Below are 144,179 nucleotides of genomic sequence, written 5' to 3'. Positions count from 1 at the left end.
AACATAAGGAAGGGTGCCATCCAAAGGGACCTGAACAGGACTGAGAAGTGGTCCCATGTGACCCTAATGAGGATCAACAAGTCCAAGTTTAAGGTGCTGCAACTAGGTTGGGGCACTCTCAGACACAGGCACAGACTGGGGAAAGAATACATTGAGAGCAACCTTGCAGAGAAAGATTTGAGAGTCTATATATTATCTCAAGTAATTCATGACTTTGAAGACTCCTTTGAAGACCTACAACCCCTTCAATAATTTTGTTTTCATTACCATGTCCTAGCTTACTGGGAAAATGTCTGTTATTTAGTTATTTTTTTGATTGTCTTTATTGTTCTGCCTTACACTTTCTTCCATTCTACCATGTTCCTTAAGAGATGAAAAGGAATAATGGAAAGTATTCAAGATACTCTGGGTTTATATATATATATATATTTATTCTTTTACTTTACTACTGTATAATCACAGAAAGAAGAAAAGATGTCAAAAGTGATGAAAAAGACTTTTATTTTCCTATCACTGTATATTTACCCCTTCCTCAGTAGGGACAACTCCTTGGTGTCTTGAGGAGAAGGAAAATATTTGGATTAGTTCCTCTAACTTACAGCTAAATAGCTAAACCAAACTTCTAAAGTTTTGGGGGGTGTATTAGTGGTACTGGAACCATTTTCTGTACTTCCAGTCAGAAAATCATCAGGTCACTTCCACAAAGTCAAAAGAAATAATCTTCTCTGGATACAATCTGTGAAGGTGTGACTTCTGGAGAATTCCCACATGTAATTAGATGTACCTCCCTACCATTGGCCATTTCCTCATGCCATTTCCATGTGCATAGACTCAGACTGTCTGCTGAGGCACTATTTTGGTGTGCTCAGATACACAAAGAATTTGTAAATAGAGACAAAGCACTTCATACTACAGTAATTCTAGTCTAGAAGTAGTTAAGAAAATGTGTAAATTTTAAACTATGCCAAAAAGGAACAGAGAGTCTTTTCAGTAGTGTTCATTGATCTGTTCCTCATGTCTAAAGAGTCATGGTTTTGTTTCTGTTTCACTAACAATATTACTGACAGATGAACTGAGTCAATCCAAGCATACCTGTTCTTCTTTTGTTGTTTCTCCATTCGTGTAAACACTTGTCTACTGTCTTACCAGTGGCAAATTTGTTGCTGTTGTTTTTGGCATTTATCATTCTCTGGGCTTGATGAATAGCAGTGCATGAAAATACTGTCACAAGGCCTACCAATAGACAAACATTAGGCTGTAAACAATAGCATAAAGTGCTATTAAAACTGTAGTGTAAACACACACAAGATGATAAAATGAGCCAACTGATGATATTTCATGGGTTGTACTAGTTGAAGTGAACTGATCCTCATCCAAACTCAATCAGTCACAGTTCTGTTTGCAGCTGTTTTAACATTACTAAGTTCTAGAAAAATTTAGATAAAAGTCTGTTTTAGATTTATTTATTTCAATGTAAATAGTATCACCTTAAAAATAAAACAAATATAGTGACTAATATATATATTCATAAAGCAATTTATAATAAGATTTGGAAGCATATTTCCTACTACTATAGATAATTTTATAGTGATTCTACAATCATAATGATTCCAAAAATAACAAATATATTGAAGGGCCTTGTGACTATTACACAGTCATTATAAGCAAGGAGCATTTGCATATAGATTGTAGCTGAAAATGGTGATGGATGCTTTATGATGTTTATACAATATATTGTTATATTCAATTATTTTAAGATGAGTTATATATTTTTAGTAATTGTCATCACAGTATTTGATTATAGGAAGCATGTTTTTTATGTGAAAGGCAAGCATAGTATTCCTTGGAGAAAAACCTATATGAAGGAAGATGAAATGATTGTGATATTCTCTTCTGAAGGCAATTAGGTTATTATGAACATTTGATGGAGAAACTAGACCATAACTGGCTAGACCATGGTGCCTTACTTATTAATGTGATCTGATTTTCTAAAAAATTCCTGAAGCATAAATGTTCATGAATTTGCAGAAGTATAAATGGAACATTTTTTGCTGTAGTTAGTATAAATTTGAACTGGTTATTAAGGTAACTGGGGCAGAGAATTTAATATAAAAAATCCTTATTAATATATCTTGATCTCAGAATGAAGTATTTGTTTGAATTTATTACTTCAATGGATAGTTATTGCCATTGCATAATATGACAACCACATTGGACCTTCTTATTTGATGTAAATATATATGACCTCTCAATATTCTGACAAAGTATAAGGTAAAAGAAAAAGCAGTGGACTATTATGCATATTTTGGTTTATCCAACATTCTTAATTGGGCTGGGAGAATATTCTGTAATATTTAAAAAAAAAAAAAAAAAAAGACATGAGAACAGCAGATCAGTATTAAAATACAAAAAGTCCATATTGGTTCACATATTAATATGTTTGTTTGTTTTACATACCCAAGATATTTTTATTGAAATAAGAATACATTTTCAATTTTCATTGAACTAAGAATAAATGAAGAACTTCACTTTTACTGTTAAATACTGCCATGCCATTCAGTATACTGTAATACATTATCACTTTGTCTGAAGTTTTAAATGATTCTTATTAACGAGTAGAAGATTGAGATTAATTTTTGCATGCAGAAGGCTGTGAGACTTCAAATTTTGTCAAAGTAAAAAAGGAATCACTTTAAAAAAAATCTCTCTCTTTTTTTTTTTTTTTTTTTTTTTTAATAAAGTGAATTCTAAGAATACCATTAATGATAGTTCTGTTTAAAAAAATCTGATAAATCTGTCTGCATCTCAAAAACTGTTGGGTGATAGTAGTAGGATTTGACTCCACCCTTCTTCCTCCTCTCCTTTCCCCTATCCCACCTTGACAAAAAATTAGGTTTTCACCTAGGATACGAGAAAACAGCCAAAAGTTGCACTGTGTGTGATGGTGATGGTGGTTAGAATAGTTGTCAGGGAAAATTTCTTCAAGGAAAGAGTGGTTAGATATTGGAATGGGGTACCCAGGGAAGAGGTAGTGTCACCATCCCCAGATGTATTTAAGAGGCGTGAGGATGTGGCACTGAGGGACATGATTTAGTGGAAGACTTTGCCAGTGTTAGGTGATGACTTGGTGATCTTAAGAGTGTTTTCCAACCTAAATGATTCTTTGATTCTAAAACATGTAGGCTGATTTATATATTTATTATTATTTTTAAAATTTTCATTCTTCTGTTTTAAACTAACAAAAAATTTAATAAAACTTTACAGTTTCTCCAGAGAGAATTACAAAATGTAGATTGAAAAAGAGTTTTCACTGTTGAATATCATCATTATTTGCTGACCCACCTTCTACCACAGGGCAAGATCTGAATTGCCTCTTACCTCCTCAGCCATGAAAAGTTTACATTGCTTCCATCAGCTGCTGCTAAGTGCTATGCCAATGCAATACCTTTTCCTAAAGCACAAGTTAATTTAGTTTCTTCAGCTTGAAGGATTGCAGAATATAAGTGATTTTTTTGCTGTGGTATTTTCTGCCAGGTATTTTTGTTGTGGTATTTTCTGCATATCCCCTGCATTCAATAGAGAAGAATATGTGCTTCCATATTGTGTTTCAGATCCTAGGGGACTTAATTGCCCTTGATAGGTACCTATCCTGTTCTATTAGTATAGGTGAACGTGAGAGCTCTGAATTTAGAGAGTTCAGAGAGTTCTGAATTTACATGTGATGCACTTTACAGGAGATTAGCCTTGTTTTTTAGAAACTATAGGTTCTGGGTTTCATCATGTGGGATGAAGAATGAAAAGCTTCAGTATTGATACAAGTTAACTGTTAAGCATTTAAATATGGTATTGAATTTGGTCTCAGACCAGCATTATAATGATGACTCCTAACATATTCTGGCCAATTGTTTTATTTATTTATTTATTTTTGCAAACAGAGACGACAGCACAGTCAAACACTTCATTGCTGCAGTCAGTTCAGTACCAGATGAATAGCAATTCACTCTATTTCTTTCCTAGTGTCTGATATCTTAAACCAAACATTCTTGTCTTTCATACTTCATGGCTTCAAGCCCCTGCACTATTAATGCAAACATTTAACATATCAAGAAATTGATACTTATCACATCAGCTATTACATTTTCTCCCTTTTCTTTTTCTTTCTTTCCTTAGAAAGCAGTCCAGTTCATCCTGATTCTCTAAGACATTTATTAAGACCCTTAAAAAATGAGAGATGAGATGCATCAAGATAAGTATTGTAGACTTCATGGCCAGAAATGCAAAGAGGCTCTTGAGAATATTTCAGGGCATTACGTTATTCATGAGCTAAAGACAGTGACTGCTGAGTGAACAGCAATCGTAATAGTATACCCAATGGGTTTGAAGCCTCTTGCAAGGATATACTAAAAGCTTTTAATATTCTCTCAGCTTGTAGCAAATCCCTTCGTTATTTGGTGTGTTAAATGAAACTGAAGTGCACTCATCTAAAAATCTCTGTCTAAAAATAATATTTTTTGGAAGAGCTACTTGAAGAACAGAAGGGGGGAGGGGGGAAGAAAACCCCACATGCTTTGTAAGAAAGTTATCTTACTTCTTATGCATTAGCAAAACTGGAGTCAGCTTTATTTATTTATTTATTTTATTATTATTATTTTTTTTATCATAAGGCAACAGTGTTATAAGTAAAGGATGCTGTCAAAGAATATGGTGAAACAGAAATGAGCATTTACAGAATCACACAGAATCACAGAATCACAGAATTTCTAGGTTGGAAGAGACCTCAAGATCATCAAGTCCAACCTCTGACCTAACACTAACAGTCCCCACTAAACCATATCCCTAAGCTCTACATCTAAACGTCTTTTAAAGACCTCCAGGGATGGTGACTCCACCACCACCATTTACCATAGTACAATAGAGTTCTGAAAGAAAAAAGAAAAACCGTAAATGGGAAACTATCGAGAATGACATTTTATTTTTATTTGGCCACACCCCTGTCTAGTGTGGCCTACAAAGTAGGATATCATCTGAAAAAGTACACATTTCAAGATACTTTAATGCAATGCTTTTCTTCATCTGGTCTCAGAGGCCTTTACATCATCTCACTTTAAGGAAGACAAAATGAAAAGTAAACTGAAGAGAAGAGAGCTTATTTAACTTTCAAAAGATTATTCAATAACCATCTGTTTTGTGGAATCATGGTCTTTGCCACCTTCCTCTGTGTACCATGAAGGACTGCTATCAGCAGGAGGTATTTTATTCCTAATGAGTTGCTGCAAGACATGCTTAGCTTGGGGTCACTGCAAGCAGGGAGCTGCCAAATATAATGGCCTCTGGATTTTGCAATATCAGTGCTCATAAATATATCTCAGACTAAATGCCTTTAACCTGGAGAGAGAATATTTGTCTGGTAACACAAAAGGAACACACTTAGATTATCCCTTGCCTCAGCAGGTAAGCTTCATTTCTTCAAAAAGCCTAAGAAAGGCCTGTACTGTATTTAGTTTCATTTCAGCTCTGAAAAGATAAATGATATATGCACTTTTGTTCTAAAAGGAAAGAAATTGTGCTGTCATTGCAATGTTTTTCACATCGTCACTTATCTACTTAAATTTGACAGAAAGATGGGATCTTTTTGCCTTCAGAATTGTTGGCATTCTTCAACTTAACCTGCAATCATATATAGTTCAGAAACATGTAAAATTGATGGCACTTCAGAATTAGCAAGCATTACCAATAGACTCATATACTGATATCTGAGCTCTCTGCTACATGAAGGTATATATGATCTTGCAGTAAAATATGAGCAAATGGCTTAGTTTTCAGTTTCTTCAAAATGTGCTAGTAGACTTTAATGTACTTCCTTTGAATGCAAAGTACATTTATTATTATTTATTAGTGCAGTGGATTTGCAATACACTAAGATGATGTTAGAGGTCACTTTGGGGCTGAATCTGAAAAGTGTTAACTGTATGCTGTCCCCTGGTGTGTTTTTATTGCCCTGCTGCGTGAGGAAATCCACTGACATCTCTGAAGCTCTCAGGGTGCCTCTGACAGACCAGGTTGCCACCAGGCTTATTTGTTGAAAAAGATCCTGATTTTTGGTAATGATTAAGCCTTCTCTGATGAAGTCATCTTACACTTTGAAATTGAGGTGTATACTAAGATACAATCTAGCTCAATAGCTTTATATTAATCTAAGAAATTAGGTGGCAAAGACAATGCTGCAGAAGTGTTAATTTCAGTCCAAGGAAAAAAGGTGGTATTAAGTCCTGTACACACACAGACAAGATTTTCTTTTTTAATTGCTCTAAAACCAAACTCACAAAATCACAGAATGGCTGAAATTGGAGGACCTCTAGAGGACCCTGGACTTCTGGTTCCAGGTCCCTGCTCAAACAGGAATACCTAGAGCCACTTGTCCAGGCCCATGTCCACACAGCTTTGAATACCTCACAGAAGAGTTTGTGTTGGAAAGGACCTTAAAGATCATATAATTCCAACCTACTTGCCATGGGCAGGGACAAACTCCATTGCTCAAAACCTCATCCAGCCTGGCTTTGAACACCTCCAGAGATGGGGCATTGACAGCTTCTCTGGGCAACCTGTTCCAGTGCCTCACCAACCTCTGAGTAAAGAACTTCACTCTAATGTCTAAACTAAGTCTACCTTCTTTCAGTTTAAAGCCATTACCCCTAGACTACTACACTAGTAGTACACTACTACACTACATGATAACTACACGCTTTGATGAAGAGTCCCTCCTCAGTTTTCTTCTAGGCCCCCTTTAGGTATTGGAAAGCCACTATAAGGTCTCCCTGAAGCGTTCTCTTCTCCAGGCTGAACAACCCCAACTCCCTCAGTCTGTCTTCATAGGAGAGGTAATCTCCTGCGAAGGAGATTACACAACCTTTCTGAGCAACCTGTGCCAGTGTTCCATCACTGTTATAGTGAAGAAGTACTTCCTGACATGTAGATGGAACCACTTGTGTTCCAGTTTGTGACTGTTGCCTCTTGTCCTGGCACTGGGCACCACTAGAAAAAGGTTGGCTCAATCTTCAATGCATCTTCCCTTCAGGTATATATACATTTATGAAATCCCCCTGAGCTTTCTCCTTTCCTAGGCTGAACAGTCCCATCTTTCCTAGCCTTTCCTGATAGGAGAGATTATCCACTACATTCATCAGAGTTACATGTGCACATACAGTGTAGTGATTGTGCTGACTAGCACAGGCAGAATAATTTTCATGTACCCGTACTGCTGGGAAGTAGGATATATTTCAAAGACATTACAAAGTTCTTGTATAATAAGAGTTTAGGCCCAGATGCTCAAAGACATCTAAGTGACTAATTCACCATGAAATAAATTATAGTTGGGTACCTCAGTGCACTTGTACATTCTTGTACGTTCTTATCCTTGATGCACCTCTTTATGGGTTTAAGTAAAAGCAGAACTTGAATATGTTGTTGTGTAGTGGGTTTATATGGCAAGGCTTTGGTAATGGGGGGCTGTAGGGGTGGCTTCTGTGAGAAGAATCCAGAAGCTGTCCCATGTTAGATAAGGGGCCTGCTGCTGGACAGAACTGAGCCAATAAATTATGATGTTTGTGCCTTTGTGAGAGCATATTTAAGTAAGGAAGAAACAAACAAACAAAAAAGCAACCCCAAAATGAAACAAAATGAGCAAACAAAAAAACTGTAGCACAACAGCTGGGAGAGTGAGGAGCGAGAAACATAATTGCAGACACCAAGATCAGTGAAGGAGGGGAGGAGATGCTCCAGGCACTGCAGCTGAAGTTCCCTTGCATCCTGTGGAGAGGACCATGGTGGAGCAGAATGTCCCCTTGCAGGTGTACCACAGTGGAGAAGATTTCCATGCTGCAGCCCATGAAGGAGACCACGGTGGAGCAAGTGGATCTGTCCTGAAGGAGGCTGTGTCTGTGTAGTCTGTGGAGAACCCCCACAGGAACAGATTCTAGGCCAGATCTGTAGCCCGTGGACAGAGGACCATGCAGGGGCAGGTGACCTGGCAGGAGCTGCCACCTGTGGGGGACCTGTGTTGGAGAAGTTTGCTCCTGATGGATGGACCCCATGGTATGGACCTATATTTGGAGCAGTTCTTGAAGAGCTGCTGCCTGTGGGAAGCCCATGCAGGATATGCAGGATCAGTTCAGGGAGAATGGCATCCCTTGGGAGGGACCCCACATGGAGCAGAGGAAGAGAGTGACTGAGATGAATGATGGAGAAGAGCTATAGACTGACTTTAACCCCCATTCTCCTGCTCCATTTGGTGGGAGGAGGTGGAAGAGGGTGGGTGGGTGGAAGTTGTTGTTGTTGTTGCTTTTTTTTTTTTTTTTCTTTTCTTTTTTTTCCTTTGTTTCTCAGTGCTCTAGGTTGTTAGTAATGGGCAATAAATTTTACTAACCTCCCTACTCTGAATCTGTTTTGCCCATCATGATAATTGTCAAGTGATCTCCTGTTCTTATCTCAACCCTTGAGCCCTTTGCATTGTATTTGCTTCCCCTTTCCCTTTGTGGAGGGGGAGTGAGAGAGCAGTTGTGGTAGAGCTCAGCTGCCCACCTGAATAAAACCACCACATATTGATGTACCCTTTAATTTGTCTAGGGACTGAAGAGTTAATATACCAGGAGATTAAACTTTATAACTATAGACATGCAAAACAAGGGTTATTTATCTCAAATATCTTCATTCACCATTAGTTAGGAATAATGAAAGCAGCGTATACTATGAATTGTGGACCTACTACATGATATATTGCACTTAGTACTAGACCAACAGTCCAAAACATTAGAACACTGGAGAGTTTTATCTCTTTGCTTGAAGTCACTGACAAATACAATGCCTTATAGCTCAGGAAATTCTGTCATTTACAAAAAAAAAAAAAAACAACATTTGAATTTGAAATGAACCTAAATAAGAATCATACTTTGATGTTCCGGAAGCAGAAAATAGTGATTATATCTGTTTTGAATCTGCTGGCATTTCTAGGCCTTTTGAATGTTATCGACAAATACTTTTAAAAATTAACCCATTAACATCCAAATGATATAGAGCAATTTCAACATCAGCAAAATTATGCACTTTAAGTCTATTATTAAAACCCAGGAAAAACTTTACTTTCCTGTAGGAGAAAACATGAAACATGATTAGGCTATAATGTTATTTTTTAGGTCTAATGTCAGAATACGAATTTGGAACCATGCAGATGGAGAGTTCTCTGACCTGTAAAGAGACACCTTCAGTTGGTTACTTCTAAAAATATATCTTCCATTAATTATGGTAGTTTTGTTAAAGAAATTAGGTCAGTTTCTGATGTCATTAGTTTTTGACACCATAATATATTTAATTTAATGTAAGCTTTTAAAGTGAAGACAGAAAAGACCAAACTTTTCTGTGATTTATGCCCAGTGTTTCAGTGACACTTTTCCTAAATGGAGGTTGCTGAGGTGTAAATATGTAGAGAATTGGCTCTAGAAATGTCAACTCCTTTGCATTTATGTTAGACTATGATACACTGTTAAAATATGGATTTACCATTCTTAGATTAGTCTTGAATATACATTTGTTGGCAAAATATGATGCTCATCCAACAGTAACAAACAGAAAATCAGATGTTATTCACTTTATCAGAGCGGAAGTCAGAGAACATAAGGAAGTGAGAATTCCAAATAGAGAAAGAAGTCAAAGGTGAATCATTTTAGGAAAACATTTGACTTTTGATCTCTCATAATTTTATATTGTATGTCTAGAAAAGCTAACTCCTCTTTAAAATTTCCAGAGGGCATCCATATTTTATTACAGCAGATTTGTCAGTAGTTAGATAAGCTTGCCTGAAGCAAATCTCTGTGTTCTTAGCCTCTAATAACACAATGGAAGTATAAAATTCTAAATGCTCCCTGCTGTTTATTTGCAAGTGAATGAGAATTTCCAATAGGTATGTTTGTATCTGATGACTTCAAAATAAATAAATAAACAACACAACAACAACAACAACAAATTAGCTATTACGCTTTGAATGAATTCTTTACTTAAAATAACTGATCAGTGTTAGTCACTGAATATAAAACTTCTATTGAATAAAAAATAACAGTGATTAGCTTGATGATCTTCAAGGATAACTTAAAAGAGCTGTACTCCCATAAGTCTCCTGTAAGTCTCCAGCAGTTGCTTTAAGCTTTAGACTAACCTAGATAGATTGGGATATTATACAAAAGGAAACAAGAATAAATGTTTTTATATACTTCCTGAAAAATAAAGGTTTCTCTTGACATGGCACAGAAAAACACATAATATTAAAACAAATATTTAACTAAAATAAATTTAATATTTATGTAAATATTGAACAGCAATTAAATTAGAATTACTTTTATTTAGATAATTTTCTATGTAAACTTTTTATTTGGTGAAAATGAATATGAGGTTTAGAGAAGAGTGATACAATTCATAGAATCATAGAACCATTAAGGTTGGAAAAAACCTCCAAGATCATCTGGTGCAACTGTAGGAACAATTAAAACAGTTCAAATTTTATGCTGCAAAAATAATAGAGAAATGTGCTGAGAGATTCTGTTGAGGAATGTATGTAGCCACACTATGACAGAGGATTACCTGATGCTTTACCTGATTAATGTTTTGGTATTTACACTGGTGCTCGTAAGTTCATATAACTGTACAGTATCTATATTTTTCCTTCGTCTCAAGAGAGTTTGGATCAGTTCTGTAAACATGGAAGAATTTATGTGGGTCTATCCATTGAACTGTCTGCTTTGCAAACATTGTGTTTGTTTTTAATTATTGTGTCTCTCTTTTTTTTTTTTTTTTGTAGGATCCATTAGACTTTATATTGATTTTTATCAGCAGTAGATATAGATATAGAGAAGAGCATTTCTTACTGATGTAAGCAGAAAGTACAGCTTTTTGTATACCTGAATAAACTATTATTTGATATTTTGTTTTTCTGAGTACCGCAGTTTGATACCTTTTATTCATGAACCTAAGTGTTGGATATAATTATAATCTGTAAAGGTAAGCTTTCCCAGATAGAACGGCTTAGAAAACTATGAGATCTGGTTGTGTATGGTTGTCTTTCCATTTCAGAGGTTTTCAGGGTATTTTATATATGAATAGGACTATGATGTTTACATTTAAAAATGCTTCAAGTCAGTTGTGGAGAGCATAATGAAATTAATGCTTTCCTTTGATCAAAAGAGAGAGGTAATCATGAAATAAGTTTAAATTTCCAAAAAAAGTGTGAGGAAAAACTGCCACTTTGATTTATCTTTTTTTTTTTTTTTTTTTTTTTTTTTTTTTTTTTTTATAATATACTGTTCATACTGACATGATTTTCAGATTTTTATTTTTATTTTTTTTACAAAGATACTTGAAGGAAGAGAGTATACAATTGTAAGGTCATAATTGTCACAGTGAGTTCTTCAGTCTTAATACACAATATAAAGAAAATATTTCTTTTTAGTTACTTTTAATGGAATAGATCTCATGATCCAAGTAAGAAGTTTGGCAGAAAATGTCAAAACAGGAAGTATGTAATGCCTGGACTGTCCACAAGTTTGAGGTTTGGAATTTTTCTATCTCCATGGGTGGCTCAATACATCTGGCCTTTGTTAGAAGTCTGCAGGGACTCCCAATTCTTTTCTCCCAGAGTTTCACATTACACATAAGTTATTTCTAACTCATAAGCAAGTTCTCAGTCAATTCATTTCTGTTTTCATAAAGTATTTTGGAAATGTCTATTGAATTAAGTAACCTAGTAAGAAGAAAGTGCATATCTGTGCACACATACTGGAGATTAAATTCAACATCCTATTTAGTTTAGCCACTTTTAGACTGTGGCTAAACTCATCTCTAATATAGATGACTTTTTTTGTATATGCCAAAGAGTTCAAAGCAAATGAAATCAGTAAGTTTTACAGCTTTAGGTAACATCATTTTACAGTGAATGTTAGTAACTTACCCTATTGCATATTCTTCATGTTACAAAATATTGATAATGCTAGAGCTAGCACATGATAGATAAACCTAGGATGATTCAAATTCAGATCTCAAATCTCATCTTTCCTATGGCTTGTTAAATGATTTACCAATACAGTATGTACCTTAAGTTACGTACCTTACTCTCTTCACTCAGAGTGGCCACTAAGAACAAATATGTCTATTCAGTCAGAATCATTTTTCTTCCTCTTATTTCTTCATAACACCATATTACCTTAAAGCCAATGGAAATTCTTAGTACCTAAACACACTGTTCCCTATTTAGTAATCTTAAAATCCGTGAGTTACAGTTGCACTAAAATTTTACTAGATATAATTTATTTATATGTAGCTCAAAATTTGTTCCCAAGCAAGTAATCTTTCAAAATACACAGTTGGCTCACAATTGTTTTAAATTGAAACCTTTTCCCCTGTCTTTCTTTCTTCTTTTATTTTACAGCAATTGCTTTAGTAATACATTGTCTGTTAACAAAAAAAAAAGCAAAAAAAAAAAAAAAGCAAGAGGAAATAGAGCCTATAGAGCCTTGATTTAATGACTTTTTTAAAAATTTTGATTGTTTTTTTGTTTTTGATTTTTTTTGAATTGATTTAAGACATGATTTAATTTTGAAGAAAAAAATGTTATTTTTTGCAAGACTTTTATTTTTTTGTATGTTTTCTATTTGCAAAACATTCTTTCACAACACATGTAGATTTCTGTCCTCTGCAATGAGTTTTAACCTTTCTTTTTTTTTCTTTTTTTTTTTTTTTTCACACATAAACAGTGAAACATATCCAGTGTTTTTTAAGTCAAAATTTCACACTGTGTCCTTCAAGTTAATACCAGAATACTGTGCAAAATACAGAGCTGTTTCTGATTCTCAAGAACGCTCTCACAGACACTCTGCCTTCTATGTTGCCTTATCAAACTCTGCATCTTTAAACTACCAAACTTTCAGCTCTTGCTACTTGTTGTCAAGTGGAGAATCTTAGATAGGAAACCACTGTTGCTAGAATACCTGAATTAAAATTCAGTATTATTGTACTTGCACCCCGCTTATTCTTATAAATGGGTATTTTTGCTTTTCTCTGTTTCTGAAAATTATCTCTACAAGCTTGGTTACTGAGAGCTCATGGAAGACTTTCACTTTTCGTTACAATACACCTGATGCACCTATGCCAGAACAAATGCCACTTCAAAATAATATTTGTATATGTATCAGATAAAATGTGTATTCCAATTTATTAGAAACCATGAATATCTGAACATTGTCAGAGATGTCTCCAAAGTGTGTACTGTAATCCTTGTGTTCAATGGTGTTTTGACTCTGGCTTTTTTTTTTTTTTTTTTTTAAGACATGAAACTGTCTTGAAATGAACAGGCATCTGGGGAGAAACAGAGAGAAAAATCGTGAGTGAAATTATAATCAGAGATCATTTAAATATATTTAAAATATAATCTAGCTTGATTTAGGTCCGCAAAGGTAAGCAATTATGCTGAGAAGGTACTTTCATTAGAAGCATGTTATATATCAAAATGGTGCGGTTTACCTGCTGAAATGAGGCAATATGCATTTGAGAAAGGTACTTCAGGTTCCCTCTAAGGTCAATGAGAAGGAATTCAGTATCATTAACCCCATTTAGGGTTTGCTTTGGCATATGCCTCCTTTGGACTGATGATTCATTTCTTAAGCTCCCCGAACTGTAACAACCGGATCTATATTCACAGTAATAGGACCCAGTGCAGCTAGTTCAGATATGGACATGTAAGGTGTTACAGAAGTCTGAAGTTAAATGGGATGAATCCCATTATATCAGAACAACTCCCATTGTCAAGGGTGAAAATGAAGAAATGGGAAAATACTGAAGATCTAACTATAGACTCCTGCTCAAATTGGGAGTCCCCATATTGTAACCCTCTGCTCTGCCCTTGTGAGACCCCACTTGGAATAAAATGTCCAGGTCCAGGGTCCCCAGCACAAGGATGTTTGTCTGTTAGAATGGGTCCAAAGGAGGGCTATGAAATTGATCAGAGGGCTGAAGCACCATAAAGAAAGGCTGGGAGAGCTGGGGATGTTCAGGATAGAAAAGAGAAAGCTCTGGGGATATCTCATTACAGCCTTTCCATATTAAAGGAAGCTTATAAAAAAGAGAGAGGGCAACTTTTTACTTGGGCAGATAGTGACAGGACAAAGGAAATAGATTTAAACTAAAAGAAGGGAGATTTATATCACAGGTTAGGAGGAAATCCTTCATGAGAGGGTGGTGAGGCACTAGAACAGGTTGCTCAGAGAAGTTGTGGATGCCCTGTGCTTGGAAGTGTTCAAAGCTCAGTTGGATGGGTCCCTGGGCAACCTGATCTAGTGGGCGGCATCTGTGCTCATGGCAGAGGGGTTGGAACCAGATGGTATTTGAGGTCCCTTCCAACCCAAGCAATACTATGATTTTCAGCAAATAAAATTCTATACGTAAATTTAGAGCAAGAATATATTGACGTGAGTACAAGTGTTAAAACATAAGTAATGGATGCTATACTTTATCCTAACTAGTACTCACAGAAGGTCTGATTTGATATGATTTCATTTCATTTTTAAGACATCAGTGGTGAATTTATGTGTGCATTAGACTATTACCTTTATAATTTTCATCCAAATTGGTAGTCTTCATTCCTTATCAGAGCTGATCAGATAACAAAAAAAAATCCTTATTAATATTTTTATAAGTGAATTTCTATGCTGTTATTCTGTGTATCTTACTGTATATTATTTGACAATATTATGACAATTTTTTTTTAATGAAAATAAGTACAAATTACATGAGTGTGAGCCAGTGCATGACTGTTCTTCCGAAAGTCCACACCAGTATATAGTCTGCACTTTCACAGGTTATAATTTGTTGCGTATTTAAAGAGATGCACATATCCTTTGGACTCTAAAAACAATACTATAAGACTATAGTAGAAGATTAAATGCCATGAAGGAATACCCAAAACTAACTGCTGGTTCTGAAATGTAGAAGTCTACGACTCATTTAAATCATCTGATCAATGATTAAGTATTTACAGTGAATAATTAAGGCTGCCATCAAAGCACAAAGAATTACTGAGGTAAAGAGAAGAGTTTATGTGGTTTAAAGTTAAACACTTTTTGAACTACTTCACTAGGTTGTAAAGAGATCTGCTTTACAGATTCCAGTTCTATTTATCACTGATGTTAGAATTAATAAGGAAGAGAGAGGAGAGATGTAAGAAGAAGACAACTGTTGCGTGCTAATACAGATGTTTTTAATACATAAATGCAATGTGTTTAATACAGATACCATCTCTGATGATTGCTCTGGGACAGGTTGGGATTAAAATTGTAATTAAGCCTGTTACTCAAAACAAAAACAAACAAAAATAAAGTTCAGCAAAATCCAGGTACTTGGACAAACACAAAAACAGAAAGCAGCTTTTTCACTTATTTTCGGAGCATGGAAGTTTTCTTTTAATTTTCCTGTCCCTAATGCTTTTTATTCCAGTTATCATTTTACCGTTGCTAGAGCTCAGAGTTACAGTAGCTAATCTCTGTAGATAAATATTTCACAATTTTATCACTCTTTGTGAAACAGGATTTTTAAAATCCTTACACTATCATTTTGTTCTTGAATTCCTTAATTTTTGACTGAACAGTCTCTTTAATGTCTGTTTCTCCATCTTTAAACTTTAGTGTTGGTCTCAGATTTGATTTAATCTATGTAATAACTTTATAAACATTTCACGGATTACTTTGATATTCCCTTGCATCCATTGAGCAGACATTCAGCTTTTTCAGTCTTTTTCATAATACAAATCTTTGAAGCTTGATATAATTTTGTTTGCAGTAAGATATACTTAATTAAAAACAATTACACTACTTCCAAGATATCATGCCTAGGCTGAGTGAATGCACTGTTCCTTAGCAGATTTCTATTGCATTTCCTCACTTAAAATGTAATATATTTGTATTTCACATTTTTGTTTCTTGGCAAAATCATTTTCTAAACCTTTTCCCAATAACAGATATTAAGGAAATTAAATCAAATCAGCCACATCTCATGTCCACGTAGAAAAAAAAAAAAAAAAGAAAAAAGAAAAAGAAAGGTAGTTCCCTATAACATTAAACAATTTATTGTTATTTTAATAGCAATTAACTAAACATTTTATTTTGAATTTATTTTATATATATAATATATAACACATTAAAATATTTTATATTCATATATAATATAAAATAATATATAATATAATATAATATATTACAATATTGTAATATTAACATTTAATATTATTAATATAATAAATATTGTATATAATATAAAATAAAATATTATATATGACAATTATCATGAATCATTAGAACTACTCATCTTGAGAAGAAGTAAGTTTAAACATACTTACAATCTGTCTTTACATCTGTGTTTTATACTAAATTTAGGCTTGCTCCTAAGATATCTGTTATAAACCACATAAACACAAAACATCACACATATGCAAACTCAGAAGAGCCTGCTGGGCTCTGTTTTCTCTTATATGTTAGCGATTTGTTTAGTGATTTGTCTCCCTTATTTCCTACTAATTCCTCCTCTTCTTCACGTTGAAAGTTAGATACTAGAAAATAATTCAGTCACATGAAAGATGGTTTATATACTGAAACCATGCAACCATGCCATTTTATACCAACTGCAGATTTTTCTTGCAGTCTATTTCAAATATTGTTTCTCCGTGTTCGTACCATGTTAGATACAAAGAGATGAGTATATATGGCAAGTATTTAGTATCTACACTTCCTCCTGAACTATTTTGAATATAAATGGAATTTAATTCTATTGTCAGTATGAATTTTTTTATAAACATAAATATTCACTTGAACATGGTGGAAGTGAAGACTGGTCTCATCAAATTCTACTCTAGGAGTCATTGGAGCATTGCGATGCTTTGAAATAAGTTAAATCTTCTCATGGTCTTAGTCTGTCTCTGTTCTAGATCTGATGGTGTATCCTCCTAACAATTCACAGAAAATAAAATAGAAACATAAAAAACAAAATAGAAACAATTTGCACATAGAAAACAAGTCCTTACATGTCAGAATGAAAAGACATTTTGACTCTTAACTTTTACTTTTGTAAAAAAGTTACAGAACATCAGAATTGACCTTTGTAAAAATATACAGATTATCAGAATGAAAAATGGATGTTTAATTCTGTATTTTCTTCAAGACTTTCCCCAACTTCAAAAGAACTGAAGTTTTGTTTCTTCTGTGGTGATGTTTTTATCCATTTTTGCTAGATAAAAGAAATAATGGAAAATCAAGAACAAATACTTTGTTTGATTAAGAGGAAAACTAATATAAGAAAAAAATAATAATTAAAAATAAGCAAAATGACCATGAAAGAATCACCAAAAGTAAATGAGAGGAAAAGGCAGCAATTTTCCTAACAGTAGTAACAGAAGCAGAAGAGAAGAATATTCAGGAGAAAAACAGTTGGAACACACCATGGAGATTTTCTAATTGAATGAGACTTACTCTCCCTTACTGTTTACAAATTTGGTATATTTACAAGTAGACAAAGTTCAACTTCAAAACTTCTGGGAATCCAGTTTGGGAGAAAACACACAGAAGATTAAGACACAGTTCTTTCCCGTTCTGCAACAGGAAGGAAAAACTGCCAGAGACATTACTGAGGTTCTGTATGTGCCTGATCTTAGGTATTTAGGTAAAGCAAGTTGTTGAATATGCTTTATTGTGTATGAACTGTTCTTGTTCTTGGAATAATAAGAAATCTAAGATGCTTTTCTCTCTGCTGTTGCTCACATTGTGGTTTACATATCTACCATTTAAATCAGTGACTAAAAGTTAATTGTAGTCATTGACTATATAAATAAAAAAGTTCATAACATTAGATGAATTGTCTCAGCTGTCTGCTTGCCTGCCCACTTGAACCTGCTTCACAAATTTTTAAGTTTGTGCACAAATAGAGGGATAGGAGAACAGTAGAATACTAACCCAGAATGTGTTATTGTACATTTTAATGAATTGTTCAACAAAACCTTTACAATCTTATTTCAAAGACATTGTTTAGCACAGTCAGATAAAGTAGTAATACATCTGAAAATAAATGTCTAGGATTAGACATTTAGATGTATAAATGACAAAGAAAAAAAAAAACCAACACACACACATTGTTTTGATGATTTGATGTTTGATTTTGGGGTGGGCTTGTGTAGAGGCAGGAGCTGGACTCAATGAACCTTATGGATCCCTTCCAATTCAGGATATTTGAAGATTCTGTGATTGACTACGTGTATTGTGAATGTCAGTCCAGTAAAGTGTTGAAGTTTGACACTAGCCTGATTTATTGGTATTATAAATACCTCTATCAGAATGGTTACCAATATTACCAAGGTACAACTACATTCAGTCTGTGACAGTCTGTCCATCTTGCTGATTTACTCTGCAGAGGAAGAATTGTCTCTAAATGTGCATTTGTAATGTGAAAAAGCTTTTCCCAGATGATACTTCTCAGTGCTATTGAAACACAAATAAATAAGAATTATTTATTATTGTATTAAGAGATTCCTGAAATCTCACCCAAGGCAATTATTTTGTAGATTTCCATTCTATTATAAGGAGAAGTAAATAGCTCCTGTTTAAATGCATCTACAAACACTGAAGTGCTTCATTGTAAGAGGTCTTTAATATGGGGCTTTATTTCTTTTCTGGCTTTTCTTTTGCTTTTAATTATGTATTATGCTCTGACAACAGCAATGTGGTATGTGATTGTGTTTTAGCTGTGCTGCAGGTATCAGCATATGGGTATATTTAGCAAATCCAATAAGACATAAATACTCATTCTCAGAATATTTTAAATGTATAAAAATGTGAAGATAAACCCCCCTCAGAGAGGTTCTTGTCTGCAGTGGTGCACAGCAGCACATCTCTGGCAATCTCAGGCAGCTTGTTCCTTGCATTTTACAGATCAATTTGTCTAATTAAATCCAGCAAATTACAGACTAGAGTTGATGAAATATAAAGGAGTGAAAACCTCAAGATCATTTTCAATTATTTTTTTATTTTATTGTATATATGTTTTGAAATATATACATAAAGTGAAATCAGTTGTGAACTCTTTGAAACCAATTGCGCCCAAGTGGGAGAGAGCTTCATCTATGTATTTCCCCTGGGAACATTCAGGCAGTGGGTAATGTGCTGAGGGAGACTGGGTGGGGAAGACACTCACATCTCTCTAGATGTGTCTTTTAATGTTACGGAATGCAGTGTAGCTGAAATAAGGCATACAGAAGGGACTATTAAATCTTCAGAGCAATCACACCTCCTCCTTAGCTCTTGTTTGCAATTCCTGGCAGCACATTTTTCTTTGAAAGAGCTTTGGCTGAATACAGATGGTCTCTGAAAAGGCGATGGTACAATCCTGTATGATTTTAGTGGAAACTGGGTGAAGTAGGCTGTAACTTCTAGAATTACTCAAAGTACTGCTATGACAGATTCATGAAGTAGTCTGTGGTTATATAATGTGACAGATTCAGAAGTACAGGGACTAAGTTAGAGCTGGTCAAATGCAAACATTCCATTCAAGTACAGGTTTTAAATCAGCCACGTAGTTGATATCCATTAACATATAGAATTTATTAAGTCAGTACCTAATATTAAAGAAGGACTTAAATATTTTGCCAAATACAGATAGATTACCTAAATTGGAATGATTAAGAGCTTTGCTGCAAGAGTACTTTGTAGAAAGGAAAGACGAAGCCATCACTTTCCACATCATTAACATGCTATGATTTGTTTCTGAGAATATTTCAGTTTGCATCCTGAAGAAATGAAAAGGCTTCTTAGGTCTGCTGTTGGATGAAACAAATATCTCTGTTCTAGAAAGAATTGAGGTGGACCACTATGGGAGACCCTAGGAATAAGGAAAGTGCTTAGAGAGCACACAGTTGACTGGTGATCTTTTTGTGCTGAGTTCAGTTAGGCCCTGAACGTAGTCTGCTTTTTCCTTTGTCTGTTCTTGTGTCTTGTTCTTGAGTCTTGTTCTGTGTCTTGCTTCTGCCTCTGCTTCTCATTCCCATCCACTTAAGGCTTTGACAATTTTTTTTTTTCCTTTTCTGTCTTGAATTTGAGAGCTACTTTTTCTTCTTCTTCTTCTTAATTTCTTTCCTTTACCTTTCATAACAATTTTTCTCTGAATCTGTGCCAAATTACATCCGAATTACTCATACTATCTACTTCATATTTAATTTATTTCCTCACTACCCAATGTCTGCTCTCCTTTTGCTCTAGCAATTCTCTCTACCCACACTAATAACAGAAAATGACCATGGAATAAAACTAACCCATGATCCTCAGCACTGGTTAACAGCCACCAACCTCCTAGGTTTGTGCACAGTTTGACTAATGTCAAACTGCACTAGTTTTGCACAGTTTGACTGATGTCTGCTGTACTTTTCCAGGTGGTATGCAGACATGATTCAAGGTTTAACACATGCCAAGGACATTCTCCATAATCATCAAGAACAAGACTACTTTGGTTCTCTTATACTGCACAGTCATGCACTATATAACTTGTTGTTGATCCTTCAAACACTGCTTCATGACACAGATCTGGGTACACACCACACATCTAGATACTTTCTTTAAAAATAAATAAACAAATAAAAATTATCACTCTGATAGATTACAGTACAGCCTGTATATTTTTTTTTCACAGAATCACAGAATTGTCTAGGTTGGAAGAGACCTCAAGATCATTGAGTCCAACCTCTGACCTAATACTAACAAGTCCTCCACTAAACCATATCACTAAGTTCAACATGTAAACATCTTTTAAAGACCTCCAGGGATGGTGACTCAACCACTTCCCTGGGCAGCCCATTCCAATGCCTCACAACCCTCTCAGTAAAGAAGTTCTTCCTAATATCCAACCTAAAACACCCCTGGCGCAACTTTAGCCCATTCCCCCTCATCCTGTCACCAGGCACGTGGGAGAATAGGCCAACCCCCACCTTGCTACAGCCTCCTTTAATGTACTTATAAAGAGCGATAAGGTCGCCCCTGAGCCTCCTCTTCTCCAGGCTGAACAAGCCCAGCTCCCTTAGCTGCTCCTCCTAAGACTTGTTCTCCAGACCCCTCACCAGCTTCGTTGCCCTTTGGACTCACTCAAGCACCTTGATGTCTTTCTCGTAGTGAGGGGCCCAAAACTGAACACAGTACTTGAGGTGCGGCCTCACCAGAGATGAGTACAGGGGGACGATCACTTCCCTAGACCTGCTGGCCACACTGCTTCTTATACAGGCCAGGATGCTGTTGGCCTTCTTGGCCACCTGAGCACACTGCTGGCTCATATTCAGCCGACTATCCACCAGTACTCCCAGGTCCTTCTCCGCCAGGCAGCTTTCCAACCACTCATCCCCCAGCCTGTAGCTCTGCTTGGGGTTATTGCGCCCCAGGTGCATGACCTGGCACATGGCCTTGTTGAACTTCATACAGTTGACCTCAGCCCATCGGTCCAGCCTGTCCTCATGCAGATCCTCCTGCAGATCCTCCTCCAGATCCTCCTGCAGAGCCTTCCTACCCTTGAGCAGATCGACACACGCACCTAACTTGGTGTCATCTGAGAGCTGACTGGGGCTGCACTCAATCCCCTCATCCAGATCACTGATAAAGATACTAAAGAGGACCGGCCCCAGTTCTGAGCCCTGGGGAATGTCACTAGTAACCAACCTCCAACTGGATTTAATTCCATTCACCACAACTCTTTGGGCCTGGCTATCCAGCCAATTTTTAACCCAATGCCAGTCCAAGCCACGAGCAGACAGTTTCTTGAGGAGAAGCAGACAGTTTCTTGAGGAGAAATGTTTCAGATGTTTTGAAATGAATAAATATATATATTTATTTTACAATGACTTTGGGTTTCAGCAGTTTTACATGGGGTCTCAGAGTGGGCCTAGAGCCAAGCTCCACATTAAGTGTATTTGAGTACTATTTTTTAAAATAGTACTGTAGCTATGAGCCAGTCTGTGCCACTTGGTTTCAAATGAAAAGAAGTCCTCAGCTTGCTTTACATATTAACATGGATTTATCCCAGGGGCAACCAGGAACTGGCTTTAAAAACACATCTGATTTCCCCATCTGCATCCATGTCCAGACACACCTTGAAGGAGTGATGTGCCAGAGATGCTCTATGAGGAAGTGCAGTGAAGCCATGAGCATTACTCATTATGGCTCGTAGTGGTCAGAGCAGGGCAGGGCACAGCGTATCTTCAGCTAGTAACCCTGAGTGTCAAACTTCACAAATCTAAATACACCTGGCACTGAACAGGTTCTGCCACTTTAATATGTGGTTACAGTTCAACCTACCTGAGAACAACTTTTTGAAAGGTGCAATAAGTTGCAATGATGCTTATCTAAAGGCAAGAAGATGGTTCTTGATAGGGATTTAATTTACATACAGGGATATCTGTGATTCTGTGATATCCACTGTTGCCTTACTTTCGCTTGTGCCTAACAGGAGAATTTGTCTCATACTGAAGTCCCTCAGACTCAGTCGTATTATTTTGTCCTGGTAAGAACTATCTGAAAGGAATGAACTGTTTGCCGGGGAATCTCTCTTTACTACTTTCCAAGATGACAACTATTCATCCTAACAAAAATGTTTGTTATTAGTTGTCAAACACACACAAAAATGGATTATGAGGTTTTTCATTTCAGGCTCAATTAAGCATCAACATTTCATTATTATCACTCACTACCATTATTATCACTCACTCACCCTTACCTTACATTATTTATATGAATTTTAACTGGTGAATCATGGTTGCCCATGTCTCCTCCTCATTTTACTCCCTAAAGTTTCAACCAGAAGGGCAAAATTTACCAGTTTAGTTTGGATGAATGTTTCTCTTACAGTTTCAGGGATTGTTTATTTTTTCTGAATGCATTAGTATTATAGGTAGAAAAAACACCAGTAGATGGCTCTGTAATTCCTGAATTATTAGCAAGGAAAAAAGGGAGAAACTTTGATAGTTTTGACTTTTGTGAGTAGATTTGATTTGGTGACATCAATGACAGGAATAAACTTCATGCCGACTTGCTGAAATGGGACACTTCCATTTGTTATGTCATCACATTTCATAACGGCCAGTCTATCCTTGACCCATATCGACCTTGAGAACTTCCTGATGTCGCCTTCCACAGGGAACAGCTCCAAATAAATCAGCAGCAGAATGACACCCAGCTTATGGCAGAGGGCAGAATTACTACACATTGCCATGCCCTGCTTGCTGCAAAGTGATAAACATGAAGATGTGGAGGCTTCTGCAGATGCCCAAGCCCAGCAGTGCTGTACTTGGGAAAGTACCCTGGGAAATGTGAATAAATCTGAACATAACAGAACTGTGCTGAATGTATGCCTGCACTGAAATTAACTGCCAAACACGCAGAAAAGGCTGTTTCTGTTTTGCTTAAGAAATAAATGTCTGAGAGTGGAAAAGTTACAAACAAGAAGGAAATACACTCAAAAACCAAACCAAACCAAAATGAAACCATGCTTTTATTAATCAAGGAGTTTAATCATTTGCTACAGGCAATTTAGATGAAGTATTAGAATTTTCTCTCTGCATAGCCCCCATTCCTGAGCACAGGACAAGGCTGTGCTTGCAAAGGAGCTTTTAAACCTGCTTGAGTGCTTCTGGCAGAGGCTTGTTGCCTCCCCCCCACTTCTCTCTCCCTGCCCACCACCTCCTTGTTCTCTACCACATATTAAAATCCTTTGGAAATTTGCAAAAATGATTGTAGAAAAAAAGAAAATTTGAAAATTTGTATGTGGGATGCTGCACCCAATACAGTGTTGGCTGAATGTTATTGTAAATTAAAGCATTTAACCAAGAAAACAATTCAATTTCCATCAAAGTGAAGATGTTTTACCTGTACTAGCTGAGATTACTGTTTTATATATTTTGGGTAAATCCAAAACTAATGGATACAAACAATACTGACAATTTTAACTAACTTTATTCTGCCACATGGCATAGTATGTAACATCTTTATGTGTCATGTCATGACAAAAAACAAAAAACAAAATTTAAATAAACTAAATTTAGTTCAACCTAAATTTAGAACTATTATTTTTCCCCTGAAGTACATGTACATGAAGTACATGTCTACGTGACAAATATTTCATTTCATACCTCATAAGAAAATATATTATTTGGCAAAAATACAGATTTTTTTTTCTAACTTTACTTCCAAATAAAATCTATTTTGCAGATGTTTTCCGGCTACTCCTAGTGTAATTTTCAGTGGCAAATAGATTCTTTAGTTTCTCTGCTATTGCTTAACTGTTTTAAAACCAAATAGAATCTGTTTAAATAAATCCATTCTCTTACTACAAATGGCAAAAATAGATGATGTTGATATTTAAATGTCAACACTTAAACGTTATGACAATAACAAACATAATAAATGAATGATTTATTTGTGCTTCTTTTTTTTCATTAAAAAAAAAAAGAGAAAATATTCTCTAATCCCCTTACTAGTTTTCCTTGCCATTGACAATGATTTTCAGAAAAACAAAAGTAAGATTAAAATGGGGAGAATGCATATAACAACACTCTTTATTTTCCTGCAGAGCAGCTGTATATGAAGTAATCATTCCATTTATATAATATAGTAAATTTTTGTGGCCTTACATTATTTACAAAAGGCTGAGGTATCTCACAGCGTTCAGTATTCAGCAGTGGCATTACCTTGGGAAACTATGGTCTTTTACATAATCTGAGGTGAAAATGATATTGCATATTGTAATGTACAAATACAGTCATATTCAACTGGGTAAAAGAAAAACTCGAGTTTAAGGTGATTTATACCTTCTCTAAGTGTTTATAGTCCAAAAAGTATTTTAAATTTATCTTATTAATGACAATTAAATGTGTTTTGTTTCTATTGAGAATAATATTATCAAGATAAGCTACTTGAATAATGTTGCTTTCACTACCTAAGAGTAGGCAGTCCTAATAAAATAGCTGATGTGTGGCAAAATATTTCCCTGATGACTGTTTTAAAATTCTGCCCTACGGCAAGTCTGAGATAATTAGATTGCAATGTGTGAATCAAAAATGATTCCTGGGTTCAAATACTTAAAGAACAGGGTGGGGGGGGAAAATCCTTCAGCTTCAAGTAAATATAACTGGTGTGCCCATGTAGGCACATGTGATGGCAATAATCATTACAAATGACTGTATCATAAATATATTTGTGACATAATAAATAAACAAACATAATACTAATTTATTAGTAACACTTTTCTACATCATCTTAATATTTCCACCAGTCAGTATGAAGTGGGACTACTTTTAAACCTTCTAGCTTTAACCAGCATCATAGAACTGACAGAGGTTGATGGAGAGATGCTTCTTCATTTCTGAGTTATGATATTATCCTTAACCCAATTCCAGTCTTGGATCAAGAGCCTATTTGAACACTGCAGTCATATTACACTTCAAAATTAGAATTCAGAGCTTTATGACCTGTAAAAACTAGTTTCAGGAAGTTACGGAGAGCAGATTAAATAACTGCTCTTATATAGTACAATAAAATCCTTTTAAGATTAACACTATATTTCACAAAATCACAGAATCACAGAACAGAAGGGGCTGGAAGGGACCTCAAAAGTCATTGGGTCCAACCCCCCTGCCAAAGCAGGTTCCTTAGAGCAGGTTGCCCAGGTAGGCATCCAGACAGGCCTTAAATATCTCCAGAGAAGGAAACTCCACAACCTCCTTGAGCAGCCTGTTCCAGTGCTCTGTCACCCTCACTGTGAAGAAATTCATTCACGTGTTGGTGCGGAACTTCCTGTGCTCTAACTAGTGACCATTACTCCTTGTCCTGTCCCCGCAAACCACTGAAAAGAGGTTGGCCCAATCCCTCTGTCTCCCACACCTCAGGTATTTATAGACATTGATGAGATCCCCTCTCATTCTTCTTTTCTCCAGGCTGAACAGACCCAGGTCTCTCAACCTTTCCTCATAGGGAAGATGCTCCCTATTTACTAGCTCTAGATTTTTGCTGAGTTTCTTGATCTACTTTATGGGAGTGCCTGTACATCCATTTTGTTATTAGAACCACTAGCATGTTCCCATGATGTGAATAGTATAATTTATATTAGTTGAGATATACACAATGATTTTACTAAATAGTTAAGAGACTGTCCTGGTTTCAGTTAGAACAGAATTAATTTTCTTCCTAGTAGCTGGTGGAATGCTGTGTTTTGGCTTAGGATGAGAAGAGTGCTGATAACACCCCGATGTTTTAATTGTTGCACAGCAGTGCTTATACCAAGCCAAGGACACATCAGCCTTTTGCTCTGTCCTGCCAACAGGCAGGCTGGGGGTGCAGTAAGAGCTGGGAGGGGACAGACCCAGGACAGGTGACCCAAACTAGCCAAAGGGGTATTCCATACCATCTGACGTCATGTTAAACAATATATAGGGGTGGCTAGCTGGGGGGAGGGGGCCGGACTGCTCGGGGTTAGGCTGGGCATCGGTCAGCGGGTGGTGAGCAATTGCATTGTGCATCACTTGTTTGTACACATTATTAGTAGTAGTACTATTATCACCATTGTATTATTATTATTATTATTATTATTATTATTTTATTTTATTTTATTTTATTTTATTTTATTTTATTTTATTTTATTTTATTTTATTTTATTTTATTTTATTTTATTTTATTATTTTATTATTTTACTATTATTTGCCTGTCTTATTAAACTGTCTTTATCTCAACTCACGGGCTTCACTTTCCATTTCTTTCCCCCGTCCCAGAGAGGGAGGGGGAGGGTGAGCAAACGGCTGCGTGGTGTTTAGCTGCCGGCCAGGTTAAACCACGACAGAGACAACATACAGACTTTCCAGTAATTTTATGTTAAAGGCTGGACAATAACTTCTGTGTTTCTCAGCAATATACAATATTAAGACCAGATTTTTTCAAGGTTCTGAATGATTGCACTTCATACCACTTATCCATATTGATATAATAGGTGCTGAGTATTCAAAGCACTGACAATTTCCTTCTCACTTATATACATGTAAATTGTATACACTGTATTAAAAATGTGTAATACATGTACATCTAAACTAGTATATAGTTTCCACTACCATTTGCTCTATCATAATGTGATTGTTTGCTGGAAATGTTTTTGGATTTTCTTTGTGTGTTGTTTTTCTTAAAAAATAACGTTGTTTATTTATTTATTTAAGTTTTCCTGCTTTCTAAACTGTCTGTATTCTTATCATTTGTCAAATAAGATTGGAGAGAACTCAAAGCAGGTGGTATAAAATAACCACAGTGAGAGATCAAACAAATGTTTCAAAAGGAATTTTGAGAAAGTCACTCCATCATGCCAGGACACTTCTCAGCCCACATCCACACTATAATTAGGTATCAAATGGGATCCATGACTTGTAATGCTTTCACACAACAATCTCAGAATGATTTAGTACAGACTCTAGAAAATATACAGATGGAAATCTTTATTTTTTTGGCACATTGGGAAGTCTTTATTTGAAAAATGTTTTTATATATATTTTTAAAAGCTTTTAAATGTATACATATATAATAGCATAAATAGCATTTGCCTTCTATTTTTCAGTGCTGTGTACATGTGCTCTGCTTTATATAAAAGCAAGTTCATGCAGCATGCTTCTCTTAAGATCATTCTTGACAGCATTATTGGGTGAGAAAATAGCCTTTCCCCATAAAAGTTTTCTGTAGATGCTCTTTAAGGAACACTCCTATTCGTGTAAATGAAAAGTATGTTTCTCTAGGGATCTGATTGTACCATTGACTGAATGAAGAAAACCACAGGCTCCACAAACCCTGCTAAGAATGAACAGTTAATGACAACATACACCTTTATGAGCCAAAAGAAATTACATACCTTATCCAGACCTTTCCAGCAGGGATTAATCTATTGATTTCAGGAAGCTGAGTGAATTGAATGACACAAATAAATATGTTATTAACATGCAACAGCCTCAGAAAAATTAGGTTTAGATCAGGTCACCAATATTTTCTCAACTGAGGGATACATTGGTATCGGCACAGAGGTCACATAGAATATACAAGAAGCAGATCAGATTCTCCCCACTTCCATCTGTTTAAAGATTAGATGAGATACACAGATTGATTGATTGATTCAAGAAGATGTTGGTCGTTAGACACATATATGTAAGGAAGTCCTTGGATGATTGATAAAAGACTATTCTTACAGGTCAAAATAATGCAACCTTGAAATACGGGGACTGCCTTTCCTTAGTTTCAAATAAGAGTGCTATATGGCAAATGTAACTTCAAACAGGTCTCTGAATAGTGACAAGGTATACTGTTTAAATTTTGTTTTATATTCATTATTGAAAAATATCGCTTTATTTCTTTCTGTATAAAAAAATAATAATTAAAATCTAGAATTTTTGAGTTAGGGACAAAAAAAAACCAACATTAACCAAAAACTCCAATTTTTACTGACCACCTTTACTAGAGACTATCTTCCTCTTGTCCCTCTGGGCTTTCATGGAGGTACAGGATTATGAAGAGTATCAATTTATTTGACAGTTACAGGCATATTGAGACACTGTAAACTGTCACCAGTATGAATTAAGGAAAATCATAAGAACAGCAAAAACAAATATCAATGTTCATAAATATATTGCTAGCAGTACAAACATAGCTCTACAAAGGAACACAATGAAATTTTCATATGAGGTTTTAATGTATTGTGTTTTGGAAGCTTAAATGATAACAATCTGACTTTTCATTATTCAAAAGGATCTGAAGAGAAGTGATATGTAGGAAGAAGTTATTTTAAAAGCTATGGGTTTGATCATTCCTCAACCCCTAATTAAAAAGCAGTTAGTTGAAAATATGTACATTATTTTATATTTCTTCACAGATTAAACATATAAAATGTAAGAAAGATTACATTCCTTGTACAAAGCTAAGTCATTGAATACTCGCATAAGTAAACTGCTGAACACAACATTAATTATTAATCATAAAAACAGCTGAACCTAATATTGATTATAGAACAGCTGTTTTTGCAGACTCGGGAACAAGTGTCTGCTCTTAAGTGAGCAAGGGTACTCACTGGGGGAATTTGGGGTGATAAATTCTTCCTTGCTACTGAGCTGAATCGTTTGACGATCTGCCCAGAAAATACTTTAGAAAGTGTCCAATGACGGTTTTAGTAAGAACCTATTTCTGGTAACCAAGATTTAATAAAGAGATTGAGAGACAGATGAGGAGTTGTTGGTCTAACAGTAAGAGCAAGTATCTTTGCAATGACCAAAATAGCCATTGAGTACAGTAGTGCAATATATCGAGCTATGATGAAAGAGATAATGAATGCCTCTTAGTTGCAGACATCTGTTTGAAGTAATTGTATGCCCAGAAAAAATTCTATCCAAAAGCACAGGAGCACTTTTTTTTTTTTTTTCCATCATAATGTTTACCAAAGTGGACTACAGGAGAATGCCAACAGATCAGAAAGCTCAACAAGAAGAAACGTTCATAGATATTGTTACCCTATCTTAAAAGTTGTACAGATAGCACTTAAAAATAAATGCTGAGTCTGAAAAACGAAATAAACCCACTACCCTGCCTAATAAACTCTGTACCATGTAAAAGTGTGCTCAAAATTCCTGAAGCTGGAGATCCTGTTTTCTTTCCTCAGAGCTCATCTGGCTTCTTCCTTGACTATGTTTTTAATGAAGAAATAAAAAAATCCTAATACGGTAAAATTCATGGCAAATTTGTTAAGTGGAGATAATTAGAAAAGAAGATCATGATGTTCTTTGCTTGGGCAATTTAATACAAATGTGTCTGAAGGGTTTGTAATTAAAACTCACAAAAAACATATCATAGGATCATAGAACCATAGAATCATAGAATGGCTGGTGTTGGAAGGGAGCTTAAAGATCATTTAACTCCAGTCCCCCTGCCATAGACAGGGATACCACCCATAGGCCATGTTGTCCAAGCCCCTATCCAGCCTGGCTTTGAACACCTCCAGGGATGGGGCATCCACAACTTCTGTTGGCAACCTGTTGCAGGGCCTCACTACCCTTACAGTGAAGAATTGCTACATAATACCTCATCTAAATCTATCCTCTTTTAGTTTAAGACCCTTGTCCTATCATTATCTACCTGACTAAAGAGTCTTTCTCCATCTTTTTTAAAAGTCCCCTTTAAGTATTGAAAGGATGCAGTGAGGTCTCCCTGGAGCCTTCTTTTCTCCAGGCTGAACACCCCCAGCTCTCTCAGCATTTCTACATATATGAATCTTTCTACATATCTATTTTACCCTGAGGAGCAGGAGGTAAACCCAGAACAGTTGAAAATCAAATGCCTTTGAGAAAACAATGTCATTGTTTTCTTACTTTAGAATTGATTTTTTTTTTTTTTTTTTTTTCTATCTTGGCTATCATAGAGCCAAACAGCAACAAGAAGCCAGACTTGGCCAGTGTATTTGTTTCAGCATACCTTTCAAATAGACAATAGCAATCCAAGAAGTTGCAGGCTACCACGCAACTGGCATCTTAAATAAAGTGATTTGAGTATTCCTAAGTGACTGCAAGTGCAATACAGATGGCATAATATGTGGTTAAATTAGGTGGGAGAAAGTTAGCCAAAATACTGTCTAAGATGGGCCAACATGAATCCTAAGCTCTTCCTGATACACTTACAACATCCAGGGTGCTTTCCTTTCTATCTTTACAGAAATCTATAAAATTAGCATTTTAATGTTTTGCATATTCAATAAGAAAAATTAAAAGTTCAATGCAAGTTTTAATGCACTGATGAGATATGCATAAGACAATGTCAATTTTGGATTAAGCCTCTACTTTCTGCATAGTTGCTTCCTGTTAAAATCAGATCTGGTTTTAAGAGCAGATCAAGCATTTCAATTCTATTTAATGTTTCTTTTTGGAAGGAAGAATGCAATTTTTATGGCTGGAGAAATAGGAAAGGGATCAGAAATACGAATTCTACTCTAAACTCTGCACAGGAGCACAGTGACTGAAAAATGAAAACTGGAAAATTTCATGAAAAAATATTCTCTTTATAGGCCTTTATAGGCTTATTTATTTGCTTGTGATAGTCTCAGTTATACACTACTTCACAAGATCATGTTTGTTTTATGATTTCACATCATGTATGATAGCTTGCTGTCACCATTACTAGGATTATGGCTGTATATATAAATGTGAATTTCTTTTCTCAGCCCTATTGGCTTAAAGATTTCTTCTTCGAAAGCAATTCCAGTTTCTATCTGAAGAACTATTTGAACAGAACTGAGGTGATAGTGATATGAGCTAAAAGTATTTCACAGCACTGGGACCTAGATCCTTCACTGCTAGGTAGTGTCAAAGCTCTACAGGGAGTTTCCCCCTTGAGTTCAGAGGGGTAAGAATTTCACTCGTGGAGACCCCTGAAATACAGTCCCAATGGAAAATGATGTTGCTTGACACTTTGCAATGAATTATATCATTTTGCTGTGATTGTAATCAGACTGCTAGAATAATCTATAAATATATTATTTAATTATAGGTTTAGTATTTAATTAGTTTTACTGTTCTTCAATATAGCAAACACTGTAGTGTTATGCAATACATTTCTCACTTCATTTATTTCTGTATGTTTTATTTCCCTCTTGCATGGTCTGTATATTCTGCCAACTATTTCAAGTATTGCATATATGTGAAGAGAGAATATATATATATAAAAGTTCACACTAAAATGTGTGAATTTATATAAGATATATGGTCAGTTTGGATGGTAAAATCAAATATAAGATTGGATTAAAAAGATTTGATAATTTCAGTTTTGAAACTGTCATTGCTTTCAAACACTCTGCTGACTTATCTCTTAGGAATTTACATAACTCTGTCTAACTTTGGCAAAAAAAGCACTTCCTGGAAAGAAAAGAAAAAGAATGAGAAGTGAGATTTACTAGCAGAGCAGCTCTAAACTGTTGCAAAATCAAGTCAAATTTGTGGTGACTTCAAAGCAAGAAAGAATGTGCTAAAAATGAGAGTAAGTATTCATAATAGTATTAGTAATGTTAATACTAATAATAGTAATATGCATAATAATAATAAAAAGCATTTATTTGCATTTCAGGGAACATGGATATTCCAGCAAGAACTCATGATGTGTTAAATTAAATGGTACTTGAACAGAACATGGCAATACCTGAATAAAATAAGGCAAATTTAATTTTTCAAGGGTATCCAAAGACAAGATCAAATAAAAACAGGACTTTTTAGTCAGTATTATTTAACTGAGATAGCATTTAAGCTTCAGGGTCTTCTGCTTACTTGCTCTCTAATGCTAGAGGAGCCTAAGTTCCCTATGGCCACAAGAGGTATAACACAGACCTTTTACTTCTATACTCTGAAGCACATCAGTTGTAGCAAGACTGGATCACATTTTGAACCTGTGAGTAGACAAGCATTTGCCTTTCTAGCAACTTGATCTCTTAGGTACTTTCTGAAAACATGTCTTACATTTCAAAAGCACTCTGAAATGAACTTGCATTTGAAAATCTTGTCTTAAAATTGCGCTGTGGGATATGTTTTCTTTCCCCCTTGTGCAATAATCTTGTAAAAGAAAACACAGTATTGTACTAAATCAATTAGGTGAACAGATAAAAAAATGTAGGCATGGAACTGGGATTAAAGTGAAAAACTCATGAAAAAGTGAAACAGAATTTATTTACAAGGAACATTTTGTTGTATCTGAAAATTTCTGAATCTTTCTGAAACTTTCAGTTTCAGATTCATCTGGATGGAAAATTGAACATTTTGAATTGTCTCCATAAGTGAATTCAGATAAACCTTCTGCCTCACAGAAGCCACTGCTAAGCTCTTGAGGAGCTGTGGCTTCTGCAAGGGTATTAGCCTGGTAGACCAGTTGCCAAAAAGACACACAGATGAGTTGAAAAATAATCAGACAAATTTTAAGAATAAATTAATTAAAGGTTACTCATCTATGTGAAACTCTCTTAATCTGATGAATAAGCAAAGTCTTGTGACCCTCAAAATCAGTGACTGGCTTTGTCAACAGCACTTTCCATGTACAAGTGATTTTGTGACAAGTAGATGTTGACAGCACTACATAAAAGAGAAAATCAGCTCAGTGCATGTCTTTGCCAGGTATGTGAAAAAGCATGTTGTTTTGCCACATGTGGGATATGGGAATAGAAATTCTCTCAAAACCCTGGCCAGAACCAGGCTCTAACCACAGCTTTCACAACTAGGACCGCACACTTTCATTACTTGGTGTGAATGTGTCAGGAAAAAAATGAATGTTAAATCTCTGAGACAGCTAGTACATCTGGCTTTTAGCCTTCTTACTGTCTCACTCAGGAAGGAGTATAGTTATTTTTAAATCTAGGGTCCTTGTGTGGATCCAGATAAACATAATTTTCCAGCTGGTCCAAAGATGATAGGAAAAGATTTTAAATACCCCAAATCATATAGGTTTATTTGTCATCTGTTAAATCCTCTCCCCAAAAGAATTAGAAGTCTCGTTTGTTCTTCAAGCACTCATTACAGCTTCAAAGACTCCATCAGAGCCTTAAAAAAAGTAATGTGATTTCACATACCGGAATGCAAATAGTAAATTACAAATGACCAGCTCATGAGCATTTTGTGATACCAAACAAATTAATTAACTGGGACTTTTCAAGCTCCTCTAACCTTCAGACAGTGGAATAGAATTCCACCGTGATGGTATAGCTAAATTGTGGCCAGAAATGTGGCCTAAAACTCCCCCAGATTGCTATTGTTATTTGTCCAGTATTTCCCGTGTTCATTGTTTCTTTTGCTTTTCATCTCTTCTAATTAACTATTTTGGGTGCAGTTTTAATCACAGTTGCTATTAAAAATAACCTCTCACTGTGTTTGGGAATGAATAAGTGATTTTGATGTACACTGTGGAATCACAATTACTAGAGATTTTTTGAAGGCAGTAATGATCAAACAACTTATAACCTTTGGTCCCATAGCATCTACAAATGCTAATGCTCCTTGAACTGACTGTTCATGACATTTACAGCTATTTACAAGCTGTGTTACACTTGGATAGATGTTTAAATACTTTTGCCAATATTTTAGTGTATGACACTAAACAAAAAGAAAACAAAACAAAACAAAACAACAACAAAAAACTTACGTCTTTTATTTTCTTGTTTGACAGGTAAAAGTTTATTTATTTATTGAGTTAGTTAGTTATTTAGTTAGTTATTCTGTGAGCATTTTGTATATTTACAAAATAAAGTTTGATCAGTGCTTTGAATGATGTAAAAATCTAAAGTTTTTCATGATTTGTTTAAACATATACAACCATTACATACATAAACATTAAAGGAAGTCATTCTTAAGTATAGAAAGCTGCAGTGGTTGAATTAGTCCTTTATATTTTTGATCATTTTTCTTCATGTTCTGTTTTTCATCTAATCTCAAAAATGTTATTAAATTTAGCAGGCATCATAGTATGCTAAGTAAGGATCTTTACACATAATTTTAGCAAAGTAAACCCAGACAATCATGTTCATATTATTTAAATGGTTGTAGCATTTACTATGTCTTACAGTTCTTTCTGGATCTGCCCCAACGAGATTTAGTAGAAAAAAAAAAAAAGAAAAAAAAAAGATGAAAACAGAAGACAAGATAAGAATTGACAACTCGTGGTAAACTCAAGAGTACAAACCTCAGAGCAGTATTTGAAACTCTTCTTGTAGTTAGAGTATGTTTCTAATATTTTTTCGTCTGTTTGATAATTCCAAATCAGGGATTGTTTTCTTCTTTTTCATTTATATATAAATTATATATTAAATATATAAAAATATATATCTTTACTGTCTTTTGCTGTGGAACTGTAAGAGTCTTAAGCATGATTATCATCTGTTAATCTAAGATGGATCTATGGCAACATGCCTTTTCAGTATATATTTTGAATCACATTAACTTGCCATTACTACATCTACACTAGACATGTGATAGTAGTTAGCACAATTTGTTCTTTGTATTCAGAAAAATATCTCTAGTCTTCACTTTCACTTCTTGCTTCTTGCCTCTTCACTTTCTGCTTCTTGTTGACTTATACATCACATCTTTGTTAAATTAGTCTTTTCAGGTCTATCTGAAAACCAGGACTTTTATTTTCATGCTGCATACTCTTCTTCTGTTTTTTTTAAGTGGTCCCAGTTACTTAAGTGAAAACAGGTCAGGCTTTTCTGGGGAAAGGAAGAAAAAACAGTATAACTCTTTGATTCCAGGCAAACAGCTAAATAATTATTTATTTTTTGTTTAAGTATGCTATTCATTTTTTCAGATCCTAAGGATCAGATCTCATCCTGAGATAAAACCCCTTCTGCCACATAAAGTTAAAGTGTTTCTGGTATACAAAGTCAAAGTAAAAGAAAAAGTTTTATTTTTATTTTTAAAAATATAATTATTAGTACGATTATGATTATTATTCTAAACCAAATCTCCTTCCCATCTGGAATTAATCCAGAACTACTCCCACCCTTTGTCATATGCTGGTAATGTTTTGACCCTAGGTCAGGATGAACAAACACATTTTTGTCCTCTTCTCTACTATCCCCACCTTATTCCTATTCTTACTCCCTTCTTCCTCTCCTCTCTCCCCCAGTGCCCACACTGGGAAGTAACAGCCCTGCAGTATCGTGGACTCTACTCTCAAAACTTGCTAATGGCAGATAAATTCTTGCCCAACCTGCTTTGGCTACATACAGGTTTCTCTTAGAACATTATACATGAGATTTCTTCATAAAAATACTCATTTTCACCTATCGTGTTCTCACACTGTTACAAGAAGTGGGCTTTCACGAAGAACACCTAGGTGAGAACCAAAAATAAATGAAGACTAAAAAGCTGTGTGAAAAAGGATGAGATTCTTGGGTTTCTTCTGAGCCTACGTATGCTTCATGGCAAGCCCACAAGGTGTTCATACATGGAAGTTTTTGGAGATTCTATGACCTGATTGTAAGTGGCAAATAAGAGAGCTGCATGGAGACTCTAATTTCTAAGAAAGGGACACCTGCTTTGGTTAATATGATTACTCTTATGTGTCAATAAAAGAAGTAACCAGTACGTTAAAATTCTTTGTAAAATTCTCCAGATATTATATTTGAAAGAAATTTCTGTTTATAAAAATAATAATTTACTACTAACAGGACATGTGAATGCCAAGGACAGCTGTAAGCTCTCATTGAAAGGAAATCTTGAATTTTAATCCTGAGATAACTGGATCCTCCTCTAGACTCCTGGAAAGTAAGGAGTGAATATTTCTACAGCAAGTCAATTCTTCAGTGAAAATCTCTGCTTGGTGCTGCTCAGAGGTTTGGAATGTGAAAGGAGGTGCTGAGAGATTAGTTATCAGAATCTGCATGAAGTTCTCAGAAAGGTGTAAAACAATTCATCATGGGGATATTTCTGACACATATGGTATTTATTAACACATGTACATCTATCATACTAGATCTTTTCCAAATCTGTGTACTTTGTTGTGGAGACAGATTTTACACAGATACTTCTTGTGTTCATCGCCCTCTCATGAAGCACAAATGCCTCCATCTTTTAAATGTCTTAAAGCTGAAGTCAGCACTATGTTCTAAATGGCTTCGTTATATCAAAGAAGAAACTATACTGTATAAATGAATTAGCAGCACTGTCTACTACCGCCTTCGTCAAAAATGCTGTTGTATGGTCAGTGGTATTCCACAAAATATTTTCAGTCTTTCCCAGCTCATATAGCACATTTTAGATAACAAAAAGGAATACTTATAGCAATACAATGTATATATATATATATATATATATGTATGTATATAGTTATAGCAATATAACATAATGATGAGGGGTGGAATCTTAGCCCTAAGTCACTGGCAGGGCTCCCATTTGCTTTTTGATAGATCCACATGTAACTAAAGAGGGCTACAATCCAGGAGACTTGGAAAGTAAATTCTAAGCATCATTCCTCTGCCATCTGGGCAGTCTTTCCCATGCAACAACCTAACAGTGATGAAGAGAAGCTTTGTCAATCCAGCTGTCTCTATCTACAAGCCTGCTTGTGCTGTGAAGAGATGTGCCTGTGTCACAGAAAACTTGGTGTCTCAAGGAGATACCAGTCTTTTCACTTTTTTTTTTTTTTTCTTTCTTTTTTCTTTCTCCTTTTTCTTCATGGATTTCAGAGTGTTTATGTTTCCGTGTTCAACTGCTGTTTCTGTATCCTTGCTGGTTTTCTCATCTCTTGCTCAGAGATGATGTTAATATTTAGAGATTGTGGACATCAACATCATCAAACCTCATTCTCTGGACATTCCTTGGCAGAATGGAATCCCTTTTCCATTAGGGGATTTTTCATTTGGCTCTACTCCCAAATGCTCCATGAAGCCTGTCTGGATGCTGGGGGTGAAATTCAGACAGACTTCAATGAAATCTCAAGATTTGTCATCACTTCTCTGTGAGATATTCATAAGCATGCCAGTGTTTTCTAATGTAAACTCACAGTAAAGTTCACATGTTATTTTACTGAGATTGAAGGGAAGTGTTAAGTGAAATCTAATGTGAATAAATGTATGAAGGACTAGAGAGAAACTAAATTGTGCTATGAAACTTTACCTTTATGAAAGAAGGAGACTCAAAACTTGAATCTTCTTCATTTCCAAAATCAGCACTTTCTTTCTCTTAGAAAAAGACCAACATGTGGTAAAATAAACTATTTTGAATTTTTGTACCTGTCTGAATCTGTGACTGATCTTTTTGACTTTGTTACTGCTTCAGACCATAAAGTTTTACAGCTTGTGTTATCTAGCCAAATTCACTGTTGAAATAAGTTTTGTCTTCATATAAGAAACTAATCCTCAGGAAGGCAGCCTTGCAAAATTCAGTGTTCTAAATATTTTTTCTATTCCATAGAAATAAACTGAGCAATAAAGAGAATTCTTATTCCACTGTGGAACAAAACAAACATTTCTCTATTCATTTCATCTGAAGAAAGACCAGAAAACAACTTTTTTTTTTTTTTTTTTAATTCAAAATGAAACAATATTTTGTTTCAAGAAAGTTGTCTTGACAATTAATTTACCTTTGGTCAAAGACTACTTGAAGGAGGACCTCTCAAATAAAATTTATTTTCTTGGTAAGCAATAGTGATATTCAGGATACTGAATAAGATCCAATTCTAAAAGTGTCATGTCATTTTTCTCAAAGAATTAAAGAATTTTCGGAATGGGGACAGAAAAAGGACAACAATGGGATTATCCCTGTAATCCTGAAAGAAGTGTTACCTCATATTTGGGTGAAAAGTATGGCTGGACAAAACAATTTATATCAAATAAATCCTGGTCCACTGAAAATCTAAAGCAAGCCTCAGTTAGAGTGTCACAATACTCTGGATATCCTGTCATCAGAATCTCCAGTCTGACTCATCTAGAAGTAGGGAAAAAATATTAATGATGTTTTCCAATCTGCCTTTGTAGAATCAAAAAGCTTAATTTGCTTCCTTATTTTTAATGAAATGGAAACCATAAAACAACAATTCAAAAGTTTATTCAAAACAACTGAAACCATTTTAGGCTTCTTCAGGTATTTAATTCAAGTGAAAAATGCTGCATCCTACTTAGGAACAGAAAATTACACCTTAGTAGCTCTCATAGGTACTGTTAATTGTTACAGGATTGTTACCTGTTATATACTGGTTTAGGCAGATTTTTCAATTTTAATGGACTTATGCTTCATAACAAGCACAGCTTTTGTTTTTAAAATCACTGTCTGGATTCTGCTTTTATTTCATCCAAGTGCAACTAAAGTCACCATTTAGTTATACTTGAAGTGGAGTATGACATAACAGACTGAAGTCCCTCATCTAAATATTATTTTTAGTAAACCACTATTCCAAGTTCATCAGAAGATTATTACTGTAATGAGAGGTGTACCGCAGGAATTCTCTGCCAAAATTTCTTTAATTTTAATTTTAATATACTAAATCTTTCCATTAACAGTACAGATAGAGGACTTTGTAAAAATCAAAAGGTGTGTGTGTTTGTGGATGCTCTGTGGCATATAAAAGCAAATAAGAACCCTCCTTTGGCACCATTATTCAAACATTTCCTTCAGTTCTTTTCTGTCTGAGTTGAAGGATGTGCAGATGGTTTGGCATAATTCACTCAACAAAATGATTCAGACACAGGAAGATAAAGCTGATGTTACTTGAAACTTCATCCCTTCATTTTTGTAGTGTGCTTCAAGAATTTACTGTTTGGAATACTCCACTTCTTAGACTTTTAACAATTTAATCTAATAATATGCTGTATTTTCCAGCAAACATATAGCCTTGCTTCAAAAGGTCTCCCAGAGAACACTATGTAACAGAATTATTGTACCTGCATTTTGAAAGAGGGAGTTGCAATACAGATCATAAAATGTTGTAGCACTGTATTTGTAAACTTCTGTGTGTGTCATCTTTCTATCTAAGGAAAACACAAATGAAGTTACAAGGAGAAAGAAGGCAATAGCAACCTGTCTGAATACTCAGTGACAGATATAATTTCTATAGAGACATAATTGGAGGTGAAGATCAATTTGTCACAAAGCCTATTTTTTCATTCTTTCTCTAAGTGCTATTCTTTTATCTGTCTTGACAGAATTTATACAGCTGTTTTCTTGAGCATCTTAGATAAAATGACCATATTTCCAAACTGTAGCCAAACAGAACAATTTTCCTATGGCATTTTTTAAGGGGCTACAAAAGATCTTCACAAAATGTACGATGATGTGTTTTTAAAGTTTACCTCAACTATGTTATTATCATCTTGTGATTTAGCAGTGACACAACCATATTTTTCATGGGAACCGAGGAACTGAGCAGGAGGGGATTTTTTATTAGAAACTTGGATTTTTGATTAGAGTTTTCACATTTTACAGCAATCTTTGAGATCCACCGTGAGCAAAAAGCAACTTTCATAATGAGTCTCTTCTCTTAGCAGGCCAAATTCTGCCACATTTACTTACTTGAAGTGTCTTACTCTGCAAGTGGTGCCATTAAAAGGAATGAAAGAGACAACCTGAACTTGGAAAAGATGAGAGCTTCCCTGCCTGTTAAGGGTGGGTGCAGTTAGATTATCTTTAAGGTCCCTTCCATCCCAAGTTATTCTAAGATTCATTCTAAGAGAAAAAATATTGTAGTTCTCAGGACAGGAAGTTGAAAGTTCAGAAAAGCAAAACAATGGTTTAGAATCTGCCATCAATCCTATATGCAATGTATTATCTAGCTCATCATTTAAAAATTTATTTGGACCATACAGTTTCTTTAACTACCTTTATATTCTCCCTGAACCTACAACAGTGTCTTTTTCCTCACAATATTTAGTTTAGTGTTTCTATTGCTAATTATTTTTTTTTTTTTTCACCCTGTTTTCAAACTAAGTGGGTCATAGAGAAGGTGGTCTGACTTAAGAGAAGTATAGCTAGTACAGTGATGGGCTGTAAGTAATCATGCCTAATGTTAGAAGTGTTTGTTTATTTATTTGTTTTTCCTCATACGGGACTCTCTTGCTGTTTGCAATGGCCTTGGGTATCCCACTTAGCCTCCATTTGCCATCTTAGAGGGGTGTAGCTCTTTCATAGGTCTTGTAACTGCCCTGTTCAGAAACCCTAAGAATATACAATGGACAGTTCAGGTGATCTCAAGCAGCACTAGACACCAACATGTACACAACTGCATAAATCCCTAGGTGTCTAACTGATCAAAGTATCAAAATTCATGTATATCTAATGAGTATCAACAATGGAGTTTAAAGTGCAGTTCATCTTCCCCTGTGTGTAAGTTTACAAATCTACCTTAGGATGAGGTAAATTACAGTATCAGTCCTACTGAACTCAATGACAGCCTTCACTAACTGAATTGGAAGCTTGGACCCCTATGGAGACACAGAAAAGATGAATGATGGCTGGAAGTCCCTGGCTACAGATGAATTTCATTGTTTATTCTCTTCATTGTTTTCAAGACTCTTCAGAAATATATATATATATATATATATATGTATGTATATGTATATATATCATCATCATCACAATTTGGTGTTTCTTCCTTTAGCATTTTTAACTGGAAAGCTTTTGGTTTACTCAATTCCTTTTTAAGGAGACTTAAAGTCCAAGCATGATCCTTGTAGTCAGGCTACCAGTGAATACATCATTGAATGTGACAGTTAATGAGGGAAAGATGATCCTCTATAGTCTCATAGAAGTCTTTTTTTTGGTCTATACTATGACTGATAAGTGTGTGGCCATGTTTTAGTCAAGAGGCAGTATGGACTCAGTGGTATTTGCGTTCTTAACTCTCTCAGCCAAACTGAGAGAGGTAAAAATGATCCTAAATCAGTGTTATGAAGCTGGAGTTATGAGGAGAAAAAGTGAGAAACAGAAAGGTGTAATAAAGTGTTTATGTGTATCTTGCAAGCAAACAAGGGAAAATAACAGACACTTCTGTTAAGCAGAAAAACAAAGACCCTGAAGGACTCACTGAGGCAGGTAAGACGCATTTCCTTTTTGTTCCCAAATTCTCTTACTTGACTTTGGGAACTTGACACAAATGACCCACTGATCAAATCATTATCAGTACTTAATGATTCAAAGTGCCTCAGGACTGGGTTACTTCTTTCAGATGAATGTTTGTGCTAGTATCTTCATACATATGACCATGGAAATGCTTTATGTTCTTGCGAAAAATTGCCTCATAAATAGTCTGAGTAAAGGAAGCAGAAGACATCTTAAGTGAAACTTATCATGAAGAGTATGCAAATATATATATAAGTATGCAAAAAAAAAAATCAGGCTCAGCCAATCTACTGTCAGATTACAAACCATATATATAAGTATGCAAAAAAAAAAATCAGGCTCAGCCAATCTACTGTCAGATTACAAACCTGATCCAATGTCTTTCCCATCATGTGTGATTCAGTGCTTCTGGACTTTGGGACTTTGGCAGCAAAAAGTAAATCACAGGTCTGAAAAACTTGATGTTATTTCCCAGACATAGCAAGGATGTATGCACAAAAGTGGCTTCAGATCTGATTTATAAAGATTTTTTTTTCTTTTTTTTTTTTTATCTCCAAAATGCTCATTTATGGGAGAACATGTTTCAGCCCCTAAATGATTATTCAATGCTTGTCAGTTTTAGATTGCAGCACCAGTTACGTTAATGATTTCTGAGGTGATGCTGATGCCTCTGAGGCTGCCTGGCAGAACAGCTGGCATAAAACTAATGAGTATCCCAGCACGACCCTGTACTGCTAGGCAATGAAGGGGAGGAGGGAAATAAATTAGAGACCTGGGCCTGCAGAAAGAATATCTGTAAAGGCACTTAATGGAGTCTAGAATAGAAAATTAATCACCCATAACGATTAGGGTTTTCTGAGAATATTTGATTTAATTCCATTTATAAATATTTTCCACCCAATGATAAATGAACTCTGGGATAGCTTGTAAGCAAAATCTGAACCTGATATCAGCTTTAGAATTGCATTGAGTAGAGAGGTATTAGGCCACAGCAGCTTTTATCCACTGTTTTAATCTAATACGGCTTCACATAATCTTTGGGTACAAAATGATGTGGCTCTACTGTAAAGTGAACATACATAACCTGAAAGTGCTTGATATAATCAGAGTGAAAAATAGTAAATTAAACAACATTAGTCTCAAGCAACCTATTATTAAACTATTAAGAAGCTTAAGCCATTATAATTTGTTTTTTATAATTCCCCAGCCTCTAAAATCTTATTTAGCATTTCACTCTTTCCAGGTCAGTAATATGCTGATTTTTTATTTTATTTATTTATTTTTCTTAATACAGTCATTAACCCCTAGCTCTTCTTGTGAAGACAATTTGCCATATTTTAAAGCTGTAGCAATGTTTGTCTTGAAAGCAACTATCAAGCAAACAAAAAGAAAGGTATTAAAATTCTATTTCACTTTAGCTTTAGAATGCATAGGTTAATTAGAAGGTTTTTTTTTTTATATAATTTGTGTCACAAATTTGAGAAATTCAGTGTAGTATGATATTCAGACAGTGAAACTGCATGTCATGCTCATTGCTTCTGGCATAAAAGTCTGTCCATGTGTTAAATGGTTTTAGCAGAAAGATTATAGCATTCTTCCAAATATGGAAATAAACTCATAATGATATAAATAGCATACACGCAGATCTCCTAGGTAGCCCTTCAGAATTAGACACTTCTCCCTGAGAGAGAAGCTACTGTTCTACTTTTCTACTGTTGTAGAAAAAAAATGACCAGATCCATAAGGAAGGCACAGGGAACGATAATTCTGGATGAAAAGTAATATAGGAAAAATCAGTAAAAGTAAAAATATCATTCTTAAGTTAGGTAATTTAAAAGGTCAATATCTGCTACCAAATATTTGGTCCTTTGGCTTTCAGCATGAAAGGTAAGATTTTTATATATTTTTTCCAAATAGGAGTCCATTCCCATATCTGTGTATGTGAGATAATTCTCTCTTATTTTTTTGAAGTACTTCATAGAGAGAGTTTAGATGACTCTGATGACACAAAACTGGGGAGGTTCCTCCAGACCATCATGCTGCTATCAAGACCTGGACAGGCTGGAGAAACATGCCAACAAGAATATCTTGAAGCACAGCAAAAAGAAGAGTGAAATCCTGCACCAAGGGAGGAACAAGCTCATGCACCAATACATGCTGGGGGCTAACCATCTGGAAAGCAGCTTTGCAGAAAAGGAACTGGGAGTCCTGGTGGACACTGAGTTGGACTGGAAACAACATTAGGAGGAGTTTTGTGAAAAGTTAAAGTCTTTACAAATATTTGTCAGTTTTATCTCCAATATCTAAAGGTTTTGTTACATTGTTTTCCTGTTTTCATCAGCTGGTGAAGAGTTAATTAACAGTACATATGCATTTAGATATGTGATGATTTACTTTTGAGTCTTCACACTTTGCAAACTGATAAGTTTACCTTGGAGTCTTTATCCACTCCTGTCACAGCTGAATGCAGCCATCCATAAGATTATGTGGAGGAAATAGAGACTTAACAGAAAAAAGGAAGAGAACTCAAACAAACTCCTACCAAAAAAATGACAGGAGAAGTAAAGCTGGTAATACTCTGAATGAATAAAAGGAACTTACCTTGAATTTCAATTGCTTCAACTCTTTCTTATATAATGTTAAATTACTGTTTATTCTTTAGGTTGACAGCTGAGTGAGAGTGTGTCAGATATGCAAAACATGCAAAAAGTTTTGTGTAAATAGAAAGTTTGGCATCTTGCAGGCATCTGTTTCCATGGAAATACAATCCTGACAGGAATGCGTGTAAGAAATCCTAATACATGTTGTATCTTTGAATATCCCTTATATTAAAGTTCTTTTTAATTTATTAAATGAACCCAGTAGGATTCTATGCATGTGTTTTTATATCATATCTGGAAGCTTATTTTTTTGATTGTTGTTGAACTATATTGTTAAATTCAAACAGTGGGGATAGAATTCTTTACTCATTGACAAAAGATGATTACAAAATCCTCTACAAAACAAGCAAAATAATAGAAATGCACTGTTAGAAATCAGTTTGCGGTATCTAAATTTGTTTGTTGGTTTTCAAATTTATTTTTTTTATTAAGAATCACTGGGATTAGTATATTTTCCTTTAAAAGTGTGAAGTAAAATTTCATCATGTATATTACAGCATAGAACCATTACTGAGTTACAGAGCACTGTTGACTTAAATAACATTTGAGAACATTGGCAAGGTTAGATATTAAACATAAAGAATAAAGGATCCGCCAGACAGATTACATTAAAATTATTAACAACTACAATAAGAGATATCCCAAGAACACTTTACACTAAGTCATTCCAAATCAATAGATTTATATCAGTTTTTAAGTGGTGAATTAGTTGCATATACTGAATTGACTTATTTATGATAGGATGTTGTGGTTCTTTATCATTTTCATCTATCCTCCGTGGCATGTCTGTGAAATATTGGTGGTCCTTACAGAGGCTTTTTATATCCAGACAACTCAGATTCAGTGCTCACAGATAACTCCAGAAAAAGGATTTAATGACATAATCTTAATATTTTATGTTATTAAGTGTTATTAGCTGCAGAAGACTGTTCTGCTTTATTTAATACACACCAAAAAAATGCTCTGGCTACTTTATGTATATATATGTGTGTGTGTGTACTCAGGAGCAAAAATTTGCAGAATGTCACTGCAAAAAAAGGATATAGCTTTTGATCTCCAGCCTAATTAGGCCAAAATAATTCTGTAGTAGTCTAGCACAAAATGTAAATAAATTAATAGTTTTAACTATGTGGAAATCTCATCAGTTTCCATAAGAATGTATTTATGCTTTACATTTATTCTTTCACTTACATCTTTTCTGGACTACAGTTACCCAAGAGTGAGACTCCATATCCTTAATTAAAGATAAATTCATCTACTGTGATTAACAGCTAGTTGACATCTGTACATCTAAAGCAGGCTGAAATATGTTGGCATGGAAATACTCTCATGGGAAATCCTGTTTCCACCCTGTTCCAGCTATATAGCATTTTAATTCCCTGGTCATTCCACAGAGTCATTGGGAACGTTCCAGTAAAGCTTATCTTCACAGTCTGTCATTAGCTGGTCAACATTATCAACATTTTCTTAATAAGCAAAGAAGGATGTAAAAGTGTAAAAAATACAGAAAAAAAAATTATTAAATGGAAATATTACAGTCATGACTAATACAAAGAGGACCCAGGAGAAAGTCCATTACTAGTAAATATGGAATTGGATGGTAATGAAGTTTGAACTGGGTAATATTTTTATTTAAATTAAAGGAGAGTTGGAGAGTTGGAATGGTACTCTTACTAAACTATTTTAAAGCAAATGCATTTATTCAGCTATTTTAAAATGTTTCCTAAAAAGGAGGTAGGCATAGGGCTTCCTGTATATTTATACTGTTCTAAAGACTTCCCAGCAAACTCCTGGTGTCTTCTCATGAGTACTAGAATACTGTGCTCTGGGGTCCCCAGAACAAGACGGACATAGGTATATTAGAATGAGTCCAGAGGAGGGCTACAAAGGTGATCAAAGAGCTGGAGTACCTCTCCTATGAAGAGAGTCTGAGGGAGTTGAGGTTATTCAGCTTGGAGAAGAGAAGGCTCTGGGGAGACCTCACTGCAGTTTTGAAATACATAACGGGAGCCTAGAAGAAAGCAGGAGACAGACTATTTTTCAGGGAGTGTAGTCATTGAATTGAAAGAAGGTAGATGTAGATTAGATATAAGGAAGCAATTCTTCACTATAAGGGTGGTGAGGCATTGGAACTGGTTGCTCAGAGAAGCTGTGGATGTCCCATCCCTGGAAGTGTTCCAAGGCCAGGTTGGATGGAGCTTCGAGCAAAATGTTTTAGTGTAAGGTGTACCTGACTATGGCAGGCGGGGTTAGAATGAGATGCTCTTTAAGGTCTCATTCAACCCAAACTGTTCCATGATTCTTTGATTCTTGAATTCACCCTGTATTTTGTGAGAGACAAAGTTATTTTCATAGCAGTTACATTGCTATTACATATGGCGAGGGGTTAATATGCAATGGGATTTTGGAATATGGGCATGATATATTCAGTGATTTGAATATCTCAAATGCTCCCTTTTCACATGCAGTGCTATATAAGTTCTCTAAGAAATAAGTTCCATAGCTGTAAACAACGTTAATTATGTGATAACTAAATGGTGAGATGAAAAAGGGTGTAATAAAGAACATGATGAACTGTGCAAAGCATGTTGTTTAATATTTTTCTTTCAATGTGAGAACCAGTAAAATGTAATTCAGTTGAATGTTCACAACAACAACAACAAATAAAGATACAATTGATCACATTGTTGAACAGTGAAGTTTACTTTTGAAAATAATAAAATCAAGAAGTTGCTAAAACTTGGAAAAATAGGGCATATTTAAATGAAATATTATAATATCCAGAACTTAGTAGGTTAAAAAATAAAGCTACAAATTCTATAACAAGAGATTTCTTAGGAATCCTCAACAAATCATTACTCAGCTATAGTCAGAAAATACTAAAGTAAATGGACCATGCTTCTTATTCTAAGTGCTTCAGTGAAATTATATTTTGTTATTTGAGATTTCTGGCTTTGGAAATTAGCTAGCATAATTGTAGGTATTCTTTTTCAAAATCCCATGTAAAAAGGCACATAATCTATGCTTCAACTATATTCAAAATAATAGCAGTCACCTTACATTAGATGTTATGGAAAACACTAGAATAAAAAAGCCATTTACGAATGGTGCCCATCTCCTAGGACTTCAGTACATTTTGCTTAAATGACAATTTTGCATTCACGGATGTAACTTTTCTGACCTCGCTGAAGTAAGTGTTTCCAGGCTGTTACCTTTCAGCAAAAATAAAACAAATCCATGGAAACAAATAAGTAACAACAACAACAACAAAAACCACACAGAATTAAATTATTTCAGTCATATATGATCATTAATATGATTTCCATTAATATAATTTCCATCATATATGATCATTCATGTGATTTCCATATTACATCATTAATATGATTTCCATCATATTAACACTTGGTTCCTACTTAAAAGTCTACTGGAATTACTGGAAACACACCTAACACACACAGTAATGATTCAGATCATCCCCCATTCTCATATTCCTCCTAATCAAAGTGAAGAAATTTTTCTTCATTAATTCTGCAATATCTCTGAAAATAGATACTATAAGAAATATAGTATGCATTCATATTTCTCATATTTCATCCTGTAATGTCTGTCTTTGATTTCATCTGTACAGAATAGTTGAGGTATTAGGTATGCACCTAAAAATGCCTAGAGCACTCTGTTTGATCTCATAGCAAATCTGAAGAGGAAAATAGCATGGATAAAAAGATTGCTCTTTCCCAAAACAATTGTAAAACTTCCAGTGAACGACTTCCGTGTTTGTGTTTTCATTCGTGATGGCCAGTTCACACAAACATGGAAAAATATTAATGCACACAGACAAACTCTACAATGTTCTCACATCTCAACTCACTCTTATCATGTACTTTGTTGCATTTTATATTAAGGAGTTGAGGATAGAAGTGAAAAGAGAGGTACTTCTTGTGTAAGTGTTAGATGCTGCCCATGGGAATTCTTCATAACATTGTTGTGGTTTGCAGGTATAAGGCCAAGAGAGCAACAGTATAAGAAAAACAACATAAGAAAAGAACTACAGACAAACAAATTAAAAAAACACCACAGACACTCTGGGAAAATACTGCCTCATTGGGCTAAGTGAGAGGTTACAATTCTGTAAATAGCAGGTCCTTAGCTTTACTAACGCTGAGGCACTGAGGCTCCTAGGGTGCCATGAATAGTCTTTTTGTATATAAAGCAACAACAAATGCTTTGCTCCACTGTTACTGGAACCTTACAGCAATCATTTTATCAGGGATAGGAAGGAATCAGAGCTGTTCAAACTTATTGTCTCCTCTTCAAACAAATCTCACAGACCCCAGAGAACTACAGAAGGTCTGTAGCTTTTCTACTTACATCAAAAGACTTGTGGAACATCAACTAATGACGTGTGAGCCGACAAAGAACATGTGTTTCTGTCTACCAAGGGAGCTTGCTTTCTCAGTGAAATTCCAGATAATCAATTCTTGTATATTCCAGAGGACAGGAAAGCTCTCGACTCACAACAAATTAACCATGGAGTAAATGTGTACTATGTTGCAAAGGAATGTCCTTTCTTGCTGACCTACACTAACAAAGAACACAGCATGATTTAATGATGTCAAATAGGAGATACTACATCTGCCTAAAAACTGTTATTGGGAAGTGTTTCCTTGTGCAAGACCTCTGGATTTGCTTGTGTTACCAAGAACAGCACCTTATTCTAAGTCCCAGTACACTGAGAACAGTCATCCCTGTCTGAATCCCAACAGTTTCCCTGACTGCTTTCCAACCCATGTGAGCATCATGAGAAGAGACTAAGATGCAGTGTTGCACTGTAGTTCTGTAGTACTGTATTGTAGTATTGATTATGTCTTCTTTCTCTCCCCCCTCCACCTTTCCCATACAAACAAATCTACATGTGTCTAATTGAATGATGTGGTGTTGCACTAAAGGATAAAGATTTACCCTACGTGTTCCTGAAACTATAAAGAAGAAATATTTTTCCCTTGCCTATTTTATATGATATAAACTGAAATGAAAACCAACATAACTTCAGGGTTTTTTAAATTTACAAATTAAAATATTGAAGAGGCAAATGGACAAAGAATAGCCTGACAACCATACTTGGCAAAACATTTTTTTTTTTTTTTGTATGGATTACTGTTCTATCCATAGAATGAGATAGCCATTAAATATGTTTATGTTTTCAGTGGCAAGAACTTATTCTTGACTATATTCTCACCACTGAAAATGTAAGACTATATTCTTATTAAAGAATAAGTTCTAAACATAAAGAAAGAGACAATGGCCTATACTGGACTGAAGATACAGTACAGTCCATGAAGAATTCTTTTTAACCTCATTTACATTCTGCTTGATTTCCCTAACTTATCCAAAACCAAGGTCTCAGTGCTCTGCCACATATCTATTCTTCACTCTTTAGGATAGATGCCAACTGGGAAAGCATATATATTTTCTCCAGTAAATTATTATTTATTTTCTGATACAATATGAAAAATAAGGTTAGGTAGAAACTCATCTCATGCATATGTAAAATTTTGTTTTGTTTAAAATAAATAAATTTTACTTACTGGAAATGCATTTTTGTCCTTAGATTAGTGCAGAAAGTAATCCTCCGTTTGCAGCATAAAAATAACAAATATGTATGAGTTTGTTTGTTTGTTTATTTTTTATCTAGTGGTTTAGTTTGTCCAGCCTGTACTCTGTTCCATTTCATCTTTTATTTCTGTCAAGGGTATATACAATTTTTTATCTGCATGGTACATGCAGTCCAGAAGAAAGCGAATGGAAATGAGTTCAAACCACTTGGCTGTCTTAGAAGATAGTCATTTTCAGCATTTAGTAAATGCTGAAACTCCAAGGTAGTAAAGAAGCTTTTATTTATTTATTTATTTATTTATTTATTTATTTATTTATTTTTTGGTGGGGGGGGAAGTGAGGGAATAGTATTTAGGCATTTGAATTTCTTAGGCATACATGAGTCTTGGATATGTAATTTATCCTCTTAAGAAACACCAATATGAAAATCACTTCTGGAAAAGACATCAAGAATCATAGTAATTGTGCATGTGCAAGTATGTATTAGACACTTTGATATCTACAAATGACATTTCATGTCTAAGTATGGAAAAGCAATGTTGCCTAATATGTGATTTCTTTCCTTCAAATATGAAAGAATATGAGAAATATGAAAAGTAATTTTTTTCATTTTATCTTTTTTCCTTTATTTCCTTTATCTGTACTTCTTTTTCTCAATTTTGTACTTCAATTTTTCTTAATTATAGTCATGTATGTTCCTAGTGACTTAAATTTTTCTTAAGTTTGTTAAGTTTTATGATGTTATGCATATGCTGTTATTACAGAGTATGCTAGTATTATATCAGCAAGCATTAACTGAAATTTTCAAATATTTCATCATTTGACTTACAAAACAAAATTTAGACAAGGGACTCTGTCATTCACTTTGGTGTATGCAATGTTTGTTCTATAGTTAATATTTTTGAAAAGTTAAATATAATTTTTAGTCTTATCAAAGACTAAAAATTTTTAGTCTTATCAAGTACAAATATATTTTTAATGTAACTTTCTTTTTAAAATTGTGCTAATTTTGATCATTAAATCTAGTTAGATAGATTAACTTTTTAATTCAACAATTTCTGTACTTTCAGTCATCCCTCTAAGAATTCATCTGCCCTACACTTTGATAAAACTAAGAACTTGTGCTGCATTTTGAATGAAAACTTTCAGATTTTTTTTCTCTCTACCTTCAGATTAAGACTTAATATTTTACATTAATATTTTACATTAATATTTTACATTATGATAAAAATTGAATGATTTAATCCTAATTCACATAACAAGATGATGTAGCATAAAAAGATGTAGCATAGATAGATACATAAAATGCATCTTGTTAGATAAAAATCAATGATATTTCTTCTTTGTCATGACTATAAGAACTTTAAAAAACACAATATAGATAAGAAACAACCCTACATATCAAATTATGTATTTGGTATTTTTATTTCTGATGAAATTCTAATTATATTGGAAAGTATTATTTGAAAATGTCTTTTTTTTTTTTTTTTTTTAATATATATATATATAGGTAAATAAAGTTTAAATAGGTCAATAAAGTTAACCAAAGTAACTTTAGTTACTAAGTAAATAAAGTTAACCAAAAATTAACAGACTCTTTCAGCATTGTTTCCATGAAGACAACTGAAAACTGTCTTTAACTGTGATAAATACTAATACAAAATATTACTTATCATAACATCATTGAACTTTTCTTTAAATCTCTTTGGAAAATTAAAATGTCTTTTTAAATTTAACCGATGAAATTATTTTATCTGCAATATGAACACTACAACGATTTATTTTCCTCTTTTTAAAAAATGTGTACTTGTATATGAGCTGTGACTTGTTTCCCATGCCTGTGTTTGTTTTTAGGGGACTTTTGCTGTAGCATTTTGATGTCAAAGATAATTGAATTGATACAGATCACCCAGACAATAGGTTATTTCTATTTCCACGCTATGTTGTGCTACAGTGTAAAACAATTGCCACATAACAATTGATGTTTAGAATGAAAATGTCTGAAATTGTGTTTAATGTTTGGCTGTAGCTTGTTTGGAAACAACAGGCAGTCACCAGTGCCTCAGAGCCTGGTTTATCCACCTCTCAAAGAGGATTATTATTTTCTACCTCAAAGGCATGGTAAGGATTAATGAATGCATATAACCAAGTGAACATTCTTGTACAGAAGAGCAAGGCAGGGCAGTTACACTAGGAACTGCCAAAAGAGACCAGAAATCTAAGCCAGTGATTACCTTTTTTTTTTTTTTTTTTTTTTTTTGGGGGGGGAGTAGTTTTTGTTTGTTTGTTTGGTTTGGTTTGGTTTGGTTTATATCTTCATTGTCTCATACTCACCTCCATACCTCAACCTGTGGCACTCTATCTATCCCTCCTCAGCCTCGTGGCTCTTTTGTCCTTCAGGCATCTGCCCCACTCTGTATGTAAACTCATAGGAACTGATATTCTCCCTCTGAGTATGGTTCACAACAGCCACTTTAGTGCTTAAAATCATTATAGTACTATTTTAGGGGGAAAATAAATAAATAAATAAATACATAAATATGCATATTCTCCCATGAAAGTTTTCATCTGATTCTCAGAAGAGAACTTCAGTGCTGTTTACTGTAAATCCCACTGTTCCCAGATAACACTTCCCATCTCACTTATGGGCAGCTCTTTATCCCACTGCATAGAATAAAGATCATTTTCCAAGGAGCTTTTGCAGATTTTGTCCTTCACAGGAGACTTAAGTTTGTTCAGCATTTGAAATAAAAAGGGTTGTGTAAAAACAGAAAGTGTCGGCTTTAAAGAAAGATGAGATATTATGAGACGGACATTAGAGGATTTTTTGTGAAGGGGTCTTTACATAGATTTCCTCTTCCCTTCCAGGTACTATCACCCAAAGAGATGCTCATTTTGAATGAGTTAGCATTTCAGTGTTGTGCATTGCTTTCCTTTGACAAATTGTGCCTTTTCAACTAAATAAAAGAAGTTAAAAAAGAACTGTGTGAGAAGCTGGTTAGATAATATCCATGTAAAATCTTCAAAGCTGTGTGTAGAAAAAAAGCTAAGGTAATGGAAACCAACTCAGATAAGTTAAATAAGTGATACTGGTATTCACAACTGGAGTTGTTTTGAAGATACCTGTGTACTCTTACAGATATGTTATACATTTATAAGTGTATTTATTCAAATTGCTTCTGTTCTGGTATTCATTTGACTTGAGAGCTGAATAGCTGAGTGAACAAAGGTCAAATTCTCCCTTCAGATAGGCACGTTCAGTTCTCACTTATTTAATGAGATCTGAACTTTAAGGGCAGTGCTGTTTCCCAAGTGTTGCCAATGCAGCTGAAGTCTTGAAGTAATAGAGTCTCAGGGGATACTTTGTTCTTCTAAAAATTTCAGATAAACTTCATCTGGTGTGATTCAGATATACTAAAATTAATCCTAGCACAAATATTTGAGCTCATTGTCATTTTTCTGGTTATTTATTAAATGTACTTTTGCATGGTATGTCAAAAGAATATACTATTATACTGGGATATTGACCATATTTATTTTTATTATTATTATTATTTAACATAAGCAGGAGCTCAGCCCTTAAACTAGAAACAAATTCAAAATTGTGTGGGCTATAAACAAAATTATGTTGTTATGGTTTTTTATCACAACACTGTCCCTCTGTTTTGGACTGGTTAATTTAGGAGTGAAATTGTCTGTGGCAGGGATGGAAGAATTATATTTGGTGTGGAGAAATACCTCCATTATTTTTGAGAAACTTATATTCTCTTCAGATAGCAGTGTCCAAAGAGTAGTTTGATAGGTATGCCATCCTGGTGGGTTTGCTCTTGTATAATCTGAATGTGAATTTAGAAAACACTAACTTCTGAAGAATTGAAAAGCTATTCTCTGTAGAGCCACCCTCACCAATTGCTCTCAAACTCCACATGGCACCTATGTGACAAAGCGCCAGCAGGACTTCACACTTGCTATCCCTAGACTGCAGCAAATGAATGGGAAGCTTTGATCTCCTTCACTGCCTGGTTCTGCCAATATTGCAAGGGAGCAAAAAGAGATAGTTTCTTTTATACTCTGAATAATCTTACTGCTGACAACAGCCAGCTATGACATGAAAAGACAGGAACATGAGGAAGGGGAGGACAAGGATATGTTGAGACTGACAGAACTGGGCAATGTGGTTAACATGTTGGGAAGCAAGCGATAACTGTCTGGCAAGGGCTGCAGAGACAAAGGATCAGAGGAGAATGGAGGGAAACTAAGTGAAAAGGGACCCTTTTTTTCTTGTAATGTCTATGAAAGATAATGTCTATGAAACACGTAGACATTATCAGACTGTCATGGCTATGAATATCAAGGCTACTGTTATAGTCATGAAAGTAACTGAAGGGACAGAAATCTTTCCTGTGTATATGATCATGAGACAAATATTCCATGGAGTTTAATGAGGGAGGAAGAAATTTAATTACAAAGTAATAGGCTGTCATGATTGTGATCATGAACAATCTTGTAAATATTAAATCTAATGTTTCTTAAATTGTCAGCATTTAAGTTAACCTAAACTAGCTTTTTTTCAAATGTAGATTTTTATATGTCAAAACAACCATGGAGAATGGAAAGGACATTTTACTAGGAAACAAATAAACAAACATCAAAATTAAAATCATCTCAAGTAAGTAATTACCAACCGCATGAAGTTCAATAAGAGCAAGTGCCGGGTCCTGCACCTGGGACGGGGAAACCCTGGCTGCACGTACAGACTGGGCGATGAGACGCTGGAGAGCAGCCTAGAAGAGAGGGATCTGGGGGTCGTGATAGACAGCAAGTTGAATATGAGCCAGCAGTGTGCCCTGGCAGCCAGGAGGGCCAATCGTATCCTGGGGTGCATCAAGAACGGCATCGCTAGTAGGTCAAGGGAGGTGATTGTCCCGCTCTACTCTGCGCTGGTGCGGCCTCACCTCGAGTACTGTGTGCAGTTCTGGGCACCACAGTATAAAAAGGACATGAAACTGTTGGAAAGTGTCCAGAGGAGGGCTACGAAGATGGTGAAAGGCCTTGAGGGGAAGACGTACGAGGAACGGCTGAGGTCACTGGGCCTGTTCAGCCTGGAGAAGAGGAGGCTGAGGGGAGACCTCATCGCAGTCTACAACTTCCTCGTAAGGGGTTGTCAAGAGGCAGGAGACCTTTTCTCCATTAACACTAGTGACAGGACCCGCGGGAACGGGGTTAAGCTGAGGCAGGGGAAATTTAGGCTGGACGTCAGGAGGGGGTTCTTCACAGAGAGGGTGGTTGCACACTGGAACAGGCTCCCCAGGGAAGTGGTCACTGCACCGAGCCTGTCTGAATTTAAGAAGAGATTGGACTGTGAACTTAGGCACATGGTCTGAACTTTTGGGTAGACCTGTGCGGTGTCGAGAGTTGGACTTGATGATCCTTAAGGGTCCCTTCCAACTCAGGATATTCTATGATTCTATGATTCTATGAATTGAATAAGTCTTCACATGAGAGAAGGCTATCATTCAGCTTGTCCCAAGGTCTCCATTCACTACATCTGTGCAAAGGAGTTTTTAACATCTGGATTCAGATTGAAATTGGTAAATGGCATTAAAAATAATTAATAGTCTTAGATTTTTACTGTAGGTTTTGATATGATTTCAGAAGACTGTTTCTTCATCTCCTAGGTTAATGCAGTCTCCTGATAACAGGTTGAGACTGTGAAATCTTTTTTTTTTTTTCTTTTTTCTTTTTCATTTTGTTTTGTAGAGAAACCATGATCCAAAACCATTTATAATAAACAATTTATAATTACAAAAGAAAACACATACTGAAGGGTGACAATTTCATCATGAAGAACAGCTGTTTTAAGTCCCCTCACACTTCTCATTTGATGATGCTTTGAAAGCATTTCCTTAATTCTGATGTCTCTTTTCAAATCATAACACTGATTCTTGGGTATAGACTATATGGACTATATAGACTATGTAGGCAGTAGTCTTGGGTATATAACTGTACATATCCTGATTTCAGTTCAGAATGAAGAGCTTCTGACCCTTTGTTCTCTGGTTAGTCTTCATCAGTTTTAGTATTGCTCTCAGTGTATGAAAGGCAGACTATCATGATGCTGTTAACTTCAGTTATGTGAACATGGAAATAGATTTGCTTCTTGAAAAGTATTTGAGGACTTTACCTCTTTACCCAAATAAGGAAAAAAATCTTTATAATTCCTAAATGTTCTTGTGGAAGACAAAAGGCAGTGAGTAGAAGTGGGAGTAGACATTGGTTCAATCAAAATATGATCAATCAAAATATGCTGTGTCAGTCTTTTTGAAACATCTGATCTTTCAGCTTCTTTCTTGTATAATAGGCAAGCTACTACTAATAAGAACTAGCAAGAAGATATCATTTTTATATTGAACCTGAACCTTGGATTATTCAAGTCTCCAAGTAGCTGTTGCTAGTAATAATAAAATAGAAATGTACCTTTTTAAAAGGTTACAGCTTTGCAAATTTAAATTCAGCTGCAAACCCATCTCTACTAAAGATGGATTACTTGTTGATTGTAAGGTCCAAACATCATCCTTCCTCATTTTTGTGCATGCTAGTTGTTCCTGGCGTTACTAACGCAGTGTTAGGTTAGGTTAGATTAGAATTTAATTAGCTTTTAAAACAATTATACAAAGAAAGTAGTAATTCAGCTTGATTGATCACAATTCCACTGAGAAACAAAAATTAAAAATTATATTTTATAGATATATGTATTTTTAGGTTCACTATTAGCCCCAGATTACCAATAGAAAGAAAACTGCTTTAACCCAAAATATCATTTGTGTTCATATAAATATAGCAATATAAGAGAGCCAAACTAATTCCTGAAATAAGAAGGCTAGATTACAATAAAACATTAGAAGAATATAAGAATTATCACATCTCGTTCCCCGGAAATGTTTATAAATCTGTTGATCACCCACAATACCTATTCCTATTTCTTTTAGGTTTAATGTCTTGACATTCTGAAAGTTTTTTAATGTTCACCTTTTCTTCTCCATTCTCCATGGAAGAAATACACTATCAAGTTTTATCACTTTAGTTCCTGAAAAGCAGTCAGACATTAAAAACATGTTTTGCTAACATAAAAGGTGGCCCTATTACCTTCACACAGGTCTCACCAAGTACTTGCATATCGACAGTTGATTAATTCAAGTCATCTCTCCTTTCTAGATGTATAGATGGCATGGCATTCATAGAGGAATGTAAAAGCAGGAAGACAGCCGAAGCCTGAAAACTAATAAGCAACCCTCCTAGAGAACTTCATAAGTACAGCCGAATGCACTCAAAGTCTGGATTCAAAAATTACATTAGTAAGGGAGGTTGGGTCATTTGTTCAAAAATGCATGTCCTTTTTGCTTTCCCTTGACATTTATAACATACAAAGTAATTGAAAACACATTCAGGGCAGTTAAGGTAGCTTTGTGAATAACAGTAATTCAGCAGGTGGTAACAACACTAATTTGGAAAGGAACTGAACAGACTTCTTCATTCTTTTACAGCTAGAGATTTTTAGCTTTTATTAGAAAATAAAAGAAAAGCTTCAAAGAGAATGTAAAAAAAAGTCTACAATAGATTGAAAAATTTAAAATCAATTCTCTTACCACTGAGATGCAGCCTTGATGTCACAGTAATGAATGCATTAGCAATACCTAGCAATTAGATTTTATTTGTTTCTAATCACAGACAGTTTAGGTAGTTTAGATCCACAGTTTTGGATTGGTAAGAAACAAACTGCTTATAGTTCCAGAAAGATTATTTTAAAAGCAAAACACAAATGAGGTTTCCTTTTTGCTCAGAAATGAAAGAGGACCCAATCTGGAACATTAGATCTCTCAGCAAGCACAAGTGGCCCATTTTAAATCATTTTACTGCAACAGCAGTTAGGTGCATGCAGCATTTTCCCAGACATAATAGAAGTACATTGCCAGAAAGTAGGAATACAGATTTTCTTGCAGGATTCCAGTTCTGCAAATATAACATCATAACAGGTGTTCATGACAAATTTATTTAACACCAAAAAATCTACTATTATTCAGGAAAGTTAAATCTATCATTTTGAGTCTGAATCATAGTCTTTGTTTATTTGACATCTTTATAGCATGAATCACTCTGAGTGCCTCTCAGTAAATTTTCATAGCACTAAGTCATAAGGAATGTATCATTACCACCTTTTTACAGATACGAAGAGCAAGCACAAGGAAGTGGAGAGAACTTGTATTGTAAAACAAGGGCTAAAAACACTATAACCAGCTGAAAGACTGCTCAAAAGATAGTACTATCTACTGCCTTGCTGTAAGACTAAGCTACAGACTTCAGTTTACATCTACATCCATGAAGTGCCTCATTCAGTACTTAGTGCCACTTGTGCTACCGATACAAGCTAATACTAGCTAATTTTAAAGTTGGAGGTAGAAGCCTTATAATAACTTTAAATAGTTTTAGGGGGTTATATTGATCATTGCCATCAATTTACTGGCAAAGTTTTTCTCCTGTTCTGTTTTTTCTTTTTGGGGGGCCCAATTTCCTTTTGTTATTACCTATTAACTATAAATACACGTGACTTTTTCCCTTCTCCTTTCTTTCTCCCAAAGAAGATCTATGTTCACTGCCAATACAAAAATCTATGGATACATAATGATCTGTTTTTAACTTTTATATTTCTGGATGTTGGTTATCCAATTGTTCTAGATCAATATATTTGTCCTAATTGAATCGAACAGAAAATGTATGACAGTCTGCACTTCCAGTTTTAATACTTCTACTTCCATGGTTCATTTGCAGCTCCAGTTGTAAGCTTTCGTTATAGCATAATTTTGACATTACAATTATTTCTTCAGAAATCAATTTTGCTGTCATTATAAATAACAAAATTACCCCAAGAAGGTCAGAAAAGTCCGTGACATTTCTCCTGGTTACAGGTCACTTGCAAATGTATCCTTCTCTGTGTTTGACTTGACAAATATCACAAATGATAGACCAGCTGAATTGCATTGAGATTTAGATCTAGAAGTGTGTGGGAGGAGAGAATGTTATTGAATGTTTTACAACAACATATGTTTGTGACTAATGGTGTTACTCAAAATTGTAAATAAATTGAAAAGAATTGTAAAGAAATTGATATTGTGAGTGTAGTTTCTCTATCATCTCTCAATTATACAAGCACTGGATATGTATCAAGTTTATGTTATTGTGTAAATTTTTATTAGACACTATAAAGGTTTTACACTTTTGTAACAATATGCAAATAGATGCATTTAATTTGCTTACAGACCTATCAAAATAAAACTCTCGGTGGGTATCTAGGCAGCAGTAAAAAACCCTTTAAGGAGTTTGCTGCTGACCTTTTTATAACTGCTAGGCTTCCTGGTACTGTAGGGAATATAAAACTTGCTACGGCTTCTCTAGCTTCTCTTCAGCGGTGGATAGCAACAGATAATATTTTAGAGGACTGTGTATTCTTACAGTATGCACAAGTTCATAATAATAGGTATAAGAAGGCCACATGGACATAATTTTCTTTACTGACAAATTGGATAGGGGTGTTCTAAAAAAGCATCAGGAGCTGAAGGGTGCAGGTCCAGATTGCTGTTCAAAGGCTCCTACTCTAGTGCTCAGGTGATGTAGGTTCACAGAACAGTGATTTTCATAGATATTTTTATTTTTGCTAAGTAAATCAACCCATGGAAGTAATTCTGCCCTCACCATAGGGACCTCTGGGCAGCTAAATAGCTACTCTTGGAGATAAACTACAGTACATTATCTGTCTTCCTGCTTCTGTCAGGAACTTAAAAAGCAGACACAAAAGCTCCACTAAAGAAAATTTGAAGCCTTTCATATCAGAGAAAGGAGACTAATCTTGTAGGAAAAATTTACAAATACAAAACATGACAGCTTCAGAAAGACTATGATGATTCTCTGTTTGTTTTTATCAAACAGTTGTTAACAATCTTCACTTCCAGCATAGTGACCTGAAGAATAACAACATATAACAACATTACTGCTTCCTTTGCCTGTATTTTAGTCTTTTTTTTTTTTTTTTTTTTTTTTTTTTTTTTTTTTTTTAATATTTGCACTTCATTTAAAGGATATTATTAAGAGGGAAGAATCCTGGAGACAACTTGACTTAGCAGCACTCGAATTGGTTGCAGAAAAGTCAAATAGTCAAATACAAAGTGGGAAGAGTGTGGGTGCATGTGAATTAAATGTGTAGTTCTCTTGGATCCTGGGAGAGGAGTTAATCTGTGTCACTCATTTCTCAGTTGAGTACCATTTCCTCTAGACAAGCTGCTCTGAAAGAGAAAATAAATGAGAGTCTTTTGTGTTTTGAATCTTGTGAAGAGCAACACCTCTGAAAACCTCTGAGTCTAATTCCTTAACTTCAAATGGGATTTAAAACAGTTTCCTGTTATTGACCTCTTTTTCTTTTGGTCTAGGTAGCACCTTGGGCAGCACTGCATGTTTCTGGTTGCTGCCTGTGGCAACTGAGAAGTACCCCTGCTTTGTTTGTTTTACTGTTGTTGTGCTTATAATCTGTTTCTAGTCCAAATCTCCACTGAAATCATCAGAATTGTCCTGAAGTAAAACTGGACAGCAACATCTGTAACAGGCTTGCCCAATTTGTTATTCTGAAATGATGATTACTCCTCCAGCTAAACACCTAAATACAATTGGTCTAATGCCTCCAGTCAAACACTTGTTTAAGTGCACTGCTGGATGGGGTCCAGTCTTTGTTAATGGAGATTTCAAGATGGAAGTGCTACAGAAGTGCAAAGGATTACAACTGTCATTGAATAAGTACATTCTGTTCCATTTATTAATGTATTTATATGCCTATAATTTCAATGCAATTTCCCCTGCTTATATCTTAACCACTAAAAAGGAATGTTTACTAGAGTAAATGTGCCTAAATAACACTTTTTTTACCTTCTTCTCCTACCTTTAAAAAAAGATATAAAATAATTAATCTACCAAAACAGTGATTGAAAACTAAAGTGATTGAAATATTTCCCACTGAAATATTATTTTCCTTTACAAAGATTTACAGACTAAAATAGGATTAATATACACAGAAAAAAAAAATCAGAAGGAAGTGCTATTTATGTTTTATTTTGGAGAATTTGAAGTCTGGGTGTGATCGAAGTTAATATATATTTTAATTCCAAACTTATTTCATACGTTTCTGGTTGTGAAAACACATCCTTTTATATCTGTTATTGGAGATCATTCTTCAGGAATATTTGTGTCTTCGCATTAATCTTGAATGTATGGCATGAAACTTCTTTTATGTTTGAGTCATGAATTTGTATCCTAAAAACATTTTATTTCCTTTCAAGTTAATTCATTTGATGAATAAGAAAATAAAAATAAAAATATGTAAAAAGGAGATTTGACTCTAGAAATGAGTTTGGATTGAGAGCTGCTGTAACAACTACCAGATCCAATAAAATTCTAAGCTGACTTTTCAGTATCTGGATGCATTTGGGAGATCTCTTAGCTAGGCTAAGAACTAGTTAGATTAGATAATTTGATGCATACAAATTTATTTGAAAGTGGATGGGTGAGGGGAGAAAACATGTTTTAAATAAAGAGTTGGTCAAGGCTGTAGGCTTTGGATGTTACTTTTCACTGATTTTTCTTTTCTGCATGTAACTTCAACAGAGTGGTTAGTCCATTTGGTGAGGTTTTATTTTTCCTGAAGGTAAATATTTTTACCCTAATTTTTTCAGACTGCTCATTTGAAAACTAATACAAAATATATGTCTGCATTGAACAAAGACCCCAATATTAGTGCATATCTGAGTAACATGGAAGGATTTAGGTTTGCTTATCCAAAGTTTAGGTGGTAATTGAGCAACATGCAAACCATGACATTAACGACATGCTCTGGGTTGGGAAAAAAAATAAAAGTACAAACATATTGGTTAAGACATACTAGGATAAACTGTTGCACTGCAAAAATGAATATTTTAGTTGACAAGATGACTGAAGATGAACAGATAAATATAAAATACAGACCAAAGAAAGATATAGTTAATAGATCTTTTCATATATAAGCAGTTAGTTAAAATAAAATCTGAAAAAAACACAATAACTAATAAGCTGCAAAATAACACCCCCCTCCCCCCCCTTCCCCCTTCTCCCCTGAAGGCTGTGTTCAATTTAGCCGAATAGGTGGTCTGGTAGACTACATGACTTCTCCTGACAAATCTACCAGTTTTGATATAAATAAGAGATGGAGTAGCCATTCTTTTTTTTTTTTTTTTTTTTTTTTTTCAGTAGAAATGGCTAATGACCTTTTTGGTTCTCCTTTGAATTTTTCTATTTTTATCTTATAATCACTGACTCTTAATTCTTTTCTGTCTTGCTGAATGTACATTTTGACTATTCTGCTCTCTTATAATTATTTTTGAGAATTTACACACATTCAACTCTTTACACTTTTGGTCTTTAGTATAATTTTGAGACTCTTGTACATGGTCATTCATTTTTGAGTATCTGTTAAGAAGCACTGACAGCAAAATTCTTCTGAAATTGTCATTCACCACCTTTGCTTTCTGTTGAAGAATGTCAGGAGCTTTTTGGTAATAGCAACATTTCACTTTGAGATATTTTCCAGTACTGCCTATATAGCCCTTTAGTGTCAAGGATTCTAAAACCACCCTTATGTAGTAGTGCTGTTGGGAATCCCTTGTTAGAGGTGCACAGATTTGCTGTTCTAATAACCCTATGCTGCTCAGTGATATACTTCTCTAGTGTAAACCTGTCCCTCACTGTTATTTATCACTCTTTTCATCTGTCACCTAAAAAATATATATATTTTTTCCCAGCAGCATTTTAATATTTATTTCTGGATCATGGATAAAAACATATTGAATAGTGTCAGATTGAATACTGGCTCCTCTGAAAACATTCTTAATCACTGATGAGTCCTCATCAACACCTACTTTTTATTCCACTTAACATGTGCTTTATTATAAAGGTAATTTTAAAAGATTTGAATGTCATATTGTTTAAGTCAAAGTCTCACAAAATTCTAAATATACTCAGTCTAGAACAGTGTCTTATCTGTTAAACATGTAATCCCATAAAAGAATTAAATCAGGTTTGTCTGACAAGGTTTATTTTCCATAAAACTATTTTGACTGGCATTAATCATATCCCTATCCTCTCATTCTTTATTAACTCATTACAGAATTACCTCTTCCATTATTCTGTCCAGATACCATGTTGTCATGCTAGCCAGACTGTAAATATCCTGGCTATGTTGCTTGTATTTCCTTCATCCTGGCACATCTGTAACATTGTTTTATTGCTATGAAATATTAGTATCACCATGAAATCTTTTTAAGCAGTGCTTGATGCTTATGCTTATCAGCTGCTAAAAACACATCTTCTTATATGTACTTACATGTAAGAAAAACATGCTATGTTTTTCTGTGTATTGCAGACATATTTATCAAACACATCTGCCAGCTCTGCATCATTTTCAACAATTTCAGCATTTCCATTTAGCACACCTAATGTACAAAGCAGAAATTCTTTTTCTCAAAATTTTTTTAGGGTTAATAATCAACAACATCTTTAGTGTTTGCTTTTTTTTTTTTTTTTTTTTTACTTTACTGTACTTCATAACTTTTTTTTTTTTTTTTTAATTATTTTTTGCCTCCTATCCTCCACTTTCTCCCTTGCTATAAATTGCACTTTTTGTGAATGTCTTTATAGCATCATTGGATCAAGTTTAGCTTTTAACTAAAGCTGTCCTTTTTGTTTGTTTGTTTGTTTGACATATAGGAGTGGCACAGGACCACACCAGGCAAGGTTCAGACTACATATTAGCAAAAATTTATTTATTGTGAAGGTGGTCAAACGTTGGAACAGGCATGAGACATTTCACTATGTGAAATGCCAGTCAGTGTTCAACAGGCATTTGTATAATGCCATTAATATCCTTTAACTTTTGGTTATCCCTGAAGTGGTCAGGCAGTTGGGCTTAATGATCTTTGTAAGTCCTTTTCAACTGAACTATTCTATTCTATTCTATTCTATTCTATTCTATTCTATTCTATTCTATTCTATTCTATTCTATTCTATTCTATTCTATTCTATGCTATGCTATGCTATGCTATGCTATGCTATGCTATGCTATGCTATGCTATGCTATGCTATGCTATGCTATGCTGCTCTGCTCTGCTCTGCTCTTTAGTTCTTCAACAGTTCTATTAGCTATTGGTAAAACACAGAGAAGTGCACAGAAAAGCGTGTAACTTCTGAATGTCTTCTGTTGCAGCTGAAGCTGAATGCAGCAATGCTGCTTTGTTATCTTCAAGTTTCATAGTCTCTGTCGACAGCCAGCTCAGAACTTTCTTTATATAGGCATGCTGTAAAGGTACAAGAGTCCATTCCTTTTTGTAATTGTGGTTCTCTGTTTCTGACTGTAGTCAGTATACTTCACAGACTGCCTGCTTGTGAAGTATGATTTAGCAAATCAGAAAGACCAGACCAAAAAGTGTCAAGACTTACTCTGTGGAAAACATGATGTCACTCAAATTTTCAAACTCATCAGTTTATTAAATAAATATATATTTTTTCAATATTGGATAATTGTGTTATAAGCTTTCTTATTTAAAATGCAATGTGCAAAAACAAATAAAAAATCTTCAACCCTATGATAAGAATTAAATTCAAACTTTTTTTCTAAATATATCCTTATGATCTGGAATCATTGATATCCCAAATATTTTTTTAAATCAGTTATTATATTTGAATGACATCATTATCAAAGATCCACACTTTCAATAAAGAATATATGTGTATTGTGGCAGGAAGTTGATACTGAATTGATCTTATCTGCACTGAGCAGTTCAAATTCTGTAAACCCTGGAGTAATTTCAATAAAGAATTAAAGTTAATTTAAAACAAAACATCAGCTGGATCCTCCATTCAACTGGAAATTTCAGGAAATCTCTGATTCAGTTTGAAAAGAGGATAAACCTTCTTATTTATTTGTTTGTTTATTTATTTACATGGCTTTTAATTTTGGGAAGGCTTTAAATTTTGAACTGTAGTATTTTCCATTTTATACTACTGGTGCAGACTATTTCTGGTGTTCCATACATCATCTGATCTTTTTTTTTTTTTTTTTTTTTTTTTTTTAATATATATATAATGTATATATACTTTACCTTTTTCTTTTTTAGTAGTCGATTTATAATATATACACATACACACACACATATACATTATTTATATACAGTAAAATTTCTCCAGACAGGCTAAGACTCTTCCTTAATTCCTGACATATGACCCGCTACTCCAAGAAGATCTGAACTTTACAAGTTATCTGCACTCTACCGGATCTTTCTGGCCTTTCCCAGCCAAAACCTATATTCCCATATCAGAGGGTAGTTTATTTTTTATAGTAGTTTAGGGACTTATCAAAAACACAGACACAATAGAATCTTTTTGATCTATAAATCTTATTGTTTATAATTACAATAATTCCATTTAATTTAGCACTTTTTTTTTTTTTTTTCCAGATGGATTCCAAAGCACTCTATAAATTATACCCAACACTCACACTCAGCCATTTGTAAGTCAAATGGTTTAGCTCTTGCTATCCCATTTAATCTATGCTGAAAATTAAGAAGGTGCAAAATAATTCAACAGACTGAAAATGCTTTTTGAATATAGATGTTTAATTAATCAAGGAGGTGTTGTGTTTAAACAGCAACACTCCTACACTACCAACTTAGCAAAAGTTCTGCAGAAATTTAAAATGCCTAAGAAGTCACCTAAGGTAGAATTGTATCTTCTCAGGTTGGACTTCTCCCACAATAGATGGGAGATCTGTTCCAGAAATATCCATCAGATCTGAAGAATGAACCTGACTGTCTTTAGAGGTTTATAATCTAAGCAGGTGTAATTTTGTTTTGTCTCATGAGATCTGACAGGGATATAGCTCAAAAAGGTCAGGAAAACATGTTTTGACAAGAGTTTAGTCTGTAGGTTGCATATACTCCTACTGGAATCATGTACCAAGGGTCAGTCAAAAGTGCTTTTTTTTTTTTTTTTTTTCTTTTTTTTTAACCCAAGCCAAATCCTGTAGACTCCAATTAGACTAATCTGTTATGAACATCCAGTAGAGGGTCCAGTCCCCACCAAGTGTTTGACACACTAATGATTAATATATAGAAGTAAATCCATGCGTGATTAATAAGTTAATACTGAAAAAAAAAAAGGTAGCAGAAAAGCATTTTTTTTTTCTGGTCCTATATCAAATATAGGTAAAAGCTGCTAGTGATTCTATTTGTTTCTGTCATTATAGACAGGTTTTATTCATTGGGTATTATCAAATGGGTGTTATCAAATAGATCAATGGGTATATCAAATGGGTATTATCAAATAGAAAACATCAGTAGTCTTAGCAAAGTGAGAAATGAGGATGTGTAAAATCACTGCTGTCACAGAAGATATTAAGATATTAAACAAGAAGCAAAGCTTTCTTGCAGAAAATTTGTTGACATGATGAAGTTATTTCACAGCCAACAAATTTCATGCTTTCTCAAAGTTCAGGAAAGCTAACATAAAATGATTGTGAGGTAAACTCAAATAAATGTAATTTTTAAAATATGTAATTTTGAAACAGTAGAGCAGTTATAGTACAATGCTCATGAACAGCAAGGAAATAATTGCTCGATATCTATAAAGCAACTCCCTTCTCTCACTGAAAGTTATATAGCTGTCAGTTACTAACTGAAATTTCTTTAGTGGATAAGCAACTGCATCCTGTTTCTGGTTTGGATATCACAAATTGTACCAAGATTTTGTACCTGTAGCTGCTAGCTTTAGTGATGGTTTCAAGAGAGACATCCCTGGAAATTGAGACAGAACAGACTTTCAATCTCCTAGTATTGCTTCCTCAAAATCAGCTTTTAAATATCACAAAGAAGTATAATTTTTATTATTATTATTTTTTAAATTCTTCCAGTAGAAGGAGACTTTGCCTTTATGACAAAAATTTTTGCATTTGTTATACTTCTAAATCTGTTAGACATGGAATAACAGCCTCCCTGTTTCTCATGAACACCAGAGACATGCATTCGTGCACCCCCATGCTTGTAGGAAATATGAATTTAGATAACGAGGACAGCAGAAATCAGCTTTTATGAAAGAAATGACTGTACAGACTATTTTGCACTGGAAACACTCTATGGATCAGATTAAGAAGTCCTGAAACAGCAAGGGTAATCGTATTGATTTGGAAGGAATGTCTGGTTAATTTTTCACAAGGCGTAGTTTCCTCAAAAATCAATAACTTTCTGCTGTATCTTTATTCTTCTGAATAAACTGTGTCTGTCTAAGAAACTTGATTCCTAAGCTCAATTAGATTCATAAAACATTCACAGACATACACAGCACAAAAGAAACACAAGCTTTCCCAAGCAACAGTGAGCATTTAACCCTGAGGTAGGACAAAGCAAATTATTCTTCCTTGATATAGTGGTGTCCTTGGACAGATGTGATTTCTTTCTTTTCCTTTTCCTTTTCCTTTTCCTTTTCCTTTTCCTTTTCCTTTTCCTTTTCCTTTTCCTTTTCCTTTTCCTTTTCCTTTTCCTTTTCCTTTTCCTTTTCCTTTTCCTTTTCCTTTTCCTTTTCCTTTTTTTTTTTTTCAATGTTAACTTTCTTTATTTTTGTTAGCAATTCACAGAAATATACTTAGAAATTCTTTTTAATTTTTTTTTTTTTATCTCATGACTACTACATATACCCTATCACATTTGACATTTTTAAAGCATATGAAGGAAAGAGGACTACCTTTACAAATAGTACAAGCAGGGATGCACATGGCATTCCAGCTGCAGTGGGCTGGCAATGCTCTTTGAAGGAGAAAGAGCACAGCTGGAAAGATGACAAAAGGAAGAGACTGTGAAAGATCACTGTAAAATCAACAATTTTTTCTGAGAAAAACTTGAGAAAACTCCATCTTGAATAACACTCTGTGAAACCTATCTGCTGTGCTAGGTACTGAGTTAACCTTTCTGCATCTGATCTATTTAGCTCCATTGCTCTTGACCTCTGACACCTGAATTTGCATGTCAGAAACTAGACCATATAAATACCTTTCCTCTTTTTTTCAGAAAGATGCTTACTGTGACTACGTGGCCATATTACACAACTCCCGATCTGAGTTACAATTTTCAAGCGTATTAAATTTCCCTTTGCATCACACAGTTTACTCTGGGCTAAAATGGCCTCCAAGCAGATTTTATGTCATGCCAGGTGGACATAAAAAGTAATCAAGGTTTATATGCTGGACAGGAACTTCTTCAATTCATATGAAAGCCCATAACCAAGAATTGCATCCTGAGTAGGAGACTTCCCTAATCACATGAAAGCCAGTCAGTCAGTATTCACTGCCATTCCTCTTCTTAAAGGCAGTGAAGTAAATGACTTGTGAACAGCACTCCCTTCTCCTCCTTAATCTGTCTGCCCCTTCCCCCTCAGTCTGTTACAAGCAATGAGTGAAAATGCTGGCAGACAGCACAATTTCACACCAACTAAACCCATTTTCTTCAACAATTTGGAGAATTGTAGAAGACAATTCTCCCCCCCCAACCCCTGAGCTGGGTCATATTTGAAATGTTTTGCAGATATTTGTATGTATTTTATTCCTTTTGTTTTAAAAAGGCTATCTAGGTGGAATGACATTTGCTGTGGCAATAGGGAGGGAAGGAGAAGTAATTAATTAGCACTAGAATAACAACCTCTCCTCTGGATGGTGAACAGTGAAGTATAGGAGTGGGATGCAAATCTGTGGTGGTAGATGTCACCTTGAGGACTGCTACATGCAGTCATGTCTGCACAGGCACAGACACATCTTTATATGTAGAGGCAAGGCATGTTAGGACATATTCTGGAGCCTGATAGCAAATTCAATAGTCCATGTAGCTACATTGAGCTTGGAGAATATTAAAACAATTGTAAAATTGAGCAGATTGTTTTTTTTTTTTTTTTTTTTTTTTTTTTTTTCTAGAATCAATAACAGAGAGACTATAAAAACCTGGAGATGTTCTTAAATTTGCCTTCCTTAGAATTATTTCTGATGAAACATTGCAGTACTAAAGGCAAGTAACCTTAGAAGCAGAGATGTCTGCGGTAACAGGAATTTCTTTTTTATTCAACTGGCCATACCATTAGTTGGAATCTACAAAAGGAAAAATAATAAAAAAGTAAGTCCTAACCTATAAGTTTATTTTCTCTCATTAATTCAGTTTAGTACCATCTAAGCATCTTTTTCCTTTCCTTTCCTTTCCTTTCCTTTCCTTTCCTTTCCTTTCCTTTCCTTTCCTTTCCTTTCCTTTCCTTTCCTTTCCTTTCCTTTCCTTTCCTTTCCTTTCCTTTCCTTTCCTTTCCTTTCCTTTCCTTTCCTTTCCTTTCCTTTCCTTTCCTTTCCTTTCCTTTCCTTTCCTTTCCTTTCCTTTCCTTTCCTTTCCTTTCCTCTCCTCTCCTCTCCTCTCCTCTCCTCTCCTCTCCTCTCCTCTCCTCTCCTCTCCTCTCCTCTCCTCTCCTCTCCTCTCCTCTCCTCTCCTCTCCTCTCCTCTCCTCTCCTCTCCTCTCCTCTCCTCTCCTCTCCTCTCCTCTCCTCTCCTCTCCTCTCCTCTCCTCTCCTCTCCTCTCCTCTCCTCTCCTCTCCTCTCCTCTCCTCTCCTCTCCTCTCCTCTCCTCTCCTCTCCTCTCCTCTCCTCTCCTCTCCTCTCCTCTCCTCTCCTCTCCTCTCCTCTCCTCTCCTCTCCTCTCCTCTCCTCTCCTCTCCTTTTTTTTTTTATTTTCCAAAAAACTTACATAAATATGTAGGAAAAATAGTATAAATAATATTAATTTATTCTGGAATATAATCTTTCAAAATTAATTTGAAAAAAAAATTAATTACCTGAAAAAAATTCTCTGTAGATGTTGAACTAAGAAATACAACCCTAATGCTTATCACTTCCAATACATGCAGTGATCTTGCTTGACTAATATTTCAAGGACAAACTATAATAAGTTAGGAGCAGCAGTCAGTGTAAGCACTGAAGTATGTCAGTATTTGACTAGAGTGCGTCTGTAACTAACTAGATTCCATAACACTGCAAAAATCTCTTGAAATGTTACAATAATATACTTTCTTCTGAGCTACACATAATTGCCTAAACCTGATTTCACTCAAGTTACATTGGGAAATAGCTTTTCTCACAGTTAGACAGAACAGTGTTCCAGCTCACATCCATGCACAGCACAGTGAACTGACTGCATTCTACTGCCATCATTAGAGAAAAACCCTCTCACAGATGAGCCATTCTGATACAGTTTTATTTAATGATGCAGGAGCTAAAATTCTATGTTTTTCTGATTCCTCTGCTTCAGGCAAATGTAAGATATTAAACTAATATTAAACTAATGGGGGGGAAGGAGGGAGGAGCAGGGAGAAGGAGAGGAACACCAAACAAACAAACGACTTTGCATTCTTATTAATGGGAAAATGATGGAAACAACTTGTTTTTCAAAAGTACCAAATTCCCCGTGGAATAACATGAGGTCATAGTTATCTAATTTATCCCATATAAAAGATCACTGATCTCAATAACTCCATACTAAAGATGAATTTGGCCCTAGAAGTAAAATTGCCACAAGTCTGTTTCAGGATGGAATGAAGCTATCTGTCAAAGCCCATGAAGTTTCCCTGGATTTAATGTCAAGTCCATAAGCCTCCTGTGGTTTTCATGAGAGCACATACATCAGCTTGGGATTGGCAAAAAGAGGCACTACATATTTGCCCTTTGACATCTTCTGCTGTATTTTATTTGTAGAGAAAAAGTCATATTACCCTAAGATTATATTGTGAGTATTTTGTAGAGATCCACCAGGAATAACCAAAGTATGTATAAAAAATATATAGTATGGTATTTTTATAATTGTATGTATTTTTCCATATTCCTTTCAAATACCATTTGAAATCTCTCATTGTAGGAAAGATTGTGTCTTTGAATTTCAAATAAGGGATGAAAATACATTTTCAATCTCTAAGCTGTTCAAGCCATTGTCACTGAACAAAGACAAAGCTAGTTTTTAAACCACATTCTATAATAATGATAGAAACAAGAATAATGTATGCTGAATGCATAAGCAAAATACCAATGACTGGAAGATTAGGCTTTTTCTTGAATTCATGCAAAACATTTCACAGCTGGTACTATAGCAGAGGCATGCTCAGTGTGAAGCCTTGCTGTCAAGGAAAATGTTTCATTTTAACAGCTTTTTCTCTTTATCAGATGTTTGTTTCAGAGTATAGAAGTTTATGGAGAATATTTTAGTTTTAAGAGCATAAAAAAAAATCCTTCCACAGAATTGCCCAATAAATTATTTTGTTTTCTCAAATTAATTGCTTTTATTTTTCTTTTCAAGTAGGAAGACTATGTTAGTTGTAAAAGTCAAAGGACATGGGAAAGATCAACTTTTGTTGCTGATGGCCAAACTCATCAAATATCAGTACATTCAGGTCTTGGAGATCAATAGTTCCCTTCCTCCTCTTTCATACTTCCTCCCACCTCTTCCTCTTGTCCTCTCTGTTACAAGCCCATTGCAGTGCTGTTGCTCTTGCCTTATATCTTGTTTGCCTGACAAAAGGAAGTAAGATTAATTCTTTGCAACCTTTCCATAATGAATCTAGTCATGCTTCAGAATGGTGGAATACAAATTAACCTTTAGCCAATGCTCCAGCTTAACTGCTATGGTAACAAGTTCCAGCTTTCAGAGAACAAACTGTTGGCCCTATTGAAAGCAATATCAGAAGCAGATAATATAGAATTAGTGTTTCAGACAGAATTTGTGGTCAAATCGTAAAAATACCAAGGCTCTTTTCCTCTGCAAGTGGGAGGTGATGTCAAAATGATGCTTTTTGGTAGGAAAAAAAAGTGTTTATGTATGGAATGTATGGAATCCATTGTATAGGATATGCTTTACCTTGCAAGAATGTGAAAAAAATAAGGTTTCTGCAAGTATCTATGATTCTATGATTCTACGATTCTATTTGCAAATGTGATCTAGTTAGAGTCTTCTGGTATATAATCTCCAAATGGGACATCACAGTAAGAGAAACTTGCTACAACTCACTGTTTCCTTTTGTACCACAGTCAGCCAGTCATAATTTTCTAGCTGATCTAAGGTACATTCTTGGTCTTTGGAATATTCAGTGCTTCATTGCTACTGCTTTGACCAGCAAGAGATTTTCTGGAGACCCCAAGAAATCCTTCAGGAGCAGAAGAACCCAAAACTTACTGCCCCATGACAGTGAGTAGGTGACAACACCAGTGACAATACCATAAAGTTGCTCTTGTTCCAAGCTTCAGGATGTAACATTTTGTTGTTGTTGTTACTATTATTATTATTATTATTATTATTAATGCTTGAGGTGCAAGCAATGTCAGAAGATTTTGTGGGAAACATGGTACCCATGACATATGAGAGACCATTTAAAAAATTCAGCCTCTGGGAATTTCTACAGTTACATTCACAAGTGGATCAACTCTGTCATTTAGAAGATCTTGGATGGAGTGAAAGTTGAACTAATTGTAAAGGATAACAATATGAATATCTGAAGAACAATACAAACAGCCCACAGGAGAGAAGAAGCTAGTGCAAGAAGATTAAACTTGAAATAAATGCCAAAAGAGAACAAAGGAAAAATATGCTCCAACAACATGCTTTGTGATGTAAAAAACATTGATCAAGAGTGCACTCCTAAAAATCCTTGGGATTATTAACTGTGATGAATCAAGATAGTTCTTATGTAGGAGCCTCACCTTTGTACAGCTTCTGGAACAAATACTGAATAAACCCTAATTGTATTTGTTTAATATTATTATTGTTGCAATATTTCTAAAATGTAGCTCATTTTCACTTTTATTGCACTTCTAGATCAGGCTCAGTTAAATGTGTAATCTTTTTATGATTTGCAGCACCCAGTCTTGTATGAGATAAAGTACCATAGGCTCCTTGTCTTCAGGTTAAATTAATTTATTATTGTTAATTGCTATACCGATATAAGTGGTGTTCATGAAGCTAAGGTCTGAATATTAGCACTGTTGTTCAAACAGAGATCTAACAGAGTTCTCAGTAGCTCCTTTTAGTGCACCTTAATCCATACTTAATCCTCTGGCTATTACAGGCCTACAACCTTCACACATTGCTCTGCCAACATATATCAATCCTGGTCTGTGAAGTGTCCCATTATTCCTGTTCCACACCTTTCTTTAGGAGAAAAATAGATGCCATTCTTAATGGTACAGCAAAATCTGTAATGTGGATAAACTGCATTCTGGGAATCAGACTGAAGCCACAAAAATTATTTTCACTATGGGTCCTAATGAAGGACTGGAGCACTAATCTCCAGATACAAAAGGCATACAAGCAATTTGCCACTTTAATGCCCATTTTTAGTTTTTATGTCATTATTTGTTTCTTCTCTAACTTTCGTCTATTTCCCAGACCCTTGAGCATTCAAAAAGTATTTTCAGCATAACTGTATTAAAATGTACTGTGTTTGTTTGACAGCTCTGAAGTGTTCAGAAAATACCATCATTAAGCAGACTGGAATTATTTGACTGTAGCACAGATTATGTGGATATGAAATAGACTATTATAGAGTAGGAACACAGCATTTTAAAACTTTTTGGAATGGACACAATGCTCACTAGCTTCCTATTGATTTCTCAAAGTAGGAATTATGATCAAAAACTAACTTCAAGCTGAGATAAGTTTCACTAAGATTGAATAATTTTTTCTATTAGTTTAATTGCTACATACCAAAGAGTGAGATAACACTTAAGGAATGGCAACTTGTTTGGAGTGGTCACTGAGATTCTTTGAACACACCTGATAAAATTTGCTAATTTACCAATATGCATTAAAACAACAACAACAACAAAACTCAAAGCTTGGTGCACCACTTTAAAATGATTTATTTGGTACCTAAAGCTGTGAACTTTTTGTTACTCTTGCTAGTGGGATAGGTGGAAAAATATAGAAGTTATGTACTTTTCATTGGATCTTCAGATTCATTCTTCTTCAAAGAAACAAAAAGATTTTAAATATTTGGGATATCTAAACTAGAGAGGCAATTAAAAGAGAAAAAAAAAATGTTGGTTTTGCAGTGTTTTGTGGGGTTTGAAATAGTTGAAGTCTGGCAATGAATTCAATGACTTCACTGTATCCTGAAGGGATGTGAAGAACAAACACCTCTGGAGACAGCTTTTGAAAAATTGCATAAATCATGCTCTCCTGAAACACTGGATGTAAACTGTTTTGATGGTTCACTGAAAAATGTTTCAGTGGTCATTTTGTATAAGAAATAATATTTCACTCCCTTTCTATCTGTCTTGGATGAAATGTGTAACGACTGGGAAATTGATTAGTGGTTTGGGAGAACTTGCAAGAAGAAAGCAAAGAGGAGAAAAAGGTATAGAAAGGGAACTGCAGTTTCTCTCAGTCATTGCAAGAGACATGGTACAATCCATTTGGTTTTGACATTTTGCCATCAGATCTTTCCAAAGCTCTGCAACAGCATGGTCTCATTGTCAACAAAGGTCAGAACTGATATGAAGTGTAGAGTGTGGTTATGGGAACAAAATCCTATAATGGCTAGACTGAGTTGATACAGAACAGTTGGTACAGAAATGTTCAGGGTAAAATCACCAATTATGTAACTGCAAATGTATCACAAAAGACCTTTACAAGTAAAATATCTTCTAGATAACTTTCTCCTTTATGAAGGAGAAATAATGAAATAAATTTCTTCTTCTGAGGTATGGGTAACATACCCAGTGTGTTGAATTGCAATATAAACCAATTTACTGCTAATCAGGACATGCTAATCTTTCATCAATAGTTATCTTAATTACTTGCACAAATTGCAACAAACCAGAACTCTCTTCTAGTCTCTGGATAAATATAAGAAGTAAGGTTACTGCTACAGAAAGTTAAGCAAATTATGTGCATCTAATTCCTTATTGTGAAAATACTTCAGCTTTTAACTATGTATCTTCTGTGATATGTTTCTGTGAATGTTATTGTTAATACATGTTACTGTTTGAAACCTTCTGGTATACATAAACACATAAAAGGTAAAGACTCAAGAAGAATTAGGAAAAAAACATTAGAAAAAAAAAATATTTACTGAAAGGATTGTACAGCATTGGTATAGGCTACCTAGGGAAGTGGTTGAGTCACCATCCCTGGAGGTCTTAAAAAAATGTGTGGATTCAGCATGGTTTAGTGTTGAACTTTAGTACTAGGTTAAAGGTTGGACTAGATGGTCTTAGAGGTCTTTTCCGACGTTAATGATTTTAAGATTCTAAGAAGCATCAAGACAAGATTCCTTCCTACTCTCCAAGGGTAGGAAGGCTCTACAGACGGATCTGGACTGGCTGGATTGATGGACTGAGGCCAACTGTATGAGGTTCAGCAAGGCTATGTGCCAAGTCCTGCACTTGGGGTAAAATGATGCCATTCAACACTACAGGCTGGGGGAAAAGTGGCTGCAAAGCTGCCCTGCGAAAAGGGACCTGGTTGATAGAATCATAGAATCATAGAATAACCTGAGTTGGAAGGGACCCATAAGGATCATCAAGTCCAACTCCTGGCGCCGCACATGTCTACCAAAAGTTTAGATCATGTGACTAAGTGCACAGTCCAATCGCTTTTTAAATTCAGACAGGTTTGGTACAGTGACAACTTCACTGAGAAGCCTGTTCCAGTGTGCAACTACCCTCTCGGTGAAGAACCTCTTCCTGATGTCAAGCCTAAACTTCCCCTGCCTCAGCTTAACACCATTCCTGTGGGTCCCATTACTGGTATTTACAGAGAATAAGTTGCCTGCCTCTCCACTCCCCCTCGTGAGAAAGTTGTAGACTGTGATAAGGTACCCTCTCAGCCAGGCTGAACAGGCTCAGTGACCTCAGCCGCTCCTCATATGTCTTCCCCTCTAGGCCCTTTACCATCTTTGTCAGCCTCCTCTGGACAGTCTCCAACAGTTTAATGTCCTTTTTGTACTGTTGTTGTGTTAAGGGGTGTAGCTGATTAACCGTTATGGGCCCGGTCAGATTCAGGGTACTGAACTATCACATTCATAGATTTCACCAATAACACATTAACCGTCTGGGGTCCAGTTGGATTCACCAATAACGCATTAACTGTTAGGGGTCTGGTTGGATTCAGAACACTGAACTATCACAGTCATGGATTCACCAATAACGTATAACCACCCTTACCCTAGTTGCACTTAATGAGAGCTATAACAATGCAATCAAGTGTGATTTATTACAGCAACAGGTACACAGGTTCTTTGGATTGCCGGCGATAGTGACTGTCTGCAAAAGCAAGCTAGCATGCATGAAATACACAGATGTTACAGGTGTACAGCCTAGAAATTAACGCGTTAAAAGCATCAAAGACTCTATAAAGATTTATAACCAAGTGTTCAAATCTCACCCAAAGGTATCCTAATGGGGGGGAAGAGAGGCTCAGCCCGTCGACTGGTCCCAGGAGTCAGGAGGTCCTAAGGATGTTGTATTCCCTCAAGATGGTATCTCCCCTGACGGTGGTATCTTCCCTAACATCCCCTCTCTCTTAGGCCAATTTATATTATTTTCTATCTTTTAGGTGGAGCTTGACTGGCTCTAGTCAAGCATATCTTAGTTATGATTGGTGAAAAGTTCTCCCGTCTTCGTTTAAAGTAATAGGCTCTGAGAAATTCAGAGCACATGCTCAGTGAGGGGTGGTCGCACCTTGGAGGCGGGTAGCTTTTGGGATGGAGGTGTGTTTTGGTATTATAATGATATTGTAATGAGCAAAAGTACACTAGGGTACAGCATTTGTCAAAATATACCAGGTCCTTGGGTCAGGGTAGTTAAAAGTGCAGCTTATTGGTCTCGGTGTGCACAAGAACAATAGAGTCCCCACCTGGTTACAGAGCCTAGCCGTGGTGTCTTCACTCCACTCTACGCTCCGTACTGTTCCTTAGAGGTAGCACACCAGGTTTCCCCAGTGTGATAGCATCTAAGGTTGGAAGCCTAGATGCTCAGGTAATGCAGCTACGCCCTACCCTGAAAGCCTCTTCAGTGCCGTACATTTTCTTTAAAATGTGAATGTAAGTTTTATTTTCCTAGTTACTTCAGGCAATTATACCACAACTGTGGTGCCCAGAACTGCATACAGTACTCGAGATGAGGCCGGACCAGCACAGAGTAGAATGGGACAATCACCTCCCTTGACTGACTAGCAATGCTGTGCTTAATGCATCACAGGATACAGTTGGCCCTCCTGGCTGCCTGGGCACACTGCTGGCTCATATTCAACTTGCTGTCAACCACAACCCACAGATCCCTCTCTGCGGGGCTTCTCTTTGGTGTCTCGTCACCTGGTCTGTACGTATTGCCAGGGTTGCCCCATCCCAGGTGCAGGACCTGGCATTTTATTTTTTTAAACTTCATGTGGTTGGTGATCGCCCAGCTCTCCAATCTGTCCAGGAGTCTCTGTGAGGCCTTTCCACCCTCATTCAAGTCCACAGCTGGCTAAATATGAGCCAAGCATCCTGGCTTGTATCAGAAATAGTGTGGCCAGCAGAACTAGGGGAGTGATTGTCCCTCCATCCTAGGATATGGTGAGGCTCAAATAATGTGTTCCGTTTTGTTCTCTCACTACAAGAAGGACATTGAGATGCTGGAGGGTGTCCAGAGAAGGGCAATGAAGCTGGTGAAGGTTCTAGAGGACAAGTCTTATGAGGAGTGGCTGAGGGAGCTGGTGTTTTTTAGCCTAGAGAAAAGGAGGCTCTGGGGAGGATCTTATCATGCTCTACTGTTACCTTAAAGGAGGCTACAGCAAGGTGGGTATCAGTCTCATCTCCCCAGCACTAATGATAAGGTAAGAGAAAACAATCTTAAGTTGCGCAAGAGAGGTTTAGGTTGGATATTAGGAAAAATCTATTTACCGAGAGGGTTGTGAATTATTAAAACAGGCTGCACAGGGAAGTAGGTCACCATCCATGGAGATATTCAAAAAATTTGTAGATGTAGTGCTATAATGACACGGTTTAATTGTAAACTTGGCAGAGCTAGGCTGAAGGCTGAACTAGATCTAAGAGGTGTTTTCTATCCTAAATGATTCTATGATATTTTCTGTTGGAAAATCTCTCACTCTTCCCTAGAAACATAGGAAGCACCTTAAACCAGAGAAAGGCCTTTTCTTCATGGGAATTCAATGAATAAAAGCTGACCAAGAGAAATAAAGAGTATCAAAACAAACAAACAAACAAACAAACAAAAACAGCAAATAAGATTTTATAAAATCTTTAGTGAGGTGGAGGAAAACTCGGAGTTGTTATCACAACTCTCTATTATTTCAAGTCTTCATTCTCTACAGTCACTGCTACTGAGCTGATCAACAGAAAAAGTGAAAACAGGCCAGAAGGGACCACTGCAGGATCTAACCGGATTGTCTCTGCACTGAGTACACAATTTTACATCAATATTCCATGACATAGACTCTTGTGTCCCATTGACTGAACAGAGTGGGAACTAGTGTAACTCTGATGACTTAGAAATTTTTAGGAGGAAGTGAAATTAATATCTTTTGGGTAGCAATTAGAAGTTGTTTCTAGTCACAAAAGAAATAAAGGTCTGAACCATCTTCCAATAGGAATGAATAGTGAGAACAAGGCTCTCACCAAGCCATCTGTAGCTAGTGTAATGTGACATTATGAATTACATGTATAAGGCACTATGAAATAATTGCCTGCTTTTATGGGAATTGGATTCACTGACCTTGGAGGTTCTTGCTAGTCTTATGTTCCGTGTATTTTTGATCACAATGGTGGAAAGGGTGCACTCAGCCCTTGTCCTCTGAGACTGAAACTCAATTTTTCTTCATTATACAGTCACCTAACCCTATCATTTGTTTTTTGTTTGTCTCTTTTTTTTTTCTTTTTCACTACACTATGTACTAATTTTTCATGTGTACATTTTTATTTGTGCTGTAGCAATATTTTTTTTATTAATTTCACATTTTTCCCTCACAGATTTCCTGTTTTTCAACCCAAAGTAGAATTCAAATTTAATACTATTTCAGTCAAGCTTAAATTCATATAGACCAAGTAGATTCAGAATCAGACATAAAAAATTTCTTCAACCTTACTTTAACAAAAGGTATTATGATATCAAGTGGGCACTTGACAAATCTAGAAGCTTTATTATACAGCTTTGTATAATCAAGTTTTTTTTAATCAAGTCTGAAACACATAACTAATATGGTATGATGGAAAGGTTTTACAGAGTAACTTTGCTATGTCATGTTGGTAGTATAGTAGCAGCTAAGTAAATATGGATACTTAATGGAGTATGCTGCCAGAGCATTGTATATCAAATTAATGGCCCTATTTATAACTTGCGTTAAAGTTTCCACTGCCCTGTTTTAAGACCGGAGACTATTTTTTATTTTTATTTTTTAAGTTGATATGGAGTGATTCTTTTTTTTTTTTTTTTTTCCACCTTTATCAGTTCTGAGATTAAGCACTGCATTTTGAGCTGTCATAAATTGTTATCACCCTTCTGAAGACAATGAAGCAATTCCAATTTACACTAACTGAAATCTGTTCAAACAAAATGAAGAACCTGATCCCTAAAGGAAAGTAGGTATATAGTTTCTCTGACTACAGTGATAGTTGGGTGCTTGAGAACATTTTAGGAGTTAGGCAGAGGTGGTCTATTTGTACAATGAACTTCTGTAATTAGTGGTTGTCTTATTTATGTATTAGGAAAAAATGTTGGTCTAGCACCATACATAAGCTGCCAGGCTAAAAAAATATAGAGAATATCAACTTTAAACGAGTTACCTCCTGATACTAAAATGAAAAAAAATAAATAAAAATCATGAGTTTAAAGAAGGGTGTCTGTTCATACACACAGTTCATATTCTTTATGAATTTAAATAGCCGTACCTAGTAACAGTACAATTAATTCATTGTATTGCACTATTACAGTGCTATTTTTCTCCCATTTGCAAAGGTCTATGTATCAGTACTGGAAACATCATGTGATATACATGATCAATTTTTCCAGAGAAGAGTTACAAAGACAGTGAAAGGCCTAGAGGGGAAGATGCATGAGGAGCAGCTGAGCTTACTTGGCCTCTTCAGCCTGAAAAAGAGGAGGCTGAACCTCATCATGGCCTACAGCTTCTTAACAAGGAAGAGTGGAAGGGCAGGTACTAATTTATTCTCTCTGGTGACAGGACCCAAGGGAATGGAGTCAAGCTGTGACAGGGGAATTTCAGGCTGAACATTATGAAAAGGTTCTTCACCGAGGGGGGTGGTTGTGCACTGGAACAGGCTCCCCAGGAGCCTGTCACAGCACCAAGCCTGCCAGAGTTTAAGAAGCATTTGGACTACGCTTTTAGTCATATGGTCTGAATATCTGGTTAGACCTGTGTAGAACCAGGAGCTGGACTCAATGGTCCTTGTGGGTCCCTTCCAACTCAGGATATTCTATGATTCTATGATCAATATTTCATAAGTAATAAAATAAAAATAATAATAATAAAATTAAATTAAAAAAAAACACACATAAAGAAAACAGCTTTGGATGCTTACTTGTCTTCATACAGTTTCTCCCTTCATATAACACATTTACTGAATAATCAAAATGGGGTTATAGGTATATATGATGACATGAAATCCCAGTGTTGTTTATCCACAACCAAACAGTATGACCTTAAGATAAACTTCAAGTCCTGATAGTCACAATGATTGCAGATCAGCTTACAACATCACTGTACCATGGTAGCAGATGTTTGCAATTGTACTTGTTCCACCACCTCTCTAATGATGTGCAATTGTCTTGAGGGAAAAGCAAAAAGCTAACCTAATGTAAGGATCAAAAAAGTGCTTGTTTGAACAAATTAAGTGAAGATATACAAAGCAGACAGTATGAGATCTCTAAATAAGGCACACCTCTAGGTATGAATTTGTTTGACAGTATCTTTCATCAAGCTTACAAGAAATTGAGATACTAAAAGTACATCATAATATGAATTAGTGTATCTTATGCTTTGGTTGTTTAATCTCAATTAATATGAACTTAATATTAAGTCAACATAAATCTAGCTGCTATTCTCAAATGTGTTTCAGAATCACTTCCTTGCAATGAAGGATGCTTTCATTTTATGTTTCACATAACACAAAGGGATACATTTGCATTGTACCTTTCTCATTTCACCTCACCTTCCAATATTATAATTTTGAAGACTTCTTACCTTCTTCCTAGTGATATACAGCCCATAGCTGTGCTTTCAAACCAGAGGCATGGGAAAATACATCAAGTTAACAGCTATTTTGTTACTGACTTTTTAAAAAAAGAGAAGAATGGGGAGAGAGGGAAGGAAGTAAAAAGAAAAAAAAAAAGAAAAAAAAAAAAAACCAAAAAAAGAAAACCTTTAAGTGATCCTATTACATTTTTGTATCTTTATTTGTACTTCAGAAAAAATTTTGATACTGTTTTACACAGCATTCTGGAGAAACTGGCTGCTCATGACTTATATGGATGTGTCATCTGATGGGTAAAAATCTGTCTGGATGGCTGGGCCAAAGCAGTTCTTGTGAATGGATTTAAATCTGCTTGGGGGCTAGTCACAGGTAATGTTCCCCAGGGCTCAGTATAGGGGCCAGTTTTGTTTAATATATTTATCAATGATCTTGATGAGGGGATTGAGGACACCCTCAGTAAGTTCATAGACAACACCAAGTTGGGTGGAGGTGTTGATCTGCTTGAGGAAGGAAGGTAGGAAGGTTTACAGAGTGATCTGTGTAGGCTAGATTGATGCGTTGTTTCCAGTTGCATGATATTCAACAAAGCTAAATGCTTGGTGCTGCACTTGGATCATAATTACCCCATACAGTGGTACAGGCTTGGGGAAGAGTAGCTGGGAAGTTGTCCAGCAGTAAAGGACCTGGGGGTGCAGGTTGATAGCCATCTGAACACACGCTGGCAGAGTGCTCAGGTGGCAAGAAGACCAATGGCATCCTGGCCTGCATCAGAAATAGTGTGGCCAGCAGGACTAGGGAAGTGATTGTCCCTCAGTACTCAGCCCTGGTGTGAGCATATGTCTAATATTGTGTTCAGTTTTCAGCCCCTTGCTACATGATTGATATTGAGCTGCTGGAATGCATTCAGAGAAGAGTAATGAGGCTAATGAAGGGACTAGAAAACAGGACATACAAGGAACAGCTGAGGGAACAGGGTTTGTTTAGTATTGAGAAAAGGAAGGTGAGGGGAAACCTCATCACTCTCCATAACTACCTGAAAGGCAGCTGTGGCAAGGTGGGTTTTGCTTTTCTCATGTGACAAGTTCATTTTCTCATGTGACAAGGTTTAGATGGTGGCCCTTCTCCAGCTCATTCACAAAAAAAAGCAGTCTGCTTCAAGAATAAGAATTCATCAAAGACATCTGTTCCTTGTTTCAGTGGTAAAACAGACTCCTTCTTCCAGTAACACATAATTCAATACATTGATAAAGCCAATCCAATGCATTTGATTTTATGTCTGTGCCAGGCTTGGATTTATAAAGCAAACCTATCATTGCAAAAATAGACATTGCATTCTTATTTGTCATATGTTGCTTGAACAGTTAGCACTGTACTCAGTTTATGAATAACCTAGCATTTTGACACAACATGCACTATGTACGTAAATATACCAACCCAGTCTAATCCATAAATATGACTTTGACTTGAATATATGAGTGGTCTTTTTGAAGATGTCTTCAGCAAGACAGGTCAGAGAATAAAACTTTCCCAAAGTTTGCACATCACTGAACTACTTGAGGCAACTACCTGTGCAAAATACAACAATAAGTAGAGATAGTCCCACAGCTGCAAGTAATGCTGTTGTCTGTAAAGTATTATTTAACTTTCTTCATACCTAAGGACAATAAGTCACTCAAAGTCCATATTCTCATCAGCTTGATCTAATCTCAGTACTTTAGGCTAGTGGATGCTGATATGTTAAAAAAAAATAAAAAATTCTTTTGGCTCAAGGTACTCATCAGCCATCTGGAACTGCTTCCCCAGTCTCATCCACAATGTAAATGAGATATAGTATCTGTTATGTTTCATCTACTGATACTAATACATTAATGTGGATGTTACAGCTTGAGCCCCTGAGAAGAAATTGTCTTCACATCACTCACTGGCTTGAGATCACATCCCATTACTTTTAATGACTCTGTGGCATTTAAGGCCACTCGATCTTTAATACGGAAGATTCCTGTGATGTCAGTGAAAAGGTAGCTACCTGTTCTTTGTTCCTTATCTTTTTTTTTTTTTTTTTTTTCATCCCCAAGAAATGATCATATTCTGTGAAAGTAATTTCCATATTTACACTGATACCTTTTTACTGTTTGAGAGTAATATATCTGAAACTTTTTTCTTTATCCTAAAATTAAGCAAAGGGGAAGCAAGATTTAAAGTATCGGGGAATTAGTTAACTGAATTAGTAAGGAGATTTAGATAGAAGATAAAAAACAATCTGTTTAATATGTCACCTGTCTTTGATTTGTGATATAGGTATATTTGTTATATAGGTATAGATTTGTGATATAGGTATATTTTGATATAGGTACAGATTTGTGACTAGTTAAGATGGGGGATGGGGCTGAAACAAGGCTTGTTGGAGCTGTGCCAGGGGGAACAATGGCAAGTCCGGGGGATAAGGCAATGGCCCAGCTGAAGTGCATCTACACCAATGCATGCAGCATGGGTAACAAACAGGAGGAGCTGGAAGCCATTGTGCAGCAGGCAGGCTATGACTTGGTTGCCATCACGGAGACGTGGTGGGACCACTCTCATGACTGGAGTGCTGCAATGACTGGCTATAAGCTCTTCAGAAGGGACAGGCAGCACAGAAGGGGTGGTGGTGTGACTCTCTATATTAGAGAATCTTTTGATGTTGTGGAACTCGAGGCTGGGAATGACAAGGTTGAGTCCCTTTGGGTTAGGATCGGCGGGAAGGCCAACAAGGCTAGCATCCTGGTCGGGGTCTGTTATACATGTAGACTGCTGAACCAGGATGAGGAGACGGATGAGGAGTTCTACAGGCAGCTGACAGAGGTTGCAAAATCGTCAGCTCTTGTACTCGTGGGGGACTTCAACTTCCCTGACATATCCTGGAAGCACAACACAGCCCTGAGAAAGCAGTCTAGGAGGTTTCTGGAGAGCGTGGAAGATAGCTTCCTGACGCAGCTGGTTAGTGAGCCTACCAGGGGAGGTGCCCCACTAGACCTTCTCTTCACAAACAGAGAAGGACTGGTGGAGGACGTGATCGTCGGGAGCTGTCTAGGGCAGAGTGACCACGCAATGGTGGAGTTCACTATTCTTGGCGAGGCCAGGAAGGGGACCAGTAAAACCGCTGTATTGGACTTTCGGAGGGCTGACTTTGAGCTGCTCAGGACACTGGTTGGTGGAGTCCCTTGGGAGGCGGTTCTGAAGGGCAGAGGGGTCCAGGAAGGCTGGGCGCTCTTCAAGAGGGAAGTCTTAATGGCGCAGGAACGGTCTGTTCCCACGTGCCCAAAGACGAGCTGGCGGGGAAGAAGACCGGCCTGGCTCAACAGAGAATTGTGGCTTGATCTTAGGAGGAAAAAGAGGGTTTATAAGCTTTGGAAAAGTGGGCAGGCCACTAAGGAGGACTTTAAAGAAGTAGCGAGGCTGTGCAGGGACAAAATTAGGAAGGCCAAAGCTCATCTGGAGCTCAATCTGGCTACTGCCGTTAAAGATAACAAAAAACGTTTCTATAAATACATCAACACAAAAAGGAGGACTAAGGAGAATCTCCATCCTTTACTGGATGCGGGGGGAAACTTAGTTACAAGAGATGAGGAAAAGGCGGAGGTGCTCAATGCCTTCTTTGCCTCAGTCTTTAGCGGCAATACCGGATGTTCTCTGGATACCCAGTACCCTGAGCTGGTGGAAGGGGATGGGGAGCAGGATGTGGCCCTCATTATCCATGAAGAACTGGTTGGTGACCTGCTATGGCACTTGGATGTGCACAAGTCGATGGGGCCGGATGGAATCCACCCGAGGATACTGAGAGAACTGGCGGAGGAGCTGGCCAAGCCTCTTTCCATCATTTATCAACAGTCCTGGCTATCGGGGGAAGTCCCAGTTGACTGGCGGCTAGCAAACGTGACACCCATGTACAAGAAGGGCCAGAGGGCAGACCCAGGCAACTATAGGCCTGTCAGTTTGACCTCAGTGCCAGGGAAGCTCATGGAGCAGATTATATTGAGTGTCATCACGCGGCACTTGAAGGGCAAGCAGGCAATCAGGCCCAGTCAGCATGGATTTATGAAAGGCAGATCCTGCTTGACGAACCTGATCTCCTTCTATGACAAAGTGACGCGTTGGGTGGACGAGGGAAAGGCTGTGGATGTGGTCTACCTTGACTTCAGCAAGGCTTTTGACACCATTTCCCACAGCATTCTCCTCAAGAAACTGGCTGCTCATGGCTTGGACTGGCATACGCTTCATTGGGTCAAAAACTGGCTGGATAGCCAGGCCCAAAGAGTCGTGGTGAATGGAATTAAATCCAGTTGGAGGCCAGTCACTAGTGGTGTTCCCCAGGGCTCGGTGCTGGGGCCGGTCCTCTTTAATATCTTCATTGATGATCTGGATGAGGGCATTGAGTGCACCCGCAGTAAGTTCGCAGATGACACCAAGCTAGGTGCATGTGTCGATCTGTTTGAGGGTAGGAAAGCTCTGCAGGAGGATCTGGATAGGCTGGACCGATGGGCTGAGGTCAACTGCATGAAGTTCAACAAGGCCAAGTGCCGGGTCCTCCACCTGGGGCGCAATAACCCCAAGCAGAGCTACAGGCTGGGGGATGAGTGGTTGGAAAGCTGCCTGGCGGAGAAGGACCTGGGAGTACTGGTGGATAGTCGGCTGAATATGAGCCAGCAGTGTGCTCAGGTGGCCAAGAAGGCCAACAGCATTCTGTCTTGCATAAGAAGCAGTGTGACCAGCAGGGCTAGGGAAGTGATTGTCTCCCTGTACTCGGCTCTGGTGAGGCCGCACCTTGAGTACTGTGTTCAGTTTTGGGCCCCTCGCTACGAGAAAGACATCAAGGTGCTTGAGTGAGTCCAAAGGGCAACGAAGCTGGTGAGGGGTCTGGAGAACAAGTCTTAGGAGGAGCAGCTAAGGGAGCTGGGCTTGTTCAGCCTGGAGAAGAGGAGGCTCAGGGGCGACCTTATCGCTTTTTATAAGTACATTAAAGGAGGCTGTAGCAAGGTGGGGGTTGGCCTATTCTCCCACATGCCTGGTGACAGGATGAGGGGGACTGGGCTAAAGTTGCGCCAGGGGTGTTTTAGGTTGGATATTAGGAAGAACTTCTTTACTGAGAGGGTTGTGAGGCATTGGAATGGGCTGCCCAGGGAAGTGGTGGAGTCACCATCCCTGGAAGTCTTTAAAAGACGTTTAGATGTAGAGCTTAGGGATGTGGTTTAGTGGAGGTCTTGTTAGTGTTAGTCAGAGGTTGGACTTGATGATCTTGAGGTCTCTTCCAACCTAGAAATTCCGTGATTCTGTGACTCTGTCATATGTTAAATGAGACAAATTCAGTCTAGTAACATCATACCTGCATAAATAATCCTTCCCCACTGAAGTAAGTTTAAATCAATGTGTAAATAATCATTATGGCTCTGTCCTTGAAAAGCAGTATTTGAAAGTTCTGCAGTCAGCCATATTTTTAATGATGAAGTACCATGCAGGATTGAGCCCCATCAGAACAGGATAATAGTCTTTGAAGGAAACAGAGGGTGTATTACAATCCAGTACGATTTAACTTTTAAATGAAAACTCACTATATGTCAGGAATTTAACACACTTGTATAATATTACAAATCACCTTTAGTGTAAAAGGAAAACAAAAAAGTACAAAGTGCAAGTATAATTTGTCATTTAGCTTAGATAATTTAAATATTATTTTCCTGTATTAAAAAACTGCTTTCCAAATTCAGAGTGGAAATGAACTTTAAATTTATTCTAAGGTTTCAAAGTGAGCTTTCTGCACAGAACTATGTGAACTAGAAAATATAACCGATTTGTTTTTGCTAGTTATGGAAATGCATTGCAATCAATCAAGAAAAGTAAAACATGCATCTGTATTCAATAAGGTAAATGTGTGTTAATAATAAATATTCAAAAATCTTGCAAATTTTTCTTATTCATATAACCCACGTCTACTTGAGCAACCCCAGGGTCTTGAGCAGGATTATTTAAATTAGCTGGGAAGTAGGATAGCAACTATTTATTTGGAGATGATGGCTTTGGGAGAACATTTCAGCTCACAGCAGTTTATATCATTATGTGTGGCTACAGCATTTAATAAAACACACATGATAATTTTAAAAGTGAAGGAACTAACAAGACCTTAGTTTGTCCATGCTGAGGGTGGTTCACCTGATCAGATGCAATAGTGTGCAGTCTGGGATTAGGACAACTATAAAGCTAGTATTTTCTTCTTCCAGGCTATTCTTTCATCTTCTTGTTATATATATATATTTTTATTATTATTATTTTTATTTTTATTTTTATTTTGAAACAAACTATAATGTTTTATTTCAAAGTAAAATGGAGCTAAAAATATATTTTTAATTTTCCATTTTATCTTAAACAATAGAAATTCATTTGCATTTTCAATTTATATCCAAAAAGAGAATGATAGAAATCATTTCTGTTAAATACTCTCTCACATCCTGGAAAAACAAATTTTCTTCTCTGATATCAGCAGCTGTAAACAAATGACAGGATGAGATAATCCTGCAGCATTAGCTCTCATATGCTCTGTACTTGATTCAAGGATGGATTTGATTCTGGCATTTTTTGCTTATGCCACACATCCATATCTTCAGCTTGGAAGGGAGAGTGACATGTTAGCAAACAATACTCATTCTTATTTGGTAAAGAGAAGTCTTTTCTGAATTTTAGCTCTGCTATTGTTTATCTCTTTTTCACATTACTGATGCACACTGTTATTTTTATGCTTTCTGCATTCAGTTGCAGGGTTGGCATTTAACTTCATGACTAAACTATCACATTCAATATTGTTCTTTACTCAGCACAACCTATTTAGAGTTTGTTTGTGTGGCAGTATATGATATGCACTTGCTACCTGCAGCACTATCTAATTACAAATGCAGTTTTCACAGAATGCTGGAGACTTTTGAATAAATTAAGTTTTAACACTGACATCAAATAAACTCGCAAAATTTAAAACAGAATTAGTTTCAGAGTTTTTCAAGGGAAAAATAATGGTGTTTTTATTGCTGCTGTTTACTATGTTGTTATTTACTGATGTTGGATGTCAGTATGGAAAGACACCAGTACCAGTTAACAGTTTAATTAGAATTGAAAAGCTATATTTGTAATTGTGTTCTCATTCCAGTCAGCTGCAAACGACTGCTACAGACCCAAGTGAAATAAGAAAAAAAGTAAAAGCAAACTATTTTAAATACCTTCTTCAAAGCTGTCATATTAAAGTAACAATATTCAGAATATTTCCTGATTGGAACATTTTATATAACAACACATACACAGGAATAGAAGATTAACAAATTTCATGATATAGCTGGAAAGAAACAGGCTACCATAACACCTTGGTTTCAAAACAGGCTAATTTGATCAGAACTAAACTAATAGCTTTGAGATTTCTGCTACAAATATAGTTTACATAGTCAGATTAATCTCACTGAATTCAAGATTGTATTGTACATGTTCATAAACAGAAATGTTTGTGAATTCAAATTAAAACTTGTACGTCGGGTATTAAAAAAAAAATAAAATATGTGAGAGCTGGGATGTTATTTCAGTTTTGCAAAAAGACTTAGCTTTCCATTCTGCAGTATTCCATATTTTGTTCTTGTGCCAATAGAATCATAGAATTATTCGCTACAATCTAGAGCAAAACCATAATTTTATACATCCCAGTTGTGTACCTCCAGTTTTCTATCTGCTCATTGCCTATACTGTTTTGGCCTGTATTAGAAGTATGGGATCAAATATCAGCATCAAGCATTCTTGATGTCTTATCTGAAGTCCATGGTCAAAATGTGGGCTTGCCTGAAAGCAGTGTGGATGCTCAGTAAGCATGGACATGAGAGTGGGTTGAGTAAGGCCCATTGTATACTGGGATCATTGTATAACCTGTGTATACATAAGCTGAAGAGCAGTGCTTTTGTTCCTCAGGTAAGTGGGTTTATATATTTTATATAAAAATATATTTTTATTTGTTCAGTCATGTCATAAACAATACTCTGTAATGAACCATAGTGAGGACCATTATACTATCTTCTATACTATCTCTACTTCTATCTATACTTTGCTACTACTTCTATACTATCTTCTGACACCATGATCTGATTTTAATTATTGTCTGTGTAAACAGTTTTAAATGAAAATTTGCTGATGTGAAAATTCAGCATTTTTCAAGTCCAGTTACATATAATTTTTTTTTTGTTGTTTTTGTTTTTGTCTATTGGTAAGAATTAGAGAGAGGTGATTTTATAGCACACAGATAAAAAGGCTTTGTAATTGTAAAGCAGGCTTGAAATTTTATAAAAATACAGCTTTTGTTTCTGCATATATAGTATAACTGTTCAATTTAAGAACAAGAATAAAAATAAAGGGTGTAAGTCTGGGTATGAAGAAATCTGTGAAGAGTTAATCAGAAATACTGGCTCTTTCTAGAGATAGAAGAGATAAGAAAAATGGTCTGCAAAAGAAGCAAATCCTGAAGCAGATCCTAACCTTTGTTGAGATTAGTTTTCAATGAAATAAGGTGGCCTGTCACAGAGAAACTTAGGGGCAGATTTTTAAAAAACTGCCAGGGAATATGTGCTGGACTGAAGAAATCCCTGTGAAATCATGCTGAAGCCTTTCTAGTTGGACAACACAGATTCCACATTTTCACACCTGTCAGTTTGCTCAGAGCAGTGCTACACCTGAGCTATGGTAAATGTATTCCTGTTATGTGAAAATGTGTATCTACCCTCTGAGAAATTTTGTCTGTGACTTGTGTTTGGCCCTAATTTTGTTTTTCTAACTTACATACAGATTCCTAATGAGGTTGACATATGTTGTAATTGGTGCATTTGCTTCCAATAACACTCCTTAATTTTATCTGCTCTTCTTCCAATATACAGATTTTAAAGAAACTACTGCTGAAAAAGCTCATGGCTCATGGAGCAGAACTTTTGTGGAGGGAAGGACAAGATTGGCTTCTCTTTCCAGTGAAAACAGCCTTTCAAAGCCATTTGTCCAAGAATCATCTGGGAGTTGTAAGTCTCTTATTAGAAAAACACAGATGTTGGGACTGGAAATTAATTTTGTGGCTTTGTTTGTCACCTCCTGGAATGGAATTAAACTAGTGTCCCAAAGAGTGTTCTCTGTAATGGCTAGCCTGTTTTCTTGTTTGCTGGTTTGTTCATCCCTCATTGACATCCATGCAGTGTGAAAATGAAGCATGTCCTCCCTGCTTTAACAACTCTGAAATCCACTGGTCTTTCTGCTCTCATGGAGCTGGAGGAGGAGATCTGTGTGTATTGCTGAAATCCCTAGCAGGCATATTTAATTTCTCTTTACTTGTTGCTACCCTTTGTCACACATAGCCATGTTGCAAAACAAAGGCATTTTCAAATCTCTGCATTCTGTTAATCAACATCAGTCCACATCACAATCGCTTAGGTAAATTGTTTTTCAGTTCATGACTCACTGGTGCAGGTGAGCAACGCCACAGAATGCACTGTCAGAGATGCTTTTGGAAACAGAGCTGCAGAGAACGCCCCTCCTTTGAAAACATCTAATACTCTTTCTTTGCAAACAGTACTAAATTGAAGATTATTAGCTGTATAAAATCCAGACTGGGAATTTCAAGCTGCTGACACTGTGGCATTGAATATACAGAACTCAGCAGCAAGACGCCAGCAGCAATCTGAAACAACCTTCACCAGACCCCCCTGCCCCCTCCCCCCACCTAATAACTACCGATTCAGAGCATCATTGGATGTGCAGCCTCCCAAGGTTATTGAACAATCCTATTTCTGCTAATAGTAGGCACTCCTAGTTCTTTTATAATTAGTCACCACGGAGTTTTTATAAAGGTTATTGGGTTGAAAGCTGATGCTATGATTTGTTTTAAGGAGGAAGGAAAACACACAGACACATGCACTCACACATTCACACACAAACAGAGCAAAGGAAATTAGCCTTCTACCACTCATTAGCAATAGTCACAGTTACCTCCGGCATTTTGTGTATACATTGCAGCCCTTTTATGCTCTGTATCCTCTGAGTGATTATTGTGCTGGGAGAAGCTGGGACCTGAACATCTGCAGCTCCCCTAAAGCCACTTAGCTGGTACACTCTGCATGATTTGCAATGGCCACCTAACTTAAACACAACAGATATTCCCAGATCTAGCAGTGAGAACATTAAATCTTTCCTCCAGCAGACAACATGACTGCACTTCCTACTGCGGATAAGTGGGAGCTTGTGTTCTGTATGTTGTAAACTGCAAGTGGCTGGAGAGAGTAGAGGTTGCCACCTTAATGGTGATATTTCTCATTTATTCCATTTTAAATAAAAGTTTCACAACTTTGCCTTGTGATTCAGCAATGGAATGGTCAGCAAGCTAGTGTGACATCAGACTGATGCTGTCTGTTTTAGATCTCCCCCTTAAGGTCAATGGAATGAGGTGTGAATAGAAAAACAGGCTCATCAATAATAAAATATTTTATTTTTCCAGACTGATGAGCTGTAAGTCAGATTGTTAGCACACTGTAATGTGTGGATGCAGGCAGATTTTAATACCCATAAAGACAGCTGTATCTGCAACATGGGAAGCTTAAATTTTAGCTTAAATATTTAGAAAATGAATACTGAAATGATAGATCTGATGATTCCACAGTGTTTCTACCCTAATAAGCACTGAAAAGCATAACCGAAAAAACACAGACTGGATTTGGGGCCCAACCGGTCTATTTTTTTTCTGCTGTTGAAGAAAAGCACAGCTCAGTGCTGCTGTTTTGCAGAAATCTACCACATAAGCGTTGGCTGGGGGAACACGTGCAGGCCTGTAGTAACGAGAGTGCTCTGCACAGTCTCAGGGATGTGTGCTTGCTCTAAATACATCCATGCAAACACATCAACATCTGTCTGCCATTGCCCTTGCAATGATTGCACTACTTGCGTTTTAATGCAGAAATCCTTTGCAGAGTTTGCCTAAGTAACGCACACAGTTTGTTAAAATGAGTTCAATTGCTCTCTCTTCTTCTGGGCCTTCCCGAGTCTCAAAGAGAACCAAAAGGTAGGATTTCTTACTGAGCACCAGGAAACACATAGGCTGTGTTTTCTGTTGGGGAATGTGCAGTGTTATCCAAGTTTTCTGTTTGCAATGAAAAACCAAGTTATCCAACCACAGGAGATGCATAACTCTGCAATGATGTAATTCATTTTCTAAAACAACCAGGAAGGGCCATACATTTTCCTAGATTTATAAGTATTCAATTACCAATGAGATTTCATCCCTAAACTACAAAAATTAAAGCGTTGGTTCATACCGCAAAATTACTTCTCAGGTCATGTTTGCTAAACTGAACACATATTCTTAGAAGTCTCAGATGGAAAGCTTCTTAAAGCCACTCTTAACAACTTGCGTAATTTGAGAGACAAATTTATTTCCTCATTGCCTATATCTACATTTTCATTTCAAAGGCTACTATTTTGCATTCAGTTCCAGCATGCTCAGCCATTGTCTCCCCCTATCTCATTGTTATCAGATGTTCTTCAGGTTGACAGTTATTACTGTGTGCCAAGGGAAAACGAAGTTAACAGTTATATGTGCTTTTTCCATGATCAGCATGCATGATATCATCCTAATCAATGTATCATTCAGTAGTCTTACCTTGTTTCCAAGCTTGATTTAAGATGTTTTGAAAACAAAATCAGAGTGTGTGTCATTCTGTTCTTTACTCTCTTTCACAAATAATTTGAAAAGCTATATAGTGCTGAAGCTACTGTGATTCATTAAACTAATATTCTGTTTCTGGCAAATGACCTGTGTCCCGTGAAAGGATATAAAGTAGAAAAAAATTGGACTTGATTATTTTTTTTTAAAGTGATACTAGAAAGGTTTCATTTGTGAATGAAATATGAGGAAAATGTATTGATAGTATGCAATAGTGCTTTAGTATTCAAACTATGTCAGAAAATATTTTTGTTTCATCAGTTTCATTATCTTAGACGATGTCTCTAGATTTTCTCTGATTTTTTTTTTTCCTTTCTTGATTGGGTTAATTTCTTTTATTATTATTATTTATTTTTTTTTTCCTGTGGCATTGTGGTGTTATGACATGCCAGGACCTACGTCTGCAATCCCTTAGGATTAGCAAGTTTGTGCATCTTCATGCATGCATATTTTAGTACATGTATAAATACATATTTTTATATAATAAAATTTATTTTATTTAAGTTTTATGTCTGTATATTTTATATATATATAATTACATGCACAATTATAAATATTTTGTGGTTTTGGAACAAGACTGTTTTCAAGCTTTTCTTCACTATATGTATCATTAGAAACTCACTATGATTTTTAAAAAATAAAATTATATGTTATATACCAGCTGGAAGCTAAAAAGCATTATGAATGCTGAATAGTTTGAAAGCCAAAATAGCTTCTCAATAATATCTTGTCAGTAACAGAAGTTAGAAGATGATTTTTAAAGTTTTCTCAAAACAAAGACCAGAGGGATAAAAAACATAATCTTTCAGTAAAACAAGACATACATATCATTTCACTGGAGTGCTACTATGCATGCCAATATAAAGTACCTGGGAATATTATTTCTCCTTCTTCTGCACATAAAAAGGTGGATTTGTTCCATTCAAAAAGATACTTAGATTTTGAAAAATATTTTAATGAAGATTGTAAAAGGAAACAAGTGGAGTATAAAAATTACAGATATTAATCTTTAATTCAAAGCAGCTCCACTTTGAAATTCTGATCTTACTAATGAGAATTTTAAAATAAACAGTAAAGATTAAACAAACATTTCAGAATTATCAGGATGTTTCAATTTATTGACCAAATAATTTGATAATAATTTGATATCTTCATTTTTCTGTAAGATTTTATATATATTTGATTATTTGACTTAATAATTTAATAACAAAATGTGAAATACACTTACTAATCAGCTCTAAAATAAAAATGTGAGTTCGTCTGAGTAGAACCTATGTAGAAAGCTATGTCTGCAAAATTCCTTTCCTAAAACAACACAACTATTCATATAATTATCTGCCCAAAATAACTGATTAGGTATACATCTAAAAATCAATTGAACAAATATTCAGATGCATGAATGTCCTTTTGTATTAGTAATATATCACAGACAATATAACTAGAGCTACACTATAATTTCCAGGTACATATTACGATGTGATATTAACTTGTTAACATCATAATGATAGAATCTGCATTTATCTTTATCTTTATCTTTATTTATAATGTTCACAATCAATTAACTGAGTCAAATGTAATTCTAATATGTGATTTCCACTTCCTAAAATACCTACAGTTTCCTTTGTTGTTAATATACTGGGTAAAAAAAATCCACTAAAATCCATTTTAGACCACTATTGTGAAATAAAACATTTAGAATTTTAAATGTTGACATAAAAAATTCAGATATTGGATAATTGGATATTTGTTCCTTTTTTTTTTTTTTTTTTTTTTTTTTTTTTATTCCTCCTAAAGTTTTAATAATCATTTCTAAGATCAGAGATGAGCTGGAATGAATGCTTTGAAATTATATATCAGTTATTCATTTATTTATTTATTTTTAGTAAAATTTTGGCTACGATTTACAGAATTAAAGAAGTAAAAATTAGTGTCTTCTGCAGCAAATATATATATATTATTAAACAACACTTATGTCAATTTTCATTCTGATGTCCTTTCAAAATGAAATATTACAATCTTAGCTTTCTGAAAAAAAATAGCAAGGAAAAAAACATACAAAAACTTGCAAAAAAATGTCTAAAAGGACACAGATCTTATAGACTTCCTTCTGTAGAACACGGAAAATCTCAATGTATAAAAAATCAAGATCCTCAAAGGAAGAAAAAGCAGTGAGGTAAGTTTATTTACATTATTTTTCATTTTACAGCTCTTTTGATCTGGGCTCCAGTCCAAAGGTCAGAGTCAACTAGTGACACACTTTAAGTGTCCTCCTTGGTAAAGTAATATGAATTTCAGGACCTAATTTTCTCCACTTTTTTCTTTCTGCATAATTTTATTGCACATTAAGTCATCAGAGAAAACCTCACCATCCCAAGCATTTCTATGCAAAGACTCTATACAAATACTTGCAATATTAATTGATAATCATTAACTGGAAAGAGAGACAAGACTACCTTCTTAATGTTGTTGGGGCTTTGAGAGCACCCATAGGTTTTGTCTGCCCTCGTTCCCCGGCCCCACCCTGCACCCCCATTTCAGCTCCAGCTGATGGTGTCTGGGAATGTCTGAGTGCAGAGCAGGGCCACAGCTTGCTCCTGGCTCCATCTAAGTAATGCTACACCAGCCAGAAAAATACCTTAAAGGGGAACACCATTACCAAACTGAGCATGCTCTGTGTCCTTTGCCCTCAGATGCAGAGAACGTACTCTGGCCTGTTTTGTTTTAGTGTAATATTAAGCTGAGACACCACAGGTATTTTGAACTATATCTTTTCATCACTGTGCAGAGTATGAATATTGAGTATGTGAAAGTCAGATAATTGTCTAAATGACTTACAAAATGTAGTGAAAAATACCAGAAATATTGAGACTGAGCCCTCTTTTATGAGGCAGAGTATTAATTTAATGAAAGAAGCCATTGTTTAGGATTCGTCAGCATGTATAGTTTACCTGACTTCATTTTTGGCATAGAAGTCTCTATAATCCTTCATGTAGACCAAGTTAGAGTGCTAGGCTGTTCTGAGTCAAAAATCACCACAGACCTTTGCAACACTTTGAATTTGTCCACCAGGAAAATCAAGAGATGTTGATACAGGAAAGAGAGACTTTCTGTCATTCCACAGCTATTTGAACCAAATATATTCCCCAAATTTAAACAACAATGCAATCTTGGTGTGATGTTTCTTGGAAAACACTTTTTTTTTTTTTTTTTTTTTTTTTTTTTTTAATAAGCAGTTTGCACATTGAGTGAACAGCAGCACTATATGAGCTTATATATTAAACACTTAGCTGGTCTACCTTGCTTAGCCTCACAGGTTCTCTGCATTAGAATATGAGCCTAAAAACTCCTCGGAAGTGCTCATTTTTGTAATACTTTTCCTAATTTCTTCGTTCAATAAAGAATTCAAAACCAAGATTTGCTGCACTGTGATCTAAGCGTCAATTAAATGATTTAAAACTATCCTGATTTCCTTTTTGACTTCAAGTAAGAAATATGGAATACTTCACCCACACACATAGACTTGCATAACAGGTTCATAAAATACACTGCAAATGCTGCTCTGCTGACTTATGCAGTTATTTAGCTATTGATCTTGCCTTGAATACTTATTAAGATGATAATTGATATGGACATGATAGGCTGAGTGTACTCGCAAAAAAAAAATTATTCTGGTTTAGGTCTAGTTTAGCTTTTTTATTATGTTTATTAGAATGTTTTCTTTGATTCCTTAAATCTCCAAACTGTTGATTAACTACTTTCTTTCCTAGGAAAGTGAAAGACGTCTGTGACTTACACTGTTTTACACCTTACTACAAGTACCAGATGTTACCTGGTCAAACCATTGCCACTGTGGAGCTATGTAAATGATATTTTAGGAAGATTGTTCATTTTCTTTCAAAGGCAAGTAGTGTGAGTTAGATAATACTATAGTGAAATCTAGAGTGAAGGAAGTCAAAGCAGACTAAAAACAGAGCTAAGCATATCTGATCAAACTATTTTTTTTCCTTTTTTTTTTTTTTTTTTTTCCTTTCTTACAACAAATTCAGAAATAAAGTTAAATATGGTAATACAGGCTGTGCATGTGAGATGATTAAAATGAACATCTACTTCACAGCACGGTGATGAGAATTGAGGATCACCAACCCTTATTGTGTTCATGTAAATCACTTTGAGGGATCCCATTTCCCTGAACTTCAGACAAGCTACCTAACTCTTAAAAGGCTAAACTAGTTATTCAAGCATCTTTGATAGGGGAGAAAAATGAGCATGTTTAAAGGCAATTACCTGTGTTCAAAGCTAGGTATGCAATACTGTAGTTTTACAATCAGTTTAAACCAGATTAGGCTGACAGGACTGCAGAAAGAAGTGGCTCTGTCGTTCTTCTGCAATGCTATTTCTCCCTTGTGTCAGCACAAGCATTTACCTTCCAGATAAAACTAAACAGTTGGGCTTTTGCCATGTTAGTTTTAAGCAAGATCAGTTTTCTGACCTGGTTCACTGTGCAGCTGTGCAAAGTGCCCCCAGGAGAGGGAAGATGGCAGGAAGGTTGAAGGGGAGTGATAGAAACACTTCTTTTGGCATCAGTGCCAGATGCTGCTGCTGCAAATTGATTGTGAAATTATGTAGAAAATTGATTGTGAAATTACGTATAAGAAGCAAGAGGTTGCTTGCCTCTATTGATTACGAATAGTTACTGTAAGGATTACAGATGATAACTGACTGGGTTGTAAGGGAGTCAAAACCACGCTGAAGATGCTTGTGTAGAGTAGCTGAAAAGAATTGCTTTAAAACATTAGACTTCTTTAAACAAAAATAGATTTATTTTTGAAAATGAAAGGATTTTTTTTTTTCTAAGAACTTTTCCAAACATGCTTTATACACAAACTTAAGGAGGATAGTTTTTAATAGACATCAAATAATTCATTCTAAGAATACTTAATAGATACATATTGTGCTTATTTTTTAATTTTAAGTATGCACAAGGGAACTAAATACAAGACTAAATTGTATAGAAATATGGGAAAATCGTATAGAAATATGGGACCCACAGTATATCTTGCCTACAGTTTCTAAAAAAGGCTTGAGTCCTTTGGGATTCATATGGATAAAAAATAAAAATAAATAGGAAAAAAGTAATAAACTGTAATGGAAAACATGTTTCTGTTCTGTTGCTGGAAGGGATTGTAATAGTCTGAGTACTATATAACTCTCTGAATGAAAAGTGAGCATAAAAGAGGAGGAAGGAGGTGCATGGGGGAAGGGAGGAAAGAAAACATACATTTGCTTTTATATCTTACAATATGAATGGTTTGAAGGGTCTCATTTGATACAAAAATAGTTCTTTCATCTTTTAATGCACCAAACAGGGTAAAAGCTCAGACTACTTTTTACAAAAGAAGAGGAAAGGGGAGAGGGAGATCTCATAACAGATTGAATACTTCCTATTAGTTTGCAAACAGGACATTTAGATGCATTTTCTGGAGGTACAAGATTTTGTTAGGGATGCTGATTTCCTTCTCTGTTCTCCAAAGACTTTGCAGTAAACTTTTTCTGCCCAGTCTTTCTACATACAGCAGCACTGATCCAATTCCAGGGACAGAATTCCTCCTCCATTTAAGGAACTGATGACCAAGTTATGCAGGAGTCTCTGGCTACAGCAGTCTTTTGTGTTGCTGTATTTTATTATTATTTGTTGTGGGTAATTGAGAGGCTACCTCTACTATTAGAAAAAGTTGTCCCAAGTATAGAGTTGTGGTTTTCATGGAGATTTGTCTACAGCATGCCAGAACACCACTTAAGTTCAAATTCTGCCACACATTACATAAAACTAAAAACTTTCTGAGGTTGACTTTCCCTTATATCTTAATATATGCAAGCTTTGTCTGGAAGTTTTTGATAAATCTTGGCAATGAGTCTGGATAGCAGGAAGGTACTCACAGTTATAGCAAAAATGTTAACGTTGATCTGTTTTTGGTTAAAACTTGATTTTTACTTTATCCTAAATCAGGAGTTTTAGGCAGTAGTCAGGTTGGTTGAACTAGCTTGGATAAGATTTGAACTGATTTACCTTTTTAGTCAGTTTGCTTTGTCTTATGGTATGTCCTTTCCTGCTTGTGGGTTGAAAATTATTCATGGCCTCTGAAACATACCACACCCAAACAATATTACCAGTTAGATGTAGTCAAGTATGTCAAGTTTTTTTGTTTTTTTTTTTTTTTTTTTTTTTCCACAGAAATATTTTCTTTTCTGGAATTCGTGATTCTTAGAGAAAAAATGTCTGTTTTTGTAAATAGGACTGGGGGAAGCGAAAATCCCAAACTCCCCAAATCCCTAAACCAGGTTTTTCTAACTTTATCATTCAATAGAGAAAATAATCCCTGTTTATTCAAATTCTAATCTTTTCAATTATTATGACCTACTTGATTTCACCTATTTTTAAATCTGATTCAGTTTAGAATTTAGGTTTATATTGTGAAGTAGAAACATTCATCTTCCCCTTTTATGAAGTTTCTGAAAGTATTTAACAAACACTTCTATTAACTAAAATTGAATAATAGTTGTTTCCTGGATGAGAAAAATATTTTTCTGTACTATTTTTTTCTCCAAGCCTTAATGTCCTTATTTTAAATTACACTGATATATTTAGGAATTTGTCCTGGTTAAAAACTGAATATGTCTCTCATATACAAAAATTAGCTTCACAGACTTTGTAAATTTGGGAATTTCAGCTTTTGCCTGTGAATTCTTAACTGTTTTATTCCATTCCTCAGCCTCCAGCACTGTAATTGAAAAGATCACTTACACTGCTTCCTATGTCCACTCCTAATCCTGACCCTGGACATTTTTCATTAAACAAAATAGATACTAGCACTATTTTCAATTGCACTTTGACATGATGCTCTCTACACAACTTCTAGAAGATAAAGAATATCAAATAGCAGTGAGAAGTCATATTTGATGAACTACTATAATTGTGATCATATAAATGAGAAATGGTGGAGAAATGCTGAGATACACTGACACATACTAAGATTTTTAAAAAAGTATCTAGAACAAAGACTAGGAAAAAGAGATGGTGTGCACATAACTTCTGAAGACTAAAACTTGGCTAAATATAAGCCACTTGGCTAAATATAAACCCATAAGAGGAAGAAAACAACTATTATTATGGTAAGAAACTTTATTATTCAGTGAGAAATTAACACAACTATTGAAGGATATTTTCTAAATCTAAAACTTGCTGAGCAACAGAAGCTACAGGAATAAAGTAAACTGATACAAGCTTTTGTGTGGTCTTTGACATAAAAGCAAAACAAAAGCTGGAGCAAATCATAGTTGATATAAACAGTAGAATCCAAGGTTTGTCTGACATCATTTATGAAATTTTAATTAATACAGAGACTGGTGAAGCTGTCAGACTACAGAGATTGAAGCAGAAAATTAGGAGTACAAAAATACTTTTCATACAACTCCCGTTTATGCAATTTTAAATGCTATCTTTTTCCTTTATATGTGTAGTAAAACTTTAAGTTTGGCTTTCCTCTGTTGGTAGTTTGTCTTCTTACAGACCTGTTTTTCCTTCCCGAATATTTATGTGGAGTGCAACCTTTATAAGACACACACACACACACAAGAATGAAGCTCTTTTAAAATGTTGAATTATCTCATCTTTATTGATTAATATTATAATTTTGATTAGAATTTTAATCTGATATTAAGCCTTTTTTTTTTTTTTTTTTTTTTTCTTTACAGAAAATAGTCAAACTGAGGATGGATATTCAGTCTATGAAACATCCAAGCCTCTCAAATAAAAATAAAGCTTGTCATTAAAACATAATTCTCCTGAAAAGAAGTGTTATCCTCCTTTCAAAGCACATCGTATTGTGTTTTCCCAAGTTCAAAAAGTCAATCCGGGGTTGAGGGCTGAGCCTGGAATCAAACTGATGCCTTCTGAGCTCATCCTAAGTAAGGTGCCAGAAGAAATTGTCTGTCTCTCCATCAGTCAAGCTAGGTTGATTTCTGACAACAGAAAATCTATCCTGCACACATCACTTATTCTTGACAAGAGAATATTTTCCACCAATCCAGCTGGGGGTATGCCAGAAATATACTTTATTCCTCACCTTTTCATTATAATTAATCTGCTGTTATTTACTTTATTAAAAAGCACATGTACCTTATTTTCTCTTTAGATAATTCTCCAATACTAAATCAACGATGGGGAGAAACAATGGACAAATTCACCTTCTTTTCTGACTTGTGAATCTATGAACAATATATATATATGAATATATATTCAGAATTCAAGGTCTACAATGGTGTAAGCAATCTCAAAAGTAAGAGAAAATGGGAATATAGTTTGAATCAAAATAAATTAACTACCTTGAGTTAGTAAACCAAGTTAACTGAACTAGTATTTGGCTAGTGCAAGAAAATTAAGGACCATAGACAAAATCTGAACAACAAAGTAGAAACTGGTACAGAAAAAAAAAATCAGTACCTAGACCACAGGAATCAAGATTGGAAAGAAGATCATATCTCATCTTTAAAATGAAAATAAATATATATATATATATATATATATACACATAAATCAAAAGGATGTGGGATTTTCCCAGATGAAAATTCAAAGGCAGAAACATAAAACCTACAATGAATGAATACAATCAGTGAACATAAACAAAAGATTTAAGTCAAGCAGAAATAGTGCCCTGAAATTGGAGCCATGTGTGACATAATAAATGGAATAAAGGTAAGTTAAAGAAAAAGTTTGTTTTGTAAGATATTGGATATATGGGGAACTCTGTCTTAGTGCTAAAAAAAAACAACTTGTCACTACCACATGCAACCAGTACATACAATCAGTACAAATGAATAAAATATTCAAAGTCATGCAGACTAAATATAGATATAAACAGAGCAAAAGGCACTAAAGAAAGGATTACGGTCAAGAAAAAAGACATTTAATTATTCTCAATATCCATTGTATGTTTTGTCAGTTCTCAAATACAGGGATAATATGTGGGGAAGTCTGCTTCTTGAACTTAGGTAACACATTATTTTTTGCAAATAGTAGTTCTTTTCATCCATTCCTACCCAGTGAGGATAGCTTAAGCATCATTTGAAACAGATAAGTGGTTACAGATCCACAGATCCAAAGGACAGATGACTGTGCCATTCAGTGGAACTAGAAATAAGCAAATAAGAACCTGGAACAAAATAGCAAAACTATGAAACTCATCAGAGTTTTCCCACTGATTCAAAATGTCATCAGTATTTAGTTCAGAATCATCCCTTTTTCCATAAGAGACAAAGTTAAAGAGGAAAAGATTTGGACAGTTGAACTAGACAAAAATAATGGAAAGTAAAATAGAGGAAATGGTAGAATAGGAATGGAAAAGTACAAGATTAAGTGGCTTGACTAAACACAGGGAAGAATAGATCAAATTCAAAATAAATAACAAGGAGCATTTCTCAGATCTTTTTTTAAGTCAGATCGTGAAGGTACAGACAGTTTTAAAATATGAAAAAGCTATGTACTTCGCAAATAATTTGGCATCCACAATCCACAGGAAAGAGGGCAGAAGATGTTGAAACAAGCAAAGGAGCTTACTGAGTATTCAGATAGACATCTTGAAATGAACCATGTCAGAAACAATGCAAATATGTCAGGTCTGGTTTGTTTTCCTTCTACAACATGATGGCAAAGTGAAAAGCTCACACTTTCAGGGAGTGGAGAGAGAAGCATGGATTATTAAGATAAGATGATAAGCCTCTTGGGAAGAAAAAAAAAAAAAAAAAAAAAAAAGAAAACCTTACTACTTCCTCCACTTCTAAGGATGCTTCACTTCTCTTTTACAAATTGTATGTATGTATGTGTGGCTTTTTCTCTGCCACACATATGCACATATGTACTGTTTTTGGTAAAATGTGAAGTTATCTGGAAACTTTAATGCAAATCCTTAGCAGCATTTCTGCAGCCAATAAGTAAATGGACCACAGAGCAAACTTTTTACCAGAGGCAGAAGGGGAACAGGCATGTAAAAATGGATTAATACTGCTAGAAATGTTCACAGCATCATTACTTTATGATTTTACCTGAACCACTCATTAATGGAATAATGAGATATCAGTGTATTAATGAGAATAAAATGTAGGCAACAGGGAATCCTGTGCCTTCTGTAAATGAACTCAGCCTTCGGGATGAACTAGGCCAACAGCAATAACAATACAAATTTTAATCTATGTCTGGGCATTTGAGCCCAGCACAATTTATTGTGTCTATGTTATGCATGCTGTAAGAACTTGATATGTGAATACTTACTTATATGTGATAGGCATTTTCTGGTTCATAGGTAGAGAAACAAGATTCAATCCTAAAATCAGTTTAATGTACATATTTTTATTTTGTTTAAAATGTATAAAATGTACAAAGCACTACAAACATGCTGTTCTTGGGCCTGATGTTCAAGACAGAGCTAAAGAACATTTGCAGATAATGTCATGAATTGAGTGGCGTTTTAAACATCCAGTGGGAAAATGGTAGCAGGGGAAAATTACAGTTTTATTTCTTGTAAGCACTGGCTGGAGACCTAAATCACATTCAGTATCCTATTCAGACCAAAGTAACTTGCAAAGCAATATGTTCCATATATTCTTGTCCTTTTACAACAATAGGCAAAATATATACTTGTTGCTGTGCTATTAGACCTATGTTTCTTGCTCAGTTAGTCATGGCATGTTGCAAATCCTCTATTTTGTGTCTTTTTACAATTTTAAATCACTTAAATTGGCACACGGTTTGAATCCTTGATATGTTACCATTTGTTAGTCAAGGAAAAGAAATATGTCTCTCAAATTATTAAAATATCGGACAAATTGACCTGCTCTCTTGAGGAATGTACCCAGTCTATTGGGTTAAGAGAGACAGAAGAGAAATAAATTTGTACCTTTTAAAATACTCTAATCAAGTGACTAATGTAGGATTGAATTAGGCCCCTCAGACCTAATTCAGCAGTGCTGTTACTAAAAGTTTTAGGATCTAATTCTTGTAGAAAATGTGTGTTTAACAACTGCACCAAGTCCAATAATGACAAAATCTCAAAACTTTTTATTTATTTATTTTACTGAGAGAACCTTTCCGTTATTTTGCAGCATATCTGTTTTCAAAGGTACTCCAACGTAGAGGTTTTGAGTTATGCAAAATTCTGTGAATTTTTTTTAATCTGAGTATAATTTTGTAGTAGAATTTCAATAACTGGAAAATTCTATATTAGTGTTTTATGAGGTCTGAAATAAGACATTTCATTAAGCATCTAAAACATTTTTTTTCAACTGTTGAACCTCAATGACATTTAAAATCAGCAATGCTAATGACAACTTTTTTCCTGAACTTTCTTCTTGATAATCAATATACTTTGCAGTCTCCTTTGAGCCTGGTAAATTGTACAGTTTGCAGATTTTACATTTTACAGATGAGAAAATGCAGCTTAAACTCAAATGCCTTGTTCAAGATTACATAGACATTCTTCAGCAAAACTACAACATTCAAATCCCAGATTACCACTGTAGCCTGGATTTGTTTTTTCTTTTGAAGAGATAAAGAGCCTCTGACAAATATTAGTTTTGAACTTGACTTTTGAAATTACTTGTCTCTTGGAAATGACAAAGATATGTTAAATATTTTACAATATTGAGAAAATTGGTTGTTATACAATTTTCATCAAAGTGAAAGTCCTGAAATAGGAAAATGACAGTATTTTCCCCTAGTGGCATTCCTAATGTTTGATCTGTATGACGTTATTTCTCTCCATCTTTGTCTTCTGTCTTATTCCGTTCAGAGATTTTTGACTTATTTAGTTACTCAGTTTTTAAATTTCTTCAAAATAAATCATATTTCTTGCACTATTACTTTACACATAAAATTGAAGAGAAAGAAGAAAAAAAAAATCAAGCCTGTTTTTAACTCAAACACATTTGAAGTAAATGAACTTTTTTTGTTTTGTTTTGTTTTGTTTCCTTTAATGTTATTTAAAACTACTCAAAGAATTCAGAATAGGTTGCTTCTCTAAGAGTTTGAACTTGGTAAGTGTCAACAGCTAGCTATGAGCAGAATAAAGAGGATAACACCATTTTTTCCCTGGAACATCATCCATCTTTATTATTATTAAATCATCAGAATTTAGCTCAGCCAAATATCCCTCTGAATCCATATCACTGTTTCTGATGCAGATCAACTACCTAATGATGTTATTATTTCCTTCATTTTATTGGTACAGAGAGGAGAGCTTGACTGACTTCATAATAACCTGATGCTTCTGTGCACTCTGCATACCAGTCCATTGTAATGCAAGTATTTCTTCTTCATGTTGTTTGTTCTATATAAACAACTCTAAATAAAGCTGTTGAAAATCATTATTATGGCACTGAGTTTAGTTAGGTTTAAGGATCAGTCTGGATAGGATTGACAAGAATATCAGCAGCTTCAGGCAATATGATAAACAGCCAAATGTTTTTCTAGAAAGCCTCTAAGCAATTATGTCTACTCATTCTCTTAGTTATTAAAAGATACTTTCTAATATTTACTCTGTTTTTCTTGGCAACCTGGTTGAAAATTGTGGATAAGACAAACTTCTGACACACTAATATTACGTTTTCTGTAGCCAACACTTATTATGTATTGAATTGTTTTATCTAGCCTCAGCACAGGTACCAGCATCTACACATATGTAAAGAATACCTATGCCTAACTTTCTAAAGAAAGATGAAGTCTTTTCAATGGGCTGGTATAATGTTGGCATGATTTAGAAACATTTACTTTACATAGCTGAACCTATACTTTTTCATTCTTAGAACCAGTTTCTATAAGAGATGCAAATAATCACAAATCTTTGTAAGATGTAGGATTAGATATGTGTTTTCTGTTATTGTTTGAGAGAGCTGTCTCCAAGAAATGTATGTCTTCTATCTCATTTTCTCAATATGTTTTGTGTCAGGGCTTTTACTGCATCAGGAAAACATGATGGACAAGGGAGAGAAAAAGAAAAGTAAAATATAGCTTTTGTAATGACTGTCCTTGATGCATTTGTGCAAGTGAATAAATGAATTATTTCCAAACTCATGACTCATGAACACTTTGGAAATTAGCAAAACTCTATATAAATTATTTGTTGCACTACACTTTCTGATTCCAGAAAGTCAGCTTTCTTAAGGCCTGTACTTTGGTCTTCTTTTTCTTCCACAATTGTATGTCAAATATATATACCAGCTCTAGGAGAGAAAGGAGAAAAACAAACAAACAAACAAGCAAACAAACAAAAACACTTCAAATTTTCAGTAGGTTTACACAGAAAAAGAACACCTGAAGGTCTCTTTATACTAATGAAATTCTGGATGTTCAGGTCAGTATTGGAAGCAGTTTGGTACAGGAAATGAAGTAGTTTTGAAGAAAGTTATGAAAGTTTTATGGTGAAGATGGTGTTAGCATTTTTATTTAGAAATTTATCAATTACATTCCTGTTAGTCTATTGTTTTTTTTGGTAAGACATGGGAAGTTCTTTTCAAGCTGCCTGGATCTCCATGAGAGTTCACAGGTTAGATTCTTTTTGTTAACTTCTCTTTTCTGTTTTCTTGTCATAAACAAAGTAAATTTTGAAGTCCTTATGATATGTAGTCTAACTTATTTTCTAAAACTTCTAACACTGACTTATTTTCTAAAATTGATTTTTTTTTTTTATTTTTATTTTTTATTTTACTGATTTATTTTAAAATGGAGGAACTAAAACTTTTGTAAGATTTCTTATAGGAGATGGGCAAAACAGCTCACGAACAGTTAGCTTCACAAATTTTCTAAGTTCTTTATAGTGAATTGCTTTCTCTGTGAATGAGAAATGCTGTGTTTTGGCAAGACAGATGTTTTGCATAACTAATATGAAAACTCTCTCTCTAGTAAATTTTGGAGATGTGTAAATCTGGAATTATTACATAGTCTTTTCATTTTGTTCCACAGAGATTCTTTTCATTTGTTCCATTCTTGCCATTTTATTTTATTTAAATTGCTCTGGTTTTGAGAATTTCCTGTGGTCAATGACAAGCAGTAAAACATTAAATATACTTAAGAAAGACTGTGAAAGGAAAGTTTCCAAGATCTACTTCTCCATTCTATCTACTTCTGCTTTTAATAGCAGTGATGAGTTTATATATAAAACTGTTTTTGTTTTTGGAAACTGCATATAAACATATCGGATAGCTCAGCAAAGGCGAAGGGCTTAGCGAAAGACTAAGTTAACTTGAATTTCCTTTCTTATATCAATGGATAAAACTGTGCATAAAAATTGTAATTTCAGAACTGTGAAATCTAGACTTGTATTTTCCAGAGTTGGTTCTAGTTTTAATATGTTCAATACAATGAAGAAGGATCACTGTTCAAGGACCCTCAAATGTCTATCATTTACTGTATTTCAATAATCATTCCTCTAGTGGACTTCAGAATTTGAAAATCAGAGCTATTACAGTTTTAGCAATTAAGGACTAACATTTAAACTTTTCTAATTCAAATAAAGCTTCATTAAATTAGTATCTAAAGCTTTTTGGTTAATAGTAATGGAATTAGAGATATATTAGATTAAGTAAATATAGAGATCTTTTTTTTTTTTTTTTTTTTTTTTTTTTTTTTTTTTCACCTGGTAATGCAATAAAATGTGTTAGTATTTTTTTCAGGAACATGGAAAACAGTTTGCATATGTATATCAAAGTTCAAAACAGTAAGAATCTCTGTACCTATTGTACTTGTAATTCAGGGCAACTAAATATGAAAAAATGTATTACCTTCTAGAATTTTACCAGAAATGTTGACTAGTAATTAACATATGAGGAAAATACAGTGTTAGATGTGACGAAGAGATAGATATCTAATCTTGCCATTTAGTTATTGTTCATCATGGCCTTTCTGTAAGTAGTGAGGTCAAAAGTTTTCCTATCAGACAAGGTAACTCTGTATATTGATAAGCCATGCTGTGCTGTAAGCCAAGCTTACAGAAAAAGAATGAAACTCCTACACCTTGCCTTAATGAGAGGGCCCAGATTAGAGACCTTGAGAGGGCAAAGAAAAAATCAGTTCTTCGCTGCCAGTAATGTAAGCCATACAGGAATGACAGTAATAAAGTGTTAAAGGAAAAATATGTTAATAGTATGAATTACATTTAAATTCTCCAAAATGAGGTTTTTTTCCTTTCTCTTGGATAGAAACAAATGTCAGAGTAGTGCTTTTTGGTTAAGCACAATGTAATTGGGGAATTGGGGAGTGATCAAGTTGCTTTATTATACAGTCAATCAAAAAAAAATAATCTCAGTTTTCATTAGGATTTCTAATTGCTAATAAATAAATAAGTAAAGGAAAAGAAAAAAAAAAGAGCCCCTGGAAGAGCCCCTGTACTTACACTTCATACCTGTATCGCTGGGCATTTCCAGCTTCTGGTTCAGCACTCTCAGTACTCTCAATATAATGTCAGGGGCTAAAAGCAACATAAGCATAGCTCTGTTTGCAGCAAGCAGGCCATAGACTGTGCACAAATGTGAGAGAAAAGTTGATGCCACTATTAGCTCATTGACTTTCAATCATTTTAGAGACCACTACATTTTGAAATTATGCATTTAAATTGTGATAGATTGCATCATTTTATAACAAGGGAAGCGATAAAGAGGAAGCTCACCTTCCTATGCTCACCTCTCAGTAACACAGCCTTTCCCAGTATTGTGCCTCAGTGATAATAGGAATACAATTTCTTATGGCTTTTTTTTGATACTTAAAGACCATTAGAGCTCTACAGCATGCTAGTAAACATTATTGTTTTACTGATGAGTCCACTTTTTTGAGAGACCAACTGTAGCACTATGAAATCAGGTAATAAAGAGTTCAGGCACTACAGGTTTGTACTTAACTGCAGTTTATTATATTCCAGAATTGATTCAATAAGGTTGAAAAGGTAAGGTATAAATCAAACACTTCCATTCTCAGTACACAATCATTGCTACAGATTGCTACTTTTGCAGAAATAGGGAAAAAGTTTGGAAGAGGTCTCTGGAGGTCAGGTATTCTGACCTCTTTCTCAGCAGTGCTAACTTCAAAATTAGACAAGCTTCCTCAGCTTCTCCTCCAGACAACACTTGAGGATATCCTGTGAGGAAGATTTTGTAATTTCTCTGGACAACTCTTTCCAGCGCTTACCTCCTCTCATTGTGAAGATTTTTATTTTTATGTTCTATGTGAGGTTATCTGACTAAAGGCTAATCAGATTAAATTGAATTACCCAGTAGGGATCAGAGGAATAATGATAGGGTGGTGGTGACCCCTGAGTTTTACTGCCTACTAGAGCTAGCTTTAGTTGCCAGAAGAAGAAATCCTCTGTATCTTGATGTCCACCAGATTCAGGTCATGTAAGTTTTCATTTATTGCAAATTGTAACTGTTTTCTCTTGTACTTTCACTATGCACCACTTGTTCTGTCACTTTCCAGGGGAAGTTTTCATCCTTCTTTTCCTTCTTCACTACCACCTGTCTTTACTGTGATATTCTTCTGCCTAAACAAAGCCAGTACCCTTGTTTCTCCACTCTTCTTGCCAGGGTCTTCTGGTGTCCAGAATTTATCATCTTTCAGCTCTCACCACTGAGAAAGTCCACCTATCTTGAACCTGGCCTCTGTCACTCCCTATTCCTGTGAGAGGTAAGTCTTTGATTCCTCTTCTGCACATTCTGAGTCTTTAAAAAACAAAACAAAACAAAATAAAAAACAACATCAAACTTTCATTTTTTTCCCCTTATGCTACACAGTGTTCTTACCACATCCTTTACCTGGCAGCTTAGTTATTCAACCAGAACACACCTTACACTTATGAGGTTTTCATCACCACCAGCTACAGCCTCAGGGAAGAACATGAGCTATTAAATCAAATTTCTGCTGAATAGTCACTGCTAACTACGTTGCCCCTCCTCTGTTGTAATCTTTCAACCCTGAAGTATGTTTTTTTCAAGTATATTATGATGTACCATACTATCTTGGACACACCTTTGGGAAACAAGGTATGACACCAGCTGGGTTGCTGCTGACCAGATGGAGCAAGAGTATTCTGGTCTGGACTCATTGGCAGAGCTTTAAACTAGATTCAGCAGGGAAAAAGGATATATCTCTGAGTGATAGAGAAGAATTGAGGAACACCAACACTTTAGGAAGCACTGGGAAAATATCCATGACTTGTCCCAAAGGAGTTAAGGAGAGCTTCCCTAAAAAGGTGATGCAGCCAATAGTCCAAATTAAATGCCTTCATACTGATCCATGCAACACAAAAAAAAAAAAAAAAAACAACAAACAAACAAAAAAAAAACAACAAAAACAACAAAAAAAAGCAAGTAGGAGGGATTGGAAACCACACTGCAATTACAAAAAGATGACCTAATTACTATAATGGAAATATGGTGGGACAAATAACATCCTGATGAGGGATTTCAACCACCTGGATGTCTGCTGGGAAAGAAAGCTGTAATCATCCAGGAGACTTATGGAGTGCATTGAGGATAATTTGCTGGCCCAGGTATTAGACAAACCAACCAGAGGAGAAGCATTACTGGACTTGGTGCTCGCCAATGTGGGTGAACTCATTTAATGAGGTTGAGAATAGAGGCTGTCTCATCTGAAGTGATGATGCCCTTATTGATTTCATGATATTGAGGAATATGGGCCTTGCAAAGGAAAAAATCAGGACCCTGAACTTTAGAAGAGCAAAATTCCAGCTACTCAAAGACCTAGTTGATGAGATCCCCTGGAAAACTGTCTTTAGGGTTAGAGGAACCGATCAAAGTTGTCAACTCTTTAATGACCCTCAGGGTGCAAGAGCTCTCCATCCTCATGTGTAAGAAATCAAGCAGGGAAGGCAGAAAATTGGCATGGCTGAGCAAGGACCTGCTGGTCAAACTGAGGTGTATGAAGGAAATGTACAGACAGTGAAAACAGGACAAGTGGCTTGGGAAGATTGCAGGGATACTGTCCAGAGTAGGGATAGAATCAGGAAAGCCAAGGCATGGATGGAACTGAAATTGGCAAGGGTTGCAAAGAATAACAAGAATGGATTCTATAAGCACATTGGCCGGAAATGAAAGGCCATGGAGAGTGTATCCCTTCTGATAAGTGGGAAGGGAGAACTGGTAACAACACACATGGAGAAGGCTGAGGTTCTCAACAAGTTCTTTGCCTCAATCTTCACTGACATTCAAGCTTCTTGTGTCTCTCAATCCCTTGAACATCTAGGCAGGGTCTGGGGGTGCACAGTCCCTTCTCCTGTAAATGAAGAACATGTTTGAAAACACCTATGGTATCTGATGGTGTGCATCCAGGGTCCTGAAGGAATTGGCTGATGTAGTTACCAAGCCTCTCTTCATCATATTTGAAAAGCCATGACAGTCAGGCAAAGTCCTAGTTAAGTGGAAAAAGGGAAACATCACCCTATTTTTAAAAAGAGTGGAAAGGAGGACCTGTGGATCTACAGACTGGTGAGCCTCACCTTACCTCTGGGCCTGGAAAGATCATAGAACAGATCCTCCTGGAAGAAATGTCAAGTCACATGCAAGACTAAGAGGTGATCCAAGATAGCTAGCTTGACTTCATCAAAGGCAAATCATGCCTTACCAACCTGGTGGCTTTCTATGATGGAGTGATTGAATAAGTTGACAAAGGAAGACCGATCAATGCTTTTAACACGTTCCCCCACAACACCCTTAGGTCTAAATTGGAGAGATACAGATTTGAAGGGTGATCAGTTCAGTGGATAAGGAACTGGCTGGGTGGCCAGAGAGTTATGATCAATGTCTCTATGTCCAGGTGACTAGTGGTGTCTAGTGGTGTCCCTCAGGGGTCTGTTTTGGGACTAGTGTTATTTAATATCTTTATCAAAGCATAGACAGTGGGATAAATTATACCCTCAGCAAGTTTGAAGATACCAAGCTGAGTGGTGCAATGTATTTTTTAGAAGGAAGGGATGCCATCCAAAGGACCTGGACAAGCTTGAGAAGTGGGCCCATGTGAACCTAATGAGATTCAACAAATCCAAGTGCAAGGTGCTGCATCTGGATAAGGACAATCTTGGACATGAGTACAGACTAGGTGAAGAACTCAATTAGAGCAGCTCTCAGAGAAGGATTTGGGTGTCCTGGTGAAAGAAAAGTTCAACAGAAGCCAGCAGTGTGAGATTGCAGCCCAGAAGACCAACTATATCCTGGGCCTCAGCAACAGAGACAAGGACAGTGGGTCAAGGGAGGTGATTGTCTGCTCTGCCCTTGTGAGGCTGCACTTGGACAAGGTCTGGGGCCTCCAGCACAAGAAAGATGTCAACCCTTTAGAGTGAGTCCAGAGGAGTGCCATGAAGATTATCAGAGGGATGGAGCCTATGAAGAAAGGCTGAGAGATCTGGGGATGTTCAGACAGATAGTGATAGGACAAGGGAGAATTGTTTTAAACTAAAAGAGAGGAAGTTTATATTAGATGTTAGGAGGAAATCCTGCACTTAGAGGGTGGTGAGGCACTGGAACAAGTTGTTGCCCAGAGAAGTTGTGGATGCACCTGGCCGGGTTCAAGGCTGGGCTGAATGGTGGCCTGGGCAACCTGATCTAGAGGGTGGCATCCCTGCCTATGGCAGGGGGGTTGGACCTTGATGATCTTTAAGGTCCTTTCCAACACAAGCCATTCTGTGATTCTATGATAATAGTAGAAACACATCACTGAATTAAGAGTAAAGATAGATTTATCAGTCTCTGCCTCCTCATTTCCAAACACATACACAGAGAGTGAATATTTCCCCTTCAGTACATGCAGACTTCTGGGAACTGGATTTTTCCATGTCTCTGTTCAGCATCTAGCCCTGTGGTACTTCTGTCTTAGATCTAAACTTCAAAGTGTGACTGCTTCAAGTAATCAAATTACCGTATGTGTTTCTCAGTGCAGTTAACTGCTACCTCTTTAACACTGATGTATGACATCATAACGTAAAACTGTAGTGGAGAATAAGCAATGGAATCTGTAGAAGATCACCAGCCAGCTTACTTTAACATTTAGCTGATGAGTCTTTAAGTATGTTTCCCATCAGGGTGAGTCTCTAAATGAAGATCTGCACAATATCATTATTGGCAAAGGAAAAAGCAGCAGCTGCATTTAATTAAAAATTCATAATAGCTTTGATGGTAAACATTTCCTATTTCACTTGGTTGTATCTTTTGCCCCTAGGGCTTTTGACAAAATCTGAATTTGTTTGGAAAGACTGAATGCAAAAACTTCAGCACATGATAAATATTAAAAATATATATTTTTGTTGATATAAAAATATTATTCTGTTATAAAAATATTTTCTAGAGCAGCTTTATAGCTGGAAAGTCTGTTAATAGAAAGTTAAGATTTCTTTTGGCATCCAAACAGTCTATGGTGAGGAGACAAGTCTCTGTGATCCGGTTTTAATTACTTTGAATTAAGATTGAAAAATTGAGATCTGAATATAAACATCCATTCTTCAAAAGTCTTTGGTTATATATTTGTGAAGGTTTTCATAAAATGTGTTTGTGTTTTATGTCCAGGTATAACTTAGCTTGAAAAGTAGAAATTATACGGAGATTATACAAGATAAATGACAGTTCCTGCAAGAAAGTTTGGTGGGTGGAAACACCATGGTATTCTACCATTACAGTTCCCAAAATCTAAAAAATCTTAGAGAATAAACTTCTATTGCTAATTTTGTTTTGTAAATAGATTGTGAAACTTAATAGGCATTTCAATAAAGTACTCAGCAAAAATTGTTGTTATTAACAATATAATGCAATCTGCAAATAAGTGTTATTCGTTATTCTTTTTTACTCCAAAGAGTAGACCTAGCACTTAGGCAACTCTTTTATCTATCTATCTATCTATTTATTTATTTATTTATTTATTTATTTATTATGGCTTATTTCGTCACTAGGTAATGTATAATTTTCTGTTTGGAAATTAATGTTTGGAAAACCTACCTTCTCCAAGAACACTGGGACACTTCTACAGAAACAATGTTGGTTGACATTCAACATAATCTTTAATGTCCCTCTATATAAAATTAATGAAGACCAGGGCTGAGAGGGGAGGAGGGGGAGGGTGAAGCAAAGGAAACAAGCAAGCAAACCAAGAAATAAACAAACAAACCAACAACAAAAAAAAAAAAAAAAAAAAAAAAAAAGAGAGAGAGAGAAAAATAGGAATTTTATTCCTTGCGTTATCACTGTGTATATTTCATCCAGTTTTACACCTTTTCTTGGCCAGCCTTCTGCGTCCCTCCTTCTTGTTCTTTCTCAATAACATTGCAGCTTGTACGATGTAAATCTTTCTTGAACAGATGTAGTGGGTTTACGTGGCAAGGTTTTGGTAGCAGGGAGCCATAGGGGTGGTTTCTGTGAGAAAGATCTAGAAGCTGCCCCATGTTTGGGAAGGGCCCCATTGTTTTCCAGATCCGAGCCAATAAGCGATGTTGTTTTGCGCCTCTGTGAGAGCATATTTAAGACAGGGAAAAAACGCTGCGCCACACAGCAGCCGGGAGAGTCAAGGGAGTGGGAGAACAGCCTTGCACCAAGGTCAGTGTAGAAGGAGGGGGAGAGGTGCTCCAGGCGCCAGAGCAGAAGTCCCCTGCGGCCTGTGGTGAGGACCATGGTGAAGCAGGATGTCCCCCTGCAGCCCATGGAGTACCACGGTGGAGCAGGGTTCCACGCTGCAGCCCATGGAGGAGACCACGGTGGAGCAGGTGGCCCTGCACCAACGGAGGCTGCCGCCTGTGGAAGACCCCTGCCGGAGCAGATTCCGGGCCGGACCTGTAGCCCGTGGAGAGGAGCCCACGCAGGAGCAGGTGACCTGGCAGGAGCTGCTGCCCGTAGGGGAGCCAGATTGGAGCAGTTTTCTCCTGAGGGATGGACCCCGTGGTACGGACCCATATCTGGAGCAGTTCTGGAAGAGCTGCTGCCTGTGGGAAGCCCACGCCGGATCAGTTCATCAGGGACTGCATCCCGTGGGTGGGACCCCACAGCACAGGGGACAAGAGTGACCGAGAAGGAGCGGCAGAGAAGAAGTGCTGTAGACTGACCATAACCCCCATTCCCCGTTCCCCTGCGCCGCTCAGGGGGAGGAGGTGGAAGAGGGTGGATGGGGGGGGAAGGTGCTTTTGTTTTTTTTTTTCCTTTGTTTTCTCACTTCTCTCGCTTGTTAGTTGTAGGCAATAAATCTTACTATCTCTTTATGCCGAGTCTGTTTTGCCCGTTACAATAATTATTGCGTGATTTTCTCGTCCTTATCTCAATCCTTGAGCCCTTTTCACATATTTTCTCCCCATTCCTCTTTGAGGAGGGGGAGTGAGAGAGCGGCTGTGGTGGAGCTCGGCTGCCCACTCGAGCGGAACCACGACAACAGAATGCACAAAAAAGGTGTAATAAATTTACATTAACAAAACCTAGTAATTCTGAGGAGACATCTCAGGGTTTGGAACTTGGAAATGAGTGTTTACTCTATGTATTCTTGCACAGTGTGGGTATAACACTCAGCAACACTTAAAGAAATCATTTCTCATTCAAAATTAATTATATTGTAGCTACAGATTTAGTAACATACTGGCAATTTCTATTGATTAATCCAGGGATACTGTGGAAACTTGAAGCATACTGAAAGTGCCTTTAAAAGGAGACACTGATTTTAATTGGAGGGAATGGTACACAAGCCTGCTAAATAGAGGTGAATGATATCATTCTTTTAGAGTGGTCAGAGTTGATGAGCTGTGACTTATCATACTGTATGTGTTCTTCAATTATGATAGTTTATGTTTCAAAGTAAACCATCTTATTTTCCTTATAGTAGTTTATAATTACAGCAATTGTGATTTGCATTGATAGAGATGAAAAAGAGAAAGAAAAGAGACACAAACAACTAGAAATTGAGGAGAGCCTAATAAATTCAGGATTACCAGTGATTACAGCACATTGTCAAGCATATGCTACTTACATCTTGAACTTGCATCAAACATCATAGTTGCTGAGTCTTTATAATATATGAATTTAATCTTTTTAAGACAACAGGTGGTGGCTTTCTGCACTTCCAGGCACATGAATACTATCAAGCATTACTGCATCTGATGCTTTGTAAAATAATCTGATATAATTGTTTCTATGTGCTTGGGGGAATCTCAAAGGAGATCTCAAGATCATTTTATTTTCTATCAACTTTGTTATTATTCCCTGCAATCTTAATGAAGTTGATATTTGGAGAAAAATTCTAGTACCTTTCCACAATAGGAACTGTCTTTTCTGCAACTTGCTTTAATGTTTATTTTTTTTTTCCTATATCATTATCAAGTTTTACTCAACAACAAATTTCCTCGAAATTACTTAAAACCAAGAATCCTAGAGTCATTTTACAGACTAAGAACTTGACCATGACTTGATGATTTATCTTCAAGTAACTTATTGAAAGATCCATCTCTGCTCTTGTTATGTAGCTGAAGTTTCCATATTTTTTTCAGAAAAGTTCTAATTTCAGTTATTGAGGATATGCCCATGAAATTCAGAGGACACAGATTTATACCAATGTTAAGCATGTTTGAAAAAGCCACTGTCTTTAGCAATGGTATTTGTGTTGTTAGCAAAATGACTAAGAAAAAAATGATTACACTATGCACTGTACCAGTACTGTAAATCAAACAGATTTACTGCTTAAATGGAAGGAAAAAGAAGGCTTATCTACCAAATTCCTTTCTTTTTATAACATTAATTAAGCATATTTTGTAAGTCATTCCCCTATATGTGTAAAATCTTTACTATTTTTTTCACATGTACATAAATCTATGTTTATTTTTTTGTATGTATATGTGTATACACACAAAAAAGCAAGCAAAACTTCAGTCTCTCTGTATAAATTATTTTATGTCATCAGAGAGTCTGCAGTTATTTGCATTTACAGTGTCTAAAAAATAATGTTTTTTTGTTTGTTTGTTTGTTTGTTTGTTTTTTTAATAACCACATCCTTGACTGTTAAAGATGAGAACTCTTTTATTTATTTATTTTTTCGTGTTATTTAACTAGCTTCCTCCCTCCACCTACCATGTTTTCTTAATGTGATTTGGTAATTTCATGCCACTAGAATCTCACCAAAAGTAATAAAATAGCAGTTTAAAAACAGGTTAAAAGCTGATCTAAATGACACCATTCTTCTGAGGCTAATAAAATCAGAACTCACAACAAGTCCTCATGTTGCTAGACAGCTCTGAAACTTCCATGCTTAAAAAGAATTGTTTTGTCTCAGGGAAAATTCCATTCAATAACGGGCCAACTGAGAGCTCACAGATTAATATGTTCTCATAGCAGATTACATAGTTTATCTTTTTCCACTCTTCTAAAGAATGCCTCTTCCTTTACAACTCTAATCTCACCCTGATTTATATAGCACAGATGTTGACATATTTTATGATTTAAAAATAAGCATTATTAATGTAGAAGAAATATTACATTATTTAGAGTCCCATCATAAAAAGTAAATGTGCAAGTGCTGACAGGTTTCCCAGTCTTGGAAGAGTGATAAACTAACTAACTTCCTCCCTTCCTTCCTCCCTCCCTTCCTTCCTTCCTTCCTTCCTTCCTTCCTTCCTTCCTTCCTTCCTTCCTTCCTTCCTTCCTTCCTTCCTTCCTTCCTTCCTTCCTTCCTTCCTTCCTTCCTTCCTTTTTTCTCTTTTTCCCCTTTCTTTGTTCATCTTTCTCTCTTTTTCCCTTCTCTCTTTTTCTTTTCTCTCTTTCCTCTTTCTCTCTTTCACCCTCCCCTCTCCTACCTCCCTTCTTCCCTCTCTCCCCCTTCCCTCTCTCCCTTATCCTCCCCACCTCTCCCTCTTTCTTGCCCTCTCCCAGCCTCTCTTCCCCTTTTCTACCCTGCTTCTCCCTCTCTCGCCCTCCCTCTCTCTACTTATTCTCTTCCTTTCCTTCTCTTTCTTTCTCCACACCTTTCTCTTTGTCTCCCTCTCTCCACCTCTCTGTCTCCCCCTTCACCTCCCACTCTCCCTCTCCCCACCCCCTCTTTCTCTCCTTCTTCCTCCCCTTTGATCTCCTTTTCCCTCCCCCCCTTCCTTCCTTCTCCCCTTCACATCTCTTCTTTCTCTTCCCTCTCCCCCTTATTTCTTTCTTTCTCTTCCTCCCCCTTCCTCTCTTTCTCTCTCTCCCCTCTCTCCCCCCCACCCCATCCTTACTGTCTCTCTCTTCCTTCCTTTTTCTCTTTCTTTTCCTTTCTTCCTTTCTTTTTCTTTCTTTCTTCTTTTCCTTCTGGAATGGGAGTGAAATGGTGGAGAAAAAAAAAGTAGAAAAAGGAAGGTTATAATTTGGAACTTCCATTACTGAGAATCAGGTGAGACAAAAATAAAATAAAATAAAATAAAATAAAATAAAATAAAATAAAATAAAATAAAATAAAATAAAATAAAATAAAATAAAATAAAATAAAATAAAATAAAATAAAATAAAAATTAAGGGTAATGTTTCTCACTTCTCCCTCCACATTTGTGCTGTCAGCTGACAACACTGCAGTTGCATTGACATTAACATTATAGTTCTGATCAGGGAATGCATTTTTGAAAAGAATCTCCTGGTCAATGAATTGAACAAATGTATGATAACATGGTTTGCACTGGGGGTTGTCTCAGAGAGCATGGCTGGACACCTTTCAGAAGAGAGTAAAGAGGAAAACACAACCATTAGCATATCTGCTGAACTCTACCATAAGTAAGATGTTCACAACAACAGACATCAACTGCTTTGCTGTATATATCCATTCCTATACATTCATAACCATTGGTCTGCATTACATACATTTTCAGGCTACAAGGACCTTTTTCACTACAGGTCTCCCTTCCAGAAGTAAACAAATTGTTTCTTCTACCCTTTCCCTGCTCCTGCCACCTGCCATCCTTCCCCCCATCAAAGAGGGAAAACAAAACAGAGGGTTGGTCACTTCAGGAACAGAAGGCAAATGAAATATAAAAGGTTTAAAATGTTTTTGAACTTCAGATACAAACAAGGAAGTTGCTGTGAGAAGAAAGGATGCTCAGGCAAAGATATTACTACATGTTTTGTTGGTTTATTTTACTTCTAAACTGTCCCTGTACAAAGCACTAACTTTAATGGTCAGGTGATTTTGTAGGCCACCATGGATATTTATCTCCAGCGAGTGAGTGAGGTCTTTGTCTGGTAATTAAAACAAACAAACAAACAAACAAACAAAAAACTTAAATCTTGAAAACACACCATGAGGAATCTTGAAAACACACAGCTTTGTATTTGTGGTACCTTTTCTCCATGACATGTATCAAGACACCTTTAGAAGAAATCTCTGTGGAAATACTTGTTTCTTATCCAGACCTATCATGTGATTTATTCAGAGAGTTTTGATATACAGGCCAGATTTTGTAATACATCCCCTACAACTACAAAAAGAAATGATCACAGTACTCACACAAAGGTATTACAGTGACTTCATCAATCTGATTTAGAAGGGATAGATTTCCAAGGGTTTGAGTAGAAGGAACAATACAAAAGAAAACAGGCTGATGAGCAGGAATGGTAAAGCCATTTTGTGCACTGTCTCACTTATGCTTTCTAAGTAAGTCTTTAAGTAGAAGAAGTATCAATACAACACCAATGTCATATCAGAAAATTGAACAATCCCAACAGAGTAATTGGTTACAAAAATATCCACTGTGTCGCATTCACAGTATGTCTGACACTTTTGAAATTTCTGCTACAGTATTTGGTCTAATCAGCAGCTATGTTCATGATTGGGTATGGATGTCTGGAAACACCTTCGCTCCTCAATATGTAAGTAGAAATACTCAGACTGTGTTTTCTTCTGTGATGGTCATATAGAATTGTCAGATCTGTATTAAGGACAACTGCAAGCCAGCAGTACACAACAGTATGGGATCTTGCTTGTATGTAGTTCTGAATCAGAGACAGGCTGTGCTGATTTTGAAATTTTTCGCTTATCTCAAAGTCTACATCTGACGGTGTGTGTCTTCTACAGCCAGTAGTGTCTCGTGGTTTCCTGTATCAGATCACTGGATTAGCATACACAGCACAACCATGCAATAAATACCCAGCAATCAGCTTATTCAATCTTTTAAAGTCTGGTCTGGTCCAATTTCTCTTTTCCTGCCTCATTGGCCAAAGATACTGAAATTTGGCTCTGACTGATATATCTGGAATAGTGATATTGACCATAAAAGCTTGTAAAACACCAAAGCTGGAAGATTACTTTCTATTTATGTATTTTATATATGATATTATTTATAATTTTGGTATGCATGACATTCAGCACTTGAAGCCTGGTTTCTCTTGATGGCAAAGACATAGATTTTAGTCTGTTTAAATTGGCATTGATTGTAGTTACAACCTTTTGGAAACCTGTGAACCCAAAAATATTCAGTAGTGTCTGTGTTCCTGTTAGTGTCTTATTCATAAGACTTCCTGCCAGGGTGACAAAGCAACATGATAAAAACTTTTGTCATTGTCTCATATAAAGTTTTACATATACTGATGAAGAGAGGTGAAATAGTTATGTATTGATTTTTTGGCTGGCAGAAAGAAACTTCTGAAGGAAAGACAGAGGGAAAAACAGTGGGAGCCAGACTGTCAGATTTGTATCTGTATTTCATGGAAGAGGATGATCCAAGTATGCAGTGGATTTTTGTTATATCTTAAAGTGGCAATACCAGAGTGGACTTAAAGGGCAAGCTAGTGTGTAGACAGTGTTGTAAGCAGAGAAATTGGATTCTAGGACAGCACGGTAATAACATTTATGCCTTCAGGAAAGCCATGAAATAAGAGAATGTCTGATGACTTATTTCCAGAGAATATTTACAAACCTCAAGAACTTCAGTTTTCTGAAGATATATAACTAAAAAATAAGTAGGTTTCTCCTTATGGGTGCTTTCTACAATGTCATGAATGAATTACAATGTTATGAAACAAGAACTTTGACTTGCAATGGTAGGAGAAAACTTAGTTAATGGAATTCCTTGTTTCCAAGTAAATTTAATTTGATTCCTAATTTTCATAAAAAAAAAATAAATACATATTTCTTATACTTCTGCACAAATTTCCACTTCTTACTTCTTTTCCTCCAACATCTTTAATGCATCCTGCATCTTCAGTGAAAGAGAAAACCAACTAGATTGATTGAGAGGTATGTTAAAATAGACAATAGGCATATGTTTATGAGTGTTTAATTAAATAGATCTCCTTTCAGAAATACACTTTTTACTCTGTTCTATTAATTGGCTTTGTGATGCTTTGAAATATATGTGCTCAACCAAAACCTCTAGATTCCTCTCTGCAGGGCTGCTGTCCAGTGTCTCGTCACCCAGTCTGTACGTATAGCCAGGGTTGCCCTGTCCCAGGTGCAGGACCTGGCACTTGCTCTTGCTAAACTTCATGCAGTTGATGATTGCCCAGATCTCCAGTCTGTCCAGATCTTTCTGCAAGGTCTTTCTGCCCTCAGCAGAATCAACAACTCCTCCAACTTCAGTATCATCAGCAAATTTTCTCAGTATGTACTAGTTACATGTAGCCTTAATTATTTCTTTCTCAATCAACAGATTTAGTTTGCAAAAGGAGATTAAGTACCTAAGTCATAAAATATCACCTAGTAACATACATCCAGATTCTGTTCACCCCCAAAACTCCTAAACTGACTAGGAAACACCTGACTGCTTCTGCAAATACTTAACTTTTGACACAGCTCACTGCATACTTATCATCAGTCTTAGTGGCTTAGTACACTTCAATATAACCACGATTTGGAAATTCTTTTTCCTCATCCCTCTGCACATCTTAATACAGTTAAGGTGCACTCACACATTCTTATGCTTCATTGATAGATGACGATCCTCTCAAAATACTCTTGCAGATATTGTCCATGTGTTTATGTATATGGGAGAAACAAGGAAGAAGAGAAAAAACTTCTCTTCCCCTATCTAATCTGTACAGAAAGATACAAAATGAACAAAAACCAAAAAAGGGGAAAAAGGAATGTCATTGTAACCTGTTAGCTTAGGAGAAAGCAAGCTTGGATTGCTTTTCCTTCCCTTGACCAAGAGCTGAGTAACTGCATGCAATGAGCCATGGCTGACAGACAGGATGGTCGAAATGAGATCTAAGAACTGGGAGCCTCACTACTTACCAGCAGCTCAGAGCTGACAGAACTGACACCTGCACCTACTGGAGAGTTAATTGATATAATGGTGCACTAATTTGATTGGCAGTCAGTGAAGAGATCTGGCTTCAAAACCCTCAGTAACAGCAACAGGGCAGAACATTGTTAGACAGATGTCTTCCACAGTGCAGAAGCAGAGGATTGGTGCATGGCAAGCCACCACAGAGACCTTGCCTGAATGTTGCATGTCCATGTGTTTCTACACATAATGAACTGTGCTAGTGCACTAGAGGAGTAACTTTGTGTGTGCGTGCACACATGTATGAGACTGACCCTTCAATCAGTCCGCTCATGGATTGAGCAGTGCTGTACTGTCTACTGTTCCTTCCCATTGAGGGCAGGCTCTAGTCTCTGCTTTTTGTGTGTTGTCTTTGAAGTTGATCTTAGCCACTGTTGAATACAGGCATTGATTTCACTGCATGTGTGACCTTTCTGATTGTCAACTGCTGTACCATCAGATGCTACTTAAAATAAATAAATAAAAATTGGGCAGCAAAGCTTTTTCTTTCACACCTGAAACCATTATATTTGAAACTGATCTATTTTCTTAGCTATTGACTCTAATTACGTGCTGCCTAACATTCCATCATCTATTTTGTAATACTATGTATTCTAGACGGAAAACTAATCATCCCATGTCATTTAATACATTAGCTTACATCTACATTGTTGATCACTACTCCAGAAATGTGTCCTTCTATCTTATTTGCTTTCTTTAAAGTAACTGCAATTTTGCTTGAACTCCTCAGAGACATTTTGAGGGCAGTATTTCTTAAAGCTGTTTTGGAGTCATTATGCTTCAGCACCTTCCTATTCAGCTGCAACTTGTTTTATGACTTAATCCAGACAAGTTATATTCTTGGATCTTTAATGAGCTGCATTTGGCATCTGTTGCTATGAGTACTTTGAGCTTTGTATACAAACAAAACAGCAGATGTAATTCTGTGATAGTTATCCAGAACAGACACCCATGGCAAATAGCTATAGACCAGTATGAACTATTTGAGAACTCCAACACCTAGGTGATGGTAAGTGGCAGAGGTCAGCTCTTAACCAGTCCTTTAGTTTTTAACATTGTGTGCACACACTTCCACTGTGCAAGTCTCCAACCTTTATCTGAACGCAGAGCCAGTAGTACTCCATTCTCATGGAGTACCCTATAGAAAAATATGGCCTAATTTTTTACCCTTCTTTTGTGTTTCATACTCATTGTTTCTGGATCTAATTTTTATTCTCTTTCAAATATTAAAAAATGTTCTTGATGGCCATGTGTGACCTGCTTAGACTCCTGATTCTTGGTTCAATGGTATATTATTGTAACAATGGGTACATCCATATTTTGCTTAGTAGAAATTGTTAGTTTGAAAATATTCCCAACACTTTATTAATGCTTCTTAGTTGGATATAGCTCATTTACTATTTGTAATGTTTTTATGTGCACATAGCTTAAGGTGTTGGAAAATATTAAGTCACTACTCTTTTTGTGGCATTGTTTATTTTTCTTGTTTATTATATAGAACCATATAATCATAAAGGTTGGAAAAGACCTCCAAGATCATCTGGTCCAACCATCCCCTAGCCTCCACTATTACCCAATAAGATATGTACTTAAGTATTACATGTATATCCAACTTTAAACACCGCCAAGGAAGGTGATGTTTAAAGAACACCACCACCTCTATGGGAAACCTGTTCCAATGGCTAACCACTCTTTCAGAGAAGAAATGTCTCCAATTTCCAGCTTGGACTTCTCCCGGTGCAACTGTCCAGGTTCTTCTGCAGGGGCCTTCTTCCCTTCTGGCAGATCAACACTTCCCCCCAGCTTGGGGGGAAAGTCTGCAAACTTACTGAGGGAGATCTCAGATACTGAGGATAGAATATGGTACCGCTAAATGTATACAGGAAATACTATAAATCTGTAAGTGTAGAAGGGAATGAAAATTTGCATAATATTTAAGGAAAAAAAAAAAAAGAAAAAAGAAAGAGAAATGGAGTATGGAATAGGCCTGCTTAACCTTATGTTTTAGCTCCTGTTTTCCCTGGGTAGTATACAAATATCTGATTCAAATTCTCACATTTTATTATTATGCTGATTGTACTGCTGTCATCAACTTATTTATCTTCTACTTTGACTTGTGTGGAAATATAATCAGTCATAAGAATTTTAACAGTAGAATTTTGGTCATTAGGACAAAATAAACAGAAGACAATCTATAAACAAAGAGTGTAAGCAGACAAAAATTCTGAAGACATTTGAAATTTTGAATAAAATAAGTAGGATGCTTCTCTAACTAGTAATCAAGAGTAGTACTAGTAATCATCTGATACTTTTACAAACAAAAAAAAAAGCAACTAATAATATATAATTTTATTTTTGATTGTTCTATTAATAAAGATCAAGCAGTGTGGAGCTAGAAACAGGAATCAGTGACAAGTAAAGAATCAATTATATTAATAAGAAAAAAATAGATCCCCAGATATTTTAATATTTTTATGATGTTATAAAAATATATTGTATCAGCATGCAAAATCTCAAAGCTAAATGTGATTATGAACAAAATTGATCGTGTCAGAAAAATAAAATCAGGGAGAAGCATTTTTTAGCTGACCAAAGCCATGATTTCTTCATCAAGAAAAAGAACCATTAAAACTAATCTAGATTTAGTGATGAGCAGAAGATAGAAATTAGAACTAGGAAGCAAACCAAGAGAGATGTTAAACTTAAAATATGGACTTCATTTAATACAGAAAACAGAGAAGGCTACAGTATCCAGGGCGTGGGGGCCGGGGGGGACTGCACATGGGCATTCAAAGGACAGCAAAGAAGAAAAGAGCAAGAGGAACTGCACCTTGAAAAAGACAACAAATCAGAGTTAAAACCTCAGAATAGAGCTCTGGTTTACAGAGTCTGAACAGACTGAGTACTGAACAGAAAAAAAAAAGTGTTCAGACTGAGGGCTGAACAGAATTAAAATGGAGTCAAAGTATTAGAAAATACAATAAAGAAAAATGAAATGCAGTTACATAGTTAATGATAATTAACGTGCTTTTTTACGTAATTAATGTATTCAAACAGTTCTGATTTCACACTATGTGGGGGCTACAAGTTTAAATTATAAACATAAATAGTTGTACTAGTATTTTGATGCTTGATTTAGGACAGCATTTTTTAGTAAAAAAATATCACAATACATTACAACTAGAACATTTGTCCAATTGATTAAATACAGAATGTCTGTCGTGAAAAACAGTAACAGAAAGGAGGTCATACTGCATAATCTATATGATACAATAATCTAAGTTAGACAAATTGTATTTAACAAAACTGAAGCATGATTATATAAACAAAATATTAAAAAAAAAAATCCAGTTAATTCATTTCTCATCGGCATCTTTGTCTTAAGACGGTCTCTTTGAACAGATGTTGCTCTTCATTTGTCAAGAAAGCAATACTTTTAGGAATTAAAAGGAATTAAATATATTTCTATATAACTGGAAAATAAAGCCACACAAATTTACTTCCCTACCCCCCACTCTCCCAAGGAAAATAAATAAATAAATAAATCACACACTAAGGATTCAAAAATTCTACAATACATTACCAAAACCAGCAACAGAATCTTTCATCTTTTGTCCTCTGTTTATTATTATTATTATTATTATTATTATTAAATTATTATTTAATTATTAATAATAATTATTATTAAATAATTTATTATTACATTATTATTTAATAATAATTATTATTATTATTTATTTAACAAAGCTATGCTTTACACAAAGGCAATTTTTCTCAATTCTTGTCTTTTACACCCTCAATCTCTGCTAAGTTTTTCTTGAGCTTTCACACAATGCAGAATTTCTGGCAATAGTCCTCTTCCCAAGAATAGAATTTCTATAGAAATGACATGGGCCAGAATATTCAAAGTCCCAGCAAGCAGATGGTACTTCTTAGCTGAAGTTTCTAGCAGAGCTGGAGTGCTCTGGATTTCAAAGAAACAAGTGGAGATCAGACATAAATTTTTATCAAGCTTAAGAAGGTAGAGATACTGCCACATCATCCTTGGTTGTTTCAGAAGGAAAATCATTAATACCAAAATATATTAAAAAAAAAGGTCAGATATAAGTTACAATATATTAGGAAAGTCTCATCAAATTCTTAATATCTATCTATTTTCCATTTTAATTATCTTTTTTCTTTTCTTTTTTAATTTTAAGTACATTATGTGACATCAGCAAATTAATTGAAAGTGTTATAGTATCTTCCATTTACTTATCTGAAAGAACTAAAGAGAAATTGGTAAAATAGGATGCAAGAAATGTCATTTTCACCTTATAACACATTAGAGAATTGTAGAATAATTTAGGTTGCTAAGATAATCAAGTCCAACTGTTAACCTAGCACCATCAAGTCTACAGCTAAACAATGTCCCTAAACACCACATCTACATGTCTTTTGAAAACCTCTAGGGATGACAACATAACTACTTCTCTGGGCAGACTGTTCCAATGCCTCACAACCCATTCGGTGAAAAAAAAAATAAAAAACTGTCCTAGAAAAAAGAGGCCCTTAGATGAAAGATGATATCTGAGGGTGGTGGGAGACTAAGAAATATGTTGTTAAGTAATAATAAAACCATTAGGCTATGCGGATCATAAATTTAATGTCCTTATCCTATCACTTCACTGCCTAGTCCACTGAAAAGCATGAAGCAAACCTTGCAAATCAGAGTTCCAGTGAGAAGTTTGACGAACTGATTATTTTTAATGGACTGTCATGAATTGGATTCAGGTACAGAATTATTAAAGTCTTTAAAATAACATAAAAATTAAAAAAAAAAAAAAAAAAAGGATGAAAGAGGTATAAAATCTTTCTTTTGAAATTTTCTTCTCACTGTTTAACCTGTCAGAGAAAGTAGACAGAATCTTTAGCAGGTTTAATGACAGATTTCGAAAATTCATTATTTTTAACATAAAAAAGGCATGGATAAAACTGAAAAGAAATTGTATAGAAAAAGGCATATGTATTTCAGAGAAACAAATTTTTTCTTGATTGTATTTTCATTTGATTAGTATAAGCGTAATCATAATACCTCGTTGTTATTTTGTATCAAAATAATCTGTTTTTTCTCACAGCAGAGACCAAAATGAGAGAAAAATTATACATTTGAAATAAAGAAGAAAATTAACTGACCGCCTGTCTGAGTTTAAGTAATGAGCAAAGAACTAGACCAACTCTAATAACTAAGCTTCTTCGTCTACTCTTCACCTAAAACCAAACCAAACCAAACCAAACCAAACCAAACCAAACCAAACCAAACCAAAATAGTACTCTCAAGAATGAGAGAAGTCATACTGACTCTTTCTATAATTTTTCAGACATAGCTTAATGTAAAGATTATTTCATCTGTCATCTCTAAATGTATTTTTGGTACTGTTTTTCATAGTTGATATCTAATCTGTTTTAGATGGAAATGCCAGAACACTGAATGTTTTGGTATGATAACATCAAATTACTGTGTTAAGCCAAAAAGTGTTAAAAACTAATGTGTTTTATATGATAATATTGAAACATTAAAATTCAGAGCAAAATAGTATATTTATGTATATTTTATATAATTCACATGTATTTGATAATCAATATTGTAAAATAGACAGAAAATTCTATTGCACTGACCATGTTACCACAAATACAGTTTAGTCTCAATCTCTTCATCTTCATCTTTTAATTTTGATTGCATCTGTTTTCACAGTCATATTCTTACAGTCATGACTGGTTAAGTTTCTTTAGGTTTAAACACTATTAAAACATGACTATCTCCATCACAGATTTTTCAGAAGCCCTTTACTCAGTTTCTCTATTTCTGTCTGATGTTTTCCCTTCTGAGAGTATGAGAGAGTGAGGTAAGCTGGAGAGGAGAAGGTTGGTTGGTTTAAAACACCTATCCAATTGAACCAACTAATAAAACTAATAAAAATAAGCTAACTAGATAAACTGGCAAAAAGGATTGCATGTGTAGTGATCATCAGAAACCAAAAGTTTTGTTTCACAGCCACAGTTTCTAAATAGATAATGGATATTGCTGATGTGAAGCTATCCAGCAGCAGCAGTCAGCCTGCCTTGCTACTATTTGGGAAGATGAGGAGATTACATCTTTTTGCTAGTTGACTGAGGGCTCACACATCTTTGAAAAAATAAAATAAAATAAAATAAAATAAAATAAAATAAAATAAAATAAAATAAAATAAAATAAAATAAAATAAAATAAAATAAAATAAAATAAATAAAGTAGAATCTGCTTCAACCCCCCCTAAATGAGATATCACAATGAAGCAATGAGTATTTTAAGGAATAATGTGTTTTGTCACATTATTATCAGAATAATTGTAATGTCCAGTTCACTACAGTTTCACAGAATGGGGATCATCTTTGAAACAATTATAATATTTTTACTCTTCTCCTGAAAGTTAATTTATTTCATTCATTTACTTCCTATTCTCTTGGAAGCTGGAGATAAGACAATCAGCTTTCACTCATCTTCATATAAAGTTGGTCGCCTAATTTCCTCAGACATGTTTTAAGCACAACCTTTTGCTGAACTAGTTTGAACTGTCTCCAGGCTCTCTTATTTCTTGACATCACCTAAATTGTGTAATATTTGTACAGAAATATTGGCTGGTGTGTAGGATTAGGAGAAAAGAGAACAACAAGAGCAATTGACAAAATTGTTAATTCTTAATAAATTTAAAGATCACAAAATACTTCCAAGTATACATCCAAACAAAGCACAGTTTTAAAAGCTGCTTTTCAGGGAACATTGAAATTCCAAGCTGATGGCATTTTTACAGGAGAGGTATAAAGGTGACATTATAGAAGTATTTATGCACACATGTAATTTGAGGAGGAGGGTGCAGAGCAACAGCCCACAAGGCTTCCTCTTTGACCCAAATTTCTATTCAAGAAAGGAGAATGTGGTAGAAATATTCACATCTGCATGAAAAGTCTAATCAGTATTTCCAGTCGAAAACTTTTCATAAAAATACAAGACAGTATTTGTCAGAAGCACTTCGGAGTATTATGTATATAAAAGTTTTGGTGCTACAAGCCTGACGAGATAACCAGGTGTATACACTAGGACAGTGATCTCTGCACGGGTACTGCCATAGATGCATTTTAAATGTAATCTGTTGTACACATAAATATAATTTTGTTATTGTTGTTATTTCATGGATAGAATTAATATTTTAATGATTATAATATAGGAAAATAGAGAAAGAAACTAACCAAACTGTTTCCACACCAGACAAACATTGAAATCTTAATAGGAATGATTCTACTAGTATTTTATTTCAAGATATGTATAATCCATTAATTAATTTTAAATGTTATGTCAAATAGATGTCTAAGCCAAACCATTCAATGGGAGATGATATTCTAAGAAATGAAATTCTATGGATAAATTTCACCAAGGCCAAATTTCTCAAAAATGAAATAACCTCACATTCAAGAATTGTAATAATTATTCTATTTTATTGTATTATATTGATGCTTATATAACAATTAAAATTTAGTAATAGAACTGATTAAAGCATAAAAGATATTGGTTTACACTGGACCTTTATTAAATAAGTCAAACTTTTCATGTTGTTCTGGTGTTCAGATAGATGTTTCATCAGTATGGAATTCAGTTTGTCTTTTCTTACATAGGCCCTTTTCAGGAAGGAGAAAAATGATGGTGGGTTTACTGATTCTTAAGTATCTGTTCCTAGCACTATAATTGTTTGATGTGCCAAATAGGTTTTACAGTACAGGATGACATAACACAGACTATCAAAGAAGTGTTTTATCTAAAGCAAAATTTTCATCTAGTAGATGCCCTACAGTCTTGGAAGAAATTGATAACATTTTGGATAACACTCAAAGTAAAAAGAGAAAGTAAATCACTTGTGACTTCATTCATAAAGATAGAAAAAGACATTTTACTTGCATCACATTCTGTGCAGCAAGGGAAAACAAATCTTTTGTATTCATGTTGGCTTCAATTTCCTGAGAATTAAAACCAGAAAGAACTAAGTACCTTCATTTCAAGCAGGAGATGCCATCAGTTTAGTCCTTTCATATGAAGAGGAACTGTGAGCTGTCTTCTACAGCAGTAGCTCTTAATTTCAAGCACTACACAATGTTTCCTCATGTGCAAACTGATTTCCTTTTGAGGATGCCTTGGCTTTAATCTGTTTTCATGAGAAAGCTTCCTACATGAATAGCATCCCTTGAATCTAATCATTTTCACTGCCCTTCCCTGAAGTGTTAATGTTACCAGTGTGTTCATTCATCGTTAGGTGATCACATCTCTATTATGTGATGCATTCTGCAAGTCTGCAATATTAAGCTACCATTATTGCAGCCACAAATAGACACAGGAGCTCATTGATCATTTCTCTCAGTTCTTTGTAGTTCAGATTACACCACACAAAACTGAAATATGCTTATGAGCATTTCAATAGGAAATGGTTATATTTTGTGTTGTAAGTGGTGGAAGACCCCCTAAAAGTTTGAAATATATAAAATGCGCATTTTTTATAATCCCAGAGGAAGACATAATTGTGTGATAGCACAATAATTAAACTGCTTGCTGAAAGGTACAACACCTAAACTTTGAATGTATGAGATTTTGTTAGAGAGAGGATCACATCTAGTTTTCTGCACTCCTTATGGTTTTCAATGCAGAATTTAAAACTACTTTATTAATTTCTTTTAGCTGGTAATACAAGCCATCTGCTATACCTAGTAGACAGTTCTTTTTCATCCAAAGGGAATAATCATGAAGATATACACTAAACAATGCAAACTGCACGTTCAAAAGTGACTCCTTTATTACTCCTGCTCTGATCATTTCAAAGAACTAAGCAATTAAATCGTCTTCATCAGTTGACCTGGAACTGTTCAAGTACCATACTGGGAGAAGAGGATCTTGAGAGATAATGTATTACTTCATATTTTCCATTTCACATTGTTTCCATATAAGGTTTTAATGACTTTATATAAAAAAAATAATTAAAAAAAAAAAAAAAAGGAAGACCACATACAAAGTGAACAGCTCTTAAATCTTGAGGAACATAGTGTTTGTGTTGTTTCCAAATCTTAAAGAGCACTGCTTTTGATTCCAAGATAGTTTACGTTAAGCCTATCTCAAAATGCCTGCAAGTTTTAAATTATGAAAAATATATCTGTGATGACATCCAAGTGACGTCATTACCTGTAGGTGTAGGAAGCATCTTCCTCAGGACAGATGGTTTCAAAAGAAGACGTTTATCTGTATCCTGATTTTTCCACTATATTTTCATTTCAAAAGAAATTCCATAAACAGTTACATTTTTCACTGGTAAAATTTGATGCAGGATTAGAAATAGATTTTATAAAGAGATGCCACCTCTGTAATAGACCAAACAGACCAATGAAGTACAATGTGATATTGTAACACAGGGACAAAAAGCACGGATTTTGCTGTTGCCGACGGAAGGAAGACACAGACGCTCAATATGAGTGAACAGTGAACTTCAACTTTAATGGATAGCTCAGTCGCCTTTTATCTAGTTCGAACATAATCAACTCATATATATTGCAAAAACTAAGCTCAGGATTGGCTAACGTTTCCCACTCTTTTCAGGTAGCTCCTCCTTCTTTTAGCCACCGTCCCGCCTTAGGGACTTTCCCAATCGCTCAAGGGCATCGTGTCCTTGAGCCTGATTGGCTCTCAGCCAGCTGCGTACGTGCCCAGACTCATGTGAGTTGAGTACGGTACTTCACTAGCCCATTGCCTCCTAACTGCCCAACATCCACATGTCCTATTTCACTTAACCATTCCTCCACATTTTGCTTTGATCAGTTTTCCCCTGATGTTGTTTTGTCCATCATTTTGCCCCTTGCTTAAAATAAAATACAAGTATTTCCCTCATATGAAGACAAATTCCTTTGTAAGCTACTGTGGCATTATATTGATAAAGCCCAGGTGGGCTCAGTACATAGTAAGATGAAGATAACATTATTTTATGAAATAAGTGACAAAAATAAAGTGTATGAATCCTGTTTATGAAATGCTAACCATGTCTGAGATGTCAACATTTTCCAGTTTGCCACAGAATTATTCTGGCTAACAGTGTAAATTCTATGATGGGGCTACTTGAGCTCTACTGTGTTTGGGAGTGCTCTCTTGCTGTTTTCAGTGGTGAGACCCAATGTCTCAGTGGTCTACCTCCTTCCAATGCCTGGAAAGTTAGCTGTTTCTGCAGAATTTGCCCTTTAAATTTACAGTGAGCAGACTTCATGCTACCACTATGTCCACTAACTTCAAAACATGTTTTTACGGTATTGGAGAATACAAGAGTGCCAAAACAAGTCCCTAATATTTGTGGTCTACCCCTCAGGTCAGTCAGGATGTGAGATACAGCCAGTCAAGATGTGAGATATAGCCAGTTTCTCTCAGAAATTCCTGGAAGACTGTTAGAGATTTGGAGTTTTCTTCCACTTTCTGGTATTTTTATGTTGGAATTCTGTCAGCACTATGTATCCTCAAAGCCATTTCATCTGAAGCAGTTATTACTTAGACAGGTTCATAGAGTGAATAACAATCTCTCATAATAGCGTCACTTTTCACTTTTTGAACTCCCTTTCTCCCTCTTACTTAAATATAATTTCAAAATGTGGGACTACAACTACCTGTCTTAAAATGTAATGAACTTCACACAGTTCATGAAGAGAGCAAAACGGCAGCAGGGAGGATTCACATCTTTATTTTATTTGTCTAAGATAACTAGCTTTGCTTCTCAGTTCCTACTGCCTCTGTTTGTTTGACTCCAGATGGGCTTTGATGTAACAGAGGACAGCATTTGACCCAGAGACATTTAAAAGTCAGATGTTGGTACTGATTAAAAATCTACAACTAAGGCTTGATTATTAGAAAAAACATATTGAATTTCTGTGTTCTTGTTTCTACTCCTTAATCCTGGCAATAACCACGGTGGCCATTGTAGAGTAATGCTCACAGAGGTCAAAACTGATAAAGTCTGTGTGTCAGAAAGCAATGACTTAATCCTTCTCAAGCTGTTTTTTGCAATTTCTCATAATTAAAGAAACAATAGACATAGGTATTTTTATCTAGCATATTATGTCTGCAAAGAGTACAAGAGAGAGTTTGAAGCAGTTTAAGTAAACCAAATGTGTTTTATGATATTATCATAAGTGATATATCTCAGTATCACTTATGTACTCTACATTATGCAGGCTGTATTAATATAGAGCATGCATTATCAGCTAAAGGGCTTTAGTACTCTTTAATCTCCAATAAAATTATTTACCACTAACTTCTGTCCCTTTAATCCAAGCATTTCACATTCAGTTCAGATTTCTCTATAGAAAGCGTCGGTGTCTGCCTGTCTAAAGGGTTTAAGCTTATGCGCAATAAAATGATATTATGTTTCACACTGATTGAAAAGCTGTGCTATCTAGGGGATTACGGAAGTACTGCAAGTGGCACCAGTCATCAAATAAATTCCAAAAGGGAAGGGGGGAGTATGTCCTTTTTTTTTTTTTTTTCCAGTAAGAAATATGAAATAAAAAAGAATCCTTCAATTCCTTCCCTCCCCCAACTTTGTCTTTCACCAGCTCTAATCCTCTCTGGGCTTTCTCCAAAGGTTTTATGGGCCACTGTATGAAACATGCTGTCATACTTACTGATCACTGCAAGATGACACTTTAAAAATACAAATCCATAGAGGGCTTGATAACCTTCATTGTCAAATGGAAGCCAAAAAGATGGCAAATGCACTCAAGTGAGTTTTTTAAATATAAGAAAGAGGGTGACAGACTGAAGAGCTTTTCACTCTGAGCTATGTCTACTCATTGGAAGGGGTAGAAAGAAAAAAGGAAAAATCTAACACAAAAACAGAAGACGATGATTTTGTATCTAAAGAAGAACAAATTGAAGTATTATAGATGACTAATTGTCACCCTTAAACTGCAGTCTGGCTAAGAGCTGAAAACAGGCTTTCTGAAATTCCTTTTAATACAGGAAGTAATAAAAAACATTTAAATAAAAAATTACAATTCTTGGATAAAACGGGGTGAAGCCCAGAAAACTGCTTAGTTTTCTACAAATTTTGTTTTTTACAAAAAAACAAATGCATAACCTCCTTGGCCTAAAGCAAGAATCACTTTGCTGCAAGACAGAGAATCAGGCCATGACACACAAATATCACAGTAATATTTACATGTGCTCGAAAAATGAATTCTAAAACAAAAATAATGAAAAATATACATAAATTCTTATGAAACTAATCAATTTACTTAATTTTCATTGAAGTTTCATTTGTCTCCCTCTTCTCTTTCTTGATTTATACCCTCTAGACAAGAAATATATAATATTTAATGGGATCTGTGTTAATATTAATTGTTTTCAAAGCAACTGTGATATTTAAACAGATTTGATTTCTATTGCCTACTTTACTAGTTTAATATGAGTTAATCCTCCTTTTGGGTGTTTCTCTTAAACTATATAATCTGCAGATGAATGAAGCGATGTCTTTTGAAGTTGAAAATCTAGCCACAAGAGAATGAATAAAATTATTTTTAATCAGCAGCTTTAATGATAATTTTTGTCTGAACTCAGTCACAGTAGTGTATAAGGGTGGAGTTCTTTTTCAGTATGGCACCTCAGTGCTAAGTTCCAGTGAAAAAGAAAATCTACAAATGCAAAAAATGGCATAAAGCTGTTTTCCTTGCCTCGCCTCGCCTCGCCTCGCCTCGCCTTGCCTCACTTTTTTGTATGGATAATTAACTCCAGCTAGAGTCTGTCATAATAAAGGATGATCCCAATCAAACTTCTTCCAGTGCCACAGCCTGAACAAAGCCAATGAGCCTTGGTGACTACAGAAATACAAAAATAAATTAAATTAAATTAAAATAAAATAAAATAAAATAAATAAAATAAAATAAAATAAAATAAAATAAAATAAAATAAAATAAAATAAAATAAAATAAAATAAAATAAAACAAAATAAAATAAAACAAAACAAAACAAAACAAAACAAAACAATGCAGGAAGAAATCTTCTGATCTTCTCTGAAACCCAGCTCCCCATGCAACCAATGGGTTTATGATACATCATAAACTTTGTATCATGGATGGACCTCAGTCTCCAGATACATTAAAAAAAAATAAAAAAAATAAATAAAATAGCCTCTTAGGACTGGATGTTTTTGCCAATGACAGCTACTTAGCTAAATGCAAGACTTAAATTATAACAGCAACTGGAATAATAATAAAAAATAAATAAATGTCTAAACTGATTTTAGTAGCCTTTTCTGGCTTTAAACTTTAAGCAAGGATGAAGATGTAGAAACCATCTGACTAAGAAGAATGAATTTCCCACCTATTGCTCATCTGTGATCAAATTTATTTTGTAAATAAATTCCAAAGCCATGAAAGTCTGGACATGAAATTCTGTTGTAAAAACTCTTTTAATAGGGGTCTGCTTTTCTGGTTTGATTATCAGTAATGTAAATGCATGAAGAAAACATCAGATGTGCTCCCTTTTTCTGCTCTCCCAGAAACTATTCCTATTTTGTTTAAAGCTGAAAAAAAGGACATTTTAAGAGATTCCCTGAAGCAAAAATAGAATAGCTGTTCCCCAGTTTGTTTCCTGAGATTTTGAAATAGAACTATGTTATAGATATAGTCACAATATGATCTTTAAACAAACAAACAAACAAACAGGATTTTGCGGTGTATCAGCTTTACCTAAAACCTACATGGATCAGGCTCTTGAGAATTTCTGCTACCTCCATAAATGAAATTAGTTGTGTTCTACTGTATGGTTAACACTAGAAATTAAGCTAAATTATCTGTTGCACAGTTTCTCTGTTCTTTATGGGGCACAAACAGAAACAACAGAGGAGATGACATCTCATAATCTGTAAAGCCACAGGAGTAGCCAGTTTTCCTTAGTATTTAATGATTTAATATTTCATTTACAAATTAATGTTCCTGCTCCATAGTAATATATATCCCTCCTTCTCAGTTTATTCATCAAAAACTTTAAACGTCAAACAAGTGACATATGAAAGCAAGGCTTTGCAGATTAAAAATTACTTCAACATAAGATGTCAGCCTTCAAATAAGGAAAAAGTTTTTAAAAAGATATTAGAGGTCTTCCTCTCCCAAAGCAGGAAGTTCCAAGTGCCTCATGCAAAATTTTTCATAGACTGAATGAATACACAATAGATTGTTTAAACAATAAGAGGATTTAAGCAACCAAATATTATTGTTTCCAAACAGAAAACTTTACGTACCTTATTAATTTTAATTTTATAGATATAGCACACATTTTACTTTCACAGATAACCTTCCATCACCAAAGTACTAGCATCACTGAAGTGTTACTAAAAACAAGGGATGATAGTAATGGTCATGAAAATAAGGCTGTTCTCTATCTTTCAATACTTATTTTGTGGTTGTTCATTCTGCCTGGTCACTTTTAAAACAATATTTTAATCACTTTCAGAGTATCTTCAGATTTTACAGAGAGGTCAGGGAAACAATAGTGGCTTTTTTATTTTCTGAAAATCCACTCATAGTTTCAACCATCAGAACTCTTTCATTTAAATTGCTTGGTTAACACAATTAGTTAGAAATGTTGCTAAAATTACTCTTTGCTCAATAAAAATTGATCATGCTTTTGAAAACTCATTTCTGCAGGGCATGCAACTGAATTTCCCTAAAAGGCACAGACAAACTAATTTCATATTCAACAACAGACAACTGTTTCCCAACTAGTGTTAGATTAGGGAAAATGGATCAAACCATGGCTTTAATATTACATTAATATTGGTAATATTGACATTTTTGGATGTCAAAGATTTATACATTAGGAAAAAACAAGATAACATGCTCATGATCTAAGATAACAGGCATGTCTAAGTCATCTCTGAAATCAGTGCATTTGTGTGTACATATGTATATATGTATGCATATGCAATCCGCTATTTCCATGCATTATGACTAGCAACTGGCACACTGTGGATAGCCAACTCTAATAATTAGTTCCTTGAAAGAAGTGATATAAATTTGGGATACATTTGTACACTGAAGTTCAAAGGTCCAAGCTTCAAATTTAATTTACTAGTGCATTATAACAAATGTAATGGACTGGGTGATTATGTAACAGAGGACCTTATGACTGTCAAACAAACTTATAGAGGGAAACTTATTGTTCACGGAGCAATCATTAGGATGCTTAATTTAAACAGTTTTGTAGCCTTAACAGCATTCTGCTAATTTAGTTTGTTTTTGAATTTATGTATATGTCTACACATATATATATTCCTTCTAGAGATTCATAAAATGCATTCATAAACATTAGTTGCCCCATCACCTTTTCATGTGATATCACTATTTTTCCAGTTAAAAAGACATATAGTTAGTTGTTTTGGTGGATAAAGAGGGTACAAATAACTTTTGTGTGCAGATGACATCAGAGAGTTATTTTAGAGTTCTGTGTTTACAAAATGGTTTCATAAGTTCTTAGAGGTGGCTTCTGAAATCAAATGGTTGCCACTACAAGCTATTTTTATAGACACTTTTCAGAAAACTGGGGAATTTACCAGCTGATATTTATCAATCTGGGTTGTACAGGAGCAATACTTCTGAAAAATCACCAGGCGATATATAAAACTATCAGCTTCCATTTCATTCTGGTTCTCATACAGAATACATTAGTGTTTACAGAGCAGACAGCTTATTTTCAGCATTTTTAATTTCCCACTAATTTGACCGTGAATCAATCTTAGTTGGGTGATCAGTTGTGAAAAATTAGCCTAGCTGTGCTTGTGGGGTCAGAAATATAATGGGAATGATCAAAGCTTGAGAAACTCCTCTTTTTATAGGGGAAATCTTGAACTCCTGGAGAAAACAGAAAAGGAAATGAGTGAGAGAGAGAAAGAAAATGGAAGAAAGATTATTCAGTCACTAGAGCATAATTTTGGGAAACTCAAATTAGAGATTAAGAAGAAAAATTATGGCTTGATGACACAGAATTTAGCTTCTCAGCCATAAGGAGAGAGGAAAGCCTAGAAGGATGTACTGGACACATTCTTCAGAAAAAAATAATTGAATAAAAACACGTTTTTTTTAAGTTCTAAGAAAAACACTAAATGTATTCTGTAATTCTGCAATTCGGTATTAGGAAACATTATGTTGTTTATTCTGGAAATGAAATTCTTCTCTTTATTGATTCTTTTCTGGCTTCATCTTCAACCACTTTCCAAAACTGATGCATCAATATCTTATACTTTGCAATATTTATATTGCAGAACCAATAAAGGTTATGTTTCTTCATATAACACAAGCTGTAGTCCAAGATTGTTCTCACACCCAAAGTTTATCACATTGGTTTTTGTTTGTTTGATTTTATTTGTGCATACCATTAACTTGGCAAGTCTCTTATGGTAACCTGTCTATGCAATAACAGTGGAATTTCGTTCCTCCCTAAGATATTATAGTTCCAATAATACCAAGACCAAAGATGTATTACAAAGCAAAGAACAATGCAACTAGAGTCAGTGAGGTTTATCTTATTAATATATATATATATTTAAATTATTTTTCTAGTAAGGTATCTAGACCAGTAAGTAGAAAATGTAGTACAAATAGAACTACTAGCCTGGGGACAAGGAATTGAAACAGAGAATGTGTTAAATAGAGCTATGGTATTGTTCTATTCATAGCTCAGAAAATAGTCCTGGAAGATATTGCAGATAAATCTGTGAGCTTTATGTGCAGCTGGAGAAATTAGAACAGAAAGTATTCAAAAAGTAGTTGGCTTTTTTTTTTTTTTTTTTTTTAACTCAAATTACATAATTATGTACTGACCATCTTGGAAACTAGTGCAGAGAGTAGTTAAAGTAGGCTTCAGCATACTGTGCTTTGCTGCTGGACTGCTATATAAATTTTAGAAGTCACTCATCCATTTCAGTTTATCCACCTAACTACCGGTATATATTCCCAAACGTTTTTTTTTTCTGCTGGGGAAGAGTGAGGTTGAAAGGAGGTGTAAAGTATCCAAAAGGTGTTGCAGCACCTTTTGCGCAATGATCTTTCCTGTCCTGAAAGATCAGTGCAATGATCTTTCCTGTCCAGTAATTACCCAAATTAAAACAACTCAGCTTTTGTATATATATATATAGTCTTGTCTGCTTTACAGCAACAACATCAATACCTCCTTCAGTTTCTCAAGACCCCTGAAATAATCAGTTTTTCTCATTTATGTCACCAGTGAAAATGTTTACAATTATAGACTGTCTGTTCAAGATGTTCTGTTACACCAACTGGATTATATAGTTTGTTTGCCAGGAACAAACAGAACAGATGATTGAATGCTCAGTGCATTAACAGTCTTTGGAGTTTAGTGTAGATATAATCAAAAGATCAAAACTAGTGCTTTGCTAAAAGTGAAAGTGACAATGGTTTATTTGTTTCATGATAAATTTATTCTGGGCAGTAAGGCTCCAGAAAAAATCCTGTATACTGACAAATTTCAATTAGGTTAACTACATTCTGCCTCCCTAAATTCCCCCCGCAGTTTTAGATAGAGACACTTTTCTTAATTTTCTTTCCTAGCATGCTGCATAGAGTGGCTGTGTTTTGGTAAATAGCTGCTGAATGCTACCCAACATGTGGTTGCTTCTTCGTCAGTACCTGCACGGTTTGAATTTTGCATAATTACACTAGGAAACCTTCTGTCCTAGGCAAGAGGAAAAGACAGATTCCTTTGGTGTTTTAACTTTCTGAAATCATGAAAATGAAAATGAGTACCTGGTCCCAAACATTTTTTCCTTGAAGAACTGAGCTAAAGAGATTAACTGTGTGTGTGTGTGGTGGTAGTAAAGGTACATTATAAGATCAGTGAAAAAATTTCACATGCCTTCCTTTCAATCTTATCTTGCCTTGAAATGCTGTCTCTGTGTCATTAGCTCATAAAGGGGAATTAATCTTGATTTTGGTTACAGAAAGTGCAGTCACATTTCTCTTGTTAGTTCTTCATCTTAGTCAGATAAATTGACCTAGGATTGATATCTCTCTATCTTTGCCTTCTTTTCCTACATCAATGTGAGATAGGTACTTTGCCTTAACATAGAATGTATGCTCACTAGCTCACTAAGAACATCAGCAAAACCTTATTCAAACTATTCTGTTAGCTACACTGTGTGTATGTCTTGTGACAATCTTCACTCCATGCTCCTTCTTTCATACTGCTCCATGTTTCACTAGCAGCACTTTTTGTGGGTGTTATGAAATCAAAAGGAATGAGGCAAAAGATACATTGAAATTAAGTGGGACTGTACATCATTATTCATGACAAAAACTGATGTGCATATTAAAAGGTTTGACTTGAGAATTTCACCAGTGGTTCCGGGTCTTGATCCTGAGTGCTAAGTGATAAAGTTCTTCTTTGTTGAAAATAATCCTCAAAGAAATAAAATTGGTGGATTTGAGTGTCTTTAAGGCATTAACAAACCCTGAAAAATCTGATTTAATACCTCAGTCTTCTATATCTCTGCTTTAGAGGTGATGTAATGTTTATATAATACTGCATTTTTAACATTCAAATAGATGTCAGAATGAAAAAAAAAAAAAAAAGAATGCATTAGTCTTCATCCAGAAAAATCAGAAAATATAGATATAAACATAGTCTGAGATATTTTTTGTATATGGTAAATAAGATGAATAAGTTGATTTTTGTATTATTATTATTTTTAATTTTTGTGTAAGTCTTGTCTCTTTGTGATTAGACTGAAATTTCTGAAGGATTTCAGTAACACATCAGAAAATTAGCAAATCAGAGAATAATAGAATGGTTTGGGTTGGAAGTGACCTTAAAGATCACATAGTTCCAACATCCCTGCCATGGGCAGGGACACCTCTCACAGGATCAGGTTGCTCCACATTAGTTTAACAATAGCTTTCAAACTTAATTTTTGACAAAAATAATTTCTCCTTTCTGTTCTTTGCCATATACTTGAAAAAAAAAATCTTTTATCAAACACAAAAATGAATGGTTTAGAAAACATTTACTTACTAGTAAATTCTTAATAGTAAAAATGTAAAAGTAAAAAAATCAGAACTCATAATTTTAAACTGTTAAAGATACTGGAAGAAAAAAAAAAGCTCTCTTACAAGACAGTAGAATTTGCTTTTCAGACAAGTTTCATTACACAGCACCTTTTGGTGTTATGTCAATGAAGCTGAAAGATTTTTGATGCGCAATGGAAGAAAGCAGGAGTATAGAACTTATAAATCCATATGAAAATGATGAAATTTTCCTTTCAAAATTCATCAGATGTTCCTAGTTCCTTTTGTTTTTAAAAAATATATTTTGAAATAATATCAGTAGATTAGCAGTAGAATAATTTTAGCAGATTAGATCAGTAGATACAGTGGTATATTTAATGTGCCTACATATGAAGTTCAGAAAGCTGAGAGGTGAAAATCAACACTGAGATGAAAAGCATATTTTGAGAAGAATATGAAATGAAAGTGTTTAGCTCTCAACAATCCACTTTTTTTTTTTTTTTTAAATTTTATTTAACTCATTAAAGTTATTACCCTATGACGTTGTATTGATTTTTACTGCTCTGCTATAGAAGCATGTTAACCCAATGCTCTGGGCACTCTCAGCATAATTAAATATATACTAACTACCCTTTCTGTCAATTATCCCTATGTTCAAATAAACTCACTACTCAGCAGTATAAATACAACAAACAAATTAATTAACCTCCTGAAAAAAATCACCCTGAGCACTCAAGCAGTCCTGTAGGGCTGCCTGACATGCATCTCTTTGTGATCTCAGGAGAAAGTGTAAGGCAGGTGCTGAGGAAAATATAGGGTGGGTAAGATGTGTTACTGGCTGTTTAACATGTGTTACTGGCTTAGATTATTGCATGCTGACAAATGAACCCCCAGCACAAGTGATAATCTTTAGGTATCGGTCTTGAATGCCATCCAGAAGACCAGAGAAATGCCATAGTCTAAAATCATTTTACAGGAGTTTTTCAGTGAAATGAGTAGACACCAGGTTAAGAGGAAATAAGCAACACTAAAATAACACCCTTACTGTTTTCAGATATTTATTTAAATGAAAAAGTTGGTTTTGTTTGTTTGTTTGTTTGTTTTTCCTATGAAAACAAAAAACAAAGAAAAGAAATAAAAGCTTTTTTTTTTTTTTTGTGTGTGTGTGTGTTTTTGTATTTTGTTTGTTTGTTTGATTTGTTTTTTATTTTGCGTTTTGCTGTAAGTATGGACATATTAATGGTTAAAGAAAGTACTTCCCTACTTCTTTAAAATTTCCTTTCAGACTTCCTCATAATTGCCATCAGCTTCATAAAGAAAATCATATTGTTATATTGATTAACAGTGGCTGCATTTTCCAATTATTTCTATAATGAGTTTAGTGGCAATGACCCAGAAAATGGACAAAGACCTCACTTCAGATTAATGTTAATTTGATGTAAATTGTTATTTTTTCCCTCCTCACCAGCAAATGATGATGATAGATTCCCACTGTTAATTAATCAAAACTTCTCAAAATAGAGTTCACCAGGTGGAAATAATTAGCAGTTAATTGTCTCCTGTTTATTACTCTTCAGAGATGTAAACAACAGTCTGGATTCATTTGACAGTATTTACTAAAAAGCTTTTTATTAAATAAAGTAGAGGCACAAATGATGTTGTTATGGTATGAATATTTGTGGTTTTGCATTTGTTTTATGAGACAATTCAATGGACAAAGAATTAGCAATTTCCCACTAGAATTAAACAGCATTTCAGCAGGTGCAAACATTGGCCTTTTGTTTAATCTGTGAGGTTTCTTTCTGCTTATTATTTCTCAACTGAGTAATGGAGTGACGAAAAAGATGAACAGAGTATGTTTTAATAGGAAATCACGTATAAACAGGAGACTTTTATCTCATTTACACTTTGATGGCTACAGAATCATAGTTTTGTGTTTTAGAAAAACATTCTTAGGCAGAGGAGAGCTTAACTAACAGATGGATTGATGTTGATGACAATGGGGATATCTCTTCTTTGAATTTAGCAGTCAAACGTCCCTTAGGTGCTCAAGGCCTGTTAGAATTTATTCCCATAAATTATGCACTTTGATTCAGACGGAATGTTAGAACCCAGTTTGTTGTTATATGTACAAATAGATTAACTGTCAGATTAATAAACCAGGTTATTTCATGAGCGATGTTTTCCAAAACAAAAGCAAGAGGGCAATTCATCCCCAAAATACAGTCTCACATTAACATAATCAGCAATAGTTGGTCTGCAGTTTATTCTTTAAAGTGTCCCTCTTTAAAGCCACTGAACCTATTGAAGTCTGGCTTGATCCTATATGAAATGTGCTTACTGATCAGGTTATAGCCAAGATTAAAGTTAAGTATGTCTGTGTTCCCTAAAGCAGCAATTTTATATGTTTATTTCCTTTTTCTAGGGACTGCTTTATAAATTTCATTTGCATTAGGAAATCGGGATAGATTTGTTGCAATTTCTACCCATTTCACATTGACTGTGTATCACAGGTTTTCCAGTTCATATGACAAACAATTATTTTTTAAAATATGAATGTGAAAACACACCAAGAATTAAACTTTGGTAAACATTTATTTTTTTCTTCCTATTACCTATATATATTAGTAGTAATCTAATTTCCTTGCCATGTAGAGCAAGCAGCTTTTAAAAC

Source organism: Aythya marila (genome assembly GCF_965140915.1).
Source record: "Aythya marila genome assembly, chromosome: 5".
NCBI lineage: Eukaryota > Metazoa > Chordata > Aves > Anseriformes > Anatidae > Aythya > Aythya marila.
Note: the sequence above shows the minus strand (reverse complement) of the source record.